Raw genomic sequence first — 144,179 nt, 5'->3', positions numbered from 1 at the left:
CCTCGCGGAGGGTCCTGGCACCAGGTGGCTCCAGCTGCAGCCTCACAGGTTCCCCAAGGGCGGCACCTGAGTGGCAGCGCCGAGGGCTACTGACTTTCCTTGGCCCCAGAACACGTGGCCGCGGAGCCCGGAAGGCCGAAGGGCCTCATTGGTGGTCCAGCCTGTCGGTGTCCAAGTGACCCTGTGACTCACTGGGAAAGAGAACTCAGCTCTGCGACCAAGCCCAGAGGAGCCAGTTCCGGGGTCTTCACCGCTTGTGTGCCGCGTTGGGCGGTTCCACGCGGGAACTCGCCTCCCAGGCCACTGCGTGGAAGTCGAAGGCCCTGAGGACCGGACCCCAGGAGGACCGGCCCTGGCCTCCGGGACTCTATTCACGCCTCGGTCACAGCTGGTTTCTCCCTGGCCCAACACCAAACCGGAGGGGGACTCGAATCTTTCACTTCCCCGCCAGCCGCTTAGGATCGGCGCGGACACGGAATCTGATGGAGTCACGGAGTGTCCTGCCTCCGCGAGGACTGGCACTGTCACCACGCCTGTCCCCAAGTGGGGTCTTCAGGCGAAGTCGACGAGATCAGGAAATAAGGCTCCCCTGCTCCACAGGCTTTGCTCTGGGACTTCCCCCACTGTTCTGCAAGCTTCCCTGTCCTCGTCCGTCTCCGCGGAGGTGACGGGAGGCCGGCCTCAGCTTCCCCACGGAAACCCTCTGTCCTTGGGAGCCAGCCCAGCCCCGCCTTCCCCGTGACACGCCCCTGCATGCGCCCTTATGACTCAGAACCACAGCAGAACCTCTTTGGAGGCTCATAGAAAAACATCCTTCATTTATTAATCAACTCCTTCATTCATTCCTAGGAAATCACTATTAGGCACCTACTGCATGCGGTCTGATGGAAAGTAGATGCAAGAACAAATGACGGATCCTTGCCTGGAGGGGCGGAGGGTCTGGCTGAGGAAAGCCAGGAGGTCGATGGTAGATGAGGGAAGGAGAACGCACCACAGGACTGTGAGAAGGAGACGGATCGTTCGGGATGGAGGAGGGGACGACGGTTCAGTGGAAGAGGTCGTGCTAACGGGGTCTGAGTCTTTTGTCGGGACCCCGGCTCTGTCTAGTGTGAGGGATGTCACTGAATATTGGTACGTGTATTATATTTTACAATAAAAGCAAAGAGTGTGTAGGCTTATGTGTGCAGATGTCCAAATCGCTGAGCAAACATCTGCGGACTGACCACCAGGACAGGAAACCGAGCGTTCCCAGCCCCCAGAGCTCCTGCACGGACTTCTAGATTGTGTGAGTCAGAGTTCTCCAGAGAGAACCAGAGTAGGACACACACACACACACACACACACACACACACACACACGTGCACATACGTGGAGTGAGAATTTTCAGAAACTGGCTGGCAAGTGTGAGTTGTGCAGGGCAGTCCTGTGGACTGGAGGCCCAGGGAGGGCCTGAGGTTGCAGCTAGACTATGGAGGCAGCCGAGGCTGAACTCTTTCTTTCTCCAGGGACCTCAGTCTTCTTCCTTTTGGGGCCTTCAACTGAGTAGGTGAGGCCCACCCACACTGTGGAGGGTAAGCTGCTTTACACAAAAGTCTATTGATTTAACATGTTAATCACATCTAAAAAAGGCTTCCACAGTACTCCATGTTCATATAAATATGTCACAATTGACTCTAGTGCCTGTGTACATAAAAAGCACAAATAAAAATATGTACACATTGCAGAAAAGTAGTTGGAACAGCACATTTTTGTTATGTGTATCTTACCGCATATAATACCACAAAGAATAACTTTTTTCATAAAATGGGAAAAATGCATTCACAGCAACATTTAGAGTCATATTTGACCAACTACCTGAGAAGTGTGGTCTAGGCAAGTTGTTACATAAAATTAACCATCATAAACATCAATTCCTTTGCTTCTTTCTTTGTTTTGCTTTGTGGTTTTGCCACTAATTCCTAATGTTAACTTAGTTTCTCCTGATTTTGAACGTTATATACATGAAATTGTTCAAAATGAATATTTCTGGGTCTGACCATTTTATGCAATGTTTTGTTTTTAAGATTCATCCATGTTGTTATGTGTACCTGTAATTCATTCCTTTTCGTTGCTATATAGTATTCCATTGGATGACCATACCCCAACATTTTTTTTTTTTTTCTTTTTCAGTTCTGGGCTATTACTGTGATCAAACTGTGGGGGTACACAAGTGTGTATTTCTGTGGGGGTAAAGACTTAGTTATGGAATCGTTGGGTCGTTGGGTGTAGGCCTCTTACATTTTACTGGGTGATAAAAGCTTTCCTAGAGCAGTTGGCTCAGTTGGCTTCTTCATCAGCAGTATGTGAGAGCTCCTCTTGCTCCCTCATGTGGTTTGGATATCTCACGTGTTGGAGATCCATCCCTGGTGTGTGGTGTGAGAGGCGGTGGGACTTCATCAGGCGGGCCAGGTAGGGGTCCTCAGGTTACTGGGTGTGCTGGCATCAGTAGGGATTAAAGTAGCTTGCGTAGGCCCGTGGTCAGTGTGAGAGGGTTGTTGAAAAAGGAGAAATCTGCTCTCCCCCTTACCCTGGCTTCCTGACTTACAAAGTGATGTCTTGCTTCCACGCACTCCTGTCATGACGCCATCTGCCCCTTCTAGAGGCCGAACCAACAGAGTTGCCTGATCTTGGACTTTCAGCCTCCAAAATAGAAGCTAAACAAACCTCGTTTCCTTATAAATTTATCCAGTCTCTAGTATTTTGTTACAGTAACAACAGACTCACACATCTTCATCTAATTACTTCATCTAATGGATAAGTGATGCTTTGATGACAGATGGTCAGTAAATACAAGGCAAAACTGGTTCAGAGACCGAAACAGTGACTCAGCTGTTTCCATCTCCATTAGGATGGTATTTTGAGGAAATCAGACGTTGACACTGACTTATCCAGTTTTCTGGGGGGATACAAACATTTTCAGACAGATTTCATCCAGCTTGAAGGTTGTCTAAGGGTATCACACATGTGTGTGTCTGTGCCGCAGAGCGTGGCTCGTGTTTGCATGTTGTGCCTGGGGCACCTAGGGTGACAATGACAAGTGGCTCTGTCCTGCCCTTGCCTCCCAGCTTCACAGTTGCAGTAACCAGGCTTCTCTCTCCCCACCAGATCCCGAATTCTTGCGTTTTCTGGAAGGGCCTGGACTCCGCCTTTGCCCACTTAGGTCTCCTCGGTTCCTCCCGGAGCCTCCCCTCGGGAGCTGACCTGCACTGATCCACGCGACCAGTGGTCAGGGTGGCGGGCCGACCTCTCTCTTCCAACTCCTCGGCTTCAGTGGCTGGAGAGACACGTGGCCGCAGGCAGGGCCTCTGCGGGGCGCGCTTGGTCTCCCCTTGTGAGGCTGCCTCCTGTCCGTTGCCCTGAGGAGCTGGCGCGGGGGCCTGGCCCCATCTCCTCCTGCGCTTGGGAAATCCTGGGAAGGGACAGAAAACGTGTAAGTCGGTGCCGGAGTCCCGGCCGCCGGGAGCTCTCTGGGGACCCCGAGGAGGGTGCCCGGCTGGGTTTCGGGAGGCGACTCTGCCGCTCCGCAGGTGGGCAGGCGGCCGGTTCCGACCTGTGCGCAGTGCGGGCCGTGGGCCGGCCAGGCGCGCTGGCTGCAGGTGCGCCTCCTGCGAAGACCCCAGAGTCCGCGAGAAACGCTGCAGGAACGGCGACCTCCTGTGGCCGGATGGGGGCCTGTTAGTCAGCTGGTGGACTTGATCCCGGGCTTCCGCCGCTTTCCGCGTTTCTTCACTGGGTCAGGGACAGCGTCAGGATGGCGGTGGGACCTGGGTCTTGCGAGCTTCCCTTTTTTTCTTCATAAGCAACCGAATGACAGAGGGCGGGAGCTGAGTGTCGGGGACCTTGCTCAGGAGGCCAGAGGGCTCCGTGCTCCATCCAGTCTGCTGTGACCCACTCTGCTTATTTATCCCTGCTCTTCCGGCTTCTAGGCACACAGAATTGGGTTTATCACGATCCTGGATTCATGATTTTTATCACTGGACTGTGGATGGTCGACTTTTATTTGTATAATTGGCTGTTTTTTGTTTTAATGTGATGAATACTCTAAACCTATGACCCAAAACCAAGGCCAGGATCCTGACAATTCTCACATCTGGTGGGATGGGCTCTGCTTCAGTCTCCCTGGTTCCTCCCAACCAAGCCCCCATCCTCCTGGGGCCTGGTGTCCCTGATGGTCTTGTGTTCCTTTTGACATCACGTTATTTCACCTGCATCTCTCCCTTCTCTCATTTTCACTTTATAAAAAAATACACAAAGTTATCTGTATCTCTTGAAAAGTGAAACCCACTTTTTGCCTCGAATGTTATTTGGATAAGCTTCATCCATCTCATCGTGGATTGCTGGAGATCACTCATTTTTTCTGCTGTGTAATATTCCACGGCCTGACTTTATCATTTTATCTGTTCTCCAGTTGATGGACATTTGGGTGTTCTCCAGATCTGTACATGAGTAAATCTTTCCCTTGTGTATCTTCCCAGGAGGGGAATTTCTGAGTGGGTATGTAAGTAACACAGTTCTAGTGGATCATGCCAAACTGCGTTTCAAAATGGTTGCACCAACTTTTATATCTGTGAACAAGCTATAGGAAATCTAATAGTTACACATGCTCTCCAACACTCGATATTGTGTGACGTGTGCATTTTTTTTCCCCATCAAATATGTGTAAGGTGGCAACACACTGTCCTCTTGATTCACAGTTGCCTGGACATCACGAAGCTGAACATCCCCACGTGGTTATTGGCTCTGTGTATTTCTTCTCCTGTGAAGTGTGTCTTTTTATTTTATTTTATTTTATTATTGTACACAAATGGGATACATGTCGTTTCTCTGTTTGTACATGGCGTGAAGGCTTACCATTTGTGTAATCATAAATTTACATAGGGTAATGTTGTTTGATTCATTCTGTTATTTTTTTCCCTTCCCCCCACCCCTCCCACCCCTCTTTTCCCTCTATACAGTCCTTCCTTCCTCCATTCTTGCCCCCCTCCCTAAACCTAACTCTAAACCTAACACTAACCCTTCCCACCCCCCATTATGTGTCATCATCCACTTATTAGTGATATCATTCTTCCTTTGGTTTTTTGAGATTGGCTTATCTCACTTAGCATGATATTCTCCAGTTTCATCCATTTGCCTGCAAATGCCATAATTTTATCATTCTTTATGGCTGAGTAATATTCCATTGTATATATACCACAGTTTCTTTATCCATTCATCAATTGAAGGACATCTAGGTTGGTTCCACAATCTGGCTATTGTGAACTGAGCAGCTATGAACATTGATGTGGCTGTATCTCTGTAATATGCTGATTTTAAATCCTTTGGGTATAGGCCAAGGAGTGGGATAGCTGGGTCAAATGGTGGTTCCATTCCAAGTTTTCTAAGGAGTCTCCATACTGCTTTCCAGAGTGGCTGCACTAATTTGCAGCCCCACCAGCAATGTATGAGTGTACCTTTCTCCCCACATCCTCGCCAACACCTGTTGTTGCTTGTATTCTTGATAATCGCCATTCTAATTGGGGTGAGATGGAATCTTAGGGTGGTTTTGATTTGCATTTCTCTTATTACTAGAGATGTTGGACATTTTTCCATATGTTTGTTGATTGCTTGTAGATCTTCTTCTGTGAAGTGTCTATTCATTTCCTTAGCCCATTTGTCAATTGGATTACTTGCATTCTTGGTGTAGAGTTTTTTGAGTTCTTTATAGATTCTGGAGATTAGCGCTCTATCTGAAGTATGATTGGCAAAGATTTTCTCCCACTCTGTAGGCTCTTTCTTCGCATTGCTGATAGTTTCCTTTGCTGAGAGAAAGTTTTTTAATTTGAATCTATCCCAGTTATTAATTCTTGCTTTTATTTCTTGTGCTATTGGAGTCCTGTTGAGGAAGTCTGGTCCTAAGCCGACATGTTGAAGCTCTGGACCTACTTTTTCTTCTATAAGATGCAAGGTCTCTGGTCTGATTCCGAGATCCTTAATCCATTTTGAGTTTAGTTTTGTGCATGGTGACAGATATGGGTTTAGTTTCATTCTGTTGCATATGGATTTCCAATTCTCCCAGCACCATTTGTTGAAGAGGCTATCTTTTCTCCATTGCATATTTTTGGCCCCTTTGTCTAGTATGAGAAAATTGTATTTATTTGGGTTTGTGTCCGTGTCCTCTATTCTGTACCATTGATCCACCTTTCTATTTTGGTACCAATACCATGCTGTTTTTGTTACTATTGCTTTGTAGTAGAGTTGAAGATCTGGTATTGCGATACCCCCTGCTTCACTCTTTCTGCCAAGGATTGCTTTAGCTATTCTGGGTTTTTTATTCTTCCAGATGAATTTCATAAGTTCTTGCTCTATTTCTGTAAGGTACATCATTGGGATTTTAATTGGAATTGCATTGAATCTGTATAGCACTTTTGGTAGTATGGCCATTTTGACAATATTAATTCTTCCTATCCAAGAACATGGGAGATCTTTCCATCTTCTGAGGTTTTCTTTAATTTCTTTCTTTAGTGTTCTGTAGTTCTCATTGTAGAGGTCTTTCACCTCTTTTGTGAGATTGATTCCCAAGTATTTTATTTTTTTCGAAGCTATTGTGAATGGGGTAGTTTTCCTAATTTCTCTTTCTGAAGATTCATCGCTTATGTATAGAAATGCCTTAGATTTATGTGCATTGATCTTATATCCCGCTACTTTACTGAATTCACTTATGAGATTTAACAGTTTTCTGGTGGAATTTCCTGGTTCCTCTAAGTATACAATCATATCATCAGCAAATAGGGATAGTTTGAGTTCTTCTTTTCCTATTCGTATCCCTTTAATTTCTTTGGTTTGTCTAATTGCTCTGGCTAGAGTTTCAAGGACGATATTGAATAGAAGTGGTGAAAGAGGGCATCCCTGCCTTGTTCCAGTTTTTAGAGGGAATGCTTTCAGTTTTTCACCATTTAGAATAATATTAGCCATGGGCTTAGCGTAGATGGCCTTTACAATGTTAAGGAATGTTCCCACTATCCCTATTTTTTCTAGTGTTTTGAGCATGAAGGGATGCTGTATTTTATCAAATGCTTTTTCTGCATCTATCGAGATAATCATGTGATTCTTGACTTTAAGTCTATTGATATGGTGAATTACATTTATTGATTTCCTGATGTTGAACCAACCTTGCATCCCTGGGATGAAAACCACTTGATCATGGTGCACTATCTTTTTAATATGTTTTTGTATGCGATTTGCTAAAATTTTGTTGAGAATTTTTGCGTCGATGTTCATTAAGGATATTGGTCTGAAATTTTCTTTCCTCGATGTGTCTCTGTCTGGTTTAGGTATCAGGGTAATATTGGCTTCATAGAATGAGTTTGGGAGGGTTCCCTCCTCTTCTATTTTATGGAATACTTTGAGAAGTATTGGAATGAGCTCTTCTTTAAAAGTTTTGTAGAACTCGGCTGAGAACCCATCTGGTCCTGGACTTTTCTTTGTTGGTAGGCTTTTGATGACTTCTTCTATTTCATTACTTGAAATTGGTCTATTTAAATTGTGTATGTCCTCCTCGTTCAGTTTAGGCAATTCATATGTCTCTAGAAACCTGTTGATGTCTTCGAAATTTTCTATTTTGTTGGAGTATAGATTTTCAAAATAGCTTCTAATTATGTTTTGTATTTCAGTCGTGTCTGTTGTGATATTTCCTTGTTCATTCCGAATTTTAGTGATTTGGGTTTTCTCTCGTCTTCTCTTTGTTAGTGTGGCTAAAGGTTTTATTTTTTCGAAGAACCAACTATTTATTTTGTCAATTTTTTGTATTGTTTCTTTTGTTTCAATTTCATTGATTTCCGCTCTGAGTTTGACTATTTCCTGTCTTCTACTACTTTTGGTGTTGGTCTGCTCTTCTTTTTCTAGGGTTTTGAGCTGTAGTGTTAGGTTGTTTATTTTTTGAGTTTTACTTCTTTTATTAAATGCACTCCACGAAATAAATCTTCCTCTAAGTACTGCTTTCATAGTGTCCCAGAGATTTTGATATGTTTCTTTGTTCTCGTTTACCTCTAAGAATTTTTTAATTTCCTTCCTAATATCTTCTGTTATCCATTCATCATATAATAGCATATTGTTTAATCTCCAGGTGTTGGAGTAGTTTCTGTTTTTTACTCTTTCATTTATTTCTAACTTCAATCCATTATGATCTGATAGAATACAAGGTAGTGTCTCTATCTTCTTGTATTTGCTGACATTAGCTTTGTGGCATAATATATGGTCTATTTTAGAGAAGGATCCATGTGCTGCTGAGAAGAAAGTGTATTCGCTCTTGGTTGGATGGTATATTCTATAAATGTCTGTTAAGTCTAAATTATTGATTGTGTTATTGAGATTTATGGTTTCTTTGTTCAATTTTGGTTTGGAAGATCTGTCCAGTGGTGAGAGAGGCATGTTAAAATCACCTAGTATTATTGTGTTATGGTCTATTTGGTTTCTAAAATTGAGAAGGATTTGTTTAACATACATGGATGAGCCACTGTTTGGGGCATAGATGTTTATGATTGTTATATCTTGCTGATTTATGCTTCCCTTAAGCAGTATGAAATGTCCTTCCTTATCCCTTCTGACTAACATTGGCTTGAAGTCCACATTATCTGAAATGAGGATGGATACTCCAGCTTTTTTGCTGAGTCCATGTGCATGGTATGTTTTTCCCCATCCTTTCACCTTTAGTCTATGGGTATCTCTTTCTATGAGGTGAGTCTCTTGCAGGCAACATATTGTTGGATCTTTCTTTTTAATCCAATCTGCCAGTCTATGTCTTTTGATTGATGAATTCAGGCCATTAACATTCAGGGTTATTATTGAGATATGATTTGTATTCCCGGTCATTTGGTTCATATTTAAAATTTTATTTATTTATTTATTTATTTTTTGATACATCTTGGTTCCTCCTTTATTTGACAGTTCCTTTAGGATAATTCCTCCCTTTGCTGATATGCTTCTTTGTTTTTTATTTCTTCCTCATGAAATATTTTGCCGAGAATGTTCTGTAATGCTGGCTTTCTTTTTGTAAATTCTTTTAGCTTTTGTTTATCATGGAAAGATTTTATTTCATTGTCAAATTTGAAGGTAAGCTTTGCTGGGTATAAGATTCTTGGTTGGCATCCATTTTCTTTCAGAGCTTGAAAAATGTTGTTCCAGGCCCTTCTAGCTTTTAGGGTTTGGATTGAAAAATCTGCTGATATCCGTATTGGTTTCCCCCTGAATGTAATTTGGTTCTTTTCTCTCACGGCCTTTAAAATTCTGTCTTTATTTTGTATGTTAGGTATTTTCATTATATAATGTGCCTTGGTGTGGGTCTGTTGTAATTTTGTGTATTTGGAGTCCTATAAGCCTCTTGTACTTGATTTTCCATTTCATTCTTCAGATTTGGGAAATTTTCTGATATTACTTCATTGAATAGATTGTTCATTCCTTTGGTTTGTTTCTCTAAGTCTTCCTCAATCCCAATAATTCTCAAATTTGGCCTTTTCATGATATCCCATAGTTCTTGGAGATTCTGTTCATGATTTCTTACCATCTTCTCTGTTTGTTCAACTTTGTTTTCGAGGTTAAATATTTTGTCTTCAATATCTGAAGTTCTGTCTTCCAGGTGTTCTATCCTATTGGTTATGCTTTCTATGGAGTTCTTAATTTGGTTTATTGTTTCCTTCATTTCAAGGATTTCTGTTTGGTTTTTTTTCAGTATCTCTAACTCTTTATTGAAATGATCTTTTGCTTCCTGAATTTGCTCTGTTAACTGTCGATTGGTGCAATCATTCAATGCCTGTATTTGCTCTTTCATCTCATCATTCAATGCCTTCATTTGCTCTTTCATCTCATCGTTTGCTTCCCTAATCATTTTAATTATGTACATTCTGAACTCCCTTTCTGTCATTTCTTCTGCCATGCTGTCGTTGGATTCTATTGATGTAACATCTAGATTTGTTTGGGGCATTTTCTTCCCTTGTTTTCTCATATTGTTCAGGAATCAGTGGGTCATTAAGATATTGCAGATTTCCTCTATCAACTTATAATGTCCCTGAAGATTGCTAGTATATCCCCTCTTATCCTTCAGTAGCCTGAAGTCTTGGAGGAAGTTGATAATGCGGAGCTCCACAAGGAAGCTGCCTCTCTAGGGGTGGTGACCCTCAGGTGGCGTATATTCCCTGCTAGTGGTCAGAGGTATCTCCACTTGTTGACCAATGGTCATCCAACGGGGAACTAGGCTGCGGGCTGAGGCAAGGTCTATTTGTGCCTGTGTCTCTGGTTTAACCGTCCCTGTGGGAAAACCTCTCCCAGTAGGGAAGACTCACTCGGTGGGAACGTCTCGCTGGTCAGTTCCCCTCCTAGAGGTTCCCCTCAATCTACAACTACCGCCTGGGCTGGGCTGTCTTCTTCTGCAACGTTCCCAGGGGCCCGGACCTACCTCCTGGGCCTAGGAGCCTCACCCTCCGCGGGCGAGTCTCCTTAGGCTGCCTCTCCCAGATAATCTGCCCACAGTCCTGGAAACCTCGCTCCGCCCCTAGGTGTGTCTTTGTGTGGCTCTTCCAGCAAGAAGCCACCTAGCTCCTGGGACCCTACTCTGCACCTAATCGCCTGGCTATGCGGCCCCTCCTCTGAGCCGCCACCTGGAGCCCTGTACAATAGCTCCAATACCCAGAGACCTGCCACACACCTCCTCCACCGGACAGCAGCCCGGTTTCCGACGCAGTCACTAGGAGTCCAAGCAACTCACTTCGCGTCTCCTCCTCCCGCCAACCACCCGTAGCCCTAGGCAGTCACTCCAAGTCCAAGTGACCCGCCCTGTTCCTCCTCCTCCCCTTCGGGGTAGCCCCCCGGGTGTTCAGGGGCGGTGGCTCCAAGACCAAGTGACCCACCGCGCTCCTCCTCCAGGCAGGCCACCGGTGTTCAGGAGCGGTCGCTTTGAGTGCAATCAACTCACCACTCGCCTCCTCATCTGGCAACCGCCTGTGGCTCTGATGCAGTCACTCCTAGACCAAGCAACCCGCCGCGCTTCTCCTCTTCCTCCGGGCAACCCCCCGGTGTTCAGAAGCGGTTGTTCTGAGTCCAAATGGCTCGCGATGCAGCTCCTCCTCTGGCAACCGCCTGTGGCTCTGATGCAGTCACTCCTAGACCAAGCGACCCGCCGCACTTCTCCTCTTTCTCCGGGCAACCCCCCGGTGTTCAGAAGCGATTACTCTGAGTCTAAACAGCTCACCACGCAGCTCCTCCTCAGGCAGTCGCCCGGAGCCCCAGTGGTTGCTCCGAGTCCAAGCGCTGTGCTCTGAAGTGTGTCTTTAAGGGCGAGAAAACTTGGGCTCAAGAGGTGAAGTGCCTTGTTCGGGTTCCCCAGCCTCCTGTGTCCATCCCGACCTGGGCTCCACCCTCGGCACTGCCTGAATAAGGTCCATTGGTTTCCCTGCCCCTGAAACGGCCTCCTTAGGGCATGTGCTGATTTTTAAAAATAAGACATTTCAGAAATTATTCACCCAAATGAGTGCTTCCTTCCAAGGGCTCATTTTAGTGGTCTCCCTTTATTCCAAAAATGAGATCCCCTAGCAATTTGTAGTTCCCTGCCATGGCTATCATTTGAAACCATAATTCTTACAAGGAAAAAAATAGCCTTAAGTTTTCTTGCCTTTTGATTTTTTTTTTTTTTTTTTTTTTTTTTGGTGAAATCTAAATGAGGATCCCAGATTGTTAACTCGCGTTAGGAAACAGACGCGTTAGGAAACAGACGCGTTAGGAAGAGTCGCTCGAAGTCACTTTATAAGCTGCCATTGGGTGCTTAGCCCCTGCGCCTTCTGGCCCTCGGCCTACTTGTGCACAGCGGTGTCCCTTTAGGAACTTGGCTCTGTACCCCTCACTGCCGCTCCGGGAGGGGGCCTTGTTTTGCTTACCCCCAGGAAGAGGGACAAGCAGCGAGCCTGCGTCTGTTGCTGCGGTTCTGCCTCTGCTCACAGACGCCACAGGGAGAGGGCGCATCCATGGGGCCTGTACCACCCACCCCAGGTGCGCTGTGGGGGCCGCGGGGGACGTAGTTCTGTGTGCTTCCTGTGCTCAGAGCAGCAGGGAGCCAGGTGCTGGAAACGAGTTCATCACGTCTCAGCTGAACACCCTCCATCATGCTCAGGTGTCCTAGACACGGGCACCCACCCAGCTGCGTGTGTAGAAATGAAATTCAGCCGGTGCCCCCGGGGCGAGAACGCGGGCCAGGGCTCTGCGCACCTTGCGCGTGGCCAGCGCTGAGCGTGGATGGGAGCTGCCCTTTGTGGACTGAGCCTTGCGCGTGGCCAGCGCTGAGCATGGATGGGAGCTGCCCTTTGTGGACTGAGCCCGTGCAGAGCATCTCGTCGTGGGGCTTATGAAATCTTTTTGCCAAAGAAAGGAAGTCTGAACCAAGCGGTGGCGGGGCTGGCGGACGCCGTCTGCATCGCAGCCTTCAGGAGGACATGGCCTCAGAGGAGCACCAGAGGCCTGCAGAGACACAGCCCAGATGGCCCAGGGGCCGCTGGGCGAATAAGGGAGCCACTGCAGAGACACGGTTGGCCGCTGAGTCACGCGCGCACCGGGCGGCGAGCTGCAGGCCGGGTGGACCCGCTGAGGCGGCAGCACCATGCCATCTCACCTGAGCGTGGGGGAGGAGCACGGGGGTCTTCAACCAGGACCATGGGGGACTTGGATGAGCGCCATCAAGGCTGGAGTCGACCTCATATCCTCCAGGAGGAAGCGGAACAACTGAAAGGTGGTCAATGACCAGCCACCTGACTGGCCAGCTCTCCAGGGTTGCTCCAAAGAGGACATAGTTATCACGCTCCAGGAAGAAGAGTGACTTGTCCCCTCCCTCGTCAGACCGCTCTCATTCCTGGGGTGGGGTTAAGAAGCAGCTTGAAGAAGTGAGGCCCATGTGCTGACCATCCTCCTGGAGCAGATGCATGAGAGACAAGAGGGGGACCCACCTGGTTCTCTCCAGGCTTCTAGAAAGGTTCAGGTCGGGGGCTTCTTGTTACCTTCGAAATGCTACAGCTTAGGCCTCTGCTTTGCTAGTGGCTGTGAATTGTCAGAAATCGGTCGAGGTGGTGGGGGGAGATGAGAGAGAGAGAGAGAGAGAGAGAGAGAGAGAGAGAGAGAGAGAGAGAGAAAGAGAGAGAGAAGAGGAGGGGAGGGGAGGCCAAAGGAGAGAATTTATTATGGGGAACTGGTTCAAGCAGTTATGGAGGCCAGCAATCCCAAGGCCTGCAGGGCATACCTGCTTTGGGGGCCCAGGAGAAGTGTCCACTTGGCATCTGGAAGCAGGACAAAGCTGACGTCCCGGCTCCGACACAACCAGGCAGCTCCCTCTCCCTTCAGGCCTTCGACTCACATGGAGGAGACACCCTGCTCTACTTAGCTGACTGCCTTAGTTGACTGCCTTGCTAGTTTCATAGGCACATCCAGAAGAACGTTTGGGAATCCCTGGTCCAGTCCAGTTGACACATCGAGGTGACCATCACAGAACCTGTGCCCATTTCAATATGTTTTTTATCCTCTGCGGCAGGAGGTGGGGAACCACAGTGATTCTGGAATAGTCCAGCGTCACCGTCTCTCCTGTGTCTCGCAGGACTATTTCTTGGCATGGGGCAGGGACCCCAGAGACGGAAAGCCACACTGCCCCATGAGGAAAAGTGTCTTTCTGTGGAATCAAATGCCCAAATGGGCTCCGACCCAGACAGTAGCAGGCGCATCCTGACTGACAGAATTTGCCTCTTGGAAATGGACCCTGAGCTGCTGACCAAATGACTTTCCATGTCAACTGTTATCCGCTGGACTTGTATTTCTTAACCCAGACTGCACCCTAGGAACCCTGGGGAGCTTCAAAAAGCAGGGCTGGCTCCCACCCAGGAATTCTGAATTAGCTAGACTAGATACAGCCTGGGCATCGGGATTTGCAATAAAATATATACAGAAACGTTCCCTTTTATGAGTGAACATCTATGAATTTTAACACCTGCATAGATTATTGTTATATCACCACCAACAGGATACGGAATAATTCCAACGCCCCAGAGGTTCCGGGTGCTGAGCTTTGAGCGTCTATAGTGTGTTCCCTCCACAAGCATGAGGGCCACTGTCTTCACTGAACTAGAAGGGACCCAAGGACATCCCAATAGGAGATCCAGAAAGACAACCCCATGTGGAAAGAAGAGAAAAAAAATTTAAGGGAAAACAGGTGATGCAAATCATTGAAAATCCAGTCCAGATAGAAAATATCTTAAAATGGGGTTGTTCTAAGAGCTTAAAAATAGGGAACAGGACTTCCTTGGCAAAGAGCAGCCTCCAATGACATGCAAGGGCCTCTAATGCACCTAGGGAGGAAACAAGACACCATTCATTCAGTCCAGATGAGTTAGATTTTGATTGCTGCCAGATGTCCCCAGGCAAAAAACAGGGTTTCAAGCACACGAGGAAGGCTGTCTCTTTTTTGCAAGATCATTGGTCATCTTGCTAGCACTGGAACAGTGAAATTCTAATAAGGTGTGGTCAACCACAGAGCCCATTCTCCACTAGGGAATCTCAGCAAGAGCTGAGGACAACACTTACAGGCCTTCCCGGCATTCCTCTGTGTCAGGGGATTAGGAAGAGTCCCCTGGGGAAATGACAGCCGGACCTCCTCTCAGGAGCTGATTTTGGAGGCAGGGTTTTCTTCCTTTCCTTGGATGTCTCCTGGCCTTCCTTGTCCTCAGTGGACATTCCCCTCTTGCTAGCAAACCCCTGGGGCCTCACGGGAAGAGCTTTGAGAGTCAGACACAAGTGAAGAGCAGTGGTGAAGAAGGCCCTGGGGCTTGTCCCTGTCAAGGAGCCGTAAACAAACGCATCTGGGAAAGAGATTCAAAGTTGAGCATTTCCTAATGGCAGTAGAAGCTGCTCCGGGTAATGCTAGAAGGCCAGGAGTACGAAAAGTAAGCTTCCTAATTTAATTTTACTGCCTCTTTTGGGTTTGCAGAATCATCAGGAGATTCAGTGATAGTACAGTTTTGGGTTCACCTAAAAATAGCCCGACTCCAGACCTGAGACTCCAGAAGTCTCCTTCCTGCAACTGAGACACTGGTCTGTTGATGGGATAGGCTGGGAACACTACTCCACTGAACTTTTGGGATGATTATTGTGGTTTTTACCAAGATTGAAATCATGAGGCTGTTAACCCTGGAAAGGTCTTGATTTCCTGTCCTGAGATTCTTCATCTGGGGTCAAAGGATTATGCTGTATTATTACTGCTCCATTAGGAAATACAATTTCTGCTTTCTGTGTCTCTCACTAGCCACACTAAATAGTTCAGGTTGGATGATTTTGATTCATTTATCTTTCAGTCTTCATCATGGACAAGTGGTGCGCAAGGAGTCAGCGATTGGATTGGTTGGATCTTTTGTCTGTTCTCACAAGAGCCAATCAAACCCTGCAGCAATGTCAGCAAGCCTCTCTGTGCCTTAGCCATTGAGGGCATCAGTATCGGGCTTGGCAGATGCAGATTCAGTTCAGCAGCCTGAGCCTTCAGTGTTGCTCCTGTCCTCTGAGATCTGTCCATTTGTATCAAAGAAGCATGTGATGTTACCAGCTATGATGTCCCAGCTTGGTTATGGTTTGGGACTAAGACAAAAAGCCCGAGCAGGAACGAATGGATCTGATGTTCTCAAACAGGCTTTGGAAACACACAAACTAACTAACAAAAAATAAAACAGGTTTTGGGTTTTCTTCATATAAAGACTTTTGATGTCTTATGCTGGACTCTCCCAGGGATTGTAAGATACTAGAATATTTAGCTCCACCTGTGAAATGCCAGAAGCCCCTCCTAGTCATCTGACAACTCAGATCTAACAAACCAAACACCTGTCTGGCCAATCCACCAGCCCATCAAAGCCTGCTCTCAGACATTCCCAAAATGCCTTGATGGAGACGTGCTCAGCAGTAGAGAGACTTTCTGGAAGGGATGACCGATAGGGAATGGCCAAAAGTGATCAAAAGCTCTGGAACTCTATCTTCTTGTAAAGAGATTAGTCACTTTCCCAGATGAATGGATAAAGAAAATGTGGTGTATATACACAATCGAGTTTTACTAAGCCATAGAGAAGAGTGATATTATGGCATTGGCTGGAGAGGGATGGAATTGGAGAACATCCTGCTAAGTGAGATAAGCCAGACTCAAGAGCCAAGGGTGGAAGGTTTTCTCTCCTATGTGAACGCTAGAGCAAAGTTAGGGGGAATGAGAGGGGGAGTCAGATGTCCTAAGGACAGAGGGAGGATCAGAGGAGTAGGAGGAGATTGAGGGAGGGAGGAGGGACAGGAAAGGGGAGGCAATGTGGAATGAATCTGACAAAGCAGGCTAGGCGCATGTATGAATATACCACAGTGAATTCCACCTTTATGCGTATCTATGAAGCACCAAGTCAAGATAAATAAATAAATAGACACATAAATAAAAGGAAGACCAATAGAGGAAGGGGAGTAGAGGAGGGAGGAGGGGAGGGAAAGGGGTCCCTGGGGATTGAAGTGGAGCAGAGCCAATTCCATGCATGTATGATTATGTCAAAATGAACCCCACTGTGATGTATAATTATAATGCACTAATAAAAAAGAAGTCACAGAAGTTATATGTTCAGCATGAAAACTTAAGCAATATAAGAGTGCAAAGAAGTAAAAAGAAAATATCCATGGTCCCCTCCCCCCAATAAACCCGTTTGTGATTATAAAGTGTGCGTGTGTGTGTGTGTGTGTGTGTGTGTGTGTGTGTGTTTTGATACATTTTGGAGTCAGGAAAGAGAAGTAAGGAACGGGAACTTTTTGGGTTTGAGATTGGATGGGGGAGCGTGAAAGGCTAAGATGACTTCTGGACAGAAAAGCAGTAAAATTAATAATGACTTTCATTTTTTGCAATTAAAAATACATTTGGTGATACTGATTTTTGTTAAATAAATTTGGTCTTTTAAAATTATGTAATAACAGAGGAAAATGTATCTGCTATAAAGCAAAGTTGAACCTAAGTACTTAATAGATACCAATGACATTAATTAATTTAGAAACAATAGGACTTGATTCAATTAGAAACAATAAGTTGTGCATTTTTACTGAGGTTCTTAAAAAAAGTAAATTTTTAAAAAGCTGAACTTTTCATTTTGAGATCATTGCAGATTCACATCCCAGGGACACCTGAGCTGGTTTCCTCTGATGGTCACTCTTGCAAGACTGTAGCACAATATCTCAACCAGAAAATTGATATTGATATGTGTGTTAATGTTATGCAGGTTCCCCAGGTTGTACTGTGCACCTACGTATGGGTCTGATTCTTTGTGTAGATGCCTGCCTCCATTACCACAGTCAAGATGGAGGGTCCAGTCACCGCTAGGATCCCCTGTAGTCCTTGTATAACTGCACCACTAAAGCTCACAGCTGCTGGATTTGCAGAGGTCCTCCAACAGTGAATGGTTAAACAAATCCAGGTTCATCCATACAACGGAATACAGCTCAGCACCCACAAGCAACAACGAACTATTGCTGCTTGTCAAAACTGGGATGAGCCTCTGGGCAATTAGGTGGAGTTACCAAAAAATACCAATCCCCAAAGTTTACGTACTATGTCTTTCCATTTATATGGAAAAAGCTTTTCTTTATTTTTAATTAAAAAATAATAATCAGACATATTTATGTGGTACAACATGATATCTTATACATGAAAACACTGTGCTATGTAACGCTCTTGAATGACAAAATGATAGCGGTGGAAAGAGATTCTGGATTGTCAGAGGTTAGCACCAGAGGAAGGAGGTGAGAAAAGAACTAAATGTAATGGAACTGTTTAAGTATTTTTAAAATGAAAATTCATCATACATTATATGATGCATTGTAAGTATTTTATGTAAACGGCATCATATTATATATATATATATATATATATATATATATATATATATATATATATATACATTCTCCTGTAGTTTTTTTCATTTTGTATGCATTGGATTCCTTTCATGACATCAGGATATTTCATTTTAAAAATTCTTTACACAGCATTTCATAGGATGGATATATCATAATTTACTTCACCCATTCTCCAGTAGGTTATCTATGTTACAAAGTGCTGCCATGAGCATATTGGTAAATACAATTTTGTGCATTAGTATGACTTTGTGCTTAGAATAAATGTGTAGAGGTGGAATTTGGAGGTCTGCAGGCTAGTGTATTTTATTCTGATAACATTTGCCAAATTGTTCTCCAAAGTAATTATACTCATTGCCATTCCGGCCAATATTATATACATGTCTGTTTCCTTGCATGGACAAATTAATTTTAAAAGGATAATGGTGCGTTCATCTGCAGAAGTAGGAAAATCTGTTTAGAAGCAGGGGCACCAACAAGGTCATGTTCTGTTACACCAGCCCCATCCAGTCAGCAGGGCCTCCACCCAGCGTGATGGTCAAGGCCCATGAAGCTCACCTCCAACTTCAAGAATGATCCTATGTCTACACCTTCCTCTTCCTCTGCCTCCTCCTCCTCCTCCTCCTCCTCCTCTTCTTTTTCTTTGGACAAACTCAGGGAGTCTCACTCAACAGGAAGAGAGCAGTGCAGAGTGTCTCAGGACAACGGGTCTCGTCTCTAGGTCAACTTCCTAGACCCACACCTACTCTGCTTTTTGTCTGTTGCTCTTAGAATCAGCATGTCCACCTCCTTATCTCTAGGATCTTGATCTTGTCTCCACAGTGTTGCTTCATGGGGTCAGTCCTTTGCTGGGAGCTGGTTTCTGTTGGTGACCACCATGGATGCCCCACACTTGGGTCATTAAAAGGCAAAAAGTTCCCTCCATTTTCTACAGCCAGATTGTACCTGCACACAGTCTTGACCAAAGGCTGAGGGCTAATGGGAGTGTTGAGAAGATCTACAGTGTTGAACAGAGGCAGCTGCTCTCAGAACAAGGGGCAGACCCATGTCTTTGGCCTGTCCACAGCTCCAGCCCCAGGCTGCCACCTCCCTGACCCAGCGCCTCCTGAACTGCTACTGACCACCAGGGATCTGGGCCCTCAGAAGAACACCTTGCCCCTCACGCACCTGGCGTCGTGGCTTGGATTAGGCAATGACACTAGAGATCCCTAAGCGTGGCTTGTGCAAGTTCCCAACAGTTCGGTTCAGTGTGCTTTGCACTGATTCCATTTGAGCCTTTTCGTAATTTTCCCTCTGAAGAGACCAAGTTCACATTTTCTGCCTCCTCAGGAAGATGAGGCCTCAGATCTCCATGGCTGGTAAGGAAATGCCTAGACAAACCTCCCAGGAGCAAGTAAGCACCTCCAGGGACTGACAACTTGAAAGAAGAATTTGAGGAAAATCTTTTTGGATCTCACAGTTGCAATTAATTATGTTGCTGACTAGAAACTTAAGCAACAGCCGAAAACACCTGCAGATGATTTATTTCCTGAGGTTCAGAGCATCCACAGAAACATCTGCATGAGTGAACAGGTCTCACCGAGCCTCTTCAAAGCTCCACAAAGAGGAGCTTGCCTTGGAGATAACTTTAAATTTCTCACTGTGGAGTGCAGAAATGGCGTGCACATTCCATGCCAGCTTTGGAGGCTTTAATAATTCAGAGTGTACTGTAGGAACCCATGATGACCAACTCTTTGGCTTCCTGTTGAAGCCAGAATTAAGGACAGGTAGTTAGTGTAGAAATAGGGGATCGGGTCAAATCGAGGAAATGAAGCCATGAAGCCATCTGCCTCTGGAAGTTGGCGGCTACCCCTGGGAGAATGGAATGTCAAGGATCTCCGGAGCCCACTGATTACCCAATTTACCCGCCTTTATCAAGGACTGCAGGCAAGGAGCTGCTAATTAATGCCCCCTGGGCCCTTACCTGCCTGAATCACCTTGGCCCTCCCCCTGCCCATGGTTTCTCACTTAATGCAAAACCAGGCCTAGTCACATAGGCAGGAAGGAGAGATAAGGGGGAAAGAACTGGAGAACAAAAGAGACCTTAACCTATAAAAGATGCAGGGTATGCTTGCTTCTGGGGACTTTAGAACATCAGCCGTGGCCTCCTTCTTCCTCCAGGGAGAAGTCTGTATTATTACCTTTAAATAAAACCTGCTTAATATGCTTGCCTTGGCGTGCTTCTCTAGTGTTCAAACTTTAACATTAGAGGGAGCAGAACCAGGCACCTTTAAACGGTGGTATCACTGTGAGGGAGACAGGCTCAGGCAGTCATGTCAACTGTCCTGAGCCACCTGTACTTCCTGACCTCTCTAACAATCCTGAAAGATGAGACAGTCAATAATTAGTTGCACTTCAAAGACAAGGAACTTGAAGTTGAAAGAAACTAAATGAAAGTGGCAAAGCAGTTTAGTGGGAGAATATGACTAGGCTCTAGACCTTCTGAGTCCCAATCCCAAAATTCAGATACTCTGACCTGGGCTAATGCTTGACCTCCAATGGGGTTTAGTAGGTACCATCTCTTTTTTGCCAGTCTGAATTCTGGATCAAAAAAATGTAAGTCTAGGAATCTGTCAATCCCAAAGGGACTTAAAGGTCAGTCCTAATTTAGCCAGGTTTGCTCTTATGGTCACAGGAGCATGGACAACAAGCCTCCCCATTGGGCCCACTCTTGCAAACCAAAGGACTTGAAAGACAAGGAGCAGCTGAGCGGAAGCTCCAAAGAAAGGATAGAGAAAGGGGCTGAGCCTCAAATGCTCAGCTTCTTGGTCCAAGTTTACTAAATGCTCCTGCAGCCCATGGCTGGGAGTGGTGGAGGGAGGTGGCTGTGCTACTCTACGGGATATCCCCAAATGAAATTGGGAGAAAGGAGGTTCCTTTTGCCTGTCTCCCCTTAACAAAGACCTAATGACAGTGTCTTACTTGCCCAGCTCATTTTGTCTATTAAGCTCAGATTAATCTTCCAGAAGCATCACTGTTTCTCAGTGGAGAATTTCTCTGAATACCAAAGGAACCTGCCTCTCACATCAAGCCCAAACCTCTGCTAGGCCTCCCCCCACCCCTCCAACAAGTTTGCTGTTGAATTCCATGCAAAGCACTCATTTTCTCTACCCCGCATGAACTGCCCCTCTCCACCTGCCCTACCTATCAGGGCCTTCGTATGTTCAGTCCTGAATGAAGACCAGGCTCGGCCATGAGACTGGCCAATCTCGTACTAATCTCTCCCCCTTTCCATAATTTCTTTGGTCCTTTTACCTCGCTTGCTAGGACTAGGGACATAATTATTCCTTTTTTGTTTATGGGCATATGAGTTAAATTGATTTAGAGCAAGTTACATTTCATACTTAAAAAAAAAAAATTCTTCCCACAGAGACTCTTTGTCCTGTTTGGCTATCCAGTAACAAAATCAGTGCCCTTCTTATTTGGGGGCAAATCCATCATGTGAGTCTTGGTGGAAGGTGGGGCTCTGCCAATGGAAGATGAAGGTCCAGAAATCGATTCTCCTTCCTTCCATGCCTGTCAGGTAGATATGGACACACAACCTAAGCTTAGCCGTCTTGGAACTTCGAGTTTGCAGAGTGCCTTGACAAATTGTTCAGTGGTGGAAGTGGTATTGCCAGTGTGGTCCAGGGATGGTTGACCACTGACGATGGCTGTTGGTGGCAGTGGAGAAATCAGAGTCAGCAATGGGGGCCTCACTGAACTATGTGGTGTGCTATGTTCCCCCCTGAATCCATTTGACGGACCCTGCTTATTCTCGTAGCCTGGTTCTCCAGTCTTGCCAATTCTCGAGTTTTTGATAGCCTTTTAATACATGTCAAGCTAGCGAGAGTTGGTTTCTGTTGCTTGCAGTCAAAAATCACATCTGCTGCTCTTCACTTTGTCTGGCACATGCTGAGCTCAATTAGGGCATATCGACTATACTTGGACCTGCATCAGATGATCCAGTCCTCTAATGGGTTCTTGAATTGTCAGACTAAGTTGTCTGAACCGCAGCTCGGAAATCATCTGAAAAGTGAGAGATTTAACCGATGAATTCACCCAAGTTTTCAATTGTTTGAGGTGGTTTTCTTCTAAAGCTGGTGGTGTAGCTGGGTGTGGTTAGATGTGCTATTGAGGTGAGCCCATGTACCAGATTCCTCCCCACACGAGAACAGGGTAATTGGGAATGAGAAAGTACAATTTATTTAGCTTCAGAAAATGTCACTTCACGGTTGACTATGAAGATCATACTTGATGTGCTAGGGGGCCCTGTGGTTTAGGGCTGCCCAAGGTCGGGCCTGGGATTTGATTTTTGCCCTTCTACATTCTAAGAAGTTAGTCTGTTACTGTTTCATGGAATCTGGCCTGAGAAGTTTATTTCATGGAATCTGGTAGAAGACTCAAGACACCTGGGCCAGAGACAAAGGACTTTATTACTCATGGCACACATTTAAAATTAAAAAAATTATTTATCTGAAATTAATATTTAGCTGTGCATCCTGTACTTTTATTTGCTGATGCTGGTGAATTCAGGCACAGCGCTCTTGCAAGCACATCACATATTTAGCTTAGTTGGTGGTCAGGGCTGTGTTTCCACCACACATCCAGACAGGCTGGCGGGAGGGTGGGAGACCTGTGGGGCAGGGGCAGCAGCGTTGGCAGGTGACTGGGGCACTGAAGGCAGCCAGAGGCTCCTGGTGATCTGCTCAGGGCCTGCAGTAGGTTCTTCCAACAGCCGTGGTGGAACCAAGGGCAGCTTGGCATCTGGCATATGCTGATGGGTCCAGGTCAGGGATTAAAGCAACTTCCAGATAATAGGGCAATAATTCTGTTCTGCTTCCCTAGCCTCCTCCCTTGCCCTTCTTCCTTCTGTCCTTCCAGCTCCTGCAACACATTAAAAACCAATTCCCTGCATTATATTCTCCTTTGGTTATTTCGAGTGATGTCTATTTTCCTGGCTAGACATTGACAGATACAGGTACAATGGCAAATCCTTGATTTATAAGCCTATGAATTGTGGTGCACTGCTCAGCATGTAATGCATGAATAAGAAATGCTTACTTGAAATGAGCTAAATTGTCACTGGAGATTCATAGGTACAGGCACAGGATAAAATTATCCTAAAATAAGTGGGAATCAGAGGCACTGGGGAAGGTTACAGGAAAACTTCTCTGAGCCAAGGATAAAAAATGTGGTGTTAGATAAGACATTTTGTAGAGCTCAGAGGAGACGGCGGTGGAAGATGGATTACTGTGCTGAAAAAGTTTATTTTATCTTCAGTGCACTTCTGTTCGTGGCATTAATCATAGTATCTAAGTATTATTCTCATCTATAAATCTCAAATGATGAAATGAAATATAATATCACACTCACGGGTATTTTAGCAGTGTGAGCATAAAAGTAAAAATGGATATTCCACGGGCACTCATTCAACAACATTTATTATGTGTTACGTGCAAAGCACAGCACTTAGGTCTGTGTCACTAGTGTTGCGGTGACCTTCCTGATCCAGGATAGCAGCATAAATGTAAAGTCTGAGTTCATTCCCTTTGGAATCTATGAGCTGTGTTTCTCTGTCTCTGAAGCTTAACTTGTCAGAGCCGCCTGCATCTGGGAAATGGGTTGAGAAGACAAGAGGCCAGCTGCTCTTTCCACTGTTACTCAGCTTGCTAATAAATACTGCTCCATTTTATTGCTCCTGTCTCAGGAGCTGCCAGAGGAAGGGTAGCCATTTCCCCAAAGGGGATTCTGGGAAAAGTCTCCCTCAAACTGTAGCTGGAGTGTAGCTTCTGGAATATTTGGTGGATCCAAGTTGCCCAGTCTCTGATTTTAGGAATTTGTGATGCTGAGAGAGTCAGACTGGCTTTTCTAAGACCCATTTGTGGATTAACAAGCCCAAGAGCTCATGGTTTATCTGCAGATTGGGCCCCATAAAGGCCAGCTGGTCTCTCTTCTGGGTGCTCCTCTTGCCATGTGATAGCCTGCATCCACCATAGGGAGGCCTCACCAGATGTGCCCTTGACCTTTACCCTCCCAGCCTCTAGAACCATGAACTTTTTTTTAATATATTTTATAGCTGTAGGTGGACACAGTACCTTTATTTTTCATTTTTATTTTATTTTATTTTTTTTTGTGGTGCTGGGGAACGAACCCAGGGCCTTGTGCATGCAAGGCAAGCACTCTACCGACTGAGCTATCTCCCCAGCCCACGTTTATTTTTATGTGGTGCTGAGGATGGAACCCAGGGCCTCATGCATGCTAGGCGAGCACACTATCACTGAGCCACAACCCAGCCCTAGAACCAAACTTTTATTCTTTATCAACTATCCATTCTGTGGTATTCGGTCTTAGCAATGAAAAACAGAATAAGACAAACCAATTGGTTGAAAAAGCTTGAAAACCTGTTCATGACTGTAGGGGTCAGGGAATAGCAGCAATTCATGCAGAAAACTTAAAAATTAAAAAAAATGTAACCTAATAATTGCAAATGTGTTTCATTAAACTCAGTGTGACCATTTCTTTGAATGGATGAATCCTCAAGGACCCGCCCTGTACAATGACTTTTCTGCTGCTCCCTCCTTGGTGGAACCCAAGCCCATGGTCCTTCTGGAGAACTCAACTGAGGGCTCCTGATGAACTAGGAGGCCCGTTGGAGAGGCAGGGGTTTGACTCTGTAAGTGGAGGTGGCCCCTGCCAATGAGATTCTATTGACACCTACCGCTGCTACCTTTTGGAAGGCGAGTAGCGGTTGCGCGCCTGTAGACACCAGTTCATTCCACCCCCAGGGCCTGCTGCCTTCCTCTTGTGCAGGAAGACTCCTGGGCCTTGACAGATGGAGGACAAGTCAGGGTGACAGAGCTGGGAAAGGGACTTTCTTTTCGAACTCCAAATCCTTATCTAACTTTTAACCAACGTCCCCCTCTTTGCTCCTGTGTGTAATCACATAGTCACAGAATCACAGAGCTCAGCGTTGGAGGTTGGCTAGAGACCACCTAATTCAGGGGGAGGCTTGACTCTGCTCCGAGACCTGGCAGTGAGGTTTCACGGGGTCCAGGACTCAGCTTTCCTACGGAGACATTCTCTGTAGCACTTAAGCTTTGCAAAGATGCTATGGTACAGGGAGGGTTTAATTGCTTTCATTTTTCTTTTAAGAGAAAAGAACTTTCTAGGAAAAATAGCAGCCTTTCAAAGGTCAAGGCTGACGGTTGGTGGGAAGAGCGGGAGAGACTGATTTATAGGCAGTGGAATGGAAAACATGGCAGCAGAATGACAACCAGAGAACTGAAGTGACGTGGCTTGGCCGACTGTGCTCAGGACTCTGTGGGAGCCTGGCTGGGGGCTTAGGAGGACGGTCCAGCCACTCAGGAGGATCAAGACTGGCATTTGCCAGAATAGAAAAATTTGAAGTCCAAGAGCACAGGAAACTGAGGACTACTTATTCACCCAGTAACAGACATCTTCCAGCTCTCCTTAGGTGCCAGGTGCTGTGTTAGATGCACAGGATGTGCCACGGTCCCCACCAGGCCACATGGAGCTCACGTGACAGACAGGGGACAGACTTGGTCCAACACAGCCGGCCCTCCATATCTGCAGTTTCTACACACTTGTAGAGTCAACCAACTGTAGATTGAAAATACTATTTAAAAAGTTGTGTGTGCCAGAAATTCTGGCATTTGCTGGTAAATGGATAGAGTTAGAGAATATTATGCTAAGTCAAATAAGCCAAACCCAAAAAACCAAAGGTTGAATGTTTTCTCTGATATGCAGAAACTAATTCACAGTAAGGCAGGGGCGGGGGATAGGGAAGAATAGAGTTACTTTATATTAGGTAGAGGGGAGTGAAGGGAGGGAAGGGGGTGTGGGGGAAGGAATGATTAAAGTGAAGCAGACATTATTACCTCCTGTACGTGTATGGCTGCATGACCCATGTGATCCTGCAATATGTCCAATCAGAAAAATGAGGGATTGCGCTCTATTTATGCATGATCTATCAAAATGTATAAATGCATTCTACTGTCACGTACAATTAGAACAAATAAAATTTAAAAGAAGTTGTGTGTGCATTGAACATGTACAGACCTCTTTCTTCTCACTGTGCCCTAAACAATACGGTATAATGATGCTTTATATCACACTTACATTGCCTTGTGTATCATAAGTAGTCTAGAAATGTTTTAAAGTCCGTGGGAGCAGGTGTGCGGGCTTTATACAGACGCTACACCATTCTATCCGAGGGTCTTGGGCATGCAGTGTATCTGAGGGCTGGGGGTGTCCTGGAGTCAGTCCACTGTAGGGCTCAGGGGACTTGATTAGGTATTTAATTGCAATTTAATATGCATGGTCAGGAAACATAGGACACTCCTGCCCTGTCTATAAAGAGGACGTGACCCGGCCTTGGGGTCTGAGAAGAGGCTGAGATGGGGAGGCTGGGTGGGAAGAGGCTGGGCTGGTGTGGAGAGGAGGCGCTTTCCAGGCAGAGGCAGAAGGAGGGCTGGGAGCAGAAGAAAAGGAGAGGGGAGGACAGGGGTTCTGGATTTCATCCTGAGAATAATGAGAAGTCCTTGAAGGGTTTTAAGCAGAGGACATGATTGGCTTGGCGGGAGGCCAGGGAGGGATTTGGGCCAAATGTTCCTTAGTAATGATTTCTTGTCACTTTCTTGGGCTTGTCTGTTTTGCATAAATGGCTTAGAAATTCAGCAGGGATGGCCGTGGACAGAACTGAAGGGCTTCTGGAGGCTGCCCCACCTCTCCATCGGAATCAGTCGGTACCCTCCCCTCGCTGCTGCGCCTGGGGGCAGAGTTCCTCCTCCTGACAGCGGGGCCCAGGTGCTCTTGTCTGTGGAGCGTTCCGCAGCACCTGTGGCAGGCGGTGCTGCAGAGGCGCGTGGGTCCTAGGGTCGGGACGATGCGGTTGGGCAACTGGCTTACCCAAAGGCGCTTTCCCGGCGGAGTGGGCAAGAGCTGCTGGGTTGACCAGGCACCCGAGCCAAGGGTCACGGTGGACTCAGCTCACGTAGCCCAGCAGTGGGGGACTTTTAAGGTAGGAGATGGCTGGGCGCTTATCACCCTTGTCTCTTTGTTCCTTTGTATCCTGTTCCTTAGCCCCGCTGACAGATGGTGCTCCCAAGAAATACCTGTAGGTGGGCACGACTGTGGGAAGGAGAGCTAAAAAATAGATGTCTGTGTTCCCAACCAGGCAGCGAAGGCTAACCAAGGACCTGACTCCAAGAGCAGCACGGCCTTCCTGGGCGGCAGGACACAGACGGAAGATCCTGGGTGGCCCCTGGGACAGCAGCGGTGCCGAAGCTTGAGGGAGCTCGGGACTGCTTTCTGCTCAGTGTAGCTCACAGTGCTTCTGGTGTCTCTAAGCCCCTTACCGAATCCTCCAACATCCCCACGCACGCCATCCTATCATCACATCTTCATTTTAGAGGTGGGGACACTGAGGCCAAACTTGGATCCTTGACTGCTGGGAGGTGTCAGAGCTGGGACTTGTGCTGAGCCAGCCCCATGCCAAAGGCTACCAGGTCAACCTGTGCCTCTCTGAGAACGGGGCGTGGGGGTGGGGCAGCCGTGTTGGAGAGTGGCTTCCTGAAGATGCAGGCTGTGTCCTTAGACAGCACCTGTGCTGAGGCTGGCTTTCAGGTACCAGGGACACAGCATCAAGTGGAAGACAGAGACTGAAAGTCCCATATTTGGAAGAGACAAGATAAGACATTCTCAGAAATGACCTTTGAGCTAGAAGGGCCACAGTTAATATTACTGAAAAATTTAAGGAAGTGCCACTGTTTCAAATAACCCGTTTATGAGAAAGGAGTTAGTTTCTCTGTTGATAGATACGCTCCGCCATTCTCAAAAACAGCAGCAGCAACAACAAACTGGGTTCAGATTAACCCTTTACTGCGCAACATCCCAAGCAACTTGTTTAGATTTGCTGACAGTCTGGAAAAAGAGCAGCCACACATTCTTCTCCTTTCTCCTTTCCGTCTTCCGTCTGTTTCCTTCTCAGAGAAGCACTTGCGGCCAACTCTGATCGATGGCTGGCCCTGGAGACTGCAGTCCTGAGCCCCCCCTGAGTATGGGATCTCAGCCAAACAAGCGAGCCAGTGCTTGTTTGGGAAGCTGATGCAGGGGTCACATCTGGTTCTGAAATCGCCTCTGTTTTCCAAATTCTGAGACCGGAAGGGAAGATGGAACTTTGGAAAAGTGTGACTCATGGGTGGCTAGGGCTGGCTGACCTCAACTTTAGAGGCACAGCCATGACAACCTGGTGCTGGCTGTCCAGGAGCAGCCTCCACACCCAGGCACCTGGACGGCAGCTTCCACAGAGCCTGGTGGCACTGCCAGCCTGTGACTTGCATTAGGGGAGGTAGGGAGACTCGCTGGGTGGAGCCTTGATCTCCTTACGGAAGTGACGTATTGCACTGATGCAGAAGTGAGTTTAAAAGGTGGAATTTTATATGGTGGCGAGCCATTTTATATCTGGAGCACTTTCAATTAGTTCGTTGAGATGGATGAGACAACTGAACATAACTGGAAATGGAAAGAAGTGAAGTAGCTTCTTGACTCGGTATTTATTTCGGGATAAATTTAATTCCAAGATTTCCAGGAGTAATGGAAAAGCCCTCTGTAGAAGTTCTGAAGGGTGAACATCCATATGGATTTATAGAAACAGTAGCAAGGACTGGAAGACAGTCACTGGAATTTGCTGGAATAATTAGATATTCATGAAAAAAGAAATGAAGGGCTTTAACCTTATGTCGTACACCAAACTAAATTCCAGGTTGTCCTAAAGCATTAAAAATAACTCAGAAATACTTAAAAGAATGAGAAAAGTATACAAGGGGAAGGACAGGTGGTACTTAGGGGGAGATTCCCTTAGAGGTAGGTACACCTTACCAGCCAGAGTTGAACAAGGTGTCGCTCTGCCTTCTGTAAACATTTGTCCCTCATGGGAACATTGAAAGCCAGGCTTTCTGTTGGTGACTTTGCTGTTTACAGTGGCCTCACATGTGTGTCAAGGTGCAGAAACGTGGCGCTGTTCCTTACTGAGGAAAGACGTGTGCTGGATCGGCGTCACTCAGGAGTGAGGGTGATGCTGTGGGCGGTAGGTTCATGTGAATGAATCAACAATCTGTATCAAATAAGCTGTCTTAAGGCAGAAACACAGGAAACAAAGCTGTTGCCAAAGTGCAGCAGCGTTGAGGTGAGACCCTTAAGAGACAGTTAGATTCCTCGGATGCAGGAGTGGGTTCAGGATCTTGGGGTTAAGGATAGATTCTGAGCCCGTGCCCTCTCCTCCTTGCTCCTCCTTCCCTCCCCACCCTCTCCTCCTGCCCTCTGCCACAGGATGGCGCAGTAAGATGGTCCTCACTAGGTACCGGTTCCTTGACATGGATGCTGGGCTTCCTAGCTTTCAGAATTGTGAGAAATCAATTCTTTTCTTTATAAATTACCCAGCTCGTGGTATTCTATGATAGCAAAGAAAACAGAACAAGAGACTTATGCCTTCACTGGTTGATGCAAATATTGTGACTAGCGGTTGGCAGGAAATGAATCCTGTGTTCCCCTAGGAGCCATGACTCGGTATTTGTAATGACTTTATAGAACATAAGTAACAGCAATAATGAGACTCGACTGTATGTTCTTCCTCCTACTTGGACAAACATGCCTTCAGAATGACCTGGCAGGCAGGATGAACTGACCAATCTGTGCAGGAGAGCTGGCCCCTGGCCTGCAGTTCACTGGCCCCTTTCTGCCGTGGGCACATTGTGTGCCTGTCTGGGCCGCAGGTCCAGGCTCCGCCCACAGCCCTGCGCAGCTCCTCTTGGCCACTGGCTGGGCTTAAGGTGGAGGGATGAGGAAAGGGGCCTACGCAGGCCCCAGAAGCAATCTTGGGGCCCTCTAGGCAGGACATTTGGGTCTCTGGAGCCTGGGACATGGTCTGAAGTGTAGGGCGACTATCAGATCTTGTGAATTTCTTGCATAACCAAAATGAACTTCCGAAGGTTGCAGCCCTGGACAGGGCCTCCCCTCACTCCAGCTGAGGATTCTACTGTCCAGATAAAGTTTAATTCTAAGCAGTCAAGGCAGCGGTGCTTGTCGATCAGGGTAATGTTCTTTCATTTTCTACTGACACTTCTCAGACGATTGTCGTCCAAAGAGGCGCACAGGGACCTTGTCCCCGAGACCTGGGGCTCCTGTCTTTCCTGCCCTGCTCTAGTTTCCTCCCTCTGGTTGACAGCTCAGGCCTGCATTGAGGATGCGAGGCCGTCCCTTCTAAATATGGACGTGCATTCCTTCACACCTCCATGTTCCCCACAATCACGGAGTGCTGAGCCTGGGAGGAGAGTCCCTTCCTTCTCTTAGCAGATATTATCATAAAGTGAGAGGGTCCTGTCCACCCTTCGTGGGGGTAAAGAAACAGGAACGAAATCAGCGCCCCTCCAACCTCCAGCTAGCTAGGAGCAAGGGTAATGATTCTGGTGCTCATTTTCAAGTAATTAAAAAGAGTGTCACTGAGCTGAATTCTGGGAAGAGATTTGTTTTTCTTTTTTCTGGAAGCAATATTTACCATATGGAGAATATCAGCTTCTAATTTCAACTCGTTCAAGTCCTAAAAGAGCCACCTCGCAGCAAGTATGGAAGAGGCTGCAAAAGGAAGTAGTAACTTCCAAGTCTGGATGCTGGGCTTCGTCTCTCAGTGGCTTCTGCATGAAAAAGCCAGGAAGTCAGATCGTATCAGCTCACTCCTGGGGCCCTGGGAATTTGTTTAGGGGCTACTTAATATAGCCGAGCACAGAAGGTGTGAAACTGATGATGCTCGCTTTGGGATCAGGGGACCAGTAGTGACAGCAACCATATGTCCAGGGGTGCTCTGAATTTCAGTATCCCGCCAAGTTTTAAAATCCACGTGCCCCAAGTTTAGGATGCGAGAGTTTTGCTCACCGTGGGTAGTGAGGGTGCTTTTTGGAGGAAAGCACATGGAACATTTTATTAAGAGCATTATTATATGCAGTAGATACTTTAAAATTCATGCTCTGATTTAGGGCAGCTTGACTATTTTGCATTGCGGCAGTCTCTCCTCTGACAAGGAGCGAGGGTATCGGAGGGAGAGAAGCAGCATGAGGCCGGCATTCAGCAGCTGGGAAACCGAGCAAGTGCTTCATGGTCCTGTGCCTCAGTTTCCTCATCTGTAGAAGGAGCACATTATAGAGTTTAAAACCTGGCTGTGAAGGGTGGTTAAACAGTGCTCTAGTTTGGATCTGAGATGTCTCCCAAAGGCCCATGTGTAAAGGCTTAGTTCCTAGCCAACGGGGCTGTTTGGGGGGAAGTGGAACTTTTAAGAGGTGGCGCCTCACCGGAGGAAGAGAGGTCAGTGTTGGCCTGGCCTTGGAGGTATATGGGAACCCTGGCCCCTTCCTGTTTTTCTGTCTGATTCTTGGCTGCTGTGGTTGAACAGGCCTCCTTGCCACATGCTCCCTTCATGATGTGCTGTCCTGCTATCAGCCCAAAGCAACATGGCCAAGTGCCCATGGACTGAAACCTCTGAAATCTTAAGCTGAAATAAACCTTCTCACCTTTTAAGTTGATTATCTAAGGTGTTTTGTCACAGTAATGGAAAGCTGACTAATAGAGAATATAGGTAAAGTACCTATCACGGAAAGGTGTTTGTGGCCACTTCATGAATGCCCTGGTTGCTGTCTCTGCCCAGCCCTTGGCTCCACTTTTGGGAACTTCTTTACTCTAGGACCCCTCCTGTTTTAGTGTTTTGGAGGAATTCAGCCTCTCCACTTTGTTTTATCACTAGCTCTTTGAACTGTCCTGAATTCTACTTCTTGCCCAACCTTGGGTCCCTCTGCTCCCTGCCCTGGTATGGCTTCCTGTGTGCCCTGTGTTAAACAGAGTGGGTCCTCCTCACTCCTCATCTTTTCCTCCATCCATCCCATGAAGGAATAGCTTAATCTGATTGGTGAATTTGGAACAAAATAAACTGGAAGGTTGGGTCTAAGGACTCCTTTCCTCCTTGGAGTCTGAGGGAGCAACATTTCTCTACTCTTACAGGCTGTGTCATTCTCCAGCAGGCTGCCCCGGCCCTTCTGCTTCCCCTCGCGTCCTGGTACTGCACTGCGTATAGGGCAGCCCCTCATAATGACCATTTGCCCACAGACATGAGCTGTGTCCTTCACATTGAGCCTTGATTGGAGGTAAAGCTGAGTATCTTAATTTCTGGAAGCATCATGGTTGAAAAATTGGTCCTTTGAAACTGAAATGCCTGGGTTCCTGTTCCAGCTCTGCCACTTACCCCTGTGTAAATTTTGAAAGTTTCTAAGCTTGCTGAGCTTCAGTGTCTTTTTTATAAAAGGGGGAAAGTCATAGAACCTGCTTCACAGTTCCGTATGGAGCATTGGATGAGTTAGCGAAACTAAACCACTTGGAACGCTGCCTGTCCCTGGCCAGCTAAGCTTATGTAACGGTATTTATCAGTTTATTCAGATTGTGCTGAGGGAAGGTGGATGGTGGATCCTCGGCCCCTCAGAGACCCATTTCCGGGTCCTGCTCTCTTCTGGTCCTCCCTCCGTGGCTCTGTCTCGACACCCCACTCGCTTGGCTATACTTCTCATGAATACTTGCTTAATTCACGTGTGTTCTTTTCCTAGTTTTGAAGTAGATCATTCTCTCTGCTGGAGTAGAAGGGAGGGAAATAGAAATTGAGTACCTGTCACCTCCTCTACCATCAGTTATGTCCCCATCCCCCAGGCTGTGGGCAGCAATATTTTTTCTGCCTCTTCCAGTGATCTTCCTGAACATTGGGTGGCTCTGGATTTTGACCTTCAGGAAATTGTTCTTGCAGGGGCAATTATTGCAGGTGCTAATTATCTTTGGTCCTGGGCCCTCCTTTTACCTTTAGTAAGCTGGGCCCTTTCATAGAGAGACCACTGTCCAACCCCAAGGGGCAGGTACTTTCGGCCTCACTCCCTCACTTAGGAAAGCTTTGTTGACTGGTTGCCATGGGCTCACTGCACTTGGGAAGGTTAAGATAGCCACTGCCCCAGAATGTGCAGTTCAGCCATGTTTAAGCCCTGCTCCAGCAGGTCCTGTGGGGTCACCAGGAGAGGGTGTGTGTGTGTGAGGGTGTCTGAGTAGTTGGGGTTTCACTCAGGTCTCTACCTCATTCAAAAAATGCTCTGTTTTTCTGTTTTGCATGTTGGGCTTTTGAGTAACATTTCATCTACTGAAAGAATTGCACTGTTTAAAAAAATTTGAAATATCGTTGACCTAATTTTTTCCAGTGAATTTATTCAGAGTGGCTTTTTATAGTGGTTTGACCTTCCTGACTTGCATTTGGCCAACAGGGTGACAGAGCTAGCTGGCCAATGCGTTGGCCATGGTCACCATGGAGTCCAACAGCAGGGCCTCTGAAGTTGCCCCTCAGCCAATGAGGTTCACCTTTTGTGTTTGAGAAAAACCTTTTGTGGTCAAGGTTAGCACTGTTTGCAGTAATCAGTAAATAAGAGATTTTTGGGGGGAAGTACCATACACAAATTGACTCTAGAGGCAATCTCAAAAGAGTTCCAAAAATATTTAGGCAATGACAACACTGTTGAAATAAGTTTATAACCCTTAAAAATGCTAGAAACTCTAAAATAAGATCTCAAATTCATTTCATAGGACTTATAATATCAAACTATAGCTTTCCAAAGGACAGAAAGGGGACTTGGCTTTACTTTGGTGTGTTTGTTAAAGCCAAGCCTCTGGGATCCAAGATGATGAAAGACTGACCAAATTGCTCAATTGCTGACCTATAAAAATGCACCTGGGTTGACCATTCAGGACATCTGACTTACTTTGCTTTCCAAAATATTTAAAAGAACCCCATATTTGCACTTGCATAGACTATTTCTGGAAAAAGTCTAGAATGCAAACTCCATGGGGCTGGTCCTCCTCCCCCACTTGTTCCTGGATGTGTCTTGAGAGGATGCCTGGGGTGGAACCGGTGCCTGACAGGTATGCACGGAATTAACGAGCTGCCAAGGTACGCGACTCGTTAGGTTTCAATTTATGAATTCTGGAGGGGCACAAGGAGAGTCGAATGCATTCCTCAAACCTTGACACTTTAGATTCAGGCAAGTCAGGTAGATAAATCCCGAGTGGGCAGAATAGCTGAGCAGAGAAGCCAGGGACTTGGGAACACAGCTCTCCTGGGGATTAAGAAAAGTCATACTTCATTTCCCAGTTGGTGCTTGCCCTTCTAGGTCTAGTTCTTACAGAAGGGAACTGCTGGGTGGTGTGCATTGAGGAACAGAGAACACCCCCAAAGTAGTGCTTTGACTTAGTTTACCATGTGCATTTATTATTTTTTGAAATAAGCGTATGGACTAGAAGATGATAATGAGTGAAGAGTGAGCAGAGAGAGTAGGTTTTTCCTCCACCTACACAACAGAATGATTAGTTCTCACATTTTCTGTGGGAGGCAATTTATATTTGTACTTATAAACAGGAGTGATAATAATAATTGGCTGGCAGAATCATTTGTCATTAAGAGGCTCTTTGAAAAAACTGGTTTGTAGAGCCATCAAACACTCTGGTTAAAATTGAAATGTAAAGGGGCAGAATGATCACTCAAAAGCCTTTGAGTCTGAAACAGAGACAACAAATTCAGTGCAGGTGGAATAAGCAGCCAGGGCTATGTATAATCTGAAGCAGGAGGGTCATATGGCCACACATATCTCAGAAAAGTGGCCCCCCTGAGGAGTGGAGGTGGTTGGAAACTTTGCTCTTCTGGATGGTTTGTGCTCACATAAGTCAGTAATCTATTAACAACAGCTAACATTCATCCAATGCTTGCTGTGAACCAGACAGGAATGCTTCACATATATTAGTCTAATGGGGAAGCTCCTACCACCATCCCATCGTACATGAGGAAATGAACACAGGTAGGTGTAGGTCACATGCTGCTAAGGGACAGGACAGGATCAGTGGTGCACTGAGTTGGCTCACAGAGGCTCCTGGGAGCCAACCAGGCACATCTCTTTCCAATACCATGTTCAATGAATCATGTTGACAGCTTGAAATTGCCCGTTGTGGGAGGATTTATATACCACAGGGACTGACAAATGCTGCACCAGGTAGTTAGTTATCACCAAACAGAATTCAAACCCAGATGGTTTGACTCAGAAGCATTTTGGCAAAGATGCATGTTTCAGAACCTAGTATTGGTGGTTGTATTGAGATTGTTTTATTTTGGGTGGGGCACTTTTATTTAGCTATTCTGGTTACTTGCAGCCAAATGCACCCTAATTGATTTCTATCATTTCCTTAAAGGATTGTTGGGAAAATTGATTGAGATGATGCATCTGAACGGTCAATGCAGGGTTTACTTGACGTGACCCTGATGTCATTGTGGTCATCTATCTCAAGTTATTTCTCTACCTTCATGAGAACTAGTGAGTGGCAAAACTACCCCATCCCAGGGGTAGTTTATATCCCAGGGCAAAAGATAGAGAGATGAGTCCAAAGGGGGAGTCATTAGGATCATACGGTGACGTTAGTCTATAACCACTAATGACAGTTCCTAGCTCCTTGAAAACAAGTCCTGAGAAACTGAAACCTTTTTTATACCATTGGATGCCCTCCACTGGCAACTGCCCTCCACTCTCCATCCTTTCTGGAGCATCGAGAAGTGAGGCCAGGCTGAGGCCAGCGGAGCCTGCATTGTGACCAGCAGGTCATAAGTAGGATGTGACACCATTTGGTAAAAACTAAATCAAAAAAGAGTGGAGGTGCTATCATTTGGCTTAGATGCTAAGGATGTAATGCTCCTTCTTCACCAGGAAGGAGATGCTCATTTTCATGGGTAGCTGAAATGAGAGCCATAAGAAAGCCTGCAAAATCAACCAGGAAAAGAACAAGCCACAACTGCCGAGTGCCCAGGGTATGTCAGGGGTTGCCCTGAACCTTTTACATGCATTGTCTTCGTTCATCGTCCCAGCCACTCTCTCAGGGAGGTTCAGTGGTTGTTCCCATCATTGAAAAGATGAAATGAAGATTTTGAGATCTTGAAGAACTGACTTGAGATCCCACAGGAGGCAAATGGTGGAGGGAATCTGGCGCCTGTCACAGCTCCCAGACAGTCTGACTCCAGGGTTCATGTTCCCAGCAGGACACCTGAATGCTGAGGAGTCCCTATGAAGAAGTGGAGCTGAAGGAGTAGCCCTGGGGCTTCCGGTTCTGAGACCACAGTCAGTCAAGAAGCGCTGTCCAGGAGCATGTTACCCATGATCTTTCTGACCACTGGCCCCTCTGACCTACTGCCTTGGTGGGTCGTTTAGTGTAATCCACCCTGAAAATAGTCAACATGTCCATGTATCTGACTTTGCCCTATTTAACTGACCGAAGATGGCAACTCTCTTTGCCTCAAATGCTGGGTCCCTTTCTCAGCAGACACAGTAATGGCACGTCATGACTGAAGCATGAGGATATTGTATGTCTGAAGAAAGAGGTTTAAAATATTTTATTAGAGAACATACATCAACATGGAACAACTTTTAAATACAGGGCATCCATACGAATAAGGACAATATAAATGCTTATAATTTGAACAGTCACTTTATTAAACGAATAAAATAAATTCACTTTTAACTGTGGGCATGATGTGTATAGTTTTTCAATAACTTATTCAGTTGCTTTGAAATATGTACATTCATTTTCTTCAAAAAAAAAAGAACAGAAAGCCAACATGACCACCATGTCACATTATAAACAAATGAATCTGTAAAAATAGTGTGTAGAAAATTCCGGAACACTTAGCACATTCCAAGCGTATCTGAGTCCTTTTAAAAGACATAAAATGTTTCAAAGCCATTTCGGACAGCCTGGGTGTAAGATATATGCCTTAATACAATTGGTGCAGTTAATTCAAGTAAAACAATTCACACACATGAACATATTAATCAGATGCAGGAGAGAATTCTCCCTCGTAAAGCACAGAGCACATACCAAACTCTCAGCATGATTCGGATTAACTCTTTTTTTTTTTTTTTTTTTTTTTTGTTCGTTTTTTGTTTTTTGTAATATAGAAGGAAAGGTAATGAGATTGTCAGCTGGACTGACCGAACGCCAAGCCTGGAGCGGGTGGACATGGGTGGACACTGTGCAGCTAGACACTGTACCTCACAGGGATCTCACTTGTTACAGCAGTTGCAAAGGTTACAGGGAAACCATAGCATCTAAAATCAGCCAGCCAGCCCACAATTACTTCTCTGGCAAGGAGGAAAAGCGGTGTTTGCATTTTGAGCTCCTAAGGAGGATACAAGCAGAAAAACTGTTGCAGACCGGGAAGTGTCGCAGGGTCTGTGTTTAAATGGCATCAGCCTTATTTACTAAAATACGGTTTTAATTTCACAGGGAAAATGAACCTCCAATTTTGTCTTCCTTAGCCCCAGTAAATCAAATCCTTCCTAATTGCTGTTGATGGCAGAGCACAGCTCTGAGTTCTCTGCGGCTGCGCCTCCCGCCCTGGGCTGCATTTGCATTGCAGTGAGCTGCCTGGCACCTCTGCTAATCATGAGCTCTGACTTAGTGTGAGCTACCGACCTTGACCTTGGGAGGGCAGTGTGGAAACCAGCCAGGGGGTACTTTGGGGATGCAATTTTCGTCCGCATTTTTTTGGTAGGACAAAACTCTTTATTTTAAAACACATTGCACAATGTTTTCTTGCTGCAAATCATTCCTCCACTTTTAATAATGCAGAATTGCCTGGTGTTCAATTTTCTCCTTAAGATGTCCGTCCGAATGGTGTGGCTGCTCTTACGGATTAGCATGCTTGAGCAAATGTTTATTTGCATGAAGAGAAAGAAGTAGCTTTTCTTTTCTCATTCAGTCACCCACTGCAGTGCTGCGCTAAACCTTAGGAACAGAGAATCAGCCAACTGGAAAACCAAGGCCTTTCCATTTTCAGCCAGGCCAAACATGGTGGCTCTGTCAGGAAAGTCCTGTGCTCACCACGTACAGGCTCACCCAGTGAGCTCTCCCTCAGCTTCAAAAGAGCGATAAGGAAAGCAGGCGAATCTGCCTGCAAGTATCAGGGACTGGCCACCATGATCAGCAAGGCTAATCTCTTCACACCTGATGAACTGAGGGAGGGGCAACCCCAGCAAGTGCCGGAGATTCACCAGCCCCAGGGCCTTGACATGGATGTGTTCCTTCTGTGCTAGAACAACAACTTCTGCTGCCCACTCAGTTTTGTCCTTCAGGATGCCACTAAAGTGTACCGTTTGTAAGAAGCCTAACTCTAAGGCTGGGGGGCGCCTTCCTTCAGGCCCAGTAACTCTGCAATGGATATGGACCCCCACACTTGCTATGCTCTCCTGCACTTGTTGGCTTACCTGTGCTCACCATGTTCTGCACGGGCTTTGACGCAAGGACTATGTCTCCACCCTTGTTAATCTCCAGGCCCTGGCACATGGTAGATCTGCACTGAGGGTTACAGGCTGGGTAAGTGACTGAGAGAGCATCCATATGCAATGGCAGTTACTTTGGGAGAAGGTGGTTTTGTTTGGTGGTGTGGCTTCTACTTCTATGGATGTGCTAGTATCTGAGGAACACTAAGGACTCTTGAGCATCTAAATTCTAAGAACACAGCAGGGGGAGTTCTGCTAAGCTGATTCCCCAAACGAGGGCCATTGTTCCAGCAGGGACATCAGTCATAGATTTGATCTAGAGTCCCATGAAAACTCGACAGAGCATTTGTAGAGCAAGACCCAGCAGCTCCTGGGGAGCATTCTAAAGCCCAGAGGGAGCAGAACGAAGGCAGGGTTGCACCATCGTCGTGAGGGAGGAAGGACGGAATTCAGGGACAGGGAGCCAACTTCGCGTCATGGGGGTATGCCCCCTTACAAAACGACGTGGGCTGACCCTCAAACGATCATATTCTACTTTTAATATACCAAGCATCATGTATCAATTATGGTCAAAATTTTAACCATTTTTTAGAATGAGAATTCTTACTCCAAACCTGAAGTACCCGGCTCTACATGTTCAGACCTGGAAGAGGTGGCTCCTCTCGATTGAATCTGTGCCCCTGTCCCCTTAGCCAGGCCGCTCACGTGCTGTTCCCTGTGACATGTTGCTCTAGCCATTTTTCCTCCAGCACCGAAAGAACTGGACTCTTCATTTTAATTTGGGCCAACACTGATCCCTTCGCTCTTGCCTCAACTTAGCAGCTGCTTCTTAAAACCCAGAGGACCAAAATAGCCATGGACTGTGTTTATCCAAAGCAGGGCTGGGCCAAGCACCCCACCCTGAAAATGACTTTCCTTTCTGTTTAAAGCAAGTTTGAAGATCTGAATCACAAGAGACCATCTGGCAGGGAGATGGTGGCAAGTCCCTGCTGAAGACAGCCTCTGGGTGCAGGGGACTGCCTCATCAGACCTGGGTGCTGGGCTGAGCTCGCAGCGTGGACTTTGCTGCTAAATCACCTGCCCAGAAGCCTCCCGCAGATCCTTTCAAGGTTCCACAGCGATGCCTGGACCTGAGCGGCGGGTCTGAAATCAGAACTGAGATTGCTCCCGCGCTCCCCGGACAGGGGCCCAATTCCCATAAAATCTCAACTCCCTCTGTTCACGACTGGGGAGCGACTGTTTTGTCTTGGAAACATTCACTTCTGACAGTTGCCAGGAAATGCTCAGCCCTGTCTCCTTAGACAATTCTAAACCCAAGCTTTGTGTCAAATCCTGTCTCTTCTTCCAGAGGTCAAAATGACTTCCCTTTCCCATAAGGTCAGTTATATAAACTCACACCCACACCTTTTATAGAATGGCTGCGTTTTATGCAGCATCTTTCACAGGACAGCCACGCTCACATAAAACACTTCCTAATGCCAAGTAAGTGGCAGGTGGGAGAAAGATTATAAATGCCAGGCCTGGTCCCTTGTTCTGGTGTCTGTAATCCTGAGTTTGGTGGAAAGCTTCAAAGTAGTGCCAGGAGACTGATTTAAAAAAAAAATTAAAAATCCAAGGAGGACTATTTCCAACTCAAAGAAAATAGCATGGGAGAAGGCGGTGGGTAACTGAGAATCCGGTGCTTAGTACCCTGAGCTGGGCACGTAGCACCCCAGCTTGGCACATGGTTGCTTAGTGACTTCCCACCTAGTTGAAGAGGAATGAGTGTCCACTTTCAGTGAGCAAGAATCAAGCTGAAGTAGAAGAGCTCAGGAAGCGGGAGAGAGAGAGACTCAGCTTCTCCGTTCCTGCACCTAGTTTTTCAGCACTTGGAGATACAGGTAAGCTGTACGGTAATCATCTTGGGTAGACAGCAACCGGGAAGGAGAATGGGGACCCCGAGAGAGTGCCTCGGGCGTGTGTTGGGGGCCTGCTGCAATTTCACAGGTTTTATGGGTGCATGAGGCACCTCCCTGCAAGCCACTTCACCTGCATCCCCATTTCACAGATGAGAACACAGGGCCACAGAGGTCAAATGACTTGCTCAGAGAGTCACTCAGAGATACAGACTGCATCGAAGGAAGGTCTGGGACCCCCTGGGTCCGCAGCCCTTCCCACAGTGCTGCTCTCAAGATGCTTCTAGTTCCCCTCCTGTGATGGGCTCTGGGGTGGGCAGGACGGTCAGCTTCCACAGGTGGAGAGATCACACAAGGAGAGCCCGGGCTGGGGGTGGGGGGCAGGCAAGTGCCGCTTCTCCCGATCTGCTCTCTGTCTGACTCCCTACAGATTTCCCTGCCTTCCTCGCCTCATGCCTGCGTCATGGCGCTGGGTCTCTGGGAGAATACTCCTTTGGTAATGGGGCTGTAAGATCTGGCACCTCACATCTCAAAGTGTTCTAAGGGCTTGGCACATAGCAGGTGCTCCAAGAAGATAGTTTCTATGATCCGAACCTTATCTCTGCAGGATCCCTCAGAGGTGCATGTGAGGGAGTAAAAGATTTCCACAGTTGGCAGCGTGGGTTACGCCTGTGTGGAAATGCTAAGAAAGTGGACTGTTGGGACTGGCCACCCCCAGAGACAAGGAAAGTGGCTTTCCTTCCCATCTGATGAAGAAAGCAAATGCTTTCATCTGGGCCCCCAGGGGTGAAGTGAAACTCCCGTGGCCCTCGTCAGCTCTCAGCTGAAGTTTAGGAATTGGGATTGTGAGACATGTTTGGTATGTCAACTGCTGCAAGTGGAGGGGACAGCATGCAAGGGACTTCCCTTTTTAATTCAATTATTTCCTAATCGATGTTTCCCTCTTAAAAAAAGTCTGTAGAAAACTGGCAATAAATTGTTACTCAAATACTTGTAATGCTCGCATGTTTTGCTCATAAAAATACTGTCTAGCATATTTTTTAAAATAGCTTTCTTGTTGGTTGGAATTTGGGCATCCTTATTCGTGAATTGAAGCTGCTCCTTCCCCTACCATTCGTCAATGTCACCTCCTCCTCTGCTCTTTACCACCACTGTCATCTCTGGTATGACACAGGCCCCCGGGGAAGGAAAGACCTGTGGGGGAGAGCCCTCACCCTGATGCTCTGGGTTTCACGACCTGGCTCCCCAGCCGTGCAGCCTTCAATGACTGAGTTTCACAGCGAAAGCTAGGGCCAGATTGGGCAAAAGGAATGCAGACCCGGGTGGGGAGGAAGACCATTTGTTAAGAAGTGGATCCATCAAGGAGCTGTCGCTACAGGCATGCCACACTGCGTCTGGATGGCGTCTGACTTGAATGCACAGAATACTTCCGTGGGCCCTGCCTTTCCATGTGACTTTCCGCTCCCTAATGTGTAGATTGAGCCGAAGCTGATGAATGGCGTTGCTCTGGCAACAAGGGTGCCTCATTGTCGTTGATATTGTGGGATGAGGATCACTTGCAATCTGAGGGTCCCCTGGGATAGGGTGGGGGAGGGGAACCAAAGCAGCCCCGTCCCTTGGGCAGACCGCGCGTGCCGGGAGGTGCCATGTGTCAGCGTCCTGAGTCTTCCTAATGAGGATAAATGCTCTGTGCTGCTCAGCGGGAACCAGGGCAGAGGAGAAAATCTTCTACGGCTGTCATGGTGGAGCCCTGCAGGTGACAGATTTGTCTACAGCAGGGCTCAGCTGGCTTGACCAAACAGAAATAAGAATTTCACAAGAGAGGCCAGGTGCTACAGGACCCTGTATTCGAAGCCACTGGAGGCTGAGGCAGTAGGGTGGGAGGTGGTCTCCAGAAGGTTAGACTGAGTTTCACCAGGAGAGCTGCCCCCAGCCTCCATCCCAGGGTGGCACAGCCTCCTGTCCTCTTGGGTTATGACACTGAGGAGAGGAAATTGCCTGAAAGCTGCCTGCAGATTCTTGGGGACTCATTTTGCAAGCCAATCCTGAAGTAGGGCAGGTGCCATTGACATACCCTCAATCCTCCTGTGACTGGGAAGGGCCTGGGGTCACCACAGGGCTCCGGAACGTCCTCACTGATCCAGATCCCAGGACTGGGACTGCTGTTGGTCCTTGACTCCACTTGCTCTGCCTCCCCTTGCCCTCAGGGTCTGGGGTCTGCACATTCAGAGATGGGGCTCTGCTTTCCTGGGTGCAGATATCCCTGAGGTGACCATATGTCCCCCTGACTTGAGGTGGATGTTGGCCTGTGAGTCTCCATTGCTGTGTGCCCTTCCCCTTAATTAGGATCGCACTGTAACTTTTCTTTCTTATTTTTTGGTACCAGGGATTGAGACTGGCTTCACCACTGAACTACACCCCCAGTCCTTTCTATATATTTTATTTAGAGACAGGGTCTCACTAAGTTGCTTAGGGCCTCACTAAGTTGCTGAGACTGGCTTTGAACTTAGGATCCTCCTGCCTCAGCCTCTCAAGCCACAGGGATTAAAGGTGTGCACCACTGTGACCGGCTTCACTGTAACTTTTCAGAAACTCCAGGATCTTCAGCCTTTTTCCTGAGCTTTCCTAGACATTTCCAAGTACCTGTGGTCCTGGTCTCCAGACCCTTGTCAACACTTCTTGCCTACCTGGGACTGGGGTCTCAGTCCTATTAAATGACATGACTGTTCATGCTACTAGGAGTTTTCATCAAGTTGAATAGACAGAACCTATATAAGCACAGTGTATACAATTTATATTTTAAAGTACTTTAAATGATGTGGATTTTAAAAATAAAGTGCACAATTAGTTGCCAAATACATTATATAGAGAATTGGTGTAAGAACTTGGGGAGGGGGTTCAGAAAGGGCTGTATTTGACCTTTCGATCTGGGAAAAGAATTATGGATACTTTTTTTTGTTGTTGTTATGGGAAGAAAGGAGAGCATGGAGGGTTCAGATGGGCTGAATTTAATGCTTCCCAAATTCCTATTGAAATCCTAACCCCTCACCCCCATTACCTCACACTGGAACTGTGTCTGAAAACAGGGTCTTTAAAGAGGTCATGAAGGTGCATCCTAATGTAATATGCCTGGGCTTCTGATAAGAAGAGGAAGTTAGGACACAGACGTGTACTTGCACAGACTACACAAGACAGGAGCAGAAATCACCTTCGATGCCTTGACCTTGGACTTTGATGCCTTGACCTTGGACTTCCAGCCCCCGCCCCCCAGCAGTAGGACAGGGGATATCTTGTTGAAGCCAGATAATGACAACCTGGTACTGTGTAATGACAACCTGGGCAGGGTGGGAGGGGACTGCAGAGGCAGCAAAAGCCAGAGCAAGTTGGTAGGAGGAGAACCTTTTCTTGAAGCCTAAAGGTTCTCAGTGCAAGGAGAGGGTGAGTGGAGAAGTCCCAGTCACAGATGGGCTGGTGGGGGCAGGGTCAAGGAGCAGAGCCCAGAAGAGAACACCCTCTGCCCAGCTGACGGTTTTGCCCAGGGTGTGCCTCCTGAAGGGTTTGTCATTGCCCAGGGCTAACAGGGAGCCAGGTGTACTTTACGGGATTAATCCAGGCCTGCAGGCCCCAGGGAAAGTCAAACAGAAAAGAAACAACACAGGCAAGAGACCAAAGATGAAGAGCAAGAGGACAGAAGGTAACTTTGCAAGACAGAAGGTGACTTTGCAAGGCTCAGTAAAGTCGTCTGAACCGTCAGAGTGAGAGGCGACCACTGGCAAAGGAAGAGATGCCCATCTTGGGAGTGTGGTTGGGAATGCCAGGAACCACTCTGAGCGCCAGCTCTTTTCTAAAACGTGGCTGCACAGTGTTGGCACTCTTCACTTGGAACAAGCAGTGTAAGGACAGAGAGACGGCGACGTAAGGAGAGGGTGGAAGTCCTTGAGGACCGGGGCCTTGAGAACATCCTCACCTCACCTTTGTGGCCAGGCCCCCTGCCCTGGGCAGGGAGGCTGCAGGGGCCAGGGTTCGCTGAGTCAGGGCTGTTGCTCAGGGAAGCCCCATACTGTCACCCAGCACAAGATGCCACAGAAATGGTACCCATTGCAGCGAGGGTACCTACCCCCGCATCTTACATTGCTTGTAAGGTTAGGAAGAAGTAGGGGGTGGAGTTATGGAGATGGAGGACAGGACTAGGAAAGGAGATTGGAAAAGGCAAGGATCAAGAGCAGGGGACGGGGGAAGAGGGACACGGCCAGTGGTGTCCACCTAGACCTTCCTTTTTGTGCTCAAGGTAGGCAGCGGTGTCATTATTAAAAGGGCCTCAATATTTCCAGGTCCTTCTCCAGCTGCTCTGCACCCACTGCCAGTCCACGCCTCACCCCAGAGCCCAGCCGAGGAGTCTCCTCTCTCAACTCTGGGGACACCTTGCCCGGGGCCATGAGGACCCAGCCTTATTTCCAGTCCCACCAGGCCTGGAGAGGGAGCGGGAGGGGCAGGGAGTCCCTGCCGCACAGACCTCGCTCAGAACTGTGGCTTTGGTGCCTGGGAAGGTCAACTACATTTCCCTGTGGCAGCACCATGTCCATTCTAGTTAGGGGACCCCACACTGACAGGAAAAGGAAAACTAGGAAAAGAGACGGGGAGAAGAAACCCTCCTCCTGCTTGTCCCTTGGGAGACGCCCTCTGTTCATGCCCCATGACTCTTAGTGAGCTCCAGGCAGGGCTTGCAAATGCCTGGTACAGGAGGCTCTCCAAGGAGCCAAGCGTGGCCCCAAAAGACTTCTGGGGACCCCTCCCTCAGCAGGGCCCAAGGGGTGGGTGGAATTTGAGGTCAGCCTTGGCCGCGTGGCCTGGAGCTGTTGCTGTTGTCTGAGTCAGGCCACGAGGGGAGGGCTGAGCCGGCCACGGGTTCCCCGGGCTCCTGCCGACCTGCCCGTTCTGCAGCTGCAGGGATGGAGTGCAGTGGGTCTCACCTCTGCTTCTGACCCCTGCTCAGAAAGCCGCCCTGGGACATGAACTTGTCACTTTGTCTAGCAACTCATGCAGGTTGGGAACACTGATTTAGCTAAGTGGAGATATGTCGATGACATGTTTAAAAAAGCTGACACCCCAGACCATTGTTTCCCATTGTTTGCACTGAGCTGCACCCTGTGATGGTCATGGGCACAAATCGTGCCCCGTGGGCTAAATCTGGCCCACACCTTTCTTTTTTCCAAGCTAAGAATAGTTCTAAATTTGTGTGCGTGTGTGGTGCCGGGGATTGAACCCACGGCCTTGTGCGTGCGAGGCAAGCACTTGGTTCTACATTTTTAAAGGATGATCTCCCCTCTCCACCAAAAGTCCAAACAGAGAAATATGTGTGATAGAGAACATAAAGCCCGTAATGTCTAAACCATTTACTGTCTAGCCATTTACAGAAAAAGCTTGCCAAGTCTTGGTGAACATTAAATAGTTTTTTATTTTTTGGTTCATCTGGGAACAGCCCTCCCCTCCCCCATGTAGAACAATGCCTCTTGGAAAAACATTCTTGACTTCTAAGCAGGTGAACTTGGACCCACCCAGCTCATAAGCTGGGAATGGCCTGTGCCTCTCTGTGGTTTTCATGCCAAGTGCAGTGCCTGGCACAGGGAGAGAGTTTGCTGCTGACGATCAGTGTCCACAGTGACTGGCAGTAGGAGTGTTCCCACAACTCCCTTTGGGACTTTTGTGTTCCTGAGGACCTTACGGTGATAGTCACTGCTGACTGTGCCTTACATGCCACCCCACTGAGCAAACTAAGAGCCTCCTGCCTCCCTATTTCCTTAGCCCCGTGGTGTCCTATCTAGGGGGAAGGAACAGGATTACAAGTGCCTGTCTGTTAGCCACGGAGAGAAGCATGGACAGACCTGCACTTGAGCCCTGGGATGATTCTGTGCCGCCCAATGCTGGCAGGAGAGAAGGTGTGACACAACTGGAATTACCAGTGAGAGACGAAGGAGCAAAACATGGAAGTTAGAGGGTGGCAGGCCTCGGGGACATTGAGGATGGAAAAAGGAGTTGGAGGCTGAATATGTGGGTATTGGAAGAAATCCCTCAACTCACTGCCCCATTTCTTCCTGTGCCACGTGAAGCCCTGGCTTCTCTTTCTGCCACGGGAATGTCTGAGATGAGAGAATCCACTTGGACAAACATAAAGCAAAGTCGTGGATGGAGATGTGAAACTCACATCGGGATTTTTGGTCTTCACTTCTTCTCTTTAACATTCAAATGCGCCTGCTGTATTCAGGTTGTTTCATAGGCCTGGGCCCGCATCATATTTTTCTCTAAATACAGTGTAAATCCGCTTTCAGATTTTTTACCCTAATGAAGTCTGTAGTTTTCATAGTCTGGCAAAAATTATTTCTAGCTTCTAATGTGGCCACATTGAATATGATATGGAAGGAGATAATGTAGTAACTCCTGAGCCACATGAAAGGGAAAGGGAATTATTTTACCTTTTGAAATGAACAAGCTTCCAGCCTTAGGGCAATTCCTTGCTTCTCAGCTGCAGCAAAGCATTGCTAAACCCCTTCCCCCTCCGCCTTCACACCAGCCCACAGCCTTTCCTGTGGGCGGGAGAACCCATAATCCAAGCTGCGGTAGCAAAGAAGAAATGACATTTTCCTGCCTAGAGCCGATGGGGCTGTTCCCAGCCCACCCACAGGACATTTGGGTCTGGGGGCAAGAGTAAGACTGTGCCGACGGCAATCTTGGCAGGGGCCAGCCTCCTCTGCTGACATCCTAACTGGCTTTCCTGACCCAGCTCCGTAACGGTCATCTCCACTCACTCATCTCGCAGGAACTTGGGAGGGCCAGAGGCTACTGCTGCCATTGCTTTTGGAAGATGGTGGACTCAGCCCTGCTCCACAGCTTAGTTTGTAGACACGGAGCAGGCGCAAACAGTGTTCCAACTGGGTTCGACGGGAGCTGTGTACAGGTGGTCTCATGGTTAAAAGTCCTAGTAGTGTAAAAGAGATCAGAGTGACCAGTGAGTATAGCTCTGATGTCTCCACTTTATGCCACCTCTGTCTTCCTTCTAGTCACCCTGGCTTTTTCTAGGAGAGTGCCTTCCACCTGCTCAACTTCCCCTGTTGGCCACATTCCCCCCCTTTGTTGATGAACAGAGCTCTTGTCCTTAAATATGTCAACTAATGTTCACATAAAGAGGCGGTGTCTTTCTGGCAGGAGGATCTGAGCAGATCTAGCCCCAGAAGCAACTGAGACTGTTTGTCCAGCTGTGACTAAGTAGCTGTGATTAAAGGATGAACAACTACCTGCCCAAGCAAACAGTTCCTGAAATGTGCTCACCCCCAGGCCAAGACAAGAAACGGACTGAGCTAGAAGATCTGCGTGATGGTTCACATGGCAGGAAGGAGGGCCCAAGATGCTGAGAGTGTGCAGCTTTCACGTGGGAAAGAAAATCCAGAAGCACGGGCTGCCATCTCGTAAGGAACATTGCTGCCAACTGTGCCTCCAAGATGGCCTGGGACTCTGGCTACCACTCTGAACCCGGCTCTCACAGCGGCATCCACGAATGTCACATGTTCAACACACTCTGCCAATCCTGGTGGAAAACCTATCATCCCTTTTTTCCAACTCAAAAGTAAATAAATAAATAAATCAAGTTGGAATACGCACGAGTGAGCGATGGATTGGTTTGCATTCATTTTTCAAAAAGATATACTTTCTGGGTGTTCATATGAATCATGGCTGGTAACCAATAACGCAGACACACCTCCCAGTGGGTGTCCTGGCTACCGTTGTGTTTTCTGTTCTTGGCCGAGGCAGCCTCTTTTGCATTCTCTCGTGTGCACATCTTCTTCCAGTTTGGTATAATTTCCCCTTCTTGCAAGGCCTTAACAACATTCTAGGTCAATAACCCTAAAAATGTGCTGTGGTCTGAGAGAATTGTAGATAGCAATCTTCTGATGATCTGCTCTTGGCTGCATTGGAGATTTTGTAGCATACTTGCCAAGGTTAATATGTAGTCAATCCCAAGGAAACACAACATTTTAAAGTGGGGGGATGGTTTGGTACCCTTAGCATACCCTCACGGCGAATGAAGCAGGGATGCTATGGGAAAAGTGTGTGCTTAGAGTCAGGGACACCCAGCTTTAAAAGTCATGGTTCCTCCTTGATCGGGGGCAAGTGCTTAACCTCTCTCAACCAATGGAGTTTCATCTCTAAAATAAGAACTGCAGAGTTGCTAGTGGCTTAGAGCCAATGATTCCCGACACATAGTAGGACCTAAGAGGAATCTTTGAGAGAACAATTATTTACCCAGATACCACTGTCTTCCATGAATGGACCAATCCAAGTAGATGGTGAGAGAGTTAGAAGACTTAATGTTTTGGAGAGTGGGGGATACACTAAGTGATCACGGGCAGAAGCAGTCCCGGGTGAGACATGAGAGAGACGGAAGGAAGAAAATCAGGGTGTGTAAGATGCTCTCTTGAAACCCTTGCAATAGTCTGGGGACATTTCTGAACAAGGAGCTTCAAGGACCCTTTCAATGCATGCAATTCGATTTGCAGAATCGAGGCCGATCTCGCCTCTCCCGTGCCACATGGATTCTTGTGATAGGACGATCCCAGAGCAGCTGCTTTTTATAACACATTGGAGAAAACATTGTAACCACTGTTGCTCTGGGTAAATTCTTCCCACTCCAAATAGAAACAGTAAACATGTGAGTATAAATATGACAATCATTTGTTTAGCTGTAACAATTTTAGATAATTTTTGGCATGCTTGAAAGTACAGATATTTTTGTGGATGAGTAAAACATAACTCAATTTGTGTATTGTTTAGCCCAGTTGTTACTAAGTTTTGGGTGACATTACCAATTTCTTGTAAAATCGGCATGTTTATACCAGATATCATGCTACGGGGAAAGAAAAAAATATAACAAGGGAAAAGTTTGCCTCTCCAGAGAGAGGTGTGCTGGAGAACAGTGTAGCAGACAATTATTTATGGATGACTTTACATGGATACGATTGTCATGGTTACTATCTGATGGTCAAAAGATTTCCTAGTTGTTTATTTTGATTAGAAGTGGTATTCATGCCGACTTTTTGGTACGCTTCATGTTCTCATACCTAAAATTGAGATTTGTCTGTAAAGGTGTTTAAAGATCATCTCTAACATGGAATCACATTGTGCTGAAGAAAAATGATTGAGGCTACCCTTCCTGCAGGGAAAATCAGGGCAAAGCATGACATGCTTTTTTGTTTTTTTGTTTTTTTTTCCTTCTTAAATTCAGAATCTGAAAGAAGCTCTCTGAACAATGAACCTTATCTTTCCTATCAAGGCAGAAGAGGAGTGAGACCCGCATATTCCAGTTCTCCCTAAAGCCTGCCTTAGGAATAAAAAGGACACATCTGGAAGAACCATTATGGTACATGCAGAGAGAGAAGGAGAACCTAAAAATCCAGCCAACTTCTAAGTGCCAGAATCCAAGTTCTGAACACAAGGCCAAATATCTGTTCCTCTGGCCAGTAAGAAGACTCTATTCAGAATAACACCAAGGAAGCAGTCTTATTCAAAGTCTAAACACAACTCACCACAAAACCCAAGCCCACGTGCGTGTACATGGCAGTGCCAGAAGAGATTTGCCTTCAATAATGATTTAAAGAAATGAGCACCTTGCAGCAAGGGAAGAGGAGGAAGATAATGGGCCATAGACTTGCCGGGAAGTTTATGTGTCAGCTGCAAACTGCTTTGAAATTCTTAAATCCTACTTCAAGTTCTTGATGTGGAATGACAGGCATATTTTAATTTTTACATGGAGTTACCACCTCTAGCAGTAATCTGAATTACTGAGGTTTATCAAAATTTGGTTTTTATATAAATTGAAAAATAGCCTATTCCCCAGGTGCCTGCAAAAAGTAGGAATAGCTGAAATTGAATGAGCTACTGAATCTTTTGCCAGGATAAATCAGTTTCTGTCAAAAATGTTTGCAAACTCCTGCTCTGGGCAGCTCTTCGGACATCAGTCATTTCATGTTCAAGGCTGAGCATTAGTATGTTTCAAAGTTCAGGAAGGATATAGCTGGATCTTAGGCTCATTCTAACTCAAAACAGGTAAATCTCACCCAGTATGTGGTATGGGATCAGATAAGAGGAAATGGAAGTCAACATAGGATCAGCTCTGTATTTTCAAAATGGAGTTCTGGAAAAGGTGAGTGATTTGTTAGGAAGGGTCTTTTTAGGCCACAGCAAAAATGCTGTGGAGTAATTTGGCAGCCTTTACCTTAGAATGAAATGAGCACCACTCCAACTTCTGGATCATTAAATGTTACAGAGGGAGCCTCTTTTGTCTGATCTGGGAGCTGCTGGAAGGATTTCTGTCCCTAGTAGTTAATTTGCAAAACTGAGCCTCCCATCTCTTGGGAAAAAACGTGCTTTCCCTGTTGGGTTCTTTGCACACTCTCCAAACCCAATGGCAGAGAATGTGTCTCTGCCACATTCTAAGACATGAATGTCCCAGTAGGGGACAAGGAGTAGTAGCCAAAGTGCAGCCAAAGGTAAATCTCACTGTCCAGTTGCACCCAAGTTGAAAAACTGGTTGTCTTAGAAATGATGAAGTTTTAAAACTCGCTCTAAAAGAAATGTGCCCGGGTATTGGCCGCCATCTTCTAGTTCTTCCTCTCTGGGCCCTCTCTCCATAAATGTCAAATGTGGCTGTCAGTAGGTTTAGCCTGAAAATAAAATCCCCTCACTTTCATCAAGAAGTAGCTCCAAACTTAGAGTGTGTGCTCAAAATATTCATGATGAAATCATAATCCTATATTTATAGTCTTTTGGATTGTGTATGAAATTCTGTTTCCCATGGTGTTTTTCGTTGAAAGGGCCGGTTGTGGAAAGCAGGCTCAGAAAATGGCTGGGAGAGAATCAGCTCTGGGGAAATGCTGTCTAGCTCACTTCGAACCAGGAGATTGTGAGACAGCCTCCCTCTTCCGTGGGCCCCACCTGCTGCCTGCTGAGTTAGGTCTCCTCCCCCACCCCATTCCCAGGTGGTCCCTGGTTGGATGGTGCCCTCTTGTCCTGCAGGAAGGGCGAGTGGCCTTCTGTGTGGGAGTGGGGAGGGCACCTAGGGTCACCCCTTTCCTTCTGACCTTTCCTCCTCTAGACCTCCTCCCCGTTCTCACTGAGCGAGATGGTGTGGATCTTAATGGTTGGAACTTGGTGGTTTTCTCCAAGGCTTGGGGTCGAGGGCCCCACACAGCAGCAGACCTGCAAAAAGCTTTTACTTCTCACCCGAGCTGTGGTGCAGGCCGATTGGTCCTTGGGCACTGTAATCCTGGCAGATCCGTGGGGCACGGAAGAGAAATATTTCCATTCACAGACCCCATCCGTCTTGGAGATCTTATAGAAGGTCTCTCCGGATCCCACAGGGATGCGTACCATGTCCTTGTGCTGCCCCTCCAGGGCCTGGCTGGGGGCATGCAGGGTGTAGCCCAGGGCGTGCTTAGAAGACTGCTTTCTGCGGAGACACTGGATTCTCAAGACATTCTGGAAGGCCTTTTTGAACTCTTGACTGGAGCATGGGTAGATGATAGGGTTGATGCAGCTGTTTAGGTATCCGAGCCAAAATACTATTTTAAAAACTGTTTCAGAAGGTTTGAAATCAGGGAAGAAAGATCCTGGAAGAAAACACACAGAGTCAAACATATTATTGGCGATTCAATAGGCCAAGCTGCTAGGAAAACAAAACTATAGGCGTCTTTTCATAGCTTTAAAATGTTTCGAAGATTCCAGATGCATTTGAGTGTCTCACATTTGCCAGAAATCCCTTGGTCATATCCTCAAAGACCATTCTGACTCGGCCCATGTGTGGCCATCAGTATGGCAGCAGGCCCAAAGGACAGGGTGGCATCCACACTATCAGTGATGGAGTATCACTAGTAGTTCCTGTGAAGACTTAAAGCATGAAACATAAAATTTTGGTTAAGACTAGATAATGAATTATATTGTCTGAATTTTAAAACAAGTTGGAATCCACTTGAATAATCCACATTAAAATCTGGTTCTTGGGGAGTGCCTAATAATAACTATCATCAAGGACTCTAGAATCACAAATTTTTCCTGAGTCAATTTGAGCCAGCCTGATCTCATAGACCTACAAATCTTCCTAACCTCTTACATGGACAAACGTGATCTGTTTTTCACTGGTATGAGGACCTAGCCCTGACATTTCTCCCTCAGATTGTTCTCAATGATGCAATATAGCACACAAAAACCCTAACTAGCTTTACCAAGAGAGCCCCAAATGACACAAAGAGATCTCGCTACTAACACAGAGGTAATGCTCATGAGCAAGCTAGTTTACAGAAATTGGATGACATTAGATATTTTAACTACAACTCAAGGGGACACCTGTGCCATTATAAAAACTAAATATTATGTATGTTTCTAACAACTCTGCTAATGTTCCAAAAGCCTTAAGTGACCTCTGCTCACAAAAACCAAGGCATGTTGGATCCCACCTTAAACTTTAAGGAATTATTGTCTTTTTGGTTTTCAGAGACTGGCTGAAATAGTAATTGCTTTTGTGCTAATTGTTCGCAAAAAAAGTATATTTTGCTGTCCTGTTTATTGTTGTCCTAGCATGAGCCGCACCCTATGTATGCCTTTTCCAGTCACCTGCCAAGAGCCACCATGGACTCTGGACTGCCCTGATACTGAATACCCTTAACTGTGCATGCCCCACCTGACAGAGCAAGGACTTTAGGTCATTTCCCCCCAATGTCACCCTCTCTCAGTAGGAAGCAGCTTGGAGATATCAGTGCCCATTTGTCATGGAAATGTAAGGTAGAAATTGACAGTGGGTAAATTTAACAGTCCCCTTCATGTTTTGAAAATAGCCCTTGCTGCTCTGCTGCTGGGACTTATTTTTAAAATGGACATGTTTCTTTCTCCTTCTCTCTGTCTCCCTCTCCCTAACCCACTCTCCCTAGTTAATCTGGAGGGCGTGGGAGAGAAATAGGATTACCCTCCTTCCCCATCCTTGACTGAGTTATCTGTCCTTGAGACACACCCACCATAGGAATGAAGTAATTCAAATATCAGGGATGGTACCAGAAGATCTAAGAATTCTCCCAAATTAGAAAGTGGATTATGACCCGTCAGGGCACCCCTGGAATGTAGCCTCTGAATCACCTCTTTTAAATCCCTATATTCCCCCTGATGGGCAGGATCGCAGCCCCTGGAACAGGAGTCCCCTGTGTTTCTCCTTTGTTTGCAAATCAATAAAACATCTTTTTCTTTTTCTCAAAAACAAAACAATAAAAAAAAATTGATTCCTTGGAACCACCCGTTATTCTCTCATGCAGTGCTATGCAGATGTGGCCTAAATGGTTCCGAATCCCTTCCCACCCGAATGCTGGAGTTGCGTGATTGATGAAATTGCGTGCCTGTTATCCCAGCAGCTCCAGAGGCTGAGGCAGGAGGATTGTGAGTTCAAAGCCAGCCTCAGCAACTTAGTGAGGCCCTAAGCAACTCAGTGAGACCCTGTCTCTAAATAAAATATGAAAAAGGGCTGGGGATGTGACTCAATGGTTAAACACCCCAGAGTTCAATCCCTGGTTCCAAAAAAAAAAAAAAAAAAAAGGAAAGAAAAAGAAAACCCTAGCAATCTTCAACCATTCTTCCTCTTGATGACTTTTGTTGCTACAGTCTGCTTGTCTTCTCAAGTGACTCCAAATGTTTGTTAATTGCCTGATGGTCAGGGTCCCTCTAGTCCTTGGCATAAACAGCTTTAAGGCATCATTGCTTATTATTGTTATTATTTTTATTTTTTTCTAGCCTAATTCACTACCATTCCCCCCTTTTCTTTTGTCCTCTCAAGTTGGGTCACTGTGTTTTAAATGCCCTTTTCTCTCCAATTCCTACAAAACCTTACCCTGTGATTTACACCACAGGAATCAGGCCTCTGGTCCTTTACATCTTGCACGGTGACCACCACAGAGCCCTTCCCAGCAGAGTGACAAAACCCTGGGACCCTGAGGTGGAAACAGCCTCAGAGATTCTCTCATCCAGTGAATCTGGTTGCTAAAGCGGTGGCCGCACAGAGGGCAGCTGCACTCCCAGCCCAGGGGGCCGTGCCCGCTGCTGCCCAGACCCCAGGAGTTCCCAGCAAAGGGACCTCACAGACCCTCTTCATTCCTCTGGGACGGGCTATGGAGCCCCGTGGCCCTCCCTGCACCTCCTCCGCTCCCTTCTGCACTTCAAGGCCTGTTCCTTCTGCCACCAACCTTGAGTTTCGATTCTGTGCTCACCTGGCTGAGTGGCTTTGGGACAGTCTTAACATACCTGGTGCCTTCAAGTTTTCTTCTCTGAATAAAGGCTGAGGGATAATTTCTTTTTAAAACATATTTTTTAGTTGTAGATGGACATAATATCTTTAATTTTAGGGGCGCTGAGCCTCAAACCCAGTGCCTCACATGGTAGAGTGCTCACAAGCGCTCCCCCACTGAGCCACAACCCGGCCCCTGAGGATGATGTCTAATGGCCCCACACAGCTTGTTTCTCATGGTCCTGATTTTATGGCTGTCTTTCCCCCTCTGTGATGTGACCCTTCAGAGTCATGACAAAATGCTGGGCACACTTACGAACTCCTCTGGCAAACAGTGCTCTAGAATCTAGCGGGACAGCAAACTTCCATACTGTGGAGCCACAAAACCCAGAATGGTTCTGGGGTTGATAAGAGCGCTTACCAGCGCATGCTCCCTGCCAAGTGTCAAGAGTCTGGAGGAAACACACACACACGCATGTACACACACACACACACACATGCGCAGATGATGGGTACTAACTTAAAAAGCCCCATGAGCAAGTTTCGTTCAGTAGCTCCAAAGCTGTTTATGGCTGGGGTGTGTCTCAAGCCAGGTGGTGTGCTCGACAATTGATGTCCAACTCAGTCATCCTCAGTGACACAAGAGAGGTGGGACTCCCATCAAGATTCCTACCTTGCAAGGGAAGAAGCTGCTATTTAGAGTTTGAATAACTCAACTAAGTTCATTCAGATAGTATGGTAGGGCCAGGATTTGAAATGAGACAGTCTGATTTAAGGGACTCTCTCTTCATGGAGTCTCAAAATATGTTAGAACCATGATTTCTGGGGAAAGAGGATGTGGAGACTACAGCATGATGAAGACCATGGTGGGGAAGCTGAATGGTAAATATGCTCCTTCAAACTTCATCTGAGAGGCCAAGAAAGCGCCGGTGTGAACAGGCTCTGTATGACTGCGGTCAGTTCCAGGAGGAATTCATCCTGCACTAAGATGCCTATGTACCTCCTATAATTCTTCCAAATAATGACAGCAGTGTGATTAAGGGAACCTGCTTCACACATGCCCACCTTTCCCTGTGCTTAAGGATGGCTGGCGTCACAAAACCCACCTCGTCTGGAAATCCCGCTACTCTGCATCCCAGCTAGACAGCTACTGTCCTTATTTGAAGAATTTCAGTTAACAGAAAAAGGAAAAAATATGAACTCTGAATCTGAATGCTCCTGAAGTGATCCGAGAGCTTTGGAGTCTCCCAGGATCCTCCGAGGACCTCTGCTTACGGAGTCCTGTTTCGCACACACGAGCAACACCATTTCCTTCTGGTGGCCTCCTTTCCACCCCCTTTCCTTCCTTGCTGCCTGTGTCCCCAACTCCAAGTCTGGCTGACCCAGAGGTGAGTATGGGGCCTCCCTTCCACACCCCTGTGGAGAGCAGGCTGGGCCCTGCTCTGAGCTGCTCCAAGATGCACAGAGCAGCAGTTTCCGGGCTGTGCCTAAACCTGTGTCACTCATCCAGTAAAGCAGTTGCTTGCCAGGAGCTACTCCATTTTAAGTGCTGATGTAGAATGACTCTATAGCTTGTTTGTACAAGTAAACAACCACCCCCTGCCTAGCACAACCATAAGCCACAAACTGATAAATAAATTAATCATGCTAATAAAAAAGACCACCTGTGATTCATCAAACTGATCAGAAGCACCTGGGTGCATGTATCAAACTCACCGGGAAAACCAGGCCCATGAGCTTATCAAACACACCAGACCATGGAATGAAGCAATCCTCTCACTCAAGACGCATGAAATGAGGAGCACCCCGAGACTGGACACAGCAGCACCCTGACTCTGTCACCTGGTCACCTGTCATGGGCCTTGCCCCGGAAAATGGCTACAGAGGTGAACCTCCAAATCTCCGTCCTCAGGCTTCAGCAGAGCGTGTTTTCTCCTGCCTGTGACAATCACACGCGGCCCACTCTGAACGGACACTCTGAGACTGCCATCTTCTTGTCCTTGGCCTAGAATAAATCCCAGCACTTTGCCAGCACTTTGATAGCTCTGTGCCTTGAACAAGTTCTTTGGCCGGTTCCTAATCTTACGGGACCACCTACAGAGCTCCTTGGCATTCCGAGCTCCTCTCTGCCTTTGCTCTGAACCCTGCAGCTGTCCTCAGCCTTTCTTAGCCTTTCTGTAGCCCACATATGTATGATTGTGTAAAGCGTGTTGTGTGACTTGGATGTTACAGAGACTAGAAATCAAGTCTGGAATAAAAGAACCTGTGATTGCCCTGCTACAACTGCCAGGTGACCCTCAAGTGTGCAGCGGGCTGTCACTGATGAAAGTGGTGTAGCCTGTGAGTTTCGGATTATTCAGTAAATTCTGACACTGTGGAAAGACACAAACCTGTTTGGTCTACGTTAATGACAGTGCTCGCTCACGAAGCTGTCACCCTGAAAACACCCGTGTTCTTCATTACCGCTGAGGTATAGGGCGAGATAAGAAGTTGGTTAAAAAACTAACTTACGTTGAAACCAGGATGTACGGGAGTCCCCAGCCTAAATCCTTTAGGGATATTTTTCTGCTAATCCAAGAACTCTCTGGATGACTTTTCAGACATCAAATTGGAAATGCTTCAGGCCCACAGCTTCCCATAGTTGGTACCACTTGGTTTGTTCCATTAAGCCCAGGGCTGACTTGCCCTTCAGCAACTTTTGGAAGGGTGAAAAAAGATAGCAAAGAGTTGTTGCCCTCCTTTTGGACCTTATTCCCATCCTCAGATTTCTTCATTTCCCTTGATTAGGAAGGGGAGCTGGCCCTGGAATCCAGCTTGGAAAAGAGCTGCTGCCACCTGGTTCCCACCAACATCTCTCCTCCTGCAGCCTCCTTCTCTGCCCACGCCTTCCCACTCTGGACCCCACCACTTCTGGCCCCAGTTTCTGTTGCTTCTCAGATTCCTTTCTTCTTCTTCCTTTATTTATTTGTTTGTTTATTTTGGGGGGTGTACAAAGGGTTGAACACAGGGGCACTCGACCCCTGAGCCACATCCCCAGCTCTATTTTGTATTTTATTTAGAGACAGGGTCTCACTGAGTTGCTTAGGGCCTCGCCATTGCTGAGGCTGGCTTTGAACTGGCGATCCTCCTGCCTCAGCCTCCTGAGCTGCTGGGATTACAGGCTTGTCTTCTTGATGACTGATGATGCTTTATTTAGAAGGGAAGATGACTGAATACTGCTGTTTGCATCAAGGAAAGGAGCACCAGGGTGGAACCAGGCCATCCAGAGCGGGTGCTTCTGACCCTGTCACTAGCTGTAACCTCTGCGTGAGAAGGCCCAGGTCCCTTTTGCTCAGCGACAGAGCCGCAGAATACAGCACAAGGCAGGGCCTCGAAGGCCCAGTGCTTATTGAGAGTGTCCAGCCTCCTGCCTGCCTGTCTACCGGGCTCCTTGTCCACCCATGTTTCTGCCTCAGTGAGGCCTGAGCCTTCTTCTCTGCCCGACAGCCCTGCTTCTTGTTTCTCTCCCTGTTTCTCTTGCCTTCTTTCTGCTGACTTGGTCCCTTTTCTTGTGCACTGTTTCTGTCCAGTCCTCTGGTTTTCTCTGCTATGTCACTATCTCTTTTTCCCCCGGCTGCACGGTTTTGGTGTCTAACAGGCTAGTTTTTCGCATCAGACTTCGTAGGAAGAGCTAGACTTCCAAAGTACCCACATGAGAACAGGGCCCCTGTTTCTCTTGTCACCAGAGAGAGCTATGTTTTCTTCTCAGCAACCTCTGCAGAGTCTTGCCTCAAGGGGAGCCAGCCGCTCCCGGCTAATTCCTGAATACCTCGCCCTACGGGTCGGGTCAGCCTCTGCACCTGAAGCTGCCTAATATGATTCTTGGGCTTTGGAAAAGCCCCAAGCCCCAGGAACGCTTCTCTTCACTAAGTTCCCTTCGGCTGTTTAATTGCTGTGGAGTTGAGGACTCTTTTCTAACCCCGAGAACACCCTGGCCAACTTAAGATTGGCCAGATCAAGATGGGTAGAGCTGGTGGCTTATGGCTAAATACCACCTTGGCCAGTCTCCTCACCTTTGGAGATTCAGAATCCTCAAATCACTGTAGAAGCTTCTAGATTCCTCCAAAGAAGTTGAAACCGATGATTTCAAATGATGCCTTTACATCTTGTCATTCTATGTTCTATCCACTGGGAATATTTGACTTCTCATTTTTGATCTGGGGCTCATCTGGTGGGCTTACGGGAGTCAGGGGACACTGGGACTTATCCCAGTAAAGGCTTAGCAACTAGAGTCATATTTTACCTCTGAAGTGAGCTAAGTTTTGACTTAATGCTTCCAACAAAAGAGAAACTTATTTTTCTTCCTATATTGGTCTCCTACGTGAGGTTGCCACGCCGGTTGCTTCAGTTTACTCCAAGACTCAGAGAATAGAAGTGTTCTCAAATTTTAACACAGCACTGATAATTAGAGGGTTTGCTTTTAGCTGGGCGGGTTCTTTCAGAATTGAGGGGACATGGTGCTGAAGCAGAGAGCTGAGTCAGCCTCCTTGGTTCCAGTCTGGCAGCCTCTGGGCTTCATCTTACCCACCTGTAAATGTGACATCTTAATGACAACCTCGAGAGACACGGGTTACACAGAACCCTAATCAGCAGGAGTCATAGAATGCTAGACTGTGAAGGTAGATGGGCAGGGACTTAGAGATCAGTAATCTCGCTTTTACCCAGGAAGACAGTGATTTCCCAAAGCCATATGGCTCTTTGGTGGCCAAGTCAGGACTAGACCCAGAACCAGATCACTTCCATTTCTACCCCCATATCTGTGCCCTTTAGCAGCCCTGTGATGGCATGGGAAGTATGAATGGCGATGTGTGCAGCTTTCACTGGATGATGGCAGGCTTCGCAGGTAGGATGGGAAAGAAGGAAGAAAGAGGCATCATCAGTAAGTACGTTATGTAAGAATGTGGGACATAATGTTCAGAAGACATGTTGGCAGCCTGTCAGATGCTGAAAATTGGAGTTTAAATGACTTTTGTCAAAAAAAAAAATGTGGACTCTAAAGGAGGAGCTGATGCCCTGCGTCATGGGGAAAGTCACCCTTAATTGCTTCTCTTTGTCCAACCCGTGGTCTCTCCCATGGGACTGGCGTATATCCAATGAGCAGAGGAGAGAAACAATAGTCACACAGGTAGGTGTCAGTTCCCAGGCTAAGGAGCTCCAGTGTTGGAAGCATTCGGACTAGCCCAGTTGACACTGGGGAGAAAACTCTACCTCATCCACGTGAATCTCAGAGAAAAGCTGTAGGAATCAGGGTGTAGGAGCTGGTCCACGCTCCACACTCCTGGGGTCTACCAGATACCGCTTGGTTGTTGTGTTGCAGTGACCTGACTGAGCCCTCCTGGGGTTCATGTAGGGCCACCTTTGTATAGTTAGCAGCCAACCAGATGTTTTTAGGGTATCTGCCTGGAATGGCAGTGTTATGGTTTGGACATGAGGGATCCCCCAAAATCTCCTGTGTTAATACAGGAATATTCAGAGGTAAAATAATTAGATTATGAGAGCTGAGACTGAATCAGCCCATCCTACTTTGAATGGACTGGCTGGGTGGTAACTGTAGATGGGTGGGGTGTGACTGGAGGGTCCTGCCCTGGAAGGGTGAATCATGGTTCTTGCCCTGAAAGGGTGCATCTTCCCTGAGTCCCCTTCCCCCTTTCCTCTCTCTCTGCTTCCTGACCCTGCCATGAGCTGAGAAGCTTGCCTCTGTTGTGCCCTTCCACCATGATGTTCTGCCTCACCTCAGGCCCAGAGCAATGGAGTCAGCCATCTATGAACTGAGACCTTGGAACCGGGAGCCCCAAACAAACTTTCCCTCCTCTAATTTGTTTCTGTTAGGTATTTAGGTCATGGTGACACAAAAGCTGACTAAAATAGGTAGCCAGGAATCTCTGAGAATGCTGGCAGGATTAGCAGGGGACAGGGACCCTAGGCTCACAGACCTCCTGTGAAACAGAATGCAAGTCTTCGTGTGCACAGAAACACATTTTCCTGGGAAGAAGACTACAGTCTCTTTAGCTTCTTTTAGGGTGTGTGGTGATGGTACAGATGCCAATCCTGGATCCCAGCTAGTGAGGACAGGCTGTCCCTCTGGCTCTGCACTCACTTAGCCCGTGTGTCCCCATGAGCACGTGCCTGTTTGGAAGGGCCTCCCCTGTTCTGTTCCTTTCTTCCTATTCGATGTTCCATGGCTCTCATCTCGTGCCTCTGAGTAGAGACATGTGGTTGCTCTCTCGAGGGAGTCAGCATGTCAGGTCCTTCCTAAACTTTCTGGCAGAAGCAGGGAGAGTGGGTGAGCTGACGGGGGTGGAGGCTTGAGCAGGTGCGGTGAGGAAGGGACAGTGCACAGTGCATTCTGGGTAGACAAGCCTGGCACCGGAGGGCTGCCCACTCTCCAGGGACTGAGGAACACTGGCCTATGATTCCTGTGGTGAATCACTGCTTGTCCCAGGCCAGGCAAGGAAGGAGGCCACTTGGGGAGATGTCCTGTCATTCCTTATACTTCTGCGAGTGACAAAGCACTCTTCACAGGATCCTCGGGCCAGTCAAGGAAAGCTCTGCAGAGTCAGGAATCCCAGCCCAGAGGCATCCAAGTCCCTCCGGCTAACAATCTTCAAAAGGTTATTTTCATCCACCAATGGGGCCCCGAGCAGCGTTTCTCTTGGAAGAGGGGAGCAGGTGTGCATGTGTCGGGATTGAACCCCACAGTAACTCAGGAGGGAGCATCATGGGACGTGGCTGCATAGACCCCGTGAGCATCTTTCCTAGAAGATGTCCTTGTGTGGAATGACTAATTCAAGACGCTCCCCAAAGAAAGCAAGATGTCCCCCTTTATTTAACAAAAGTCTCTTTAGGCCAGGAAGAAGTTAGCAATGAAGGGGTCCCCCTGTTCTACCTCGGGCTGTTTCCTGAAAAGTGGGTCTCCTTCAGCCAACCAGCTCTTTTCCAAACTTGGCCACGTTCTAAGGTCACCATTGTTGCATGAGTCTCCACGGCAAACATCCTGTCATTTCACATGGAAGGTGTCCTCCCTCACATAGCCCACAGAGGAGCCGGCTTGAGAAGGTGTCCTTTCCTGTTTCCTGTCCCCTCCTCCTGGGTGTAGATGAGGAGGACACCCAGGGCTGAGGCCCAGGGTGCTGCTCTGCAGTGGGAGCTCTAGGCCTGGCCAGAGCTGGAGAAGTGTGTAGCTGTCCCCTCCTTTGTCACCTGTGTTCCAGCCAGTCACCAAGTCCCATTGGGGTGTTCCTGTGAGACACCTTCCAACTGGTCTTTCCTTCCACTTCCATTCCCACCACCCTGCACAGTGGGCTGGTTGTTTGAAGCTGGTGAGTCGCTTCCCCCTTCTGGAACTGTTTCCTCCTCTGTAAAAACTGGCGAATGTTTGAGAAGGTGATCCTGACGAGCTGGTCCCTTCTCTGACAGCACCTGCATTCAGGCGCGCTGGAAGTCAGAGGGGAAACAGGCCCACACGGAGCCGGACGCCAGCTTGGAACCCCAGGGGTTCGTGTGTTGGGAGCTTGGTCTTCAGGGTGACGATGCTGGGAGGCGGTGGGGCCTTTAAGAAGTGGGGCTCAGTGTGAGGTGCTGGGGGCACTGCCCTTGGACTCATGTGGTTCCTGTGGGATTCCTGTCACTTCCTGAGAGAGCTGGTCGTTATAAAAGAGAGGACTGGTCCCTCCCTCCTCGCTGGTTTCCTGTCTTGCAAAGCGATCTTCCCTTCTTGCATGTTCCTGCCATGGTGCCTTCTGCCAGGATGTGGCGGCCGGAGGGCTCTCCCCAGAGCTGGTGCCCTGCCACCTGGACCCTCAGCCGCCAACACCGTCGGCTAAATGGCGAAACAACTGCTTCTCTTAGTAAAGCACCCGAGCTCAGTTTTTCTTTTCTTAGTGGTGCTGGGAGTCAAACCCCAGGCCTCACACGGGCTAAGCACGGGCTTGACTGCTGAGCTACGCTCCAGCCCAGCTCCATTGTTGTAGCAATGGAAAAGGGACTAAGACACAGGAGGACGGGAGAGCACAGCGGGCATGACCAGAGGGAAGAGGGCAGGCTTTAGAAGAGAGGGGACGCAGTACAGGGGAGCACTTAAGGGAGACACCTCATTTTTGTCCTGAGGTTTGTGTCTAAGCTCATGGAAAGAAGCGGGGTAGGGAGAAATCCAGGGGCACCTGCACAGGGGCACAGTAGCTCTCGGAAGCTCATTGGCAGCGAGTTACTCTGGGAAAGAATGGAGCTTGCTCTTCTTGGGCCTGGAGCTCAGAATGGTCGGGGATACTGGTGGCTCCAGAGCCCGAATACTCCTTGATAATAGGTGGGCTCTGCACATGCCCTTCTGGGGTGGTCGTCAGGTCAGTGTGCCAGCCAGGTGGCGCAGAAAGGGAGGGAAGTGGGAGAAGGCATGAGGGACCATTCCCAGAAATAACCAAAGGGAGAGGAGGTTTTGCAAGGGCTCAGGGTGGAGCTGAGGGAAAGGCACAATGGTGCGTTGGCCAAGGTACATGCTGGGCTTTATGTTTTGTTGCTGATAAGGTCAGGTTCAAGCTCTTCAAATAAAGTCCTGTCAGTCAAGACCCTTACAACCCTCCCTCCAGTTATTCATTCACTCAACACATCATTTGCTTAGCACCTTCTCTGGGCCAACTGCTGTTGCAGATACTGGAAATAGAATCCAGAAACACACCCGTGGCTCCTGACACTGGAGTTCACGCTCTGTGACTACATCCAAACATGCCTGTTACATGGAATTAAGAATTTCCAACTCCAAAGCTTACTTTCTGATGTGATGGACATTTCACTGTAACTTTGCTGATCCACCACGGGGACCATGGCCTCAAGCGTGTGTGGTTGTGGTCTCTGTCCCCACTCCTCCCTTGGTGACCTGTCTGGTTTGACTACAGCTATTCAACTTGAAACTGTTCAAATTTTACCTGTCAGGCTGTGGTCAAAATCCAGCTCATCCCTGAGCCCCTCTCCCTCTATGGTCTGACTTGTTTTCTGGCCATTTCCTCTGGGTATTTAGCACCAGTAACTCTTTCTCTACGACATTTGTGACCATCTTTCATTTTCGACTTTTTTTTTTTTTTTTAAGTCCATTTTCTTGATTATAAATTTGAGGGCAGAATTTTTGTATTTTTATTTTGCTGCTATATCTTCAACACCCACAAGAGTTGATAGCATATAGAAACCTCCTGACAATATTATTGAATGAATGTCATTTGCTCTTTAGGATTTAAACATACTACTCGTGATCCTTTACATCCCCCTTGGTGATGAGCACGATTCTCAATATTTATTGAGTCAACGGGTGACATTTGTTGATGGAAGAAAATGGCATTCGAATAAAACTCCTGCTTCAACCACTCACAGCCGGAAATACACTCTTAAATGGAGAGTTTGTCTTCATTCACATTCCAGAACTTTATCTTCCCGATCTTCAAGATGTTCATATTTACATGACAACAAGACCATTCTCCAAATAATTTTATATGGCTAAGTTGCAGGCACATCATAAAATTATTACTTCCAGTACTTATAAAGCTATTTTATAGGGTCCCCTAGGAGGAGTTGAGGCCTGTAATGAAGATGTGACAGCCGTCACCTCCTCTCATGTTTGTGGGACGTGAGTCCGAGGCCAGACACCATCAATTCAAAGCCGTGACACAAACAACCAAAATCGGTCTCCCAGTGAGGAATGGCAAGGCCTTTCGGGACCACGTCCCTTTACACTCAGCTAAGGGCTAGGGCGAGTCCAAGTCCTGACGTTGCCAGCACGCTCGTGGGGAGTCGGCTGGTGCCGGTGTAAGGAGGGGAGCCGGCCGCTGGCTGCCTGGTTCCAGACTGCGTTTGATACCTAACCGAGTGCTCAGGACAGTCCCACTTGGAGATGACGTGCTGGGCCCTCTCAGTGGCCACTGTCTTACCCAGGGACGTGTGTCCTGAGTTGGTAGCCATTCCTCTGCATCACTGCCTGGCTCCGTTTAAAGTAGGACTATGAATAACTTGCCCGCCACTCCCTGCTCCGGCCGCTCCCTCCCCAGCCGGGGGTAAGCCAGGCCTGGAGACTGTCTGCATCTCTGCTACTTCCCTCCAGCCACATAGGTAACCAGCCCTAGGCTCAGAATGGACCAGATCCCCCCCGCCCCTGACCTCCAGGAAACGTGGGTAGTATTCAAATGGACTTAATAGATACATGCAGGAATTTCAATAGCTCATTTTACAATAAATACGACTTTTTAGAATCTATAATATGGCTTCTAAGTACAGCTGTGCTAGTCAAATTTAAAATACTAAAAGGAATTGGGGCAATTTCATCTTTAATCTTAAAAAGCAATAGAGTATTGTACTGTTTTGATTATAGGCATCTTTGAAAACATGAATTGGCTGTGTCTCCATTTTTCATAATAAATGCAGAATTTGGGTAGCTCAGCTTTGCTTGAAGGGGACATTCTCATTCTTCAAACTTAATGAAGCCTCCTGCTGCCTCATCTGAGGCTGTCTGGTACTTTCAGGGGGAAGACGAAGTTTCAGGCAGCTCATCATATCTGGCGCCTGAGCCCCAGTTCTGCACAAACTACCGTTTACAGACAAGTTCCTGATGTTCACGAACATCTCGCCCTGAAAACCAAAGTGAATTCATGGTCTCCCACAAACCTCCCCTTTCTCCTCTGCTCCCTCCTCAGTTGATGGCAGCCATTCCCCTTAGTTGTCCAAGCCAGAAACCCATTGTCACCACCAGCTCCTCGTCTCCTGACTCCTCCGTGATAGCCATGCTCCCAGGCGTGGTCACAGGAGCTTCCATCTGCTTGTCACGGCCCATCCTCGTTCAGGCCACCATCGCCTCTGGCTAGACCCCCCCTATCTAACTGGCTCCCTGGTGCTGTTCTGGTCTCCTTCCAATCTACTTCCCACACCTCAGCCTGAGGGATTCTGAGAAAACAAACCTGATTACATCCCTCTCTGGATTAATCATCTCAGTGCCTCTTCACTGGATTCGAGATGAAGTACCAAGTCTGTGTTATGACTTTTGAGGCCCAAGGGTCTGGGAGACTGAAAATCCACTTTGTGGGTAACTAATTAGTTGAGCATGGAGATTCCAGGGCCCATCCAAAGTCTTTAGTTCGTATCATAGAAGATGGAGGATTTCAACTGGCAGGATGTGAACATCTCTCTAATTGTTAACCCAAAGGAGTGATTCAGCATCTTTTGTTGCCGGGATGTGATTTAGGGTTGAGGTATCAGAGTTTATTTCCAAGCCATATATAAATGGCTTCCAGGTAGCAGCACCTGTACTCAAGAAGTCTTCCCAAGGCCAAAGGATGGAAATCACTCATGAACTTCCAACTCTTCCGGTGGTAGCGACGCAATGGCTCTGGGAGTTTAGTGAACCTGGAAGACCCAAGACAGGACTGAAGACGCCTGAAGGATAAACTGGAAGGTGGTGAAGGCAAATCAGAGACAGAGCCAGGACCCCCAAGGCTGTGTCAAAGACCGAATCCCTGGTGCAGGGCGTGGCTTTCTAACAAGATTCTACAGTCCTGTTTCCAAGGGACAGGTGATTACCACTGAAGGTGTGGATCTGGAATGTCCCCTGAAAGGCTCATGTGTTGAAGGCTTGGTCCCCAGCGCAGCAATGTTCAGAGGTAGGGATTTTAAGGAGTGATTGAATCATGGGTGCTTGGAGCTTATCAATGGATTAATCCACCAATGGATTCAGAGATGAAGGGACAGTTGAGAGGGGGTGGAGACTGTAGGAGGTGGTGCCCAGTTGGAGGGAGTGGGCCCTTGGGGACTATCATGTCCCTGGTACCTTTCTCTCTGCTACCGGGCTGCTGTGAGGTGAGAGCTTTGCTCTGCCACACGCTTCATGATGTTCTGCCTGGAAACAACGGAGCCAGCTCACCATGGACTGAACTTTCTGAGGCCATGAGCAAAGTAAACGCTTCCTTCTCCAAGATGATTTTCTTAGGTATTTTGTTACAATGATGAAAAGTTGACTGATACACTCACGTTGATTCCCCTCTGAAACATCCACCCTGAGTCTGCTCCTGTTGAGTGATTCGTTGAGAACATACCAGATAACCACAAATAGCACTTTCTGGATGTACTGCCAGGGAGCAGCAGGATTCTAGCCCACTCCAGCACCTACCCTGATTCTTCAGGCAAGCATGGAAGCAGAGCTTTCACCTGGCTGTAGTTGTGAATTTCTATCTTACAGAAAAATGTCCACCAGAAGAGAAAAAAGCCAGGAGAACTGGTCAACATGAAGATAATGATACTTTTTGTTTTTATTACTTTAGATCTGATTTTGATGAGTTAGAAATTACATCTGCTTTATGTTTTAAGATTGGTGTTAGGGTTAGCAGGTTGCTGGCTTTCTAATATTTTAGATTTTAATAAAACTTAGGTTTATCTTGTAACTAATGAGGGAGACTTCTAGGATCAGGGAGACCACCCAGCAGGCAGCGTATGGGTCCTATGTCAGAATTCTGATCAATGGCTAAAAACTGCAGGAAGAGAGATTCGGGCCACCACAGAATTTGGCCTTCTTGGGATACATCAGATAACCTCTCTCTGAGGCAACCTAAGAGGAATTCAGGCATTATGACACATCTTATTAAACTTCTCTTGAGGGGGCATTCTATCCCTGACATTTTAGATGTTTTAAAGATGCAAACTCTATTGGAGGAGGAAAAGTTGGTTGTTTCAAATGTCTTTGCTTCTTTTCAAAAACAGTGCAATGGAGAAACTGTATAGCAGAAGCATTTTAAGAGACTGCATGTGTAAGAATATGGATATACTGTTAGATATGACAAATTACTTAGCATGGTTTACTTGTTTCTGAGTGTGGGGCTAGTCTATGTGTATTTCTATAATTCCTAAATTTTCCTGGTAGTCTATTTGGAATCCTTGTACACATTTTGATCTAAATTGTTGTTGAAAGTATTTATCATCCTCTAAAATTCCTTGAGGCACCAACCGCAAAGCTGACTGGGCTACAGATGGGCAAGAACGTGACTGCTCGGAGTGGGGAAGGCCCAGACTGGGGGCTGCACACTGACAGCCGGACCAGATGAAAATCTCTGGTCTTCAGATTCCAGGTTTAGAAAGTGGCCCCCTAATGAATACACTGAAGGTTGCCAATGCAAGAGGGAAATTGTCCTCCAATTAATTGGGAGGTCTCAAAAAACCTACTTGAAAAAACATGGACACCTTCAAGATTAATACATGTAGCTGGCATTTAGCCATCGAACGTGTGGCTTCAGTCTTTACTATTGTTTGAGCTCATGACCTACACAAGCGTTTCCACCAAGGTGTCTCACAGGAATCTCATTAAATCCGAAATGATGACTGATCTGTTTGCCTGCTAGGGTTTCCCATCTTCATAAGTGATCTTTAAAATTCATTCACTTGTTTGCTATAAAAACATGCAGATCGATCCTGACATCTCTTCCCTGACATTGCCAATAAATGATACCTCTGACTATTGCTCAGGTCTCTTGCATCTCTCTGTCTCCATTGTCCTTCCAACTCCAAGCCACCTGACTTGTTGCCTGCAGGAACCTTCCCACTGGTCTGCACGTCTGCCTGGCCCTCCCTTTCCCCCAGATGATCTCTGTGAACTGCAATTCCAATTCGGCAACATCTGTGCTTACATGCTTAGAACACCTTGCAGTGCTCTTACATGAAATCCAAAATCCAAAATCCCTAACAAGGCCATCAGTCTATGTGATCTGGTCTTCTCCAGCCCTCCCTGACCTGTTAGGTTGTGGGTGCTCCTTTGCTTCTGGACCTCAACCCTGCTGCTCTCCTTGTGTGGAGTATTCTCTTCACCCCGTCTGCTTCATGGTGTCAGCTCCTAACCATCAATGCCTCTCACGCTCTCACAAGCACCTACTCCATTGTTCTTATGTGATTATGTGCGTGGTGATTTCTTCTTGAATCCCTGAATGACGTTCATGAACGGGGAAATTATACTTAGGTGTCTCATAAGCATTTATTCAAGATTAAAACATTAATTGAGCACTGATTATGTGCTAGACATCATGTAAAATATTTCACAAACACCCCATTTAACTCTCCTGACAACCCTAGTGATTAGCATAGCAACCCCATTTTACTAAGAGGAACCTGGGATCTCAATTCCTTATTCATAATAAAGAAAGTAGCTGAGCTCAGATCCATATCCAGTTGGATACCCACACTATGTATTTAATCTCCTCCTTATGTAATCTGTCCCTGCTCTGCTGACTTTATGGTGACAATGGTGCATAGCGTTACAGTACTCGGAGTCCAAAGCAAAGACAATTATCCAAATGGCCAAAAAAATTAATCACATGTCCCAAGGACTATTTTTTTTCAGGAAGCAGAGACATGCATAATTCAAATCATTAAAACAAGAATAAAATTCTTGAACATTAATAATTATGTGTGTTCTGGAAAGATATGTTTGGGCGTAGGATAAGCTTTGTGCACTATATTCTGTCAAAAAACCTCCGATGGAACTCTATTAATAAAGCATGCCTACACACAGGGGTTTTAGGTGAGAAAGTATCATCTGCCATTTGTAATACAATACTGTATGAAGTCCAGGTCCACCAGGAGAACTGTGATCCACAGTTCTCGAGTGTGGGGAATAAGGGAAGATCGAAGGAGAGATGGTAACAGCAATAGTGACCACCTAGGATGTGGCATGAAAGTGTGAATTCCCAACACAGACTTCCCAGTTCTTAGTCCCAGCTGCCAGGGAAGGCAATTAGGGAAGCTCGCTCTGTAGTCAGCGACAGAGGCCCGCCTGCCTTTTCTGGGTCTCCGTTTGCAGCATGTGGAAGCACGGGGCCTGTGTGAGCGTGCGCTACCTCCAGGGGGGATCACCACGTTCTTCTTCACATCCGCCAGCTCTGCACCTGCACTCGGGTGCACGTGTTCTTTATTGCCCATCCTATTTCCTTCAGGAATACTTTCTGAGGTCAGAATCTAGACCTTCAGACCATCTGTACGCCACTAGTCTCCCTTCTTTCAGGAATTTATCACAAGACTACAGCAGATGCCTGAATCTACAGACAGTTCTGAATGCTCCTTTTCTTCCTGCACATAATACACACATTTAGTAATACCTTTTCCATCTCATCTGAGCACTTATCCTGCACCCTGGCTGTAATTTTTGCAGTGTGAAGTGTAACAGGAAAACTAGCAAGGGTTTCTTTTCCTTCTGGACAATTTCTTGGATAGAAGATTCATTTTTAGCATAGAGTTTAGCAACCTCAGCCTGCGAGTGTCTTCCTTCCTTATTAAGTCAAGAACTTCCACTACTTGAAGCACTTTACAGCTTTTCTTTGGCATATCCAGACTGCCAGCAACACTACTCTTGTGCTCTAGGGCTCTTACAAATCTAAAGTGTCTCCTAAAGTCCAGGTGCTAGACTTGGTCATCAGCCTGTGGTGCTACTGGGAGATGGTGGTCTTCAGGAGGTGGGGCCAGATGGGAGGACGCTAGGGCATTGGAGGTGGGCCCCTCAAGGAGACATTGGGAAACTGGCTTCTCTGCCTCTCTTTGCTTCTTAACCTCCATGAAGTAAGCAGCTTGGCTCCTCCACGTGCTTCTCACCATGACGTCCTACCTTTCCACAGACTCAAGAGCAATGGAGTCAATCAACCAGGGGCCAAAATTTCTGATACCGTAAGGCAAAGTAAATCTATCCTCCTTTTAAGTTGATTATCTCAGGTATTTGTCACAGTGACAGAAAGCTGACTAACACAAGGGCCGTGATTAAATAAAATAAGGGTCCCTTGAACACAAACCCTATGATATCATGACAATTGATCTGATAACCAAGACACTACTAAGTGACTACTGGGTGGGTAGCATATACAGCATGATTAACCTAGACAAGGGGATGATTCACAACCCAGCAAGCTGGAGTGGACCAGCATGAGATTTCATCACGTTACACACAATGGTATGCATTAATGTTCATTAAAAATCAATGAATTGTTTATTTCTAGAATTTTCCATTTGATGCTTTTAGACTGTGTTTGACCATGGGCAGATGAAACCATGGAAATGAAAATGGCTGATGAGGGGTGGCTACTTTACTTTGAGAAAACCTCCCTTACTCAGAGCGTTGTGGAGAGGCACATTCACATCAACACGCTCACGCTTCCTGAGTAGCCTGCTATCTGGTGATACCTAGCTGCACCTATAAAAAGGTCATGTAGAATTTTGTCCATTTAAGAATTTTTCTAGGCTAGGTTGAGTCCAGTTAGGTGGAGAATAGGCCTTTTTTCTGAGTTGGGCTGTTTTTGGTCTAGCACTAAGGCCACATATTTATTGAAGGGACAGCTGGGTTTTCTAGCCCATCAAGAACTTGGTCCTTATTTTTGTCTTCTTAAGATGAAAGCTTCCTAGAAGTCAGACATACTTTATTTTAGGTTTGCAAGGTGAAATTCCATGCTCTCACAACACCTAAAGGAGTTCCTCAGAACACAGTCAGGGCAGCGATGGTGGCTCCAGTGACTGTGACCATAGCAGTGGACGTGGCTTACCAAGCTCCAAGTGCAGCCGGTCACTCTTTACTGCATTACCCTGTTTCCACCTCAGAAGTTGTGCACCGTGCATCTCCACTTTACAGATGTGCAGAATGAGACTCAAAGAATAGTCGGCCTGTAAGAGTGAGGCTGGGTTCAAGCCTACACCCGACTCGCTCCAGATGCTGCCCCCTAGCCCAACACTGCACTTGCCAAGAATCTGCACAGCTGTCTCCTGCTCTCTCTACTGTGAAGCAGTAGTTCAACAGTGCTGAGTGCTTGCGGTTAAGTTTTCACCAGTAAAAATTGGGTCCCGGTTTAGGCAACAAAAGTGAAGCCATTTCAATCGATTATTAAGAAATTGCTAGCCAGGCATGGTGGTGCACACATTTAATCCCAGTGACTCGGGAGGCTGAGGCAGGAGGATCACCAGTTCAAAGCTAGCCTCAGCGACTTAGGCCCTAAGCAACTTTGTGAGACCCTGTCTCAAAATTAAAAAAAAGAGCTAGGGATGTGGGGATGTGGCTCAGTGGTTAAGCACCTCTGAGTTTAACCCCTGGTACAAAAGAAGAAAGAGAAAGAAAGAAAGAAAGAAAAGAAAGAAGAAAGAGAGAGAGAGAGAGAGAGAGAGAGAGAGAGAGAGAGAGAGAGAGAGAGAGAGAGAGAAAGAAAGAAAAGAAAGAAAGAAAGAAAGGAAAGAGGAAGGAAGGAAGGAAGGAAGGAAGGAAGGAAGGAAGGAAGGAAGGAAAGAAATTGCTGAAACTTTCTCATAGAATAATTTATAGTGGCTTTCTTTTGGGAATGAATTCATCTGTATCCAGGCACTAGTTTGAAAAAGGTCATTGCAACTAAGTTTAAAAAATTATTGTGTTTAAATTACAAATTAATACATGCCAAATTTCTAAAATCTATAATATCTTCTATTGGTGTGCCCCCTCTGTGTGCATGGGAACACGTGTGTGCATGCACAAATACACATGCTAAGCCACAATCAATCACAATGTTATAATCCACAAATAAGGACACACTGTAAACAACTGGCATTGCGTTGACAGCTTGCTTTTGTGACCAGATTTTTTCATTTACTACATCGTGAACATTCTTCTATTTGAGTTTTATTTCAGAGCCCAATTTTTTCATGATATCTTAGCATTTCATCATATGAATGTAAAAAATTTATTTTTCTGCTCTTGCTAATTTGAACATTTTGGTTCTTTCCAAGTTTTCTCTATTATAAATAACTATGAAATAAACATTTGTGTGGCTAGATTTGGAGGTAACTTTTAGAACATTTCTCAGGATAAATTCTAGAAAAAGGATTCTGAGTGGTAAGATATAAGTTTTTGGATCCACAGTTCCAAAGTTCTCTTTGGAGAGGACACATCTGCTTGCATTTGTGCCAGCAACGAAAAATAACGACATAATGGTCACGATGGCGGCAGTGACTGGCAGCGAGTGCTCACTAGGCACTAAGCTCCTAGGTCTTCGCCCGCAGCAACCTGTTATTTTATATTGATAAATGGCGAACTTGCCAATAGGAACTATAGTTGTTGAATTTTTGTGTACCAGATGATAACAAATATATGTATATGTGTATGTTTATTTTAAAGGTTCTTAGAAAAAAATTGATAAACTATTCTCAAAAACAATGACTAAGATGTACACAAAAATATCTATCAATAATTTGTCAGTAGAAGAGCAAATCAGAATTGCAATGACAGGCAACTTGGAAAGACTGGAAAGGACAGCCCCCTGCCTGAAGCCACAGCTGGCTCTCTGCCGAGCCTAAACGTACTCGTGGTTAGACAGGGAAGACAGGGATCACCGAACAGGATGTTATATCAAACAAGCTGGACAAGAACAACCAACATTTAAACAAAGAAAGCAGAAATCAAGGAATTAGAAAGCAGAAAATCTCTAGATGAATAGGCACATTTAAGTTGATTCATGGAAAAGACCCCAAGTTGGACATGGCTCAGACAAGCCCCACCAGAGTTGTAGGAGAAAAAGCACAACGGTCCACCAGGAATGAGAAAGGAGGTCCTGTCAAGTGGTGAGAAGAGTAAAGGCAACGTCAGAGACAAACTCTGCAGATAATCGGTGACGCCGAAGACATTTGCCAAGTTCTATTCAAAGACAGGGAGAGTATCTGCCTGCCATAATGATTATAGGAGACATAAAAATGGACAAAATTTACCCTTACAAATCGTTGGATCCAGACAGATTACAGTCAGGCTGTGGAAGGATTTCCAGAGCCCTTGATCATGCCCAGTTCACCTCCCAGGCCAGCACAATCCTGAGGCCAGACTGAGAAACAGCACCCAGCCCAAGCAGAGCAAATCACAGCACCCAGCCCAAGAGAGCAAATCACAGCACCCAGCCCAAGAGAGCAAAACACCCCGAACCACCACAAAACGAAACTCCAGAGGCTGGGACCACTTAGAAACAGAGAGGAAATACAGTAAAACTGACCTCAGTAGGGTCTTCCAGTGTGCTACTCATCAAGAGGGGACGCAATGGAAACCATGTTAGGGCCAGACAGCCAAGATCCCAGGCTCCGCAAGCCCCGGGTCTCCTACACTATGCAGCTTGAAAGCAGGCACAGACATCCTCCAAATGACAGTGTGTGGCTGTGTTCCAGTAAAACCTCACCTGTGGACAGGGGAACTCAGATTCCATGTCATTTCTACATGTCATGAAAGTTATTTTTCTTCAGATTGTTTTTCAATTATTTAAAATGTAAAAAATCATTATTAATCCATGGTCCATCTGAAAAAGGATGCAGGATGGATATGACGCATGGGTTAGTTTGCTAACATTCAGAGAAGAATTTACCTCTTACTTTAAGTGGAATTTGAGAGCACATGAGTTTCTTCCATACCTTGATTATTAAGAATGTTATTGACAATACCATGCTGTTTTTGGTACTATAGCTCTGTAGTATAGGTTTTTAAAAAGTTAAAAAAAATTTTTTTAGTTGTAGATGGACACATTATCTTTATTTTATTTATTTATTTTTATATGGTGCTGAGGATCCATCCCAGTGCCTCACACATGCGAGGCAAGCCCTCTACCACTGAGCCCCAGCCCCAGCCCCTCTGTATTGTGATGTCTCCAGCATCACTCTTTTTGCTCAGGATTGCTTTGTCTATTCTAGGTCTCTTATTTTTCAAAATAAATTTTATAATTGCTTTTTCTAGTTCTGTGAAGGATGTCATTGGTAATTTGATGGGAAATGTGTTGATCAGTATAATGCTTTTGGTAGTATGACAATTTTAATAATATCCATTCTGCCTATCCAAGAACATGGGAGGTCTTTCCATCTATATACAGTGGAGTATTACTCTGCCATTAAGAAGAATGAAATTATGGTATTTTCTGATAAATAGAGGGAACTGGAGAATGTCATGCTATGTGAAATAAGCCAGACTGAATGCTTTTTTTGATTTGAAGGAGCTAGTCTAAAATAAGAAGGAGAGAGAGAGAGAGAGAGAGAGAGAGAGAGAAAGGGGGGGTTTCCAACAAAAAAGGAGGAAGACTGGTGAGTTAGATGAAGGAGACTAAGCAGGAGGGAGAAGAGACAGAATAAGGGAAGAACAAAGGCATGAATCTGTCCTCACTTTCCTGTGTACATACATGAACAGACCACAGTGAATCTTGCTTCGTGTACCTCCACAAGACTCTAACCAGAAAGAAAAAATTAAATCTAAAAGTAATAGAAAGAACAGTAAAGTGTAGGGAAGGGAACGGGAAAGAGAGGAGGGAGGGCAAGGGGAAGTACTGGGGACTGAATTTGAGAAAATTGTATTCCATGCCCTCCTGATTATGTCACAATGAATCCTAACGTCATGTATAACTGAAAAGAAACAATAAAAATATAATAAAAAGAATGTTAGCGACAGGAAGCATGTTTAAAAGTACAATTAATGAACGATATTCTAGAAGATTAAGTCGATGCAGAAAGAAAAGAAAAGGAGATATAAACAATGGCAAAAACTTGCTATTTGTGTACTTGTATACTAATGCTTTGTCATGTGGAAAACAAAAGGGATATTTTGTCTTTAAAAAAAATCTCATTTTCTACATCTGAGTTTTAAAAAGAACTAGAAACAAGTATCAATGCAGTCACAATGAACACCTCATTAGACTGTGTCCCCTGAATTCTGTCTCCCACTAAGAAGGACCAAGACTCCTTGAAGGAGTGTCTGACTCCAGGTCGGGTCAGGAAATGTTCAAGAACAGACTCTCCAGTGCCACAGGCAAGGCAGCCAGGGGGACCAAGGGCTGCGTAGAAAGCACTCAAAACCACCTTGGAAAAGCTCCCGCGCAAAGGAGATGGGCGAGACGGGTGAGGAATCACCAGGACGAATAGCGGGGTAAGGGGTAGCAATGTGTTGCCATCCCTCAGATCTTAGGACGCCTGGGGAGAAAGAAAGTCTCATTGATTATCTTCGAAGGAACTTAAATAGCCAGCTAATTATTTTGAAAATTACTAAGGAAAGCCTCAAGCATTAATCCTGTTTTTCTTAGAAAATCTATACTTCCAAGCTCTTCATAGATTTTTCTAGATAAGAAATGAAGATAGAATGGCAGTTAGAATGTCAGTTACAACCCTAATAACCAAACATGTTAATGATCCTCGCAATGATTATCATAATTAATATCTTAAAGCAGTAACTCCTATGTGCTTCTGGATGGCAGATAAGCCAGCTAAGCCCTGGCTTCAGAACAAACAGGGTAAAGGCTTCTGGAGCCAACGACCAACTTCCAGGAAACACAGAGAAGAAAATATTAAACAATACCAAGAAGTGAGGGCAGCAAAATCCAGACTAGGAGACACTTCTCATTCAAATATAAACAAAAACCCCAAGGAAAAGAAAAAAGAGGTCGCTGAAGGGGAACTTAATAAAAAAAAAAAAATCCTTGAGCCAGACCCAGTGGTGCACACCTGTAATCCCAGAGGCTTGGGAGGCTGAGGCAGGAGGATTGTGAGTTCAAAGCCAAACTCAGCAAAAGTGAGGTGCTAAGCAACTCTGTGAGACCCTGTCTCTAAATAAAATACAAAATAGGGCTGGGGATGTGGCTCAGTGATCAAGTAGCCCTGAGTTCAATCCCCAGTACAAAAAAAACAAAACAAAACCCTGAGACATAGACAGCAATCATTGCATATGGACCTTATTTGGATCTCAGTGAAAACAAAAACTTCTAAAAGCATCATAAAGAAATTGGGGAAATGTGAATGCTGACTGGGAATTTGATGGGGAGTGATTGCTGCCTTTCCGTCAGATCGGATAATCGTGTGGCAGTGACCCTTTCCTAAGAAGAGGGTTGTGCAGAGGTCCGAGGTCTGCAGTGAAAGTCCACAGATGAAGTTGTATTTCACCCGGAATGTGCTTCAAAAGAACCTGGGTAGAGCGAGGAATCTGAAGACGACAAGGACCCCTGGAGCCTTTCATTGTGAACTGAGACGGGCAGAAGCCCCACAATCACTCAGAGCACATGTGCCACAGGAGGCTGTCCTGCAGGCAGGGTGGCCTCACGGAGGCGAGATTTGGGGACAGATTCCCCCCACACCTGCATGAGCGGCGGGGGCGTTTGAAGCGCAGGGAGTCAAGCAGAAGGAGGCTCACCAGGAACCTGGGCAGAAATGTTCCTGAGTTGGAAGCGAGGATGGAGGAGGCCCGGAGTCAGGCAGAGGCCTTCAGCCCGGGTGCAGGGATGACCAGGGGCCTCTGCCACGGGTGACGGCAGAGAGCCAGACATGGCCTTGTTTGAAAGGCAGGCCTGTTCAGGACCGACCGGAGAGGTTTATTCACTCAGGAGCAAATATTTACAGAGACCAGAACAGAGTCAAGTGCGAAATGAAGAGAATCTGAGCACCAGCTCTCAATGTCCCCCACCAGGTCTGAGGGTGGAGAACACATTCGTAACCAAGCTAAGGCGCTGTTTGCCTTTCTGGCTCTCGATCTCTCGCAGAGTGCGGCGGAATGCTCCAGAGAGGACCTGCTGCCTCCTAGGGTCACGCCTTGGGCACGGAGGCAGACGTGAGAATTCAGCCATCTCAGGGAGCCAGACATTCAAGAGACTCACAAAAGTGAAAATGGGTTCAGTTTCAATTATTTTTCCAACTCAGATAAAAGCACGATTTCCTTAACCCAGGCAGAGAGAGCATGTTTTAAAAGGGACTCCCAATCCGTCAGGCAGATCTAAGTTTACCCCTTTGCTTCCACCGCGCCTGCGTGCTGTGCGCTCTCACCTGCCTCCCGCCTGTTCTCATTTACTTTGTGTTCTAAGCACATTTTTCATTCCCTAATTATTTTCCCAGGCAGAAATAATAGCTCGGTTATCTCGACAGGTCATTTAATGTGTGTGCAGGGAAAGTCAACTCATTTATTTGTCTCTTGGGATTCTAGTGAAAAATAAAACTGGGATGGATCTGCCTGTAAAAAGAGACACAGTTAATAAAATATTTTAAAGTTTACAATATTGGTATTGCAGGGGGTGGGGGGATGTATGTACTTTACCATTCTCCCATACCCAGATAAAAAGTTCCTTCTTTAAGAGACTTTCTGGAACGCTACTCACCTGCCTCCCATACCATGTCAACATCAAATTTTCTCCCTGTGTTCCTGTGACACCCTGATCTTCCTCTGTGGCATTCATCAGCCTCCGGCATGTCCCAGTGGCTGCACTTCTTTCCGCTTTACCTCCTGTCCAGGGAGATCTTCCATAGAAGATATTTTGCTTTCTTCATATGCTTCCCAACTCCCCCTGACATGGAGACTTCTATGGGCCAAATTTCAATCATGGATGTGGAATTTAATTAGTTAAAAAATGTCAGAGTCAACTACCTGCACTAGCTTATCTAATGCAAGGAGCTGCTTAAAAGTTCAGCACTGGGTTCCAGCCAGGACGCAGTAACGCATACACCCAGACATGTCTCGTGACAATAGAACTGGGTATTATGCAAAGTTCCTTCTTGAAAGCCCGTGGTTTTTGATCTCTAGAGGAAGGAGCACAGAGGAGGAGCTCAGTGCTGCCCTAGCTTTCTCCCCAGGAGCGCTTTCTAACTGTGGTGCAGGGAAGTGGAACCTGAGCAGAAAACATACTCTGGGTAGAGGGGACAAAGGCCGGCACGCAGGGATACTGAGATGGATGAGATTTGCAAGGCAAGGTGCCAGAGAGGAGAAGGCGGTGCCAAGAAGTCCCAGCAATCTGAAGATAGGCACACTTGAACTTGACCAAGCACAGGGCCAGTGCCTGCAAGAATAGCTCGTGGGTGGATGTGATCCTGTTGAGGCCTGGCTTTAGGCTTTGCCTAGGGCAGCCCTGCTCCTAAGACTGGCTTATCTGGGGCATCCGCAGAGCCCGGATTATGGGGGACCAGGTCTCCAGTCTGGCTGGTTGCACCTTCAGTGTGTCCTCACATGTGTGACCTCTGGAATCTCTTCTGGGACAGGGAAAATAAGTGAGTGTTTGGATCAGTTGCCAATTCATTCAATAATGTAGATGAAATGGGCAAATTCTTTGAAATATGCAAATTTTCAAAATTGATTTAAGAAGACAGTGGACACTTGAATAAATCAGTTCATATGGAAATACAAATGATGTAGAATTGCCAGACAATTTGGAAAAGAACAAAGTTGGAGAAGTTATGCTATCTGACTGTGATTTATTAAAAAGGTACAGTAATCAAAGAAACTCTGTAATAATGTAAGGATAGACTAACAAATGAAGAGAAGAGAACAGACTCCAGAAACTGACCCCACCTGTGCAGTGAATTGATTTACCTACAAAGGAACAAAAGAAACCAGCTGGGGGAGAGGGAAGTCTTTTCAACAAATGGTGTGAGAATAATTGAATATCCATACAGAAGAAGATGATCCCTGACTTGTACCTGATGTCATACACTGAAAATTAATTTGATATGTATTAACATAAATATAAAAGTTTCGAATATAATGCTGTTAGAAGAAAACATAGAAAAATTCCTTTGTGATCTTACAGTAGGGAGATATAGGACTCAGAAAGTAATAAACAGAGATGTAGGTAAATAAATTTGATCAAAATTAAAACCTCTTCTCATCAGAAGATAGCATTAAGGAAGTGGATAAACAAAATAGTCTGTGAGACAATACGGGCGATATAAATATCTAAAAAAGTACTTGTATTCAGAATGTATGCAGAGATGTTACATCTTAGTAATGAAAAATCCAGTTCAAGGAACAGATAAAATACTTGAATGGACCCTTGAAAGAGGAAGATGGACAAATGACATTAAGTACACAAAAAGATGCTCAACCTCTGTTAGTCAGCTTTCCATTACTGTAACAAAATACCTGAGAAAATGTCTAATCAACCTAAAAGGACGAAAGGTTTATTTTGGTTCTCAGTTTTGGAGGTTTCAGTCAATGACCAATTGCTTCCATTGCTTTGAGCTTATGGCAGAACAGTACTTCATAGTGGATATTTGTGGTGAATGAGGTCCATTCACAAGGTAGGGTTACGTGGAGACCAGAATCCCATGATTCCCTTGAAAACATACCTCCAATGACCTAAAATCTCCCAGTAGCTGCCACCTTTTGAAGGTCTCCACCACCATCTAACAGCACCAAACTGTTTAACACAGGGTACTCTGGGGGAACCTTACCATCAAACTACAGCAGCACCATGAGTCATCAGGAACATGGAAGCAAAGTAAGAAACTACCACGAGCCCACTATAGTCAATTTGCAGAAGAACTCCTGGAGTTTCTCAAAAAGTTAAACATAGCTGGGTGCGGTGGCACATGCCAATAATCCCAGCAGCTCAGGAGGCTGAGGCAGAAGGATCGTGAGATCAAAGCCACCCTCAGCAAAAGCGAGGCGCTAAGCAACCCAGTGAGACCGTGTCTCTAAACAAAATACAAAATAGGGCTGGGGGCGTGGCTCAGTGGTCAAGTGCCTCTGAGTTCAATCCCCAGTAAGGCTTCACCCCCATAAAATGTGAAGCACAGCCAGACCTATCATAAGATCCAGATGGTTTTCTGCTCGACGCTTGCCCAAGAGAAATGAAAACACATCCCCTCAGAGACTTGGATACGAATGTTCACAGAAACGGTACTTGTAATGGTCCCAAAATGGAAATGGTCCAATGCTCATTGATAGGTGAACATATAAAAAATTGGAGTACATATGTTATGCTCTAGAATAAAAAAAAGAACAAATTACTTAGGTATATAACATAGATAAGTCCCTAAACCATTACAGGGAATGAAAGCAAGGAGGTGCACGGTCCCATCCATGTGTGATCCTGGAAGTCACAGCTGAAACGCGTTGACAGACAGATCAGTGTTTGCCTGGGGACAGAAGTCTACCCCTCCGTGGGTTCCCTGAGCCTCAGAGTTGAGTTCTGAATCACTGCGACAGATACCAGTTTGCTTAAGGAACAAATTGATCATATAAAGTGGAAACTCTCCAAACTGAAAGTTTGGGGTCTAGTTCCAGAATGCGCTCATAATCTCTGTGTCTCTCCAGCAGAACTTCAGGTGTGCCAGAGGATGGCAGCCATAGAGATCAGTGACGTGATGTGTGAAAAGAACTGCAGTGATAAGATCTGATAGAAGTTTAATTTATTCTTATGGCTTGATATTAACAACTGGAGAGAAGCCGTGAAATTGGAGTTTCATAGCTTGCCAGTGAGAGCAACCACAGCTCTGTGCTGAAATTGACTTTGAAGTCACACACACTCACCACTCACGTTCAAGGGAGGTTGATTCTACAAGTTTGGCGCAAGACTGTGGAATCTTTTCTAATGCCACTGGTGATCCAAATGCTCATTCTAGGCTAGGAGTCCAATCCTAACAGGTCAGTTAGGAGCCCATTATGATCACCCAACTAGCTTTTCCATTTACAGTCACCTTTCTAGTTTGCTGTTGGCAGTCTCAACTTGTGGGGGTCATCTTGGCATAATTATTAATAGTGCTTTCTTTTGTCTTTGGAGTGTCATGAACTGGACAATAAATTAACACTGAATTAATATTTTCTGATTAGAATGGATGAGATGGGAATTACATCCACTTTAAAGATAAGATAAATCGCCTTTGGATTGGGCTATCACACTGCTGGAGAGAATGGAGAACAAAATTCTAAGTAAGCCTGGCATGAGGGCACATGCCAGTAATCCCAGCAGCTCAGGAGACTGAGGCAGGAGGATCATGAGATCAAAGCCAGCCTCAGCAAAAGCGAGGCACTAAACAACTCAGTGAGACCCTGTCTCTAAATAAAATATAAAATAGGGCTGGGCAGGTGGCTCAGTGATTGAGTGTCTCTGAGTTCAATCCCTGGTACCCCCAATACCCCCAAAAAGTTCTAAGTCAAACAAGACTTGGCACTTCTTTTGTGTTCACTGTGTGGCCAGAACTTTCTAAAATGTCGTCCACACGCTATCTCATTTAATTTTCCCAAAGCGTTAGGAGACTACTAACGCCTTTGCGTTGTTGCAGCTTGGGAAACAGGTCAGAAACTAGCTGAGGCCAAGCAAGTAAGCCGGAGTAGACGTGTCCCCCGACACCTGGAGTCCCCTCCTCTGCCCCCAGTGCCTTCGGTGATCACCATGTCCTCTCTGTTGGGAGAAGGAGATGGCAAGTCCATCAAAAGGTTTTCTTTCTCTGAAGGAAGGAAGAGCACACCTCTCATGATGCGTTCCACCCCACTCCAAACAAGCCCCGCGTGGGGAACTGTCGCTGCCCTGATCATAACTGGCTGCTGTCACAGTGCTTCAGCCCGTGACTGTGTGTGCGTGGAGACGGGTCCCCTCCAGCCTTCTGACAAGGTGGAGGGGCCCCAGGGCTGGGTAAGCCCAAGAGTCGCACTTTACTAATGGAAATCCGCCTTCGTTTGCTCTTGCCTTTGATGTAACAGACAAGGTGGGAGCAACAGCCCCCTGTCGGGTTCATATTGGTGGTAGGTGGGAAAAAAAGGCACAATTCAAGTTTTCTGTGACTTCTGGCTCAGTTTTAATGGAATGTCAACGCAATGCCAGAGCCTGATAAAAATAGGAACTCTCCAGTGTCCCGGCTCCTCTCCAGATGGTCTATGGGAATCCAGATAGGAACTAATCACCAAGAAGGGTCGCCGGCCATCAGTGGGAAGATGTCATGCCTCACGTGGGCTCATGAGTGAAATGGTGGACGATTGGGGCTGGGCCCCTGACAGTCCCCGGTCGCCCCCTATGCTCTTTACTGGGGCTTCCTTAAGAGCTCAGCCCTTAGGTCAAGCTGCCATGTGACTGAAGGACAGAACGGGAGCCCAAGTGCATGGGTTCTGTGGGAAGCCACCCCAGGGGAAGCCCTGGAAAGGGAGAAGTGCCAGCCAAGAACCTTCAGAAAGGACAGTGACATTCTAGACTGCCCCAGAGAGGAGAACCGGGAAACAGGAAGAGAGGTCGCTGGGCTACCAGCATGGTGTCAGGGACCAGTGTCCGTGAGCCACGGCAGAAGAGGAAGGACAGGGAGGACCTGCCGACTGGGGCGGTCCGCTTGCTTGGCTTTGCCGACACTGCCCAACTCGAGGGGCGAAGGCCGCAGACACAAACGCCGTCCCCGGTCGGCCGCCCAGAAACCAGAGACCTGTGGCTTATGCAGGTCCCGTTACAGGGACAGAGAGCTCGCAGTACTTTCCACTGTAAGTCCTGCACCTGGGTGGCCACGGCTCGCCCCTTCCCAGGGAGCCTCTCCAAGGAGGGACTCTGACCTTGGCTGCCCTGCAGGCTCCAGGGCGCCCCTTCCTGATCCACTCACGTGACGCTGCAGGGGCAGGAATGGAGGAGGCGATGAGGCACAGGGCCAGAAATAGAGTCGGGAGGAGGGCACCGTGGAGCCGGGAGGGTGGTGTCACTCTGCTTGCGGCTGAGTAGTCTGGAGGCAGCCCCGAGGGATTTTGTCTAGCGTGATGTCGCGATCTGCGAAGCTATTCTGGAAGCTAGGCTGCAGCCCTAATCTAGTCCACCTCTCTGCATAGGCAGGACCCTTCCAGGGAGGGACAGGGGCTGGTTCAGGCAGGTGCTGAGGTGAGCAAGGACTCCTGTGGGTGGGAAACCCCAGAAGGGCATGTCCCTTGCTAGGACGGTAGCATGAGCCGAAGTAGGAACACACTTAGAATGTTCTGGAAAAGACTGGGGAGGGATTGAGGAGGACTGGGGAGAGAGAGAGAGAGACACAGAGACGGAGACACACAGAGAAAGGCAGGCCAAAGGGCAGGACTCAGTTGCTTTTGCTCCTCCTCCTCTCCAAGGTAAGAGCCTCACAAGCTGCCTCTCTGGCCCTGGCGCGGGCTCCTCTTTGGAAACAGAACCAAACTCTCCAGCCACACACAGGGCTAAGCACGTGCACGCCCTTATTTTCCCAAGTTCACATTTTGAGTAGCCAGTACATTTACTTGGTTAAAAACGTCCACAGATGAGTGGATAAAGAAAATGTAAATACACACACGGGTTTTACTTAGCCCCAGGAAGAAGGCAACGAGGGCATTTGCTGGTACTGGGTGGAGCTGGGGAGCATCAGGCTAAGTGAAGTAAGCCAGACCCAGAAGCCAGGGGTCACGTATGTTCTCTCATGTGTGGAGGCTAGAGCACACTAAAGGGAAGAAAGGCGGGGAACCCCACGAAAAGAGAGGAGAGATCAGCGGAGCAGAGGAAGGAGACGGAGGGGGAGGGAGGAAGGGCAGGAAGAGGAGGAACTGCCGAATGAAATGGACCAATTTATGCGATGCATATATATGGATATACCACAGTGAATTTCACCTTGATGTGTGTCTGTAAAGCACCAATTTAAAAAAATAAATAAATGGCAGACCAGTGAAGTAGAGGAAGGGACAGGTGGGAGGAAGGAGGGGAGGGAAAGATCCGGAAGCACTAGGGCTTGAAGTGGAGCAAAGTCCATGCGTGGAGTATGATGACATATGACTATGTCAAAATGAGCTCCAATGTCATGAACAACTAATGCATTAATAAAGAGATTAAATGATTAGATACATGTAACTACATGCACTTGGCTGTTCTACACTTGACTCCATCTCTCCTCTTCCTCTTCAGTCCCTGCAGGTAATTCCATTTTTAGTTTCTTGTTGATTCTACTGTTTTATTTGATAGAAATACAAGAATATATGAAATGTAATGTTTATATATTCTCACTTGCTTACATTTCCAATGCTAAAGCCATATCCGTATATAATCTGCACCTTTTTTTTTTCTTTTTAACTGACACAGCCTGCCCTCTTTCCCCTGGCAATGTGTGAAGATCTTCAACCTTGCTGCTAACTGGGTGTAGCCTCCTCTTGTGTGCACTTAGCACAGTTCATTTAACCAGCCCCGACTACTGGATAATGAGGTTACTCCCTATTTTTCCTGATAGATGATCTGTGGAAATGGAAAACAAGTAATTCTGAGGAGTTTTTGAACTTGACTTTTAAATGTTTTTGCTGTTGTCTTTTTTTCCTTGTTGGCTCAGGTGCTCTGGGGACCTCACTGGTCACTTCTGTATGGAGGACCGAGTCCCTCTTGTGGGCTTCTCTCCTGCCCTGCCTGGTGTCATGATGCTGTCCTCCAGCAAACATCCCAGCTGTCCCTAACAGTGACTTTCCTTTTCCTTCCTGTTCTCTGTTTTCTGTGCTTGCCTAATAAAAAGGCGCACACTGAGAGGTCATGCTTGCTCTTCTACCAAGATGAGAGACTCCGGATGCCTGTGATTTCTTCCCGTCCTTGACCTTCACCTCTGTGGGGCAATAAACTTTTTTTTTTTTGCACAACATTTTAGCATGCTTTGTATTAATATTGCCACTCTGGCTAATTCACACCTTCACATTTTTAAAAACAACAATAATTTATTTCATTTTTTACCTTTCACTTACAAGGGCACTACAACTACCTAGGAAGCTCTAGGAAGAAAAGCTTCATGACTTCGGGGGGTCATTTTTCTGACATCAGGGGTTTCCCACTGCAAATGAAGACAGTTTATGTCGCTGTTTGTAATCAGACAAGGATACCTCCCTGCTGACGTGTGAGCTCCGGAAGAGCCGAGAAGCCCTCTCTTCATTATCCCCTCAGCTCTTGCAAGACACAGAGCCTAAGGCACGTGCCATGAGAGAAGGCTGGATGGCCTCTGGTTATGGTTCCAGCGGGCATCCGATCTTACTACTCCCCCAGGTGAACTTTACACCAGCCAATTTGCACGACAATTCAAATGGGCCGTTTAGCTTTCGCGACTTGGGTTACGCCGTTCTCTGCCTGGAGTGTTCTCCCTCTTCTTCACATGCTACTTTGACCACACGCTGGAAACCCACCATCTCCAGGCCAGCACCTCTGAGAAGTGTTATCTGATCATCCTAAAATCACTGAGGTCCCAAAGAATGTCACTTCCTCCATGGAGGAAATGGAATCAGACTCTGTTGGCTCAGCTTCCAAAAGTGTCGACATAGTCTTCCATGAGACTCAACGTGGGGAACCTCCCTTTCCTTGTGCAGTAGCCATGCCATCCTGCCAAGGAGGCCACACCTTTATTGATGCATAGGGAGGAACCCAAAGAATAACAGATATTGTAACCATTTATAAGCATAAAATCATGTGCACTTTGGTGGAGTATATAGATAGTGCACGTTAAGTAAATGTGTATCAAGCTCCTACTTCTGTTACAACCTGGGCAATGTGCTATAAGTGGGTGTTCTCTTCCCCTGAAGCAGGGGTGGGGGGACTATAGAGTGTTATTGGTTTATTCTCAAAAATGCAAAACAATATCACCTGCTCCCAGGAAGACAACAGTGACAATTGTGGACATTGCTTACCTCTCCAAATGGCTTGCTGTGTAACTGTGGCACAGTACCTCAAGCAATTCAGGCCTCAGATGCCCTAGACTGTTAATGGGTTAGATTGTTACACCCTGTTCTTTCTCTCAGCTTGCAGTTTTTAGCACAGTGGTAGAACTCCGCTTCCAAGGGGGAGGTCTTCCCTTGAAAACTGGCTGCCCATTGCTTCCTACCCGCCCTTAATGGAGTTCCACTGGCTTGAATAAGTCTTTTTCACTAACTAATAGTACTTTAATAGGTTCAAAGGTCAAAGCAGTAATGCCAAGATCTTCATGAGTTACGGTCATCACAAGTGTCATAGCAATTTTTACAAAAGGGTCATCATGCAAATTCTGGTAATCCAGGCACATTCTACTTTGGGTTAATTTCATGCTGCATTTCTGAATTCCCACTGCAGTTTCTACTGAGCACAGTCATGATTGTAGGGTTTTCCCCTTGCTCCATCCAAGGAGCTGGTGACAGGCAACAAGCCCAAGACAGCTGTTCTGTTTCACCCAGGAGAGAGGCTGCATGTGGATCCTGAATGAAACCATCTGCTGAAACCTTCCAGCAGTGTGCTAAGGCATGAAACGGTTTGGGGTAGGGGTTCAAGAAGCTCAGTTAAAGGTAATGGATTACTCACATAATAATCTGAAACAACTCCAGTAAGAAGAAAACTCTTAATTACCTCCCACTACTATATTACTCTAGGGAGCTAACTCTAAATGTTCCAGCTTAAAGTATACAGTGATTTTGCTTATAGAAAATTAACCAGTTGCTAATGAAATAATGACACTAGAGATTCTAGAGGAAACCAGAGCCATTTCTTCAGCCATCTTCCGGCCCCGACAGGCCTACTCCAATGGAATTGTGTACGGCCAATGTATCTTGGTTCCCTGGATGGCAGGTTTTGCAACTATTTTTGACAAGTATGTATCCTACTGGGTCCCAGATGTTTAGAAGTAAATAAATCACATAATAATGACATTACTTTGCTGGGGAAGCATGCATATTTATAGGAAACAAAGGCATCTATTTTTGGTGGAGAAATTTTGGAAGTAAGTAAGACTCAGGAGAGTTTCTGAGGGAAGGGACCTTTTCAGTACCAGCAAAAGATACAATAAACATTTTTCTTGTGAGGTCGGCTCTTCATACCTTGAAAAGGGGGTTGCCTTTTTAGAGTCCATTTGATTTTTAAAGACACGAGTAGCATTAGTTATACCTGTGACTCCTGAGGTCTGCTATAGTTTATGTTCTATCGTCTTCTGAGCATTAACTGGAACCTTCTTACCCTTCTTGCCAACTGCTAGCTAAAGGACAGGGTAAAAGAGTGTACTTGCTTAAATAGTAAAATATACTAAAACTTTTTCAGTTAGTGTTCAGAGCAGTGAAATCTTCTCAGTTTCTCTGAAGGGGCACAAAGTGACAACTATTTGCTTCCTTCTGTTATTTCCATGGTAGGCAACAGAACCCGGGTCACCAAGCAGGTAAAATTATTTTAGATGACATCATGAAGCCAATCTTTTAAAACAAGATTCAAAAGAAGACAAAGCAACTAATTGACCTTTTTTGTCTTTCCTTTGTCAAATCCCTCCCCAAACGTTTTGCCTCACTGAACAGCTTCTTTACAAAGAAGTGAATTCATGAAGACCCCGCTTGAAGGGAACCCTGTGGCTGAAAGGGAACTTAACTACCCTTGCATCCATTCATGTCTCAGACGAACTGTCATTCACCTGTCCATCCATCCATCCATCTCTCCATCCATCCAACCAACCATGCCTCAGATCCTTGGCTCGGAGCTCAGGCTAGTATTTCACTGTGGGAAACGTGTGATCCTTTCCAGTGGTCTGCAACTTACACAAGCCACACAGCCAGCTCCTTTCTGACAGGTAACAATGTTTCCTTGGAAAGGAACCAGCAAGTGGTTCTGATAAATTGGCATTCTTTTATTCATCTTATTTTATTCTCTATTGCTATCAAAACTTGGCAACCACTAGGAAAATGGGATCTTGAAAAAAAAAAAAAGGCAATTTCATCAGTAAAAGTAGAACACTGAACTCAAAACCCTGGACAAAATGAACACCATGTACAGAGCTTATTTATTTATTTATTTTCTCTCTCTCTGACTTGGAGCAGGAGAAAGATTTCTCTACAAGGGACACGGTCCCCCGACGCAAGTCCAGTGAGCCTCAGATTAGAGCCCACAGATGTGCTTTGTTTGACCAGCACATTTTTAAAACAATGAATTACTTTCCAAAATTTCAAATTAGACTATCAACCAAAAACATGTGAATCTGGCTTATCCTAATAAAATGAGGGTGCTTAATGATTATCATGATCTTTTTTCTTTTAAAAAAGTATTTTTAAAAATTACTATCTCCCATGCTGCAAAAACAAACAATGCCCCCCAAACCACTTCCTGATCAAATGATTCCTTTCTGTTAAATACTCTAAATTTAATACTTCTTTTTAAATAATATATATAAATCTGATTTGCAATTTTTTTCTTACTTTCTATTTGTTCATTCACGCATCTCTCCTTCCTTCTAGAGATGTTTAGGTTTGTGTGGTCAAATCATAATCATCGTTATCCTGGATGATAAGATTTGTAAAACATTCACTTTCTTCTGTATATTTTTCAGAGTTGCTTGTATTTTTAATATTTAATACATATCATTTTTATATATAGCATCCTTATCATTTAAAAAAATCTTCTGAAGTTAAAATATGTCCCTATTCTTTTCTCTTTTGACTGAATTTTTAATGGACATGATGAAGTGAAATCTAAATTAACAGTGAATTTTATCCTCCAGATTATAAGAAAAAATTTAAAATCTGAATTCCCTGTTGGGCAGCCTCCTTCGTTGATTTCAACCTTTCTGTATTTAACACATTTTACTAATTTAGAAAGACACGCATTTCATTCCTTTTATTAGTCAAAATTATCTAGACAGTTGGGCCAAAATGTCAAAAATTTCCACTTCCAAATTCTCACCGATGTATAATGGACTGAATCATGTGGTAAAAGAGTAAAATAATACCCTTATATAGACACTTAAAGATTACATGCAGAGTTCTATTTTTGGGAATAGGGGCCATTTAGAATACTGAAAAATCGGCCACAGGACACATAGATGTAATGGACAAGCTTCAGCAAGCTCCTCATGCAAGACAGAAACTTGCAAAATAGAAAAATAATTCTCCAGGGCCCGGCAATAAGAGGTAGTTGACCACCAAGGCATTAAGGTAACACTAAGCCCCAGCTGCCTTGTGGGCGTTTGTTGATCTTGAACAAGAGCTGTGGGCTGCCTGAGCCACACGGGACCAAGGATGGAGCCTCGGGCTTGGGTAAGACGGGGGAATATAAATGAGACCCCTGCATGCCCGCTGGAGCCCTTCAGGGTCAGGCTTCCAGGACTGGCAACCTGGTGCATCTCAGCCTGGACGCTGCTTGTGGAGGAGGACGCCCTCTCTGGAGAATGGCGCATGGCAAAAATAAGATGGCAAAACTTGCAGAGAGAGAAGCCAAAGCAGCACTTGAAAACTGACAGCCTGAAATACTCCTATAAGAAAAGAGCTGAAAAAGAATGAGCGGAGTATCTGCTTCTGTTCCCTATGAAACAGAGACTAAGGCAAGGATCAGGTGCCAGTGCTGTACTGAGAGGTCCACTGACAGCAGAAAGAGTAGAGGACAGGGAGACGGGACAGGGACGGCGGAGAAGTGAACCGGAAGGCCCACTCATTACCAGAGGGCGCTGCTCCAAGCCCCTGTGAGACCAGCTGGCTCGAGGCAGGTGGGCTGGGTGGTACCCCTCTGTCTCTCCAGAGAGGCTAAACAGAGAGACAGCGCCCCCAGACAGAACCCTGAGAAGCGCCTTCATTTAGGCTGGTGGGGGGAGCAGCCCCCGCAGGAAGACACACATGCCTGTGCCTGTCCTTGCTCTAATCCCCAGGGATGGGGGCAGGGGTCTTAAGCTGCTGTGGGAAGGGCCACAACCCTGTCATCTTTAAGGACTTGGGGAAACCCGTGGAAGCTGGGGAAGGGAACGAGGAGAGGCTCAGACCTAAACTCTGGGGACAAGGCAGGATCATTGCGAATCCCTCCCTGGGACCCACTCAGAACACAGAGAACGCCGCAGCCTGCTCCACAGGCACCTAGATCCAACCACAAGTAAAGGCGACAGTGGGCGTCTTAGCTGGTGTTGTGCTGAGGTAGCAAAACGCTCTGTACTGGGATATTTTTTACTCCGGAGATTTATTTATTACAGTCTGGAGGTTGGGAAATCAAGGCCACTGGGTCCACACCAGGCAAAGGCCTTGGGGCCGGCGATCACTCCACAGAGGCACAGAAGGAGATGGCAAGAAAGCGCGAGAGCAAATCACAGCCCCACAGCCCCACGTGCACTGACCGTGGCATTAATCCTGGCAGGGTGGACCCTCCATGCCCTAAACGCCTCGCATCGGGCCCCAGAAAAACTTGAATTAGAAGTAAGATCGAAGGACTCAACTTTCTAAATATCAAGGCATTTTAAAGCTTTCACACAACAAGCTGGTGCAAAATGAGAAAGTAAACGACCTGACCTAAAAATGGACCATACAAACACACAGATGGAAAATAAGTCGCACTGTTTGTAATAGTCCAACAACAGGAAACACCACGGACGTCCATCCCCTGTCAACACATAGGAGAACCGTGGTCTAGCCCTACCGAGGGTGAGGACCCGGAACAATAAAAAGTCTCGGTCATTGCTAGTGGGGATGCAAAATGGCGCAGCCCCCCTGGAAGATGGCTCGGAGATTTTTACACAAATAACATGCTCTTCCCACTACGTCCAGCATTTGCGCTCCTGTGGTTTACTCGAAGGAGTGGAGTACTCACGTTCACACAAAAACCTGCACACAGATAGTTTTAGCAGCTTTACTCATAATTGCCAAAGCAGAAGCGAACAAAAGGTCCTTCAGTGTGTGACTTGACAAATATTAAACTGTGTTACATTCAGGCAATAGGATGCTATTCAGTGCTAAAAAGAAGTGAGATAACGGGCCATGGAAAGACATGGAGGAATCTTAAATGCATATTACGAAGTAAAAGAGTGCAACTTCAGAAGGCTAAATAAGGTATGATCCCAGCGAACATTCTGGAAAAGAGAACACTGAGAAGACAGTGAAAAGATAAATAGTTGCCTGCAGTTAGTGGAGAGGGAGGGATGGAATACTTGGAATGCAGGATTTTAAAGGCAGTGAAACTTCTCTGTATGATACTACAGTGGTGAGTCCCTGTCATCAGGCATTGGTCCAAACCAACGGACTGTCCAATAGCAAGGTGAAACCACACATGAACTATGAACTTTGGTAGGAATGACGTATCACTGTAGGCTCATCAGTCATAACAGATGCACTACTCTGGTCGAGGAGGTTGAAAACAGGGAAAGATACGCAGTTACATGCATGTGTACTGGCACGAGGTGTCTTTGTACTTTCTGCTTAATTTTCTCAAGGACATAAAGTAGTTCTAAACATATTTTAAAAATGATCCACAAAACAATATAAAAGATAAAAAGAAGCTGATGTTATATCGACTTAAGAATGGACAAATAGATTAAGAGAAAAGAATGGAGAGCCCAGAAACAGTTCCATGTATGGAATATTCATGACAGAGGTTCCATCATGGATTAACCGGGAAAGAGGGACACTTCAATAAGTGGTATCGGTAAACTTGTTATCCGAATGGGATAAAAGGTGAATTGGGCTCCAATCTCATATGACACATTAGAATAAATTCCAGGTAGACCCAATATCTTGTTTTATACTGATTCATGCAAAAAAAAAAAAAAATTAGTTGATTCCAAAGCTGCTGTGCTAAGTGAAAGCAGATAGATCCAAGAGGGAACATAATGTATGATTCCACTTATGATATTCTCGCAATGGCAACTCTGTACAGTTGGAAAATAGATCCGTGTTGCAGGGATGAGGGGTGAGGAGAGAGGTTAACTATAGAGGTACATGAAGAAAGTGACGGAGCTTCTCTATACCTTGAGGGTGGCATGGTTACATGACTCTTTGTGTTTGTCAAAATTTATAGAGCTGAATAACAAAAAATAAATCTCACTGTAACTAAATTTTACCTCAATAAAATGCCCAAAGGGAGCTTGTTATTAAAATAAAAACTAACCATTATTAATCTCTTACCATGTGCCAAGCACTGGTTTAGCTTGACTATAAATATTCTGTTTTAAAATTTTCACAATTATTTTTTGAAATGGGTATTATTATTTAAGTAAAAAAGGTTAGGAGAAACAATCAATTTGCTCATCTGTTTTTTCTCTAAAGTTCTTAAGTTCTTTAAAAAGTTCTCAAATGGAACCAGGGAGTATTATGATAAGGTAGTGGAACAGGAGTTCCACAGAATCACCAGTTATAATGCCGCCTACAGAGGAACGTAGCTTCGTGAGAGCCTCAGGGCCCAGTAGAGGAAATCCTGTCACCCTGTTCCCATTGGAGCAAAAAAATCTGAGAATAGAAACATTGCAGAGAGTAAGAAGGGCAGTTTCACGTTACCCACGTTAGCTCAGGGCCAAGAAAGACCTCCCCAGCTGGAGGAGAGCAAGAGCGTGATGGGCGGCTGGCTCCCCCAACCCTGCCCAGGAGACTACTCCTCAGCCAGCCTGATCACTGAGAGATCGGCTCAGCTGAGCAATCTGGTGGCAGCTAGGAGCAGAGAAAAGGGCAGGGACTCACAGCAACTGGAGTCGAGAATTGAACAAAGGGTCGGAGTTTCCACTAACTGCCTTGTGAACTTCACCTTGAGACCAGCAAATCTCATTAGATGCATCACCGGTTTTCCTCCCCAGCCACCAGTCTGAACCTCTGCTACTCCGGTTGCTCCTCCCCTCATAGTTGGCAGCCATGCACAGAGAGTGCAGGCAAGCCTCTGCAGACTGCAGGAGCCAAGCGGACAGCTGACTCAGCTCAGCACGACTCAGAGGAAGGAACTTAACTTCAACACCTCAGGGCACTGCCCTGGGGAAAATAAGCGGAAGGCTCTCAGAACCCATTTTGAGAGGTTCAGAGGCTCTCCAAAGGGATGAACCCAAAGATGATTACACAGAAAGAGAGACACGTTATAATCAAATTACCAAAAGTCAAAGACGAAAAGAATTTTAAAAGCAGAAGGAGAAAATCACCTCATTACATCCTAGGGAAATCCCAGAAGGCTATCAGCACATTTCTCAGCAAAAACCTTGCAGGCCAGGAGAGAGTGGGATGATTGGTTAATAGTGTTAAAAGTAAACAAACAATAACAAAACAACTGCCAAATAAGTATAGAGATTTTTCCCAGGCAAACACAAAGTGTAGGAGTTCAGCACCAGACTTGCCTTACAAGAAGTGTCAAAGGAGTTCTTCAGGTTGGAATGAAATTAATTAGTAACAGGAAAACAAACATATGAAAGTACAAACATCTCTTGTAAGTAAGCGTATCATCAAATTCAGAATACTATTATGGAGTATTATGAAGTCATGAAAAAGAGGGCAAGAGTGGCTATACTTATCACACCTGTCAAATTAGACCTTCTCTGGAACTCATCCAAACATCAATAGTTCATTCCTTTGTATTGCTGATAGGAATGTATCACAGTTTGCTTCACCATCCATTCACTGAAGAATATCTGGGTAGTTCCTGGTTTGGGACTGTTAGAAATAAAGCTGCTGTAAATATTCCTGTATAGATTTTTGTAGGAACATAATTTTTCACTTCTCTGGGATATACGCCCAGGAGTAATTACTGTGTCTTATGGTAGCTACATGTAGGGATTTTTAAGAAATTAACAAATTTTTGCAAAGCACCTGCATCATTTTACACTGCCAACAAGTGATTCAGTTTTTCTGCATCCTTGCCAGCATCTGGTTTATGATTTTTTATTTTAACCTTCTAATAGTTGTGCAGTGATATCTAATTGTGGTTTTAATTTGCATTTTCCTAAATGCTAATGATGCTGAACATATTTTTGTGTGCTTACTTGCCATCTGTTTATCATCTTCAGTGAAATGGTCATGCATGTCTTTGGTCATGTTCTAATTGGCTTGTTTGATTTTTTAATGTTGAGTTTTAAAGTTTTATATACATTCTAGCAACAGTCCTCTATTGAATATATAACTTGCAAATATTTTCTTCCAGTCAGTAGCTTACTTTCCATCCTCTTTAGCTGGCTCTTTTAAAAAAAATTATTCTAATTAGTTACACATGACAGTAATTCAGCATTTTTGCATTTTGATAAATCATACATAAATGGAGTATAATTTCTCATTTTTCTGATTGTACATATTGTAGGATCACATCAGTCATAAAGTCATACATGTACATGAGGTAATGTCTGTTTCACTCTACTGTCCTTCCTACCCCCACACCCCTTCCCCTCCCTTCATTTCCCTCTACCTAATCTAAAGTAACTCTATTCTTCCCTAGCGCCCTCCCATTGTGAATTTGCATCTGTAAATCAGAGAAAACGTTTGGCCTTTGGCTTTTTGGGTTTGGCATATTTCACTTAGCATAATATTCTCTAACTCCATACATTTACCAGCAAATGCCACAATTTCATTCCTCTTTAGAGCTGAGCAATATTCCATTGTGTATATATACCACATCTTCTTTATCCCTTCATCTTTTGAAAGACACCTAGGTTGGTTCCATAGTTGTGCTATTGTGGGTTGTTGCTATAAACATTGATGTGGGTATGTCACCGTAGTATGCTGATCTGAAATCCTTTGGGTATAAACTGAGGAGTGGGATACCACTGACAGGCTCTTTTGAGGACCAAAAATATGTTTTTCATTTTCATAAAGTCCACTGTACTAATTTTTCTTTTGTGGATAGTAGTTTGCTATCAGTTCTTGCTTAGCCCTAGATACCAAAGATTTTTCTCCTTTTCTTTTAAAACAAAAGTTTTTTGGTTTCATGTTTTGAGTTAAATCTATGATCTGTTGTGAGTTCATTTTTGTGGTCAGCATGAGGTTTAGTTCAAGGTTCAATTTCTGCTTGTGGATGTTCGATTGGTCTTGTACCATCTGTTGGAAAAATTATCTTCCCTTCATTGAGTTGCTTTTGCACCTTGTGTCAAAAATCAGTTGTACATATTTGCTTGGGTCTATGTTTGGGTTTCTATTTGTTCCATCCAGCTGTGTGTCTGTCCTGTCCATCCATAAATCTTGACTGCTGTCACCATATGACCAGTCTTGAAATTGAGTAATGAGTCCTCCTACTTTGAGCTTCTTTTCTAAATTGTTTCAGCTATTCTACTTCCTTTGTCTTTCCATATAAATTTTAGAATAATCAAATCTATAACTATGAAAATACTGCTAGAATTTTGGTGAGAATTGTTTGTTATACCTGTATTTCAATTTGGGGAGAACTGATATCTTTACCACATTGTGCCCATGAACAATAAGTGTCTCTCCATCTGTTTAGATCTTTGATTTCTGTCATCAGCATCTTGCAGTGTTCAGTACACAAATTCTGTACAAGGATTATTAGATTTAGACCTATTTCATTTGGCGGGGGCAATTATAAATGGTCTTACATTTAAAATTCTGCTCTCCAGGTATCCATTCCCAGTATATAAATATACAATTGAATGCTTGGTTTATCTTGTATCCTGAGACCTTGCCAAACTCACTTCTCAGTTCCAGAAGTTTTTAAAAAATATATATATTCCTTGGAATTATCAACATAGATCTCATGTCATCTACAAAATAACACTTTTATTTCTTCCTTTCTGATCTGTTTGCCTTTTCTTTTTTTTCTCACCTTACTGTATTGGTTAAAACTCCCAACAATATCCTAAGTAAAGGTAGTGAGAGGGTACATACCTGAATTGTTTCTGATATTAGGGACAAGAATTTATTCTTTCACCATTACATCTAATGTTCTGTAGTTTGTGGTATCAAACTGAGGATGTTCCCCATCTATTCCTAGTTTCTGAGAGTTTTCATGACTATTCCTAGTTTCTGAGAGTTTTCATGACTCTGTTGAATTTTGTTGCTATGGTTTGGATGTGAGGTGTCCCGCAAAGGCTCACGTGTGAGATGATGCAAGGTTCAGAGGAGAAATGATCGGGTTGTGAGAGTCTTAACCTAATCAGTGAATTGATTCCCTGATGGGATTAACCGACTGGTAACTGGAGGCAGGTGGGGTGTGGCTGGAGGGAGTGGTTCATTGGGGTGTGGCCATGGGGTACATTGTGGGAAGCCATCCTTATTTAGCAGAATCAGACTAGGTTGATCCATGGGACACAGATGTCTGGCTTCTAGGAACTGCCTGGAAGCATGTGGCACTATGTGGGAGTGGTTCCCTGTCTCCTTCTGGAATATTCCCTCTAAGAGAATGGCTCCCCTAACTCCACCCAATCCTCTCCATCAAGACACTCCTCTGGTCTTGGCCCCCTTTACTTGTGTGTTATAAATAAAAGAGTTGGGTGACTCCATGTTGTTAGAGGTCAGAGCTGGTGTGGCCAGACCTGTCACGCCCCCTCTCATTTAAAAGGAGTATTGTCTCTGGTGTGTTTATTAAGTAGATAAGTTTATGGGTAATTGATGGATACACAGCCATCCTCCTCCTCCGGCAGTTAGCCCTTTTCTCAATCACACGGGACGTGGCTGAGAGACCCCCATGGTATATATTTTGTATCTGGAGAGTGGAGTCTCTCTGTGCTTCCTGAACACCATGTGAGCTGCTTCCCTCTGCCACACTCTTCTGCCATGAAGTTCAGCCTCACCTGGAGCCCTGAGGAGTGGAGCTGGCCTTCTAGGGACTGAGACCTCTGAAACTGTGAGCCCTCAAATAAACCTTTCTTCTTCTATAATTGTGCGGGTCAGGTCCTTTAGTCACAGCAGCAAAAAAAGTCAACTGAAATATCTGTCGATTGACAGATACAGTTGATACAATCATGTGATTTTTCTTCTTTAGCTCATGATGAATGATACTGATTTTTGAATATTAAATAAGCCTTGCATCCTTCAAATAGATCCCTCTGGTAATGATAAATAAATCTTTTTATGTATAGTTGAATTCTATTTGCTATTATTTTCTTAAGGGTTTTTGTCTTAAATTCTTGTGGTAATATTAGACTGTTATTTTTGTTTTCTAATCACCTCTGATTATAGTGTCACCGTAACACTGTCACAATAAATTAGAAGGTAGTCTATCCTAATTTCTTAAAGATATTGTATAGAATTGTTGTTAATCCTTCCTCTGATTGAGTGTTTCAGTGAAGCCATCTGTGCCTAGAGATTTCTTATTTTGGCGATTTTTAAGTTATGAATTCAAGTTCCTTAAACGTTAGTTACAGAGCTATTTAAATTATCTATTTGAATGAGTTGTGGTAGTTAGCATTTTCCAAGAAATCAGTCCATTTCATTTAAGTTGTCAAATTGATATGCACAGAGTTGCTTGTGGTATTCCCTTGCGTTTTGATGTCGGCAGTCTGTTATAATATCCTATTCCGTTCCTGGTATTTGAAATGTACATCTCTCTTTTTCAAAGATTGGCTAGATGTTTGTCAATTTTACGGATCTTTTCAAAGAACCGGTCCTTTCTGTCACTGAGCTTCTCTTCAATTTTAACTATTTCTGTTTTTATTTTTTTCTATTTTTTTCCTTATTAACTTTGGCTTATTTTACTCTTCTTTTTCTAGCTTCTGGAAGTGGGAACTCAGGTTATTTATTTGAAGCTTTTCCTTTTGGAAAAAGTAAGCACTTAGTGTGAAAAATTTCTATTGCGGTATTGTTGGCTGTTCTGCAGATTTTGATATGTTGCATTTTCATTCAGTTTGATACACATTTTTTTATTTCTGTTGAGATTTCCTCACTGACCCATGGATTATTTAGAAATGTGTTGGTTATTTTCAAAGTATCTGAAGTTTTTTCTGCTATCTTTATGTTACTAATTTCTTGTTGGATTCCATTTTGGCCAGAGGTCACATAGAAACTTAAAAAAAATTTTAAATTTGTTTATATGAATTTCATAGTCCAAAGTGAGGTTCATGATGAAACATATTCTATGGATGTTTGAGAAGAGTGTATATCCTACTGTCTTTCTGTAGTATGTTCTTTAAATGTCAATTAGATCTTGTCAATTGACAGTGTGCTTTAGTTCTGTATGTTTCCCGATTTGGTGTGCAAATGTATTAATTGTCGAGAGAGGAGGATGTTGAAATCTTAATGTATAACTGTGGATTTTTCTGTTTTCCCATTCAGTTCTGTCCGTGTTTGCTTCACAAATATTTAGGATCACAATGTCCTCTTGTGGACTAGCACCAGAATAAATTCCATTATCATCAAGTCTATTTTATTTGATATTGATAGAGTATTCTTGTTTTGTTTTCATTAATGTTTGCATGGTATATTTTCCTGTTGTTTACTTTCAATTCACATATATCACTACAGTAAGGTTAATTTCTTGTGGACAGCTTATAAAGTTTTTTAATATTTTAAAGATTCACTCTGTCCATTTCCATCTTTTCATTGATGTATCTAGACCATCTACATTTATTGTAATTATTGATATGTGAGGGCTTAAGTCTGCTATTTTGTTTTTGTTTTCTATTTCTCTTTTGTTACTCTGTTTCTCTTGCCTTCCTATGACTTTTTGAACCTTTTTTCCTAATCCCATTGTCATTAACCCACAGAATTTGTGAGTGCATCTCTTTATGTACTTTTCTGGTGGTTGGTTATAGGGTAGTACATCATATATTCATAACTTATCAACAAATACTGGTATTGACATTTACCAGTTTGAGTGAAGTATAAAGGACAAAGTATAAATCATAGAGTATGAAGTATAAAGCATAAAGTACCTCTCTTTACCTTGTCTTAAATACTTCCTCTATATACACTGAAAACTACACCATACAGCATTATAATTTTTGCTTCAACTAGAATACTCAGGAGGGGAAATGTCTATGGTATCTAGTCATATTCCTGTACATTGTGTTCTTTCTCTCTGATGCTCCATTGTCATTCTTTTTCCTGTTTAGGAAGCTCCCTTTAGCCATGCTTGTAGGGTAGGTCTACAGGTGACAAATTCCCTTTGTTTTCCTTGGTCTGACAACATCTTGACTTTGCTATCATTCAAGGACAGTTTCACTGGGTATAGAATTCTAGGTTGACGGTTCTTTTCTTTCAGAACTTGAAAAATGTTGCACCATTTTTTCTGGCCTCTTTGGTTCCGTCAGACATGCGCTGACATCAGGCTGGTGATCCTCATAGGCGAGGTATCGCTTATCTCTGGCTTACGTCAAGATTCTTTTCCTGTGTCTTTAGTTCTCAGCAGTCTGACTGTGATGTGTTTGGGGGCAGCGGGTTTCTTTGTGTTTATCCCACTTGAGATTTCCTCAGCTTTTTGAATCGGTATGTTTATGTCTTTTGCCAAATTTGGGAAAACGTCAGTCATTATTTCTTTGAGTGCTTTTTCAGACCAGCCTTCTTTCTTCTCTCATTCCGGAACTGTGGGGATGCAATCTCAGATATTTCGTTATGGTTCTACAGGTCCCTGAAGCTGGGTTCACTTGTTTTAAATCTGGTTTTTCTCTCCTGTTCGGTTGGACCATTGCGCTTGTTCTGTCTCCCAGCTCACTAATTCTTTCCTGTTTCCTCCATTCTGCCAGGAGTCCATCCACTGAGGAATTTGTGTTTGCTTGTTTCATTTATTGTATTTTGCAGTTTAACATTTTCATTTTGTTACTTGATAGCTTTTATCTTTTGACTGAGACTTTTTTCCCCTGAGACTTTTAATTTTTTCGTTTGTTTTGAGTATGTGATTGCTCATTGAGGCATCTTTCTGATGGATTATTTAAAATCTTTATTATTATCTTAGTATAGTAGTCTTTGGATATCTGTGTGTGGGGGGCTATATTTTGGTTGAAATATTAGGTGTCTCCCAAAAGCTCATGTGTGGGACAATGCAAGAAGGTTTAGAGGTGGTATGATTGTGTTATGAGAGCTTTAACCCAACTAGTGTGCTAATTCCCTGATAGGGATTAACTGAGTGGTAAGTGTAGACAGGCAGGGTGTGGCTGAGGAGGTGGGTTGATGGGGGATGTTTCCTTAGGGTTTATATTTTGTGCTTGTTGAGCAAAGCTCGCTCTCTGCTTCCTGGTATGGTGTCTTGAGCTGCTTCCCTCCATCATACCCTTCAGTCATGATGTTCTGCTTCACCTTAAACCCCCAGGAATAGAGCCAGCGGTCTGTGGACTGAGACCTCTGAAACCATAAGTCTCCAAATAAAATACAACAGGCTAGTTCCAGGACTCAAATTCACAGACAATCAGGATACCAAATCCAAGATATCAAAATCTGTGGATGCTGAAGTCCCTTAGATGGAGTGTTGCGGTATTTGCACACAACATATGCACTTTCCCCTGCTTACTTTACACCATCTCTGGGTAACTTATAACACCTAATACAATGTAAATGCTATGTAAATTGTTGTTTCACTGTATTGTTTTAAGAGTAATGATAAGAATAATGCTATCATCCTAAGCCTAGCTGCACAGTGCACATCAGCAGCAATGTGACATTTTTCTGAATATTTTTTATCTGGTTGCATCCATGGACATGAGGGCCAGACTGTATTGGCATCATTTGACTGTTTTTTATTTTATTTGAGGGCTTCCTGGTTTTTGGTATGAAGAGTGAATTTCAATTAAAACACAGACATTTTGAATATTATGTTCTGAGCTTCTAGATCCTAAGATTTCTGTCCTCGCTGGATTGCTTGGACATCATCCCAGCAGGAGAGGAGAAGGATGCCGTCTCATTTGTGCAGGGAGGTGTAGAAACTGAGATTCCCACTTGACTTTCACTCTACCTGAGTGGTGGGCAGGGGCTCATCATTGCTGCCGGGTGGGGTGGGGTGGGAGTCCCACCCTCCACCTCCCCCGTCTTCCGCTGGTATCTCCCTGGCTGGGAATGGGGAGGGGGCCTTGATATTGCTGGAAAGACCTGGAAGTCCAGGCTCCCCAGGTGGTCTCCTCAGGTTCATGGTGTACGCCTGTGTGTTGGTGGCCGGGGTGGGAGGACTCTCTGTTACCACCTGGTGGGGATGGAAGTCCCTCCCTACTCTACTTCTCTGACTGCCTTTGGTGGAAGGGACTCCACCAAAATTTTAGGCTGGCAAGGTTTATGGTCTAGATTCCCCACTTGGCCTTTATTGACATGGTGGGGGCGGGCCACAGTCTTTTTACGGTGTTTCACTGAAGTAGAGAAGTTGTTGTCCAAAGGTTTCCAGTCTTGCTCTCTCTGTCCCTGTCGAGGTCCTCAGGCTGAAGAAAGCAGGCTTTGGTTGGCAGTATTTTTGCTGCACCTGAGTCTTTACATTGCTGACTTCGTCACCTCCGATCATGGGCCATAGGACAGAAACAAGACACCCCAGGTGTTAGGGTTTGGATGTGGGATGTCCCCAAATCCCTGTGTTAATGCAGGAATGCTCACAGGTAAAGCGACTGGACCCAGAGCTGTCACCTAACCAGTCCCTCCTGGTTTGGATGCGCTGACTGTGGTAACTGTAGGCAGGTGGGGCGCGGCTGGAGGAGGTGGGTCACTGGGCGTGTGCCCTGGAAGGGTGTGTCTTCCCTGTGACCCCTTTCCCCCCAGCTCTGCTTCCTGATCCCACCACGAGTGGAGCTGCTTTCCTCTGCTGGGCCCTTGCCTCACCTGGGGCCCGGGGCAGTGCAGTCCAGACCGTGAGCTCCAAACAGACCTTTGTCCTCTAAGTCGTCTCCATCAGCTATGTTGGTCACAGCGATGTGAAAGCTGACTAAAACCTAGGCCTGACTGAATTGTCCCTCAGGTGCCGAGGTTCCTAGCCGGTCTGCCTTCTCTCCACCTTTCAGAACGTCTTCCGTTCACTGTGTGAACAACGCCCAGGGCTCTTCATCCTGTTGGTGGGCGGGATAGGTAAGAGTGCATCTTCCTGGAAGATGAATTTGTTCAGCACATTTTTGTCACCATCTTTGGTTGCTATCTCTCCATCAGGAATCTGGTAGGACACCGGAGTTTATAAAGAAGATTTGGAGCCAGACTAACGCGCACCCAACACTGCTCAGCTGTATGACCTCAGCTCCAAGACTCAGGGTCTTCCTCTGTGAAGTGACACACTCCACAGAATGCTCTGCTAAGCTGTGAGGGCCAGGTGAGATTCCTCACATGCATCGCGAGCGTAGCATGTGGCTTTTGAGAACTGGACTATGACTGAGAAAGTGAAGCTTTTAATTTACCCGATTTCAAGCCTTGTTAATTTAAATAGCTACGCATGGCTAGTGGCCACTCTATTGGACAGCACAGATTTATATGCTGCACAACGAAGATTCCAAAACTGCTCACCGGACTGATGCAAAGTGAAAAATAAAAACCAGGAAACCCGCTTTGAAGACGTTGTGGTATACAACCTAAGGCGATATTTGCAACTGTAAAAGTTAATTTGAATTGTCCACTTGATTGGATTAAGAGATACCTAGGATTGAGAGGTTTCTGGGTGTGCTGAGGACAGTGTCTCTAGGAATGACTGGTCCATAGGACAGTGGACTGAAGTGGAGACCCTCCCTCAAGGTGGGCAGCACCATCCGCTAGGCCGGAGGCTTGGATGGAATAGAAGTTGGAAGAACAAGGAAGCCGCAGCAGATGCAAGCTCGGTTCTTTTTGAGTGAGTTCTTGACTGCTGCTGCCATTGTCTGAGGACATCAGGCTCCAGCTCCTACACGCCTCCAAAGCGGACTGCCAGTGATTCTCCAGGGAGTTTCCAGAAGCCTTCAGTGGGGAGCACCGTTGATCCCTCTTGTTGTGAGACTTCTGTATCTTGGATTGTGCAGCTACTGGATCTTCCAGCTCTGCAGCCTGCATTGTGGACTATCCAGCGTGTCCGGTTGTGTAAGCCAATCTTACAAATGCCCTTTTAATAATCTTTTAATAATCCTATATATAAGATATATATGATAATATATATATCTCCTGTTGGTTCTGTTCCTCTAGAAAACCCTGACTAACACAATAACCAATAAGAAACCTCAAGGATGTTTTGGGTACAGGCTGCAAATTGTCCCCCAGCACACACCAATTGTGAATTACGAATAGAAAAAACAATGCTAACAAGAAATGAATGCGACGTGGGAGGCAAACTGTGGCTGGCCAAGTCCACCCCTCCCTGTGACGCATACTCAAGGTGCCTGCCTTCCACACTGTCACCCTCTGAGCTCGGACACAGGACTGGGTGGCCAGGGCTGGACAAGGCGGCGAGCCTCACCTCACGGAATTCATTATGCAGCTAGATCACCTGTGGGGTGTGCTTGGGCATGAGACCTGGTCCCCAGTGAGCCCCGCCTCTGCTTCCCCTCAACTGCCAGGGGAGGTGGGGGAGTTTCATTAGTTCCCTATGAAGAGTGTGAATTCCATGAGGAAAAAAACCTTCCCTCCATCCCAGAAGTGGGGGACATGGAGTGGCACCTTAGCACTGGGATTGGAGTCAGGCTGCCTGACTGATTCCTGCCCCCAACTTCTCTGTGACCCCAGGAAGCTCACCTCCCTTCTTCCTATAAAGTGGGGGATCAGGACTATAATTCCATCACAGACACCTTGACATTTGTCTGTCTGTGTGTCTTCAAGGGACCAACCCCTCTCTGGTGCACATTATAGTTGGAGAAAAAGACTGGCTTAGTCGAAGTGCCACAATAAATTGAGACGGTGGCAGAGGTGAGCCTCCTGTCCCGTTCCACGCGGCTCAGAGCTCACGTAGAAGAAAGCATCGCCCAGAACTAGCAAACGGTACCTCATGAGCCGCCCCCCCACTCCCTGCTTCACCTGGGCTCCTGCCTTGGTTGGGATGTGGGAAGGAGGAGAAGAAGCACCCAACAAGAGGTATGGAGCTGGGAAAAGGGAAGTAGATCGGACGCTCAGTGGTTTCCATCTGCTCCAAAGGAAAGGCACTCAGAGGCTCAGGAGAGCAGCCAGCACCTGTACAGAATCGTGAACAGAGGCGGGGCGGCGCGGTCCAGGCAGCACAGGTGTGTCAAGCAGGTGGAAGCTCGTGATGGACAGTAGAACCTCAGATTAGGGCCAGTGAGCTTCCTGTGCTGCCCAACTGGAAACTGCTGAGTAGCCTCTCTGAACTTTATTTTCTCATCCATGAAAAGAGGGTCCTGATCCCAGAGTATTGGGGAGGATTAAATGAGATAATGTATGCAGCACAGCCGTCCAAAATCAGACCCTACGAGAAGAGGAAATTCAGCCGTTTGGACCAGAACCCAGCTATTTCACTTCAATCAGCTGCTCCTCCTGTTTTAATGGGCCGTCCCTCCCGTTGCCTCCCTCCTTCCTCCAGGGCCAGTCGCTCCCTCAAGTCCTCTAATTAGCTAAATAAAGAGTGCAGACAGGGCCTATGTGAGAAAATGATTTCAGAGCCAAGCGAAGTCCCCAGGGAAGCAACGAGAGCCACATGGCCAATTACCATAGCATCATTTCATTTCCTTGGAGTGACTAATACCCAGAGACGGTCACTTAAACACTAATGGCGGGAGAACAGGTAGAAATCATGTTAAATGAGCCCATCTCTCTTCCTGGTGGAAAAGGCGGGAGGCTCTCCAGTCCAGGAGTGCTTGCTGCTTCGTCACACACAGGGTGAGGGTGGCTGCCGTCTCCCGTCCAGCACGGAGTTCAGCCGCATCAGTACCAGCACCTCGAGTGGACTGAGTCACCCCTGGGACAGGGTCAGCTCCACCCGGGCAGCATCTCACAGGCCTTGAGGAGCCCCACACCCACACACCCGTCCTGAGTGTGGCTGGACCTTCGGGAGCCACGGCCACGGCTGGCTGTGCTGGGAGAGGGACAGGCGAGAGCTCCCTCTTCATGCGTTTACGGGGGCTTCTTCCCTGAGGGTTGCTGCAGAGTGTTGCTCCTCACTCCCTAGACTGTTTTCTGCTTTCCAACTGGAGCTTTCCCCCCTCTCTTCTTCTCCTTCCTGCCTTCAACCATTCTTTCATCAAAGGGAGTAGTTGTTCTATAAAATGGGGAGGGAGAAGGAGGAGGAAGAGGAAGATGGGGTCCCTACACATCCTAATTCAACCTCCTTCCTTTCCTACAAAGTGACCATGAATGCGTCCACTGGTCATCCTGGGGTCCCTCATCCCTACAAAGCACATCAACCATTCTTGTTGAAATTGCCCAATGCCTCCTGCTTACATCCTCCTCCTTCCCTAAGTCCCAGGTCAAAGGGCCCCCAAGCCCTTCCTTAGCTACTTCAGCCTCACAGAGCGCCTGCTGCTTCTTTCAAATGCACCAAAGTTTAGCTCATAATTCATACAAGTTATACCTATCACGCAGGTTAATTTAAACTTCCCATCCTGATTAAATGATTTTGAGGGAGGGGAGCAAATCTTCCATCTCTCGGGTTTTCAGCACAGGTGCCTTGGTACAAGGCTGGGCACAAAGTTAGTGACCTATTCCACACGCGCTTAAAAAAGAAAACCCATCTCCAGTGCTGCTTGCTGGGGTTCACACATGGGCAAGTCCTTCATCTGAATTCCTCTAGGGCCCTGGCCATGCCAGGGGTGTCTCGTGGCCCCAGAGTGCTTCCCTCCTCTTCCTGACCGGCTGGCAGGGCATGCTCTGGCTGAGTTAGCGCTTTCTGCCTATCAACGCTCAGTGCAGGTTGAATTTCCTTCTGTGATTTTCCTCAGAATGTATAACCTGCCTTTCCTTTTTCCTAAGAAAATGACGTGAGGCATGCTAAAGCAATTGACTGGTCTCATGCGTGATCTCTTGAATCAATTTCCATTTTGTAGTTGGGTTTCTGATTAGTAGGCGGTTCTCCATGTGCCGCTTCCAGCGACCCAGCCTCCTTCCTCTTTGCCACCCACAAAGACCCTGGGCCGACCTACATCCAGGAGACCAAGGCAGGGTCACATGTGACTTCTACGGCTCCAGCTGCTTTTGTCTGCGTGGGCCCCTCCTCCCATGCCGAATAGGAAGAATTATACGTTACAACTTGGTTGGTTTTAAGATGACTATATTATGTAGTAGTACATTTTTCCTTGATCTGAAAAATTTATTTTTATTCTGATCTTAAAGAAATAAAAGCATTTCTATGAGGTTTTAAAGCACGGGGGTCTGAAGGTGTCTGCTCATGTGACGGTGGCCGTCTCCCCCTGGTCTAACCAGCCCCGTGGCCTCCTGCCGGCGCCTGTGGTCTTGCTTTGCCATCTTGTGTGTACACATCGGCCTCCCGAGACAGACGCCAGGTGGTGGCCTTCCGCCACTCTCCAGCACATTGCACCAAGCCCAGCTCAGCAGTGAGGACTCTACACACGATGCTGGTGCAGCTGTGCCTGACTGGACAAGTTCATAACTCGCTAGACCTCAGTTTCCTCATCTGGAAAGCAGAGTGCAGGCACCCAATGCCCCTCACGGTGCAGATGAGAGGTGATGACTCATGACAGGGCTTAACATAGCATCAGGCACGTGGCAAGCGCTAAATAAATGCTAATCTTTTTACCTCTGTGATTGAATTTAATGACTCGTGCTTGTGGAACACTTGGGTTTCTAAGAATGGCTGGGGACCATGCCATGCTAGGATGCTCAGGTCTCACTGCAGCCGAAACTTGTTTGTGGAAAGTGCTGAGGTTTCATAGAAAAGCTCAGGAGTAAGGCAGATGTGGATTCCAACCACAGCTCTGTCATTCACCTCTGGTGACAAGAGGTTCATCTCCGGTTTTCAGCGCATTCAGGTGCCCTAGCAGCAAAACAGACTGGGACCTAGTCACCTTCCAAGACCCCACCTGCTAACCCCATCACTTTGGTGATGAGGCTTCAACCTGTGGATTTTGGGGGGACACAAACGTTCAGACCACAGCAAGAAGACTGCTTTCTCATCTAAAATCAAATCACAAGGCCTAGCTCTTGCTTGGTGAGTATGGAAAGCTGCCCTGGGTGTGCCTGTCCCCGGCTGTCTCTTTTCTGTTTTGACTTTTGGGAGTTGGGGTGGAACTCAGGGCCTCCTCCTCCTTGCAGGACCGGCGAGTGATCTCCGGAGCTGTGTCTCCAGGCCCAGGCTGCCTCCTTCCTCCTGAGGAAGAAGGTCGTGTCTAAACAAGTACCCGCCGCTCCTGGGGCTGCCGGAGTGCTCATTTGAAACAGATTTGGCGCCAAGCTCAAGAACGCCCCCTTCCCATGCTCCTAACCCGGTTAAATCAGAGCGGGACTGCCTGGACGGGGTGGCACGCAAGTCCCTCACCGGGCATTAACACTTGGCCCCAGCTGCTTGTCTGCAGGGCAGGCTGTCAGCCGGGCGCAGAGGGAGGAGTAAGGACGGGGCTTGGGGCCAAGGCTTGGGGTCCTGAAGATCGACTGTTGTTCCTGTTGTTTTTTTTTTTTTTTAATTTTTCCCGCGACACTGGCATCGCCATAATAGGACAAAACCCTCTGGACTCCAGAGGCTTACACCTCCTGCAGAGCTCCCCTGGTGTCCGTAGCTTCCAAGGCTTTGTGGTCCATGGTCTGACCGCTGAAAACAATCACGCCTATGGCCATCTCGGGGCCCTTGATAGCCACTCGCAGGACATCCTGGGTAAGAGTCTGGGGCCAGGGTCCAATCCTGCCTTTCTCAACGCCAGCTCCACGAGCCTAGCCACTCAACCTTGGATTTGCTGTCTCCTTCCATCGTGTGAATGCTAACGGTACTGAGCACGTGCGGGGAGTCAGGGTCTGACCCGCAATGCTGCAAAAGTTCCCATCTCAATATGGCGGAGCCAAGCTACAGGAGCGATCAGACGAGGGACAGCGGCGTCCTGCAGCTGTCACCTGGGCAGGGAAGGAACCATCCTCTTCAGTGACTGGTACCGTCACGGCAGCCTGCCGGCACTGCAGAGCCAGGGCCTGGATAAATCCCACTGGATGCAAGATGCACGGAGAGGGGACACGCTGGGCTCACTAAAAAATGAGCACTCACAGGGCCAACTCCAGGGCTCCTGGTGGGATCTCAAACACAGAACCGCCCTGGGAAATGAGCCACCAGAAAACACGAAAATTCCTGAGGACTTACCAAACAGTGAGAAGGAGACCTGAGTGTTCGAGGAGGATTGCCAAGCTGCCCGTTTATCCCATATTTTTAATAAAAATCTACATCGTTCTAATGAGAATTTATTTGGCACTTAAAATTGTTATATGATTTATCCATGAGAAAAAAATGATCAGGAACGAGAGAGGTGATCGGATACATGGAAAAAGGAAAAGCGGCCAACAAACAAGAGATGCTGTGACCAGGTGCTTCAGCACGCAACCTAGAAATGCAGCTGGAAGGGGCACAACCCTGGTTCCACATCTGAAAAGGCACAGCCCTCCCGGCACGGGAGTTCATTATAAAGACGAGCGGAGAGGCAGCGAGGAGGCTCAGAAGAACCTAACAGAAAACCCCAACCTGGGAAAAGAGCCACAGTTCCTTAGCACGTCACTTACAGCCTCACTCACCTCCACTTAGTTTCTGCAAACAAAACACAGAAAGTCCTGGGCTAAGGAGCAGACAAGCCAAGTGGGGGCCGGCTCAGTTGGGTGACGTGGCTCCCCATTTTGCACAGAGCGTGTGTGGTGGGGGATTGGCTGTTTCTGGGAGAAGGAGCATGGGATGTTTGAAGACAGCACCAAGCATACCTGAGAGTGACCACTGTTCTGAGTCTCCAACAGACTCAGGTCTGCAGCCAGTGCGACAGCCAGTCAGGACCCGCCTGACCCAGCCCAAGTCAGGTTGTGGGGTGGGGGCTGGGAATCTGCACATCATATGCTTCCCAGGGGATTCTTACACTAATGTGTGAGAGCTGCCCCTCTGCACCTCCAAGAGCTGTCCCTGCCAGACACCGAGAGTCTGCTCCTGAGCAGGTCCCCCGCAGAGAGAGCGGAGGTCTGGGTGGACACACAAGACAGATATCGGCAAAAGATGCTTGCCGACTGCTCCATCCACACCCGCCCTTGAACCCTGGATGCTCCGGATGCTGTCACGTGGAAGAAGGGGAGAAACGTGACTGTGGAATGATATTCCCCGAGAGCTCGCTGTCAGCAAACCGGCTTGAAGCCCTGTTTACTTTTGCAGTCTCTAGAACCCAGCCTCAGTCCTCAGGACTCCCTTGTCCTTGTGAGGATGACACATATTTGGACCACAGCAAAACCATCTGAAAGGATGACACCCTGGAGCCAGGCCACAAGAAAGTGTTCACACAAAGTAGGCCCAACGACGATTTGGCCAGGGAGACTAGCTGGACCTTCTCACCAGCTGTGGCTATGACAAGAGTAGAGAGATATGATGCTTTATTTGTGGAATTAACCAAGAAATAAGCTGTTCTGCCCACAGTTATCTCTACTGCCAAGACCCACGTTGCTTTCCTACCCTGAGGTGACCCCAGGAAAGAAGGGTCTGAGTTAATCTGAGTGTCCAGTGTTCCACTGGACTTTGGGTCAACTCCTTCAGAATACGCCAATCGTCTCTGCCACCTCTCAGAGCAGGCCTGGGTTGTTGCAGTAGCTGCCCAGATGAGGCCAAGGTTGGCAGGGGTCTCTCTCTTTCATCTCTTTCTCTTTATCTACTGATTTACACAAGGTTAAACCACTGGTGAAGCCAAGGGATTGTCTGAATTGTTTGCATGGATTCACTTCTCCCTGGGCTTCAGGAGAACAAGGTCTTTCATAGTCAAAATAATATGCCTGGGTAACAGTGTGTGATGGCGCACACCTGTAATCTCAGTGGCTCGGGAGGCTGAGGCAGGAGGATCTCGAGTTCAAAGCCAGCCTCAGCTTCTTAGTGAGGCCCTAAGCAACTTAGAGAAACCCTGTCTCTAAACAAAATATACAAAAGGGCTGGATGTGGCTCAGTGGTTAAGCGTCCCTTGGTTCAATCCAAAAAAGAAAGAAGAAAGAAAAGAAAGAAGAAAGAAAAGAAAGAAATATGCTCGTGAGCTGAACGGGGGCAGGGGCTCTGGAGTCGCAGCCTCTGCAGCTGTAACCTAATCGTGTCTCCTTGGCGGAGAAGGCAGGTGCCCCGGTGACCTGTCAAACTCTCACATGGATGTTAAGAAGATTAAGATCATAGCCTGCCTGATGAAGCTAATGAGAGAGATTTAAAACAACTGGCAGAAATAGATTGAGTTGTGAAATGCTTATTACAGATAATGATTCTGTGCCAGAAAAGCAACCTATAGGGTCAGTTTCATTTCATACACCAAGGGGACAGGAGCTGCCAATGACACCAAGCAGAGAAGCCTGCCACAGCACGCCCAGGACCCCCAGACAGGCTGGCAGCGAACCTCTGGGCCCGCCCCAGGACCAGCCTCCAGCACCTCCCAGCACCGAGGATGACCAGCGTGAGAAGAAACCGGAAGTGCCAGGTCACTCGCGCCGTCCTGGACGTTGGAGGGGGTGCGTCTGCACTCGAGTGTCCTAAACGGATTTTCCTAAGTTCAGTGACCCCGTTTTCCTCCCCTCCAGCCTGGGCAAGTGAGCGACATGGCGGTTTCTTTTTTCTTTTTCCAGAGACAAGAAGAGAGGGGGTTCACGCAAGGGAAGCGAGGCCCCCGTAAGTCCTGCTGCGTGTGGCTCCCGCGTCCCTGCTCCTCCCTCCACCTCTGCCCTCTGCTGCCCCTCTTCAGCAACCGCCACAGTCCCCGAGCTGTGGGGCCCCTGCCTGGGGAGCCTCAGGCTCCAGGCTGGCTAGGCCTGAGCTTGGGAGAGGCAGCAGCTACGTGGCCTCCATCGCATCTCTCATCCATTTAGAGGAAGAAGCCACCAAGAGCCGAGGGACTTTCCTCAAGCCCATCAGCTTTCTCTGCCTCACCGACCCCCCTTTCATTTCCTAAGTGATGCAGTTGGGAGTCTTTGGCCTGCATTGCCCTTTGACCTCCGGGTGGGAGCTGCAGGTGGGTTAGCATCAGTGCCCGTGGAATGGGGCTCACAGACCCTGAGAGGGCGAGCTGGAAACGGGCGCCCTTGGACAGCTGTCCCTGTCGTAGGGGTCTTGTCCACGGAAGTAAAGGCCCGACGCACATCAGGACGTCAGGTTGTGTACCGGACAAGCGATGGGGAGGAGCTGGGGAATAGGAAAGGAAAATGATGACACTTCAAAAACTCAAGCAGGGGTTTTAGATGAGGGAAGCAGACGGAGCCAAACCGGAAGTAGCCTCGTGGAGCTGAGCTTGCAGAAGGCTCATCTGCCTTGCCCAGCATCACACCTGCGGGGCAGCGAGAGCAGCCCAGAGTCACACCTGGGCTGAATGAAGACAGGACAAATGCCTTAGCCCGAGTTGATGGAGTGCCCGGCGTGAGGATGTGAGCCCGTCCTTGTACTTCCTGCCCTCAGAAAGGAGGCAGCTCCCATTAGCCGACGGCAGTCACCAGCGGGTGACACTCAGCTGTGAGCTGCCAGCCATCAGCACTCCCTGCACTGGGGGGGGGGGGGGGGGGGAGGTGCCACGTCACAGCATACACTGCATGGCACACACTGGCAGAGTCGCAGGGGTGCACGCAGGTGTATGTGTGTGTGTGTGTGTGTGTGTGTGTGTGTGTGTAACTATAAAAAGAAAACGAATAAGCAGAAGAGAGGGGTAAACTTTCCTCCCAACACTGACAGTTCCTAAGCTAACCAGACTCCATTCCAATGGGAAACAGGCAGATCCCAGCCTGAGCAGGGCGGGTGGTAACACAGGTCTGTGGCTCCTGACCTTGTCACAGGGAGACCAGGCGCCCAGGCTCCCATCTGAACACGTGTCAGTCTCTGAGAACTCTGACTGCTGGCTATTTTTGAATGAGTTGGAAATAGAACTGAGGGATAAATTTTGTCTCCCTTCTGCCTGTCAGGGGTAACCTGAACATGGGTTCAGAGAGGAACCAAGAATAAAATACAAAGTCAGGACCTCAAAAAGGAACCCTACTCTGCCTCCCGAGGCAGGGCTATGCCCAGGGAGCTGTAAAATCAAGGTCGTTGCTCTGGCCCAGGCCTAAGCAAGAAGCCCCAGTGCTGACACCTCCTGCCGACACCAATTACGATGCCACAAAAATATAAAACCTCATCGTGAGACATGTAATCAGTGCCCACGTCCCACTTCTCCTTGCACTATGTTAACCAAGGCAGGGCAGAAACGCTACACTCAACCTGAATGTCTCTCCAAGACCATCTTTCAGAGTGAGTGAGATTTTATTCCTATTGGGAAGTGTGTGAGGAACGAGGGAGAGGAAGAAGAGGTGGGTGAATGGGAATGGCTTCCGGTAACATACTCCTGTTGATACAGCAAGAGTGGTCCAGCCGCCCGTCACAGTCCAGCTGGACATTGTAATCTCTTCAGAGTTGTTCTGGAAATAACAGCTACAGTCATTAGCCAAGACAAAGGTGAGTTCTACATATGGAAAGAAGAGGGGTTAGAAAATGTAGATGATTTTTGGGGAGGGGTATATTGGGGACTGAACTCAGGGGCCTCAACCACTGAGCCACATCCTCAACCCTATTTTGTATTTTATTTAGAGACAGGGTCTCACTGAGTTGCTTAGTGCCTCACTTTTGCTGAGGCTGGCTTTGAACTGGTGATCCTCCTGCCTCAGCCTCCTGAGCTGCTGGGATTACAGGCACGTGCTACCGTGTCTGGCTTGTAGAAGATTGCTATAAACTTGGGTAACTCAGAACAACTAGTTGGAAAAATGATCAATAATATAAGAAGAAAGCATGAAGGCATTCATATGAACATTAAATATACTAAAATATATTTCATATATTTCTTATATACCAGCAATAATTAGAATTTGAATGTAATGGAGAACAGAATTCCATTCACAGTAGTGATTAAAAAAATAAAATACCTAGAGATCCATTTAATGAGAGATGTATGGAATGAATAGAAAAAGCTACAAAAACTGATTTAAATAGCATGATATATTCTTGGATGGGAGTCTATGTTGTGAGGGCTTCCATTTTGTCTATCTTAATGAATAAGGTAACAGAATTCCAACCAAGAATTTATTTAAAACTAGACAGAAGTATTCTTCATCTCATCTAGAGGAATAAATATGGATAGAAAGCGAGGTGGAGTGGGTGGGAAAGGGACCACTGGCTGATGAGTTTTAAGGTGTATTTTAAAGCAGAATGAATTCATACGTATTGCTATCAAAATACAAAATCAGGGTTTCTGCTGACTCTTCAGCAGACATTTCTGGACATGGACATTCTTTTCTCTCAGCTGACCATGGCCTCTCGTGGATGCTATTTGGTCCTAGACGGTCTCATCCCCCGCCCGTCATCTCAGAAGAGCCAGCTTCCCCCTGGTGGTCGGGCATCATCTTAGGAACAGCCAAGGCCTTGGTCCTGCACTCCTAACCATACTGAGTCTCCAAGACATGGATTCCAAGCGGATCCTCTGACTGGGTCTCCAGGACACCAAACATCTGGGAAGAAGTGGCCCATCCACTTGGAACGCGGGACGCGTCCCACTTCCTGTCAGCCTTTCCCTGGACAGCCAAAACGTGCAGGCTCCAATTTTCATTTTTCACTTGTCCCCTGGACTCTTGATGCCTCACATACGGGAGCTGCTCCCAGCACCTGTATGAAGAGCTGTGTTTTCAAACTCACAGGCGCTTATTTTAAATGTAAGTAAAATAAATTGTAGAAAAGAAATAAAAAAGGAAAAACAACTGTCAAGTAAACACAAGCTCCGACTGTTGTTATATCCAACAGACAGAAGGTCACTCCATCCTGTCGCATAAACGTCTCTAAACACTTAGGTTCTTTGGTGGCCCCTGTCTTCTGACTGCACTGTTCTGGCTTCTGCACCCTGTGGAACAAGACAATCTTACATTTTTACAGCACTTCACTTCCTATGGTACTCAAATCATTTTTCTCGGAGGTACTGGGGGCTTGTTACAAATGAGGTTTCTCAAGTACGAAATGCAGGTCTTTGCTCTGACGCTCAGGGACATCTCCACCCTTCCCCATGATGTTCTGAGGCACGATCCCTGGTTCTCTCCATCCGTAATGGAGACACGCACATGGGGATGGACCAGAGTTGCTAGCTATCCACGACTCAGTGTATCTAACCCACGCTGGGTGGCAAGCAGCATGGTACGTGCTCCAGAGTCCCTTTCTCCTTTCCTTATCCCGCATCCTTGAAGAGAAAACTCACCACGTTGCCCAGACCCCTGTGCTAACGATGTTATTCTTATACTCATGACTGATTCATCACTTAGAAAGCACCGATATCTCTCAAGGACAACAGCAAATATTGCATTGAAGCCAAGTCACTAAAAACTTTCCTTCGACTCTTTGAGAAGAGAGAGGCAGCGAATCTTTTAGGTTGCCCATCAGCAACCAAAGTGCTTTTTTTGATCTGGTGGCTGTTTTCCCATAATGCAGGTCACATGTATAAGAGCAAACTGGTAGCCTCTGGTAAGCTGTGTTTGCGAATCCAAACTACAAACAAATCTCCAGAATTTCCAGCAAAGCCTCGTGTCATTGTTAAGACGGGGATGCTCTTCCCTGTGTTCTGCGGCAGGGCCAGCAGTGTTGTTCGAGTGGGTGGTGAGTGCTCAGGTCACCTCAGGCTGGGTGGCAGCTGAATGCAGTTCCAAAGAGCTAGGAGGGGGGCCAAGGAGCAGCCCCGGGAAGGGGCATGGTGTGAGCACGGGGAGGTAAGGGCCCTGGTTCGAATCCCAGTCTGCCACTTGCACCCACACAGGATAGTGGTCCTGCACCCACACGGGATAGTGGTCCTGCACCCACACTCGATAGTGGCCCTGCACCCACACGGGACAGTGGCCCTGCACCCACACGGGATAGTGGCCCTGCACCCACACGGGACAGTGGCCCTGCACCCACACGGGATAGTGATCCTGCACCCACACGGGATAGTGGCCCTGCACCCACACGGGACAGTGGTCCTGCACCCACACGGGATAGTGGTCCTGCACCCTCCCACGCCCAACAAACTGCTCTTTAGTAAACACAGATGCAAATGGCTGGCACTTAAGCACTCAGAAACAGTTGTCCACTTGACTAGAAAACCAAAATGTAGATAGAGTTCACCTTCTTCTGCCGGGATCTCATCCCTACCTGTCCAGCTCCTTCTTAAAAGATTTAAAATTTATTTTCGATGCATATTATTATATGGAATGAAAATAGCTTCAGGCACAGTGCAGAATTTACATGAAAAAACACAGATAACAGGTGAAGTGGGAGGAGATACATTAAATCCACACCAGCCACAGGAGGCGACAGCCTGAGGTCTGACCATCACCCTCACGGGGGATGGGGGTGGGGCGGCAAAAGAAGCCGTGGTTGCTTGGATGGTACTTGGCAAGCTAACGGTACGGAGAGGACTCAGGCTCCCCGTGGGGCTCAGAATGGTCCCATCTTTAGTGGCTTCCTACCTCCATACGTTATTCCATCCCTGCAGAACACTGAAGAAGACAGAGAAACAGTTGTCTGTAAGTGACTGTAAGCAGGACAACACACAATCGATTCAGTTTCTTTTCTTTTTTTCCTCTTGGCCTGAGTTGTTCTAGTTGGCTGTCTACACTGATCACAAGACTCTCGTTTCTCCAAGCTGCATAAAGTTAAGCCAAGTAATTGAGTACAAACCAGAGCAGGCATTTAATCACACAGATGTTTCACACCATGTTTTTTTTTAGGCACCCAAAAGCTGCTTGGATACTTTCTTTAGTTTGTAAGACTTCATTTAAGGACTTTGGAGAATGTTTATTTTCCCTTTTAATTTTCAGATACTTAACAAAGCCCAGTTCTAGGACTGGTCTGAATCAACAGCCAAAGATGTTGCTTGGACTCCCATCCAAGTTGCCAAAACCACCTTCCGCGCCTCGGCCACAGGGAGAAAACGCAAGTCCCTGGTCTGCTGCTTTTACTAAACAAAGCACTGCTGGCCAGAATCTCTCTTCAGTGATGCACAACTGGACTTTGAGTCTTTCTAATTTAATTCAACAAATATTTATTCAATACTCAGGACTGCGCTTAGGCCTCGAGGATTCAAAGCTGATGGAGAGCCATGCAAGTCAGTCCTGAGGAATGTGATTTGGACCTGAAGTGCGGATGGCCTAAGCCAGCCCCATCATTCTGCTGAGGAAGAACTGAGACCTGGACTTCTAGAAGGAAGCTTCCCAAGGGCACAAGAGGGAGGGAGACCAGGGCAGTTCAATGGTTCGGAGGGGTGGTTAAAATGTGGAGGCTATTGCTGCCCAAGGATGGGAGGCAGACGGAAGTGCTCGTGAAAGCCTCCAGTCGCCTTGGCTTGCTTGTCAACTCGTCCCTTGCCTGGACACACGGGAGAAGTCCTCCCTGCTGTCTGCACAGGGCCACCTCCTCATGTGAACTGCCCTAGGTTCTGGCAGGAGGCAGCTCTGCTGTGCGCGAGTCAGACTCTGAACCAGGGAAATGAAGACCAGATCTTCACTCTCGCGCTCTTTCCTGAAGCAGTATGAAGATGGACCTGTGTTTATCGAAAGCTTATGCAGAGTACAGAGCCACGCCTGCGGATGCTACGACAAGGTGATGGACCACGCCGGCGAAGTCACAGCTCTTGAACAGCCTGACATCCTGACTCCTGAGTTGGAAAGCGACCTCCTTTGACAGGAGCCCTGCAACCATCGCTGACCTCGGTTGGGCTTGACCTTGAAGCCTTTTGATGTCTGACCCGCACTGAGCGCTCAATATGTTTCTCCAGTTAAAAGTATTTTGAGATCCAAGCCCACTTGGGGTGGCTTCACAGAAGCAGCAGGCTGGGATTCATTTTACAAAATGGACATGGTTTGTTGGAAGGGGCGGGTGTTTTCCTCAGTGCCCTCACTGAGACCAGAACATAGCATCAGGGCTGGGTGAGGCATGGCGGGAAGGACGTGGGCAGGAGAGGCCACACTGGGAGAGGCCTGTGTTGGGGAGGCTTTCGCGGGCAGGCCAACTTGGCCTCCATCAAGGGCAGAACAGCGTGGCCCTCACGCCATGTTTTCTATAGGAGATGCTTTTGCACCAAGCTTTGCACAGACCTTGAAGATCACTTCCATCCGGAAGCCTCTGTGGATCACAGAAAGGCAGACTGCGTCTCTCAAGTGGGATTTGGCTCCGCTGTCCAATCTACCTCCTGACCATTGTGAAACACGATTGCCCAACAACTCGGGATGGATGCAACATTCGTAAATCAAAGGCCTGCAGCTCTGGTTACCTTCCAATGGACACAGAGGGACATATAGAGAAGTCACTGCCGGATGCAGCTGGGGGGGTTGACTCTGAGAGGGCGGCCAACTCCAGGAAGCTCTGGGCACTTGGTCAGCCCTGCAGCAGCGTGCTAGGGTCGGGAAGCTAGTGGGTGGGTGGGGGCATCGTGTGCACTGTAGTTCTTTCTGGTATTTGTCCCAGATGATCCATTTGATATTGACACCTGAACTTTGTGACACAGCCGTCTTGCCAATGGCTTCTGTACAAAGAACAGGATACAAATCAGCTGGGGGTAAAGAAGTTACCATGGAAACCCCAGACGGGTTGGAAAGTAAAAGTGGTATTTACGCTGACTGCGGAAATGGTTTATAAGAATGAATTTCTTGGGAAGTTTCCTTTTTATTCTGAACTTTTGTATTCCTTTTTCTCCTTTGCCCTACAGAATTTGGCAAAAGAAAAAAAAAATTTAAATCGGACTGGAAATATTACCTTCCTAGTTAAATAGCTAAAACAGGAGGACTGATTTATTCAAACCATGTTTGCTGGAAACAAATTTAACTCTAAATGGAGAAAGTGCTTAGAGGTCAAGTTTTGTCTTGGTTACTTTGAAAAGAGTTGCTAAGCATTTTGTCCCCCATGGAGGCCGGTTTGACACCAGGAGGTGTTATTTGTGCTGTTTCCCCTTAACCGTTTTTCCACCTCTCAGGAACGAGGAGAGAGTTATGGCTGTAGAGAGCAAACGCATCCTTATGTGGGCATGATCAGAGTTGTGGCCAAGCTCCTCATGATAGCAGGAATAGACTGGCTGCCTTGGCATGCTGGTCACTGAGCACAGAGGACAGTGAGGGCATGGGATCTGGTGCTGGAGAGAACCGGATTCAGTTCCGACTCTGCCACTTACTGGTGGCATGACCCTGGGCAAGTTCCTTCACAAGCCTCTGCCGTAGTTTCTACATTTTTGAAATGACAGGTTAAAAAAAAAAAAAAAAAAAGAAAAGAAAAGCTTGCTCCAAATGTCCTCCTGGATTAAATGAATGAATGCACACAAAACAATGAATATCTGCCCATAATAAACTAACACCTGAAGCAAATCTATCCAAAGGAAGAATCCAGGGGAAGGAGTGTGGGGAACCGGGAGCAAGAGCGAGCAGATGGGCTGAGACAAGGTCTCGCTTCAAGCGACCACTCCAGTCTCAGACAACGACAGCCCAAGTTCACGGGCTGCTCCTTCTACTGCCAGGGCCAGAAGCCCACCGTCTCTTCCTGCCCCCTCCTCCTCCGCCCCAGCAGGAAGGCAGCTGTTTCCACAGATACCCTCTGCGGTCCATCCTCTCGACCAGCGCCTGGAAGGCTCCTTCTTCTGTGTCCATCTTCCCTATCTTGGAGAAAATCTAAATTTGCATGTGAAGTCCTCATCACTTCCTTCTCTCCTGTCACAGCAGCTGGCTGGGCTCCCACCCTCTCCTCGCCTCTCCACATCCTCTGGGACCAGCCTGTGTCCCTAACACTTCACTTAAACTCTTCCCAGGTCCCAGAGTCCTACACCTGGGAGTAAGCTGGGGCATGGCATCGGGGTCTGGTGGTCACAAATGACCTAAAGTCACCAAACACGATGGTTTCTCCAGTTCTCTTTCTGATGTCCCAGCTGCATCTGGTAACAGCACCACTTCCTCCTCCCTGAAATGTTCTCGTTTCGTTGACAGGATTGTCTAACAGAACATCTTGAGATGATGGACATCTCTGGGCCTGTGTTTTCCAAGGTGGTAGCCACCAGCCCAGTGTACTTGAATCGGGTTAGCCTGACCGAAGAACTGCATTTTAAAAATCTTTTCTAGTTTAAATTCTAGTTTAATTATTTGCCACACGTGGCTAGAGACTACCCTATTTTACACCACTGTTCTAGATAACTTCACTTAAGCACCATAATTTCAGGCTGATAAAGACAAAAGGCCTCTGGAAGGAGTTCCTCACCCAGCATCTCTGCCTGTGGCACTAGTGCCCCGTGCCACACTCCACGCTCCAATACTGTCCTTAATTAATTCCACTCTGATTCCCCAGATGTGGCCTCTGATGCCACTAACCTATATCGAAATGTTTCCACTCTCTTTCTTCCTCCTGCATCTCACTGCCACACCTGTGTTCAGGTTCTCCTTCAAACCTGAACCATCCGTCTGAATCTCTCATTCCCTCGCTTCTTGCCATTGCTGCTGATCTAATCTCATCCGAACATGGCTCCACTATTTCACTTACCCCAAACCCTGAGTCCGTCCCCACTTCCATAGGCCAAAATCTTTGTCTGATTTTCAAAAAAACATTAAGGATAATGTTCTGCCAAATCCAGTCAATATTTTCTTCCATGACTATCTCTACACATCTCTCTACCACATGCACATGCGCACACGCACGCACACACACACACACACACATGTGCACACACACACATGTACATGCACACATGGATGATTCCACCAGCCCAGGAACATGAACATGCTGTGTTCACGCCTGCCTTGGATCTACCACTGGCCCTCAGAACCTGCCTGCTAAGACCCAGCTGCAGCTTCATTCCCTCCATGGAGACTTCCATGATGATCCAAGCCCTGCCTGACACACCACGCCTCTGAATTTCCAGGGCATGTATAATGAACGTAACTGTGCCCGATGACTACCGTCTCCCGGGTGTTAACGTCTGCGTTCAGATGAGACAGGAAGGCAGTGGGTCTTCTTCAGTATCCTGCATGAGACTTGGTCAGGTGCTCAGTGAATCAAAAACACATCTTGATCAAAGATTGGGATAAGAACTGGACAGGAAGATGCCTGAGAACTCAGTGAACATTAGACTCACGTGGTTAATCATTTACTCCCTACTCTCTCGAGTTCCTGGCTCATCCTGACTTTTCCCAACTTTAATTCTGTTCATGTGTCCACTTTTTCCCTTCTTCCTAGAAACTGTATGAGCTAATCAGGACAGGAGTAGAACAAGTAGGATTTTCTGTTTTCTCCTGGAAATGGTGCCATGGCTGATGTCTTGTTTGTCACAAAAGTTGACATGTAGAGAAAAATTATGGACAGAACTTCTGTCACTTACTAGCTTGGAGGCATTGGATAAACTACGTAAACTCTGAGCCTCATTTTCGGGAACAGGGAAAGTGAGGATTAAAAATATCACTTTGAAATCTTATAGGGGATCTTTAGAGTTAAATGATAACACTTGAATGATAGGCTTGACCTAGGGTTGGATGGACCAGAGGCAGAGGCAGACCTCCTGAACAGCATGGACTATTTTATTTTGAAGGATAATCCAGAAGGGCAATGTTTAAACCAAAGGAACCGACTGAAGTGCAACATTTCACATGGCGTAGACTAAGCAGAGGAGGCGCATATCTGGAGTCACAAACAGTTCAGGACAATGCTCTAGCACATTGGCTAACACAGGTCAGTTGTGCCAGAAATGTTAGTTACATAAAAAATTGTGCTTATTGTTTGTCTTTGCAATTTTCTAATCAAAGGTAGGAAAATGGTCAGGAGTTTTGAGCATCATGAGATAACCGTCCAACCATTCCTTTTCCAAAGCCTCTGGAGTCATAAGTGTTTTGGAATTCAGGACTTTTCAGATTTTATAAAGGTAATGTCGGTCATATCCTGTAGGACACAAATGAGGTGCCTCCATGATTAAAAATATGATGAATGAATTTAAAATCTACTAAGAGACCCATGAATTTGGATTCACTTCCAGGTAAGTTTTCATCCATTCTGGTTTTGGCCCCAAATTATTGCTATACTTTAAGTTAATTATTGGTATTTTAATTGTATGTGTTTATGGGGCATACTGTGATAATTTGATACATATATACAATGTGTAATGATCAAATCAGAGCAGTTAGCATTTTCAGTTCCTTAAATAGTTTTAAATGATGCACACAATAAATCATTAATGTAGAACTTCCTATCTTCAAATGTTTTGATATTAGGGATTCAAAGGAATTGTGTTCTTGTACTAGTGTACAGAGTTTTCTACAAAAAAGGGGTAGTCACTTTGAAAACTTCCTTTCAGCTTTTAGAGATATATATAAAAAAAAATAGTGGGTGACAATTTCAAAGCTTACTACAAAACTACAACAGTCAGACTGTGTGTACTGACCTGAGGATAATGTATGGAATATGCAACGGAATTCCATGTGATGTAATAAAATTGAAAGTCCAGAAATGAACTCCTGTACTTATGGTCAACTGAATTTTGACAAAGATGCCCAGCTCATGAAGAGTTTTTTCAATAGATTGGTGCTTTGGCGACTGGAGTTCCACATACTAAACAATGAGGTTGGGCCTTACTTCACACCATACATAAAAATGAACACAAAATGGATCAAAGACCTACTTACAGGAGCTAAAACTATAAGACTCTTAGAACAAAGCATAGGAAGAAGTCTTTCTGACCTTGATTAGGCAGTGATTTCTCAGTTATGATCAAAATAAAAGCAACAAATGAAAAAGTAGATAAATTGGATCTCATGAACATTAAGAGGTATGCATTGAATGGAAGTATCAAGAAAGTGAAAGGATGACTGCATAAAGAAAATGCAGTATGGATACTCGATGGCGTTGTATTCAGACATAAAGAAAAATGAAATTATGTCATTTGCAGGAAAATGAATGGAACTAGAGACCATTATGTTAAGTGAAATAAGCCAAACTCAGAAGGTCAAGGATCCTATGTTTTCTTTCACGTGCAGAAGTTAGAGAGGAAAGAGGAAAAGAGAGGTGTGTGGGGGAATCTCAGGAAAATCAAAGGGAGATCAGCAGAGGAAAGGGAGGGAGAGGGGACATGCTGGGGAGTGATACTGGTCAAACCATGAACACTCACACATCCCTGGTGGGCAAGTAATGGGGGCAGCTGCTGTGGCAAACAGCTGGGTAGTTCCTCAAGAAGTTCCACAGAGCAGAACCAAACGCCTCAGCAATTCCCTGCTAGGTGGATACAGAAAAGAAGTGAAAACCGGTATTAAAAAATTTGTATGAATATTCATAGAAGCACTCTTCATAATTAGCCAGAAGATAAAAACAACCCCAAACTCCATCCACTGATGGAGAAATAAAATGCAGTATTAGCCACACAATGAAGAATTATTATTCAGCCACAAAAAAAAACAACAACCAAGTACTGATACATGTCAGGACACGCCAGGACACGGATGACTCCAGAAAGTCAAAGACATGCGCCCCAGGCCACATACGTAGGATCCCCCTCACATGCAGCAAAGGCAGCTCCCCATGATAGAGGCAGGTGGATGGCTGCCAGACTCGGGAGGGAATGACTGCTAAGGGGGACAGGGTCTTACTGGGGGTGATGGAAATGTTCCGTAGCTATTTAGGGGTGACAGTTGCACGACATTGTCAGTGTACTAAGTGCCGCTGAGTTGGGCGATTTAAAAGGCTAAGACTGAGAACTTCATGTTATATACATCTCAAGAAAACAGTGGAAAGAAATCATGGCTTCACCAGGGACCCTCCGGTATCTGGAGATTTCAGGGTTTTTTTTTTTCCTTTCCCTTGAACACTAGCCAAGATGTTAGAAACGGTCAAAAACTTAAAACGATAGTAAAAATGTATGTTCTTCTTTAAATGGTGTTTATAAGGTATTTTCATGACTTTTACAAATCTGCATAACATAAACTAGAGTTTATCGGTCTTGGCACTATTTCCTCTTGGGGACAGTTAGTTCTGAGCTTTGGGGGTGACCTGTGCCCTGTAGGGTGTTGAGCAGCATTCCCAGTGCAGCCTCACAGAAGCCAGGGGCATCTCCCACCCCAATGGTGACATTGCCAAGTGTCCCCCAGGGTCAAAATCGCCCCTGGTTGAGAGCTACTGCTCGAACCTCTTTAGGAATGGTTTGTTATTCCGGGATTGCATCCTCTTCTACAGTGTCCTTTAAAACATTTATTTGAGATCCTCCGTTAGTCATTTCCTAATAACAGAAACTGAGGGGGGGGGGGACTGCATTGTAGAGTGCAGGTAAACTTCAAGAACATTTCTCATACGAGGGGCCGAAGTCCACAATCAACTTGTAAATGCAGGTTTCTAAGTGGTAACCAAATGTCCTGGCAATAGGCTAAATGTGGAGAGCGCATTAAAAAAAAAAAAAAAGAGAGAGTGTGCAAAATGTTCCCTTTTCAAACCCTTTTTGGGCAAAGACTACTTGCTCTGCCGGCATTCCAGAACAATGACAGCCCATGTGCCCTTGGTCAACTTTGCCTCCTTCTCATTTGAAAATGCAAACCCCGCTCCTTGTGAAACTTCGGATGCCACACACCGAGTGTGGAATCAGACTTCCTGAGCACAGACGGCAACCTGTGCTCCGGTCCCCCTTGGTGGCAGCTGTTAGCAGGAGAAGAGATCTGAGTGTGCAGGACTTGGGGTTCCCCACTGCTGCCCCTGGTGTGGCACCACTTTTATCCATTTTCTGTCTTGGGTTTTGCGTGGAGATTTCCTTTGCACAAAGGGTTACAAAGCTAAGTTTGAAAGCCCCAGGCCCCAGGCAAGGCCCTCTTCCTACAGGGGAGGAGACAGCCGTGCAGAGGAAGGAGCAGAAGAGGGGAGACCCCAGGCTTTGAACCTGTGGCCAGTTCCCTGTCCCTGCTCCAGTGGCTCCAGCAGGATGTCACGTCATGGCTGGCAAGCCTCCGCTTCCGCATGTCCACCGCAGCACTGCTGCTCCATCCTACAGGCCTGGTCGGGGAGTCGCACTAGATGAATTCAACGGCAGGCTAGCACGACCCCTGTGGATGTTTGTGCCCCCGAATTCACAGCAGACGCCCTAATGTGAGAGGTGGGGCCTCTGAGAAGTAACTAGGGTTAGACGAGGGCGGTCATGAGGATGGAGCCCCCCATCTGCTCTCTCTGTCCCAGCCAGGTGAGGACACAGCGGGAAGGTGGTCACCCGAGAACCAAGAAAGGGATGGCCCTGGCACTCTGCTCTTGCTGTTCTGGTCTTGCATGCCTGAGGCCCCCAGTCTCTGGGTGTTACAGCAGCCAGGCAAAGACACCCACCCTCCCAGTGCCTGACCCCAGATCCAGTACTCCCGTTCTTCCCAGGAAGAGCCTGGTTAAACTGTTCACATGGTTTCCCCTAACCTTCTAGGGAATCCACGAAACAAAGCTGGGACTCTGCTTCCGACTGACCCCATGGTGTCCTCTAAACAGGTCAACAGGCCAAGGGTAGCAGGGGACAGGCATGCTTTGTCTTGAACCCCAAACTGTCACGTGTAGCCACACCCACTTCCACGGGGAGTGGAAGGAGCCTGGGGGTGGGCAGTGACCTGAGAGCAAGCTGAACTTCTAGGTTCCCATTTTCATCTCTTAATATACCTGAGAATGAATATATACGTGTGTATATATATATATATTATATATATATGTATGTATATTCATTCATATATTTGAGGTCACAACTAAAATCCTAGGAAAACCAATCTCCATAAGCCAGAATCTCAGAAGTTTCTGGATGTGAGTTTAGCTAGGACCCTACAAGGACAGGGATGAGTCCAGGGTTCCTTCAGGGAAAGGGGGTAAAGGTGAGATGGCTCCCAGTTGCTTCTCAGTAACATGCCCAGGGCTTGGAGTGACAGACCTGGAGACTGGTGGCTGGGCAGCTTTCCAAAGACAGCTCTCAAGGATACGCCAGGGTCTGGGAGGGCACTCTGCTTTCCCAGGCAAGGTCAGCAGACAAGGGAGGCTCGCTGGGGCAGAGTGTTCCTGGAGGAGAGGTCACTGCGCCCGCCAGGCCAGGCAAACCGGGAGAAGAGAAAACCCTTTACCTCCCGTGCCTGCGGGTGCCCTGTACTGCACCCCAGCACGTTCCAACTGCAGCCAAGAGAATCTTCTTCCTTCTGCCCTTTGCCTGGGTCTGAAAGACTTGAACAGATACCCAGGTAGTTAAAAAAAAAAAAAAAAAAGCCCATTTCAAATTTTAATACTGGGTCATCCTGTCTGAGGTGGAACATAAAGAGGAGAAATACCATTTCCATGAAAAGGTTCAGCTACTCAGTGGAGGAGACCAGTTGCTGAATCAGAGCAAGGTCCAGCCTGAAAGGTGTGATAGCTTAGAGGCACTTGAGGCTGGACTGAAGGAAGATTTAAGGAGCATTTGGACTCAAGGATGGGGTGCAGGTAACACCCAGAAGAGAGCAATGCGCCCCGCAAACGGGAGGGGTGGAGGGAACGTGTAGGAGATTGAACGCTACTAACCCCAAGAGACAAACTAGAACGTGAACTTGAGAAACTGGAAAGGAGACCAGAAGAAAACAGTGCAAAGGGGATGAAAACGGGAGAAAAGCAAGAGGAAGAGGGGTAGAGCCAGGTACAGGCGATGGGAAACAGCTGATGCCAAGTCTGAAGGGAAGAGCCAGCGGAGCACGTGACCATCCACGGCGCTACCATTGGCTTCGGGGCAAAAAGCTGCCCCGGGTTTCAGGCAACAGCAGTGAATGGTGACTCCAGACCAGTGACTTTTTCTTTTTCTTTTTTTTTATGGAAAATTCTATGAGTATCTTGTCTGAAAAATGAATAAGTAAAGCAGATTCCTGACAAAAACAAAAACCAGGTTGTCTCCGTTCGTTCGCGAAGCCCTAGGTGCCTCCGGTCAGGGAAGCACAGACTTGGGACACGGAGATGTAACACGTACCCATTTTGACTTCCATGCCAGCTAAGTTTTCTTTCACGTGCTAAGGCTCGGGCAGGTAGGGCTGAGAAAATGTGTTTCGCTTATGTCTTCATTGATGCAATTTTTTTCGGTGCCATACTGGCCTTTAATACAATAACAACTATTTTAAACTATGTGGCTGCACCGTTTCTAGCGATGGCTCCAGTCGCACCAGGGCAGCACCCGCAGAACCCACGCAAACCTAAGCACGCCATGTTCCAAGAAAACTTTATTTACAAAAACAGGCCTCTCCTTGCTGACCCCTGTTCCATGTGGCAGATGAAGTGCCATCCAGATCACAATAGTGAGTAAATTACAGTACACAATAGGAGGGCAACTAGCATCACCAAACCAAACCAAGAAGGGTACAAATGCACCACAGGCTGCACCGAGATCTCACAGAAATAACCTAGCTTGACCATGAGAAGTTTTACTTATCAAAAGACGTGGGTTTCAGGGTGAAGAGGAAATAGAAGTGTGCTAAACCTCTCATCTCACAAGCGCAGAGAAGGTGAGGGTGGTGGTAAGGGGAATGAAGGCCCAAACTGATTTTTGAAACCTCAAAGGTAACACACCTCCTGCCCCCGACCAGAACCCAAAACAGGAGACAAGCTTTCCAAAACACTGCAGAATTAAAAAGTCAGGGAAAAAAATGTTCTGCTATAAAAAAGGCACAAAACAAAAAACCAACCAACAACAACAACAAAAAAAAAAAAAACAAAAAAACAAAAAAAGAAAGAAAGAAAGAAGCATAAAGCCAAAAACGTAACACGAAAAACCAAACCAAATGATATGTCACAGTAAATGAAAATTAGTTAAGTCCTCAATAAGAGACAGATACCCAGGTCTGGGACAAGGAAAATGAAAATCCAGTTGGTGCAAGATAGGCAAGCTGAAATGTGTGAAGGAGTGGGTGAAGGGATGTTGGAAAACACAGAAGAATATATTAAAGACGGCAGCATCCGTGTCTTTAAAAATGTGCATGTCATGGGAAAATAATAGGACAAACAATGATCTTTAAAAGAAGATTTTATTGATTGAATTTTATCAAGCAACAGCAAGATTCATACATCTAATCTGCTGAAAATCCAGAAATAATTGGAAGAAACTCAGTAGCAATGAGAAAGTTTTTCATAGCTCTCTAAATAGTTTACTAATAAAGTAGATGATGGATAGAGGTAAAAATAAGAAAAATGGATAGAGAAGATCTGAAAAAGACTACTATTAAAATGATTAATATATGGCTATTAAACATAACTCTGTTAAACCTATAAATTATTGATTGTATGTTAAGTCCTAAAGAAAACCTCTGTTATTTCCAGAGCTAGAAATTATTGAGTTCATACTCTCTGATGATAATGAAGTAAATTAGAAATTAATTTTATGAAAGTAGGAGATAAAAATACCAATTATTTTCAAATTAACAACCAACAACAACACACAAGGGCTCCTTGCCTGTCTATACAGGGCAAAGGAAATATTAAAAGTGGAAACAAAGACCCACTGTATACAAACACTGCCTAGCAAAACAGAGGAAGGAACTAAAGTTTGCTTAGAGGAAAGTATACAGCTTTGGCTGCGTTTAAACTTGGATAGGAAAGTATTAAAATACAGAAACTAAACATTCCATTCAAGCTAATATTGAAAAACAAGGCATAACCAGAAAATAAGAGAGAAATTTCTAGAGATAAATTAGTGTGTTGGCAAGTAGATTAAAACAATTCATAAATCTAGAACTTGAATTTTTTGAAAAAAGAAAAAAACTAACAAAATTGACGGTCTTCCAGGAAGCCTCAGTGAACACTAAATGAAAGAAATTACAGTGTGGGAAATGAGATAGCAAGAAAATGAAAAAATGCAGAATTTTATGTATAAATCCAAGCTAAAATGTTGAGCCCCCAAGGAAAAGGAAAATAAGAGAATAAAAATTATCTAATCTGACAATCAAAATAGATCACTATCCACGGAAGAAATAGAAACTAGTCTCAAAGAATTGCATCCATAAAAGGAGCTGTGCCCCATGTTTTATAGGCAAGTTTTTCAAACCTTCCAGGAACACATAATTCTTACGCTATTTACACTGTTACATATTGTAGAAAAAAATGAAAAATTTTTTCCATATTTTAAAACAATTTACTTTCTGAAATGAACATAAACCTGGTACCACAATGTGACAAACACAGCCCCGCAAAACAAAATCAACTCACTTCACATAGAAATGTAAGTGTGATCCAGAAGTAAAAGACTCAGTGTTGTACAATAACTTCAAAGAGAATAAAGCCACCTGATTGGGTGGAATTTAATCCAGGAATACACGTGATGGTATGAAATAAAATTAAATCAAAAAAAGATTATATTGATAAGTATCAAAAGCAGCATTTGATAAAATGAAAAATTCACTTTTTACAAAATTATATTCTAAACTGCAAATAGATTAGAGGGCATTTTAGATCTGGATCTGAATAGTCTATAGATTACAGAAAGATACTCCCTTGATGTGATGAAGTATATTGATCTCAAAACAATAGCGGGCAGTGTCTCTGATGTTCTCCAGGTCATTGTAATGATCAGTGACGATCAGTTTTTAGCTTAGATGTTAGCTAAGTGCAAAGGACAGTAGTTTGGGGGTACTGGGGTTGTAGCTCAGTGGTGGAGTGCTTGCCTAGCATGTGTGAGGCACTGGGTCAGATTCTCAGCACCACATATAAATAAATAAATAAAAGGTCCATTGACAACTAAAAAAATATTTAAAGAAAGTAGTGTGGTAAGCAAACAGGGTGACATGATGAGTCCTGAGATTTCCTGAGAGACAGATGTGAAGAACACAAAGGCAAGACAGTTTCGAAAAAGCATATTCATCCAGGAGTCTTAAATCCGAAAGTACTAAAAGGTATTATGAAATCATAGTCATTAAATAATACGGCATCAGTGCTAGAGCAGAGAAACAGATAGATGGAAGAGAAAATAGACTTGATGTTCTCTTTAACATAATAAATGTAGTTTTCCAAATAAGACAGGGAATGATGGACTTTTCCATAAATCTTTTCAGACTATCCGGCTAACCATTTCAAAATGAATACGGTAAGACATCCACCACACGGATACAAACAAAAACTTCAGGTAGAACACAGACGATGGTCTAGAAGAAGCAGGAGGAGATGCGGGTGTCTGACCTCCACCAGGGAGGGTCTCCCGAGCACCCCTAAGAAGGCACTTCCATGAAGCAGCAGATTAAAACATTCTACTACATAAAACTGTATATGCCTGTGTATTTGCAAGCACTATGAAAATAATCACGTGCCAATGGGGAAAAAGTAGTAGCTAAATGTGTACAAGGATCAGAATATTTTAAGAATTCCTCATCTCCATTCTCCTTTGCAAACCTCTTTATCTCCCAGCCCACAATCCACTGCCATTGTTAGTCCACAGAAGGTGGGTGCCACCAAGGAAGGAGGGGGCATGATTGAGAGGAGTGTCCCATTTAGGAAAAAAAAAAAAAAGAGAAGTGGGGGCAAGTCATTCTGTCTGCCCTGGGAGATGCGGGGGGGAAAGGAGGGAGCAGTAGTAGAAAGAGGCCATGGGACGTTTTTCTGATTCCCCTCTCAACAAGGGTGGCAGAAGCACTACAAGGAAGTCTGAAAACCAGGTGTTTTTCCGCACTTGGTAAATGACAGGAGGATGGGCAGAGGGCAGGACGGGCAGAGGGCAAGATGGGGCTCAGCATCCTGAGACCAGGATGGCCGAAAACTGGCTCAGCAGGTGGCCACAGTGGTGATGGGGGTGGTAGGGCCAAAGAACAAGTCACTCAAGCCAGGCACCAATGGAGTCATAGCCAAGCTTGAAGGTCTGTCCTCTCAGTGAAGACCAGGTGGGCTAGGCCACCAGGCAAATGGGCCATAGGTCAGTAACCTCAGGTTCATCAGGGACCAAGGGCTGGAGACTAGCATTGGACAAAACCAACCTCTCCAGTGCAAGACACTAAAACGAAAAACAAGCAAACAAACAACACCCCACAAATCAATAAGATATAATTAAGGCCAAGGGCCCAGCTATAGTTTGAATGTTGAATGTCCCCCAAAGGTCCATGTGTTCAGGCTTGGTTCCCTGCATGGCACTATCGAGAGGTGCTGCGGATCTTCGGGAGGTGGTGCTTCATGGGAGGTACTTTGGTCTCTGAGGGGGCTCTTTGAAGCCTGGCCTCTCAGTAGCTCCCTTGGTTTCCTGGCTCGTGAAGTGAGAGCTTGACTCTGCTACCCACTGCAGCAGAGATGCTCCTCCCTGGCCAGAGGCCCAAAGCAATGGGGCCACATGACCTTGGGCTGTAACCTCCAGAACCGTGAACCAAAGGAAACCTTTTCTTATTACATTATGTGCCTCAGGCATTTTGTTATAGTGACAGAAATCTAACTATTACAGATCCTAACTTCCTATTTCTGACTGCCCAGAGTTTATTTAAGCCCCTGGACCTGGTCAACATTTTAGAGGGCTGTTCTGAAAGTCTCTGGTCTGACTGTGTGTCCCTTCAAATGTATATGAGGACAATTTCACTGTCAATGTGATGGTATCAGGAGGTGGGCCTTTGGGAAGGGATTAGGAAAAAGGTCCCAGAGAGTTGCCTTGAATGTGGGGACAGAGCTAGAAGGTACCATCTGTAAAACGGAAAGTGGTTCTTTACCAGACAGCAAACCTACAGGTCCTTGATCTTGGGTTTCCCAGTGTCCGGAACTGTGTGAACATTTCTGGTTTTTATAAGCCATCTGGCTAGTGGTATTCTATTACAGCAGCCTGAGTGGGCTAGAACGTCAAGTCATCCGAAGGAGACCGAGAATGTAAGATGATGCATAAATGATCGGATCTGACCGCTCGCTGGATTTCACTGAGTGTGTGTGTGTGTGTGTGTGTGTGTGTGTTTCTGTGGAAATTTATAAGAAGAGTCATGGGTTTTTGGAAAATAAAGAAGCTATATTTCCTCAGCCTATCTGAACAGAGCATGAGAAAATGGGCAACTCAGCATTTCTGCTAAGTAATTAATATCTTCAATGAATAAAATGAACTTACAGTTAAAAAACAAACAGAAAAGAAAAACCACTATAAAGAAAAGTGGCCTGAAAGCACAGGTAGGCAATTCCACAAAAGGAGAAATAAAAATGACTAAAGAAAACATAGAAAGAAATGTTCACAGCAACACCTGTCGAAAGCGAAAACCTGCTATACAAGTGTCAGATTGGCAAGGAAACAGTAAGGCTAAAACAGAGGGAGCTCGTCAGAGGAAATGACTTAGGAAAGTGTCCTCCTGCCTGCCATGGAACCAAGAGGCCACAGAACACAGCGGCCACTTGACTTGTTACTAAGTGACTAAGGAGTGATCGCTGCTCAACCTAAGGACTTCCCTGGCTATGGCCTACTTTGAAAGGCGGCTATAGTCCAAAGCTTTGCTAGAACTCATTGCTAGCATCTTCTGCAGCGCATTCCTTGGAATATGGGGGTGAATCTTCATGGCGGATTTTTCTGGTGGCGAGAGCCCAGATTAATTCAAAGCCAAGTCCGGTTACAATATCTGTGATCACGAGAAATGTTTTCTCGTGAATCTAAGCCCTGAAGGACGGAGAAGGGAGGCGTGCCAGGATTCTGCGGCAGCTCAGGGAAATAAGCATTTTAACCGGATCACACTTGGCAGGAGACATCTCACCCGGGCCCATGCTGAGGTCTCCCGGCTGGTCTAGCCATAATCTTTTCACTAAGCCTTTGATATTTTGGAATATAAACTTGATCATGTCATCTCTGCTGGCTGGTCATCTTTGGATAAAACAACTTGTAGAATGGCTAGCGCGTCTTGTTTAGTCTGGTCTCTCTTTCCAGCTTTTTTTGACATCCCTTATCTCCCGGTCTCTCAGCTGTGGCCACCGTGGCCTTCTAGAAGACCCTCATGGGCCTCGGGTCACCTCCGCCAGAGTCTTGGCACGTTCTGTCCCCTTCTCGGCCTTGGAACTGACACACACCTGCTCATCCCCTTGTCTAGAGCCCCCAGTTCCGGAGGCAGGGTCCCAAGTGGAAAAAGTGGGGTCCTTGGCCCAGAGGTCAAGCCCTTCTTCCCAGCAAGACTTTTTAGCCCCCTGCCCTGGACCGTGCTTAGCCACGGTGCAGGGTTTCGAGGCACCATGTTGACCCCTTTTACGGCACTGTACACAATCTGAGATTGCTTTATGTGGTCCTCTTCTTCCCTCTAGAGATCAGAAACCTTCAGGAAGGCAAGGACCCTGTCTGATGTTGGTCAGGGCACAAAGCCGGGTGTGGGGAATGTCTCCACATAATTGACAGATGAAAGCAAAAGAGGAGGATGGTATTCTGCATAAGGACCATGACAGCCCCGTGCGTGTACGTTCCTGTTGCTCCCCCATCAAGAGGTGGGTCTGCCTCTCTTCCCCCTGAACCGAGGCTGATCTCATGACTTGCTCTGACCGCAGGTTGAGGCGGCTATGACGCTGGGCTAGATGTGGGCCTAGCTCTTCAGAGGTCTGGCAGTCTCTGGAGAGAACTGTCACCCTATATGAAAGCTGGTGGAGACCACTGGAGGAAGAGAGGCACCCTGAGTGTCAGCCAGTCCTGACTGCAGGTGAACTGGGAGCTGACCTACTCCTGGCTCACAGAATCATAAGCCTCAGGATCCTTTTGGCCACTCCATTTTGGGATGCTTTGTGATACAGGAAGAGTAACAGAAAAATTGATTTCTTTATCTTAAATTAAATCCTAGTGGCTATTAGATTCTCTTCACATCATTCTCTCTCTGAGGTCAAGCTTTGCTGTAAGATTTAGAAGGTGGATCCCAGGGTCCCTGCAGTGAAGCAACACTTACCTCTCGATGATCCTGAGCATCCACCAAAGAATTAGCAACATTATAGGAAATTTATGTGTCATTATAGGTACCAGCTCTTTTTCCTTGTCATGATTCATTGCTTGCCATCTGAAACTGCTAGGAATTTAACTGTTCGGATTTTGAGCTCCATTAGGGCTCAAAATAATTGTTATCATCCCCAGGTATTCTCTAGCTGTTTGGCACATAGTAGATGCTCCATGAAATTTTGCTGAGTCATGCTCTGCCCTTGTGGTTTCTTCTCAGGATCAACACCTTGCGGGCTCTACCTTCCCCACACCTCCCTCCCTAGAGCACATTCTCCCTCTCTCCCACTGCACTGCCTCCTGCCTGTTTTAAAAGCAGAATTCTCAAGTGCTCTCTGTCCACAGAGGCCACATTGCAACCTGGCACTGCTCTCTTTGGTTTAGAGCAATTTCTTAGGTTCAAGAATAACGATGGCTTTGGTGTTTACATCGGATAACACGACCAGAATGCAGACTCCTGACCACGTCTTCAATGAATGGGACTCCTCATTCCTTCCTTTCTCATGTTCTTTCTTTCTCACACCCCCAAGAACAATCACTTCTCATGGAAACATCTGCCCATTGACATCTGTCAGTAGTGTCTGTGACTCACCCGAATCCTGATAAGACTGACACTCACTGCAGTTGCTCAGTGCTAGGCGCTATGGGAGGCAGCTGGCCTGTGTCGCATACCCCGTTTTATGGGAAAGAAAGCCCAGGTTTAAGTCTCAGTTTAAGACCCCACTTTTTCCACTTGGGACCCTGCCTCCGGAACTGGGGGCTCTAGACAAGGGGATGAAGCAGGCGGAGACGATGCAGGCTGCGCGTGGAGCTCCGCTGGGAGGCGCGGTCTCTGTCCTCCCTCCTCGTCCACAGCTGAAGGCTAACCCTTTCCTGTTCTCCCTGGTCATCACACTCTGAGCAAAGCTGCTTTTCCCAAGCCTTCTCCCCAAGGTATAAATGACCAATAACAACCTCAAATGCGGCATTCCTCTGCTGCAGGGGGTCTGAATTTCAACCAAACATCCGGGATGCAGAAAGGAAGCAAGATTAGCAAGACTGGAACTCAGAGCGGCCATCAGACTCCATCCGCAAGCACGCTGTGCAGCCCAGCAAACCGCCTCTCACCTGGTTTCCCAGGTTAGTTCCCATTGCGCACGCGCCTTGCCCCTCAGCCTGGACGCCACGCTAGTCCCTACCCTGGGTTACTTTCGGATCCCTGCGCTCTCCAGCAGCCTCGTGCAGACCGATAACCTCTTTTTCCCAAGAGGGCATTTGTCATCCTTAAGAGCTCACGTCCCTCGGGTATGATAACATAATGGCCTATTTATTTTTCTGTTCATATTTTGCATGAAAAATGTGCTTAAGGTTGTTAATAAAAACAAATAACATCTTGCTGATGGCCAGCAGAAGTAGTACTGTCTTTAAGGATATGTTCAGTCAACAGCAGTACTTCTGGAACCTTCTACAGTGACCTCCGGATGCAGATAACTGCTCTCTTCCTCACCTCCTGGTAATACCACTGCTGTGAACACCCATCTCCCAGACCTGTGTTGACTGTTCTCAGTGAGTCTCCTTAACTGGACTGCCAGGCCCTCAAGGGGCGAGGGTGCTCTATTCATCTTTTTATTTGAACCCACTGCCCACCTACCCTGTGGGACATCAGAAGCCAGGCCATCGAGCATCAGTTCCCTTTAGAGCCCAGTTACCAACACAACCCCGAGCACCAGGTCACCTATCACCCCTGGATTCCTTCTGCCATCTGAATCTGCATGTTCCCTAATCTGACCCAGCCTGTGTCCATGAAGGGACCTGGCTCTTCACTTGCTCCCTAGAACTCATTATCCATCCTAGCTGTGTCCTCTACCCATGGCTAAATCACCGGGAGAGAGCAGTCTCTTGAATGTTCTACTTTAAATTCATGACATAAATCCCACACTGGCCCTCGGACCTCCTGGGTTTGCCATTAAGTTTCTATAACACATTTTCCCTCCTACTGTGAAAGATGAGTAGTCCACATCTTTTTGCTCCTCAAACTCCTGCTGCCTCACTCGGAGTTGATGATCCTGCTTATTTTGTGGAGGCTGTGAAAACACTTGGGAGAGACCTTTCCCTCCCTCCATGTCCACCTGATGCTCATACCATGGCCTTCCTGTCACTTCCCAGCCCTCCCTCCGGCACAGAATCCTACCATTGGCCTCTGCCACCAGAGAGTCTCTTATTCCATCATTTCATTGGAATATGACTACAATGCCGTATCTCCCACCTTCAAAACGCTCTCTAGATCCTTCCAGTTGCACGCCCCGTTTCTGGATCAACTCCAGCAAAACCTCAAAAGGACTGTCGAGTTTTCCTGCTGTACTTCACCTCTCATTCCTTCTAGAACGCACAGTTGAGCTTTTGTTGCTATCACTCCATGGAAGCTGTTAGCCTCCCATGACCACCTTCCATCACTGAGGACCTGCTTACTGCCAAGCCCCTCCTGGGTCTCAAGCTCCCTCTCTCTTGGCCCTGCAGCTGTGTGACAGAGCTGTACCTCCTCCGCTGTGAGACATTTCATTCTGCTGCAGATCCGCCGCACTTGATTCTCCTGCTACCTCCCGGGTCTCTAGATCTCCACCTCTTTTCGGGTTGGTCCTCCTCCTCCTGACCCCCAAGGCTCACCTCTGACCTTTCCTTCTCTCTTGCAGAGCTCTCCCCGTTTCTTTGCATACAGCCATGCGTCCCAGTTTTTAATCACACCTTCTCCTGTAAGCTCCAAATTAATATATCTGTCACCTTGCTGGTCTCTCCACTCAGATGTTTAATAGGTATTTCCCAGCAGTGTACATAAAATAAGTGCTCTGAATTCCCTCTTCCACCAGCTCCTTCTAACCCTTTTCTTCCCCCAGTCTCAATAAAATGCACTCCTTTACCCATTTATTCAGGACACAGTCATGAATAATTCATTTCTTTATGTCATACTCTGTGTCCAAATCTGTTAGCTTGACTTCTGAAATAAGTCCTGGACACGATCACTTCTGGCCACCACCACCTGCCCCAGCTGAGTTCGAGGCATCAGGACCTGTCTCCCCTCCATCTCTCTAACAGCCTCCTGACTGGTCTCCCTGATTCCACTCTGGCCCCCTTGCTAATCTTGTTCTCCATCCCAAACCACAATGATTTAAAAATATAAAATGAGACTAGCCACTCACCCTCTAAAGACCCTCCAATCGCTTCCCACCAAATTAGAATAATATGCAAATTTTACTTTGGGCCAGAAGTCCTCACTTGCCTTTGCTCTCACCACTCCCGCCCCCTTTTTGAACTTGCCTTCGCCTTGCTGCCTGCAGCCCAGCCGCACTGACCCTCCTGCTCTTCCTCCACAGGTCCAGCTCTTCCCCGTTCCTGTATTTGGGGTTCCCTCTCCCTGGGAGCTCTTTTCTCCCAGATGTTGAGAGGCTTGCTGTTCACATCAGCCTGGGCTCTGCTGAAATGTCACCTCTTCAGGAGAACTTTCCTGACCACCTTCTCCTTCATCCTTGTCACTCACTGTCCTCTTATGCTCTTAACTTTTTGATAGTGTTTGTTAATCCTTGACTTTTAAAGGTATGTTTGTTTCTGTCTCCTCCAAAAGAATCTCCCGGGCAAGGATTTTTCTGTCATGTTCATCCTAAGTATCCAAAACAAGTGCTCAATAAATACTTGTTGACTGAGCAAATACACGAATAATGTGCAAAAATCTAGGACTTAGTAAGAGTTAGGATGTGGGAAGGTAGGTAAACTGGCAGTGGCAAGGGATAGGGTGTTAGTTCCATAAATTCAAAGCTGAGGTGCGCTCCCAGGAGGAGTAAATAATAATGACAGGTGGGCAGAATGGAAAGCCAGGTGGTGAACCGGGAAAGGCCTCTCCAGCAGACCTATCTGGTAAAATTTTTGCAACAATAGAAATAATTTCTATCTCTCTCATCCAAAACAGTAGCCACTGGCCACATGTAGCTATTGTGTACTTGAAAAATGCTAGTGGGACTGAAGAACTTAACCTTGATATTTTTTAATAGTAACTCACATTTAAGTAGCTACATGTGGCTGGCGGCTTGGGCTTTAGAACCAGAAGAATCTCTGCCCCCATCTGGGATTTCAGGATAATAGTTGTGGAAAGGACTAGTGAAAGAGAAATTCTGGTAAATTATCTGGAACATAGCTGGCATTCAAAAAATAATAGCTGCTGCTTTTACACAGGGTTGCAAATTAAAGAACTTTTAAGTACATGCCATCTAAAGTACCTGAAACAAATTTTAATTAATTTTTAGCATGACTTTTTGTTTGTTAGGGTTAGTAGATAAGCAAAGTGCCGATCTATATTTGAGCTCGCCAACTAAAAATAGCAAACAACCATTTTGGGATGTCACTGAAGGCCTTTCAGAGATAGATTACTATTCCAAGTGGATCAGCTTGGTGATACTTGCAATGAGCTAAATCGTTTTGACAACAGCTAATTTATCATCTGCAAAAACTGGGTTTGTATTATTGTGATGTTATATTCAAACAACATCATCTCCAACTCTCAGAATGATTTTGGATAAGAGTGGTGTCCGGTTTAATACTTACTATGAAAATAGAGGTATGAGTATTTACTCTTTGACAATATTATCATGGATTCTTTAAGGTTTAAGTTGGTTTGGACATAAAATTGTTTTTGTTCTTAGAAGTTTCCCACACTTCCTTCGATACTTAATCCAGAAAATAAAATTAACACATACATACAACATAATAAGCAGACTATTATAACCCCTATGAACAAGCTAATGCAATAATGAAATCATACATTTGTCTAAAATCAGCATGGTGCTTATTTTCAGGCCGAGACGATTTGCATTCCCTATCTTAAGAGTGAGCCTAAGTACTCGGTGGAGACTCTGAGACACCAAAGAGGGCGGATAGATTTAAATTAAACACATACTTAAAGGCATTAAGGAAGCTGACATTCTTATTATGGAGACCAATTAATCTGCATCAGTTGGAAGCCACTTTACTGGAGTTGAAAAGCGCCCTGGGACCCGGTGTAAATGAGATCGGAGTAGAAAGAGAATGAACATTCACGCTTCTAACAGAAAGCCTTTCTTAAATGCCTGGTGCTGACTGAGATGCAGACCCTCGGACTGCAGGTCACTCGGACCAGTGATCATGGGTCACAGAAGAGGAAGAGGGTGAGGCCCGCTGAACCCCAGGACTGGGGGTCCTAAACACTTACCAATGGGCATCACTAGGAAGAAGGGCAGCCAGCAGAGCACGAAGCAGCCGACCACGATGCCCAGCGTTTTGGCCGCTTTCTTCTCCCGGGAAAACTTGAGGAGCCTCACCGAAAAGTGCGTCTTGTTCTTGGCGTTGCTCATTCCGCCGCCTCCTGCCGCGACATTTTTCCGGTGAATGCGAAGCGTCACTTGCTCGGAGTCAGACTTGTCGGTCTTGAGGCCGGACTTGAGGCCCCGGCTCTCCCTCTTGGCCACCACGTAGACTCGGCAGTACATGACCAGAATGATGGCCAGCGGCACGTAGAAGGAACCCAGCGCCGAGAAGAGCACGTAGCCGGGCTCCTCGTTGATCTGACAGATCGTCTCGTCCTCCGGGGCCGGCTGCCTCCAGCCGAACAGAGGCCCTATGGAGATGACCAGGGAAAGCGCCCAGACGCAGAGCAGAGCCCTGAGACCCCTCCTCTGGGTGACGATGGTCGGGTAGCGCAGCGGGTAGCTCACGCCGATGTAGCGGTCAATGGAGATGATGCAGAGGCCCATGATGGACGCAGTGCAGCACAGGACGTCCACTGCCGCCCAGATATTGCAGAAGACCCTGCCAAAGGCCCAGTAGCCCAAAATCTCGAAGATGGCGGAGAAGGGCAGCACCGTGGAGGTGAGGAGGAGGTCGGCCACCGCCAGGTTGACGATGTAGTAGTGAGTGACCGAGTGCAGATGCCGGTGACAGGCCACGGAGAGGATCACTAGGATATTCCCCAGCACCCCGAAAATGATGAGTCCCCCTAAGATCACCCCGAGCAGAATGGCCTTGGAAATGTTCACTGGTGCCGGCGGGTGGGTGCAGTTGGAGCTGTCGGAAGCATTTCCGGAGAGAAACACCATGGTCCCAGCCGCGCCGGCGAGATCCGGCTCTCTAGGGCCACCCTCGGGCGGGGGGCGGAGGCGGGAGTGAGGGAGCAGGAGTCAAAAGGTCTCGCCTCCTCGGAGCCGGGCCAGTTGGGTTTGGCTGGGGGCGAGAGAGAACGCGCGGGTGGGAAGCAACCGCGGCCAGCCCTGGGAACCCTTGGAGGGCCACTCTAAGGCACAGGGCATTAAAGGCAACATGGCCAGGGGCGCGGGAGGCTGTCAGAGAACCTCTCCACTCACTGCGCTGACCAGGACCCCAACTCCCTCCCTAACCGACCTTTGACGTGCAGCTGGAGAAGTAATGTTGCAAAATGCAGAACCAGAATTACCGGAGTCCTCTTTTCTGTACTGTCCGATCCGCCCTAGTGGGGAGAAGACTGGGCATTGTGCACGTAATTTGGAATTCTAAATTCCAGCACCAGTCTTGTGCCAAACCACAGGTAAGTATGGATCAGCCGTCGACGTTCAAAGACCGGGACCGTTTGCACTTCGTGCGTTGCTCAAGGCCTTCAATTATCCATGCGTTGACTGCCCCACCGCAGGCTCCTGCTAGCTCCAGCTTCTAGGCACACCGCCGCGAGAAAAGGGTGTGAAATGTTCGCTGAAACCCTGACCGCGCCGGTGCTTCTTTTCCTGCGCCCTCCTGAAAGATCAAAGGCGGACCGTGATTTAGGCGAGGCAGTGAGGAGCCTGACCAGCAGTGGGACTCCAGCTGGGAGCCCCGCCAGAAGCGGCCTTGCCCGGCCAAGACAGAGGCGACACTGGAGGGGACCGCACGCCGCTCCTCCTACCCCCCATCCCCCGCCGGGAACCTGACCTCTCGCCTTGCTTGGCTGCCTGTGGCCAAGTTCAATATCCAAAGTGGGAGGAGGAAGCAAACAAAACAACAACCCCCCTACAACCCCCTCCCCAGCAACAACAATCCAAGAGGTGGTGCCCGGAAACTGGACAGAAAGCGCCACTACAGCGAAAATAAAATCCCCAAGCCGGGTAGGCGCGACTGTGGCTGGCTTGCGTAGCGCTCAGCCAAAGCCGGTGGAATGCAGAGGATCTACCCGGTTGTCTTTTGAACAGGTTGCATCTCAGTCACCTGGAGGGGGCGACCTGGGAGAGAGAACCTCTGCTACCCGGGAAGCGCAGGGCCGGAGCCACGAGCACGCTCACACTCACGCCCCAGGAATTCGCACTCCGGGATGCGGGATGCACGCGGGTTTACTAACCAAACCCGCCTGGGAGCCCGGTCCGGAGCAAAGCTGGCGGATCCCGAGAGGATCCCGAGGGCTGAACGGGACCCAGGTCAGGTCGGTCCAGACTGGGTTTCCAAGCCGCAGGATTGCCTGCCCCAGGGGCTCCAGTCGCGAGCCACACCCGGACTGCTGGGGATGGGGTGGGGAACGCCACACTCTGCAGAGGGGGCTTTGCAAGTGGCAGTCAATGCGGATTTTTGTAGGCGTAAAAATCAAGCCCGCGTGCCAGCGGACAGAGGACGCCCCAGATTTCCTGGGATGGGGACCGTAATCTACTTGAGAAAACTGGATTTCCAGAACTGCGAACCGTGGGGACGTGCCCAGTTTGCCTTAAGGGGTTGGATTCGAGGCAGGAATCCCCGGCAAAGGCCACTGTGAAAATCACGAGTTCGAGCCGTCACAGGTGACAGTAAACGCTCGCCACTGCAGAAGCCCGTTTTCTTCTACTTCGGGGCGATAAAGAGAGGGTTAGAGACACTTGTTAACTAGAAGATAACTTCCCAGAAGGCAGGAGGGAAACCGGGTGGGGTAGCGGTGCTGGTATCAAAGCGGACGAAAAAAGCGGGAGGCTTTTGGGGTGGTGGGGTTCCGTCTCACCTGCAGGCCAGGGAGGTCTGCCTTCGCCCACCGGCCCTGCTGCATGCCTGCACCGGCGGCCGCGGCGCACTCACCTGAAGTGCGGATGCCCAGCTCCCGCTCCCGCGCTGGGGAGGAGCGGGCGGGCTTCAGTTCCAGGATCCGCCTGCCGCCGCTTCTCTGGTGGGGGGAGAGGGACCGTCTCTCGGAGGAACCGAATCCTAGTCCTTTTACACCCGCTGACTCACCCCTCTACCACCGATGCCTTCAAATTCCTGGCTCGTAATCGCTATACCTGGATATTTTAAAATAGTGAAAATAGGGGGGAAAAAACAGCAAACCAAAAACTCCACAATCACCCTTTTAAATTCAGCCCCTCGACACCAGAAAAGAACGGGCAAGGAACTTTGCAGCTCTTGCTGACGTAACACAGGCTGTAGCCCAGCTAGTACCGTAATCTCTGGCAGTTACCGTATTGCTCTGACGCAGCGGGCACAAGTGCGGTTGGCGATAGTTTTTTCTTTCCTGCCTAGAGAGTGGGTTCAGCTCTGTGTGTCTGTGCGCGTGCGCGCGTGCGTACGTGTGTGTGTGTGTGTGTGTGTGTGTGTGTGTGTGTGTGTGTGTGAGTGAGAGAGAGAGAGAAGGGGAAGTTATTTGAAATTAAAAAAAAATTGACACCCTTTCTAGATATCACTGTGTATATGATGTGGTCACAGAAATCCCTGCAAGTTACTTTGAACAGCTTAACAACATGTGACCTACGTTTGTTAAAATCAACAAGGGTGTTGTTATGCCAAATACGCAAGTAAACTATATTATTTGTAGGTCTTTAAAAAGCAAGTAAAATCAGATAAAATTGCATAAATTAGTGATAAAATGATATTTCCAGGATAATGCCAAGAGTTAGTGAATGGGATGGTATTGAATTAAAAAGCTTCCGCACAGTCAAGGAAACAATTAAGAATATGAAGAAGGAACCTACAGAACAGGATAAAATCTTTGCTAGCTACTTTTCTGACAGAGGATTAATATCTAGAATGTATAAAGAACTCAAAAAACTTAAGACCAAAAAGAAAAAAAAATAACCCAATTAATAAATGGGCAAATGAACTAAACAGACACAGAAGAAATACAAATGGCTAATAAATATATGAAAAGATATCCAACATCTTTAGCAATTAGAGAGATACAAATCAAAAACTACATTGAGATTTCATCTCCAGTCAGTATGACAGTCATCTCTCAACATCATATATATCCACAAGACTGGGTTTCTAATTAGAATAAGACATTCTATGCTTGTGTAAATAGATCAAGATAGATTCTACTGTCATGCATAACCAAAAAGAACAAGTAAAAATAAAAAAGAATACAAACAATAGTAAATGCCAGAAAGGATGTAGAGAAAAAGAAACACTTGTACACGGTTGATGGGATTGTAAATTAGTTAACCACTATGGAAATCAGTATGAACTTTTCTCAAAAGACTAGGCATGAAACCACCATATGACCCAGTTATACCACTCCTCTGTATTTATCCTAAAGAGTTAAAGTCATCATACTACAAGTGATAAGTGCATACCCATGTTTATAGCAGCATAATTAATAATAGCCAAACTATGGAACCAGCCTAGGTGTCTGTCAATGGATGGATGGATAAAGAGAATGTGGTATATAAAGCAGAATGGAATTACATCATTTGCAGGAGAATGGATAGAACTTGAGAACATTATGTTCAGCAAAATGAGCCAAACTCAGAAAGTCAAGGACTGTATGTTTTCTCTCTGTGGAAGCTAGAGAGGATAAAGGAAAAGGAATGTGGGGAGCATCTCATGAAAATCAAAGGGAGATCAGTAGAGTAGAGTAAAGGAACCAGAGGAGGCAGAAGGTTTGAAAAACGGAAAATGCTGTGGAACAATATTGGCCAACTATATTGTCATATTGTGTGAACGTATGCATGTATAACAACGAATGCCACCATTACAACTATAATGTACCAATAAAAAGGTATAGAAAAACTATATTTCCAGGAAGATAAATAAATGTTATTAAATATCAGTCACCTAATTTCTTCAGAAAAAATGGATTTTAAAAACATCATAGTTCTGCAATAGTTTTTCACATGATTTGGTCTTTATATCTTTGAAGTAATTTTGCTTCTCTTTGATTCATTAATATCTGAAGCTGCACAACCAGTCTTCTTGATTTTTTTTTTCCGGGAAATTCCATACTCTGTTTACCTTATGGTTGAATAAAGTCATATGCATTTCAGAATATTAAGAAGAAACAAGATTTTTTTTCTTACTCCAGTTCCTAAGTCATCGTCTTTCATTTTTATATTTTCAGACAAAGCATTCTTAAAGTATTTACGAGGTTCCCATAAACCTAGTAACAAAGCAGTGTTATGTACTTAAGTTAATCAACATTATTGCCTTTTCCTAGGGAGGTCATGTTTGGAAGGTTCATATAGCAATCAATCTTGCATGGCTAAGAGGAATGCCCGTGGGAGACTTAGGGGCCGTATGTCTTTGAAGACCTAATGGTTAAACTTCCTTTTCTTTTGTGCACGAAGTCTCCCCACACTCACCTCTATAGGGATAGTACCCACACCTACCACATTTGATTGGACTTCAGAATTATTTTAAAAATATATACACAAATGGCTAACTCATTCATCAGCTGGATTTTAGGCTATAGAAGGAGTACACTGGAGGAGTGGGAAGAAACCTGTTCCTCTAGCCCTCTCTCATTCTCTAGGCTAAGTCACCTGCTCCCTCTGAGATTCAGTCCCCTCAGGTGGAGGAAACTGCTCTTTAATTCCCTGCTACTCTTAAATATGTGCACACTGCTTTCTCTTCAGAAATCCCATACACCCAAGGGATGTACATTTAGTTTTATATTCGCTCACCTCATGCCACCAACGTCAGTCCTCTATTAAGATCTGTTCCATGTTAGATAGGGGAAGTGGTGTTATTTGCAAGAGAAACAATTGACAGTTGCTCAGCTCAGCAAGGTCAACATCTGCAAAGGCCTTTGAAACTCTCAATCTTCCAACTCTCCAAAATTAGAATATACCCACCTTCAATAACTAACCAGCTGATCTCAAGGTTCAGGAAGAACCAACTTCATGCCACCTCGTGGGTCTTCCAGATCTGCTCCCCAGCCTGTGAACATCAGCCTTTGCAAAATGAACTTTTTAGAACCAGTTTTCCAGTGGCTAACCATCAGCACACACACGGGAAACTGTTGTCCGCTGGTGACTCTGCTGGGTTTGACATGTATGTCCTAGGAGGTGTCTGAACTAGAACCTGGGAAGGTTCAGTGAAGGGAGATGGGGCTGCAGGGTCAAACAGGTGCTGTCCCCCTCCTGTGAGACCATGGCAGAATCCACTCTCTTGAGTTTTGGTTTCCTAATTTTGAAAGGGAGACAATAAAACTCCACACAGAGAAGTTTGTTAGGGGGTTATATGAAATTCTCTCTCAAG

General features: G+C 46.3%; 1 protein-coding gene and 1 long non-coding RNA gene across 6 annotated transcripts; one reads left to right on the top strand and one right to left on the bottom strand.

The window, feature by feature from the left end:
- The first annotated feature begins 33,820 nt into the window (after positions 1–33,820).
- LOC124982078 (uncharacterized) lies at positions 33,821–36,614 on the top strand. 2 transcript variants are annotated; one of them, XR_007108176.1, is made up of 2 exons: positions 33,821–33,975; positions 35,802–36,614. It is a non-coding gene; the product is annotated as an uncharacterized LOC124982078 (long non-coding RNA). The 2 variants fall into 2 exon arrangements; XR_007108175.1 differs by having other exon boundaries at positions 33,821–34,003.
- Adra1a (adrenoceptor alpha 1A) lies at positions 36,504–141,099 on the bottom strand. Of its 4 annotated transcripts, XM_047548280.1 has the most exons (4): positions 140,790–141,098; positions 137,965–139,514; positions 51,536–51,921; positions 36,504–47,237 (listed from the first exon to the last, which is right to left on the bottom strand). In XM_047548280.1, exons 2-4 carry the CDS (start codon positions 138,845–138,847, stop codon positions 47,229–47,231), a joined length of 1,278 nt encoding a protein of 425 aa, XP_047404236.1. In that variant the 5' UTR covers positions 138,848–139,514; positions 140,790–141,098; the 3' UTR covers positions 36,504–47,228. The 4 variants fall into 4 exon arrangements, with proteins under 4 accessions (XP_047404236.1, XP_047404234.1, XP_047404233.1 ...); XM_047548278.1 differs by having other exon boundaries at positions 36,504–51,921; positions 140,716–141,099; XM_047548277.1 differs by having other exon boundaries at positions 36,504–51,921; positions 140,790–141,099.
- Between the last annotated feature and the right edge of the window lie 3,080 nt (positions 141,100–144,179).

This window comes from Sciurus carolinensis, chromosome 4 (genome assembly GCF_902686445.1).
Source record: "Sciurus carolinensis chromosome 4, mSciCar1.2, whole genome shotgun sequence".
NCBI classification, from domain to species: domain Eukaryota; kingdom Metazoa; phylum Chordata; class Mammalia; order Rodentia; family Sciuridae; genus Sciurus; species Sciurus carolinensis.
Note: the sequence above shows the minus strand (reverse complement) of the source record. Positions and strands in the feature narration are given on the sequence as shown.

Bases quoted from the DNA above. Each gene is read 5' to 3' on its own strand.
- Adra1a (XM_047548278.1), bottom strand. From the start codon at position 138,847: ATGGTGTTTCTCTCCGGAAATGCTTCCGACAGCTCCAACTGCACCCAC. The intron at 51,922-137,964 runs GTAAGTGTTTAG...GTTTTCTTCCAG, and splicing joins CTTCCTAGTGATGCCCATTG to GATCTTTCTTCCCTGATTTC.